Source organism: Melanotaenia boesemani, chromosome 23 (assembly GCF_017639745.1).
Source record: "Melanotaenia boesemani isolate fMelBoe1 chromosome 23, fMelBoe1.pri, whole genome shotgun sequence".
Taxonomy (NCBI): Eukaryota; Metazoa; Chordata; class Actinopteri; order Atheriniformes; family Melanotaeniidae; genus Melanotaenia; species Melanotaenia boesemani.
The window spans coordinates 22653592-22774857 of NC_055704.1; the positions used below are offsets into that span (position 1 = coordinate 22653592).

Below are 121266 nucleotides of genomic sequence, written 5' to 3' on the forward strand. Positions count from 1 at the left end.
TGGAAGTATCTAGTTGACGAGAAGTTGTCCTGTGACACTAATGTCCTTAACTTGAAACTTTATAAAAGACTGGCTCTGTGGTCGCTATGCACTCCATGGATTACACAAAAGGTCACACATCCAGATTTCTATAACCAATTATCAAAAATGAGAAATCAGGCCAAAGGAAATAGTCTTTCAGCTGTGTTGATCACATTCCTGTGATTATGTGGGCGAGGGAACTTTCCCATACATTTCATAAAGGAGTAAGAAGGAAAAACAGTGGCAGCAGCAATGGAGTGATTCCTTTACAAAAACGTGATTCATGGATTTCTGATAGATCTAAAAACTCCTTCATTAGATTTATGAGTAATTTTCACTTCAGGATGTTGATTCAGCTGTTCTCCTAATCATCAGTAGCAGCTTACTTTGACCTCTATTGGTGAAACGAGGTGATATCAAGAGTCAAAGATGAGACCAAAATTACATTTCCAGAGGTAGAAAGTGGCAGAATTACTGAAAGAGACAGGGAAATCATTTTGTTGGGATAAGGGAGAATAAAAGGAAAGAAATGATGACCAAAAAAAAGAAAAGAAATGGGGGAAACCGATGCGGAACAGTTAACACTATAAATCCAAACCATTCACAATACTTCCTATCCACTTCACTGGCTTTATCACTGCTCTCAAGTCATACTCCCCCACTCTCCAGCACTCCCTCACTCCCTCTCTCTCTCTCAGCTGCTCTCCCTCCCCTCCCTTCCTGTGGATGGTGTAGCTCTCTCGCAGTCTGGTGGAGCTGCACATAAGGATTAGTGTTGCTGTGAGTGTCTGCTCAAAGGGAAGAAGCCAGAGGACAGAAAGAGATAAAAAAATTTATCTAAGAAAAGGATAGCCTTGCTGTAGTGGGTAAGTGCTCTGATTCACCTTTACACAGCCTCTACATCTCATCACAGTCGCACCAAGCTTAGGCACTGCTGAGCCTTCACCTGGGGGAGGACAGATAAGGGACTATATAGCCTGGACCTCCACACGGGGAGCCATGTGAGCGACACCTTTCCACCGACTTCACACTACAGAACTCCCCCAGCTGTCTGCAGTCTGTTCTGGGGAGCACAACCAGGATTTCCCTTCTTCTCTCTGGAACGTCTACATTCAGGGTTTGTGTGGAGGGACTCTCCAGGCTCGGTGTACCTCAGCTGAGGACACTCATCTCAGGTTCGGGCTGTGAGTGCCCCCTGGTCTGGAGACCAGTCAGCAGCACTCCAGCACCATGGATTACCTGCTTGGGATTGTAGTGCTGCTGTGCGGGGCGGTGCAGCCGGGAAGAGGAGTTGAGCCCAAGCACAACGTCCCCAGACTAAGGCTGTCATACAAGGGTAAGTCCATTCTCTGTCTCCCTGACTCCAGGTTATATAGAGTTACTCTGGTAGCCGGTGCTTTTAAACCAGTCTAGTTTATTTTTCTTGCCCATGGGTGCTTTTCTATGCTTTTCTTTTTATCCATTCTTTGTCGTATTGAGAATCCTTTCTTCCTCCTTTATCTCACTGAGTCTATTTCTGCCTCTGTGTTTCTTCCACTCTTCTCTGTTGGTCAGCATCTAACTCTACTCTTTTCTTAACATCCTCTCCCCATTAACTAGCTCCTTCCCTCACACTGCCTGTCTCTTAGAATTCACTATTCTCTACACAAATAGACTAATTGTTTCCATATGTTGTGAAAGGGCTCCTGACTGAAGTTAAATGAATATTATTGGCCCTTGTATCAATTTTCCCCCTGTTCTGTCCCCCTTTGCTAGTACTGTACAGCCCTGTTAAGTGCTCTAAACAGGCAGCAAAGCCTCTGTTTTAATGGCTTCTGTCCCAAAACCTCCAAAAAAAAGAGGGGGTCTGCTTCTGTAATGACACAGAGCCCTTCTTCATTTATTCTCTGGTCTGTGCAGGTTTCTTGATTTCTTATCTTAAATGGATCTAACAGCTGGAGAGTCTAAAATGCATATTTTCTGGTAATGCTGGAGAGTGTGCAGAAGTTTCCTTTTTTTCCCTTTTAATTGTGCACGTGTAAGTTTTTGACGTATTTAGCAAACATGTTATTCTCTCTCCTTCTGTGTTATTTTGAGGGGAGACTGCGGAGCGCCGGTTCTTCCTCTCCTCCTCCCTCTTTCTCTTTCTCCGTCTCGTCTCCTCTCTCACACCCTACACTAAATCAGGCTCTTTGTAATAGCAGACTTTTCATCTTGGCCAGAAATAACTGGCAACATTTTTGCCATATTTTGGGATTTTTTTTTTTTAACTGAAAGTATATAGCTCAGAGTGTGGTCTCTCAATTCTTTATTTTCGTCCCGTTCACCAAATCACGCCCTCTTGAAAATTTATGAACAGGCTGATTTGCGGTCGAAAGTCTACTTGTGCTTGTTTGATTGTGACCCAAAGCTTTGGTTCCTTAGACCATTTTAATTCATATTGAAAGAGAATCAAATGATTGTCTTAAACAAGGAGTGTATATGATTGTCACCAATTCATTCTCTATCTTTAGACAAGACATTTAGCATAACTTATAGTTAGAGGCCTGCTATATTCTTTAGCTGGAGGGAAAGTTGTAATTTTGAGGGTAGTATATTTTCCTTTATTACCCTCTCAGCTTCCAAATAAGTAGGACTGTATTTTCTCAACGTAAAACAAAAATGTGACTGACCCTGACAAAATGTGACAGTGTGATAGGCATGGTGTGATAGAAAGTGTAATGACTTTTATTCACCATGTGAAGAAAATAAAGCAGGAAACAATCATAGTTGAACTTACCTGCTGCAAGTCATGTATCCCATGGGCTCCATCATGTCAGCTCACACGGAACAAAGCTTTTAGGCACGATGGGAAAATGTCATCCCCTCTTCACGCAGCCATCTGTTTAAAGAATGTGAATATAGTTCCCTCCTGCCCCCTTTTGTGATCCTCTCCGCCGTTCAGTCTGACAAGTGAACACGGTGCTGACAACAGTGCCAGACAACAGATATGTCATCTAGCATCAAAGTGTGTATTGACTGACTGTACGAGTGATGGATGTGCATCGTTAAACGGAGAGAGCAGGTCTGCTTGCAAATAGCATCCTGCCTCAATAGATGTACTTTACTGATCTTTTTTTTTTTCTATTTTTGCAAAAAGTACATGTTGTTTGTGTTTCTGTGTGTGTTTTTGTGCGTGTCTGTGCAAATGTTCTTGCTACGTCTCAGTGTGAGGACTCAACACCCTCTCTTGTGATTTCATCCCCCTAGACTGTAAGTGGTGTCTTGGCATGTGTGTGTATGTGTGTGTTTTAGCGCAGGAAAAATGTGTCAGGCCTTGCGTGTCCTCATATAATTAGACACCTGGTTTTGTGCACGTGCTCGTGTGTGAGCTCACAAATCGAAATCTTTTAGTGTGCTGGTTATTGTCTTGTGCTTTTATTTGTATGAACATGAACGTTGGGCGTAAAAAGGCCTGAGAAGGGATCATATGTCACTTTCTTTGTGTCCCGATGCTGGCTGGTGTCTCTTGTATTGGACCCACAGGTGTTTGAAGGCTGTCTGGATGTCTGTCAGGAGACAATGCTCAGTTAACGCCCACATTGTGGAGGATGGTGGCAGTGATGACGAAAGGGACGAGATTTGCTTTAATGAAGGATAAGCTGGCACATATACAGTAGATGACGCAAAAGGAAGGGAGGATGGTTGTTAAGTGAAGTGTCACTCATCCCCTCTCCCTGTGCGTAGACAGCATAGTAATTAAGTCAAATAAACAACAGGGAGGAATCCTCCTGGGAAGGACAGTCAAACAAGCAAATCTCCAGAGTGGGGTCCTGAAGTGGGGCCATCACAATCTGACTCCCAGGACGCTCTCAACAGCTAGCAGGGCCTGTGATTTTGGGTCAGTCAGATAAACACAGAGCATGCAGGCAGAGTCCCATGAAATCATTCTCAAATGAGAGCCGATGACAAGCCCACAAGGGACCGATATTCAGAAAGAAGTGAGCGATTTTTCTGGAGAGGACAGCCAAATGACTGCAGAGTGAGCAGTTTGCTACAGAGAATGACTTAGAAATGGAGACAGGTAGATAAAATGACCTCTCATGGGACAGCTGGCAGAGCAAGTGGAGAGTAAATGATTTCCCAGTTGGGTCAGTTAGACATTCAGCTAAAAGGTTGCGGCTTCAAGCGGGACAGAGACATGATCACAAGGGTTAATGATTTTCTCTTCTCCTTGAGACTGAAATGGTGCTTAGTTATCTCACCTTGACTAATATACATGAAGGTATAATGAAAGTTTAGTGAAAAACTGGTGGAAATTTCTGTGTAATGAGACTTTAAAAACTCAGAGGGGACTGACTTCCTACTAAAAGTGAGTTACCATCCTAAAGAATTGATCCCATCACATTGAAACGGTCACCACTACACTGGAACAATGCAGCACAACAGTATTACTCATATGAATTACATGGTTGATGATATACTCTCATGGATCAATGCATACCTGCACACAATCACATTCTTGAGCACAAATCAATGAACGACACTCTCACATGTGGCGTAAGTAGCCATCAGGAGTAACACTGACCCCTAAAGGTCAATACATGCACATACATCTCATAGCCATGCAAAAAGTAAAGGGGAACATGTGGGAAATTACTAAACTTGACCCTGTTTGTGTATGCAAACATAGACTGAGAAAGAAACAAGGAATCTGGAACTAGCCTTCAAAATAGATACTTGGTGTTGAACCACATTCAGAGCAGTCTGGACTGAGCCCCATAATAAGACTGTGTGTATACATGTGTGTGTGGGTGGGTGTGCCTGCTTGCGTATGAAAATATGTGGAATTTGTATGCTTATGGGTGTTTACATGTGTGTTGTCTAATCTGTGTGTATGTGTGGTGTTTTTTTTCTTTCTATTCATTCTTTGATATGTGAATTAGCATCCGAGTATGGTGCCTGCAGTTCCTCTCTGCCCTGTGTGTCCGTTCTGCGGGCTGCGGCTGACAGAGCGGATGTAGATAATTACAAGGTGTTCTCCCAGCGTGCCAACTTTGGAGATATCTGCCTCCATCTTTCTCATAGTTCTTTTCTTCCTCTCCCTCTCCTGCAGCTCGATCGCTTCTCAAGGAACCACAACACCGCAAACCCTAAGTGCAATCTTCAAGCAGACTGTGTACGTGTGTGTCTTCTTTTCCCGTCCCTTTGATTGCAGCTCACTTGATACATATCTTTTTTTTTTTTTTTGTCTATCCTCCTTTTCAACTCTATTTACCCATACACAAACCAAACCACCCTCATCTTTGCTCCCACGCAGAAACATTTCTATACATGTAGTAAAAACCGATGTTTTGCCGTTGCCTCCCTTTCAAATGTGCCCCCATGTTGAACTTGAATGTAATCCATTTCCTTGCCCAGGCTCACAAACTTAACCACAGAGTTTGTTAAGCTCCCACCACCCGAGTCCGCAAGTTGAAAGATGGTGGAATGAATTTGTGCAAGTGTGTATTTGTGCTAACGCTCATTGCCCCACAGATAATTGTGCAATGACACAGCTCTGCTTGCAAAACCTAAAGCTATTCATCAAAGGCGTTGAAAATCTGTCTCTTGTTTTCATTGCAAACTGCAACTAAAAGTGTATTATCGTTCCTCCTCATGGAACTTGTGAGTTGTATGACCTTTGCTTTGCGTGTCTGTGGTTTCCTCTTCGAGATGTATTTTGGAATGCAACATATTTCCCTCCGCCTGCTTCCAAAATGTTCAAATTAAACGCCATGATTTGCTTTGGGAAAATTTTTGTTTTAAACAAAAATGATCAGAGTCGAAATGCCACAGTAGGAAGCAGTGTCAGCGCAGTTCGTGTTTGTTCAGCGATAACTGTGTGCGCATTGCAACTGTATATGTTCAAACTACATTTTTCTATGTGTGTACTTAGTCGTTTGTATGGGCATGCTCACTGGGCATGCTATCCAGTGTCTTTGCATCTGTGTTTGGGACTTGAGGCTTGAGTTACAGCCTGGTGCAGATTGCAAGTACCACGGTATGAATGGGTCTCACCACCTGCTAAGTCTTGTCAGTCAGATGGAGAAAGGGTGCACCGTTCAATCTGAGCCGAGTCGTGTTACAAATCATGGAGACATCTCTGCAGAAAGACAGACAGAAGGACTGACAGACAACAGAAAATGACCAAAAGTAGCACGCCATTTTCTTGTTTTGTTTAAAAAGGATTTTCTGTAATTTAGTGTAATTACAGACAATCCCAGTGGTTTTAATCCAACTCTTCCATAATGTTAGTGTTGTAAATGTCACAATCAGCCAACTTCAAATATCATTGCCTTAAAATCTGAGTAATTTATGGCTCAATTTGTTGTGAAATGTTTGGTCTTTCCCTCAGCAATTTTTATTTTCTGTCAACAAAACAAAAGAGAAAAAAACAACAAGTGTATAGTGTGATATAGCACAGAGAAATTATGGTTACTTGCAAATGAATTTAATAAAAAGCACATTGTATTCATACAATCTACAAGCAACCTTAAAATAAGATCTTGGAATGTGCGTTTTGGTCGGTGGATTTGTCTTCAAGTGGCTCTTTCGCTTCAGTGTGTTTGCTGTCACACTTTGCCTGGGTTACATTCAGATCTCTAGGCTCGCCTCATTAATTTGTAATAAAATGGCAGAGCTGACATTCAGCTACACCGTACAGCTGACAGGCTGCACTAACAGGCACTGGCTCCAGACATGACCACGACAACCACAGCCTGGTTCCTCTCAAACTCCATCCATCAAAACTGCCTAGTGATACTGCTATCTTCCTCTCTCTGCAGGAGTGATACTGTGATTTGTTAGTGTGTGTGTGTACCTGGACGCACACATCCCATTTTGCCTGTTTATTCAAACTGAACGAGTTCACATCGGTCATTTTATTTGCATGCAAAAGGGAATTTGTATGTGTGTTTTTTCTTAGAGGCAACTAAAGCCAGAGAAACAGAGCAGCCTGGTTGTACCACGAGCATTTAGTGGTGTGTGAGTGGGCTATCTGCGGCAGGCACAGCCAGGCCTCGAGCCGTCTGTGGTCGCTCTGCTGGTCTGTGGTCCCGGCGTCCAATGACAGGGGGAGACACACACTAATGAAATGGTTCCATATTTGACCGCTTTTGTATTGTGAGAGCATTTTTCATGTGTGCTCATGTTACCGCTTGTAGTGTGCTGTCATTATCCATGATTTTAAGTTTTTTTTTTTTTTGCCTTTATCTTTTAGTTTGTTACTCTTTCTGTTCTTCACATCCTGTCAAATAGTCCAGAAAAGTGTGCTCTTGGCACTGTATCCCTCCTTACTCATCGGGGAAACAGGAATGCCGTGAGAGCACAACAAAATCAAGCATTTTGAGTTGGATCAGTAAGATTCGGGGTGTTGTCATGTTTTCCCTGTTAGCCCCAATGATACATGGACTCGCACTGAGTCATAGTTACAACACAGAATATGTTATTAATGGCTATGATTCACTCTAGAATAAAGCTTTAGTTGCAGCTTTAGTTGAGAGACTTTTTCATCACACACTTGTTATTTTAGATTAAAACACTCAGGAGATCCTTTCAGTCGTAGAGTTCATGGCAACACATGCTGCTACGTTGGAGCGTTTCCTGTCAGAGCTGTCGCTCATCCGCACCTGAATGAGAACTCCAATGGCCCAGGTTGTGTTGTACAAATGGTCACCATGGAAACCAACCCACACCTGCTTCTGTGCTTAGAGAGAAACAGAGAGAGGAGGTGAACTTTTGAGGCATGTGTGGGTATCCTTGAGCTTAAGATAATATTTGAACACTTTGTTAAGGAAAGCTCTCAGCAGATTTCCATAGGCCGGCCGTCTGGTCTTTTTTACCTCACACCTGCGTTTTGTGGCCGTGGCCGTCATGGGAGCAGCGAAATGCACACTGTGCCACACACAGAGAAAAAAAAGAAAGCATTAGAGGGAGAAACTAAACCACTGGGCATGTCACCACAGTTGTGTTTGCTTTCGGAAACGAGCCTTAGACTTTGAGAGCTGTGCAGTTGGCTGCTCAAGTTTACTTATTTATTTTTATTTTTATTTTTTTTGTGCTTCTATTTTCCACAATTTTTCTTCCCCCTCGCATTAGTAAATTATAAGTTGAGCAAAACACAACCTCTATGCTCCAACAAACCACAGGATCCAAAAACTGTCGTAGAACAGAAAAACAAGCAAGTAAAACGTGTCATTCAGATGCCTTCTTAGCACACTGAGAACTCCTCTGCTTGTTGAGTGTTCGCTGTATATATAAGCAAGAGAAACACTCAAAGAGAGCTGCAATAATTTAATGGAATATTTTCTATCTGTTGAATCTCAGTCAAGTGTTTTCCGCTGTGAGGCTTTTATGTCTCACGTCACTCAAAGGCACACTTGCACAGCTGCACATACGCACGTTCAGATAAACATAATTTAATGCCCTGTCGCCTTTCTTTCACGCAATTTCATTATTCTGCTATTGCGTGGCATGTAGGCGTCTAAAATGCCTGCCTGTTAGGAGAATGGGGGAGTGAAGGGTACTTCATAGACAACTGCACTTGAATTTTGAATGTAGTTTTTTTTTTTCCTCCTCAAAGCTTTGTGAGACAAGAGCGGCTTATTTTCCATAATGGAGTGTGACAGAGGGACTAATGGTAATTTATGTGAATGAATTTCTTGTATTTGCTGGTTTCAAGCTGTATGCTTGCAAATATTATGTGTGCATGAGGAGAGCTTGAAAACAATAGCAGCCATGGCTAAAATCTTAGTCAGTAGATAACCTAAAGGTATTAAGATATTACACTCCTTTCAATATTTTACTTAAGATTACTGTGTTGCTTTTAATATAAGAGTGTAAAGGAAGCTTAAGCTCCTGGATGACTTTGACTAAGCTTTTTGACTCCTTTACAGTCATTATTTAAAAAGGCCAGGTGAAGCAAATTTCAAAGCTTTATAAATACCCTGACTCCATGAACTTTGTCCCCACGGTAACCAGTCCCGGACTGCACGAAGCAGCTGCCTATCACAAACAGGAGACTGTCTTCTTTAGGAGAAGATAGGAAAGCATTTAGATTTTGTTTGCAGAAGACTTTGAATGTATAGGTGGTGTAGTTTTTTTTTACCAGGTACCCACACCTGTGCAAATATGACAGTCATGGATGAATCATCACACGCAAACATTTCCTGAATCCTCACCACAACCAGAATGTTACATTTATTAATGAATATCTCAACAAGCCCAGTCTCTTTATTTATTTATTTATTTATTTTTTATGAAGTGTTGTGGTTTGATGACTATCAAATCCAATGTTTTGGCTCCAGTGAGTAAAGTTATGTTGGGGGAAAATAAAGCAGTGTAAAATTTCATGAAAGAACACCACTGCAGCTGTTAAGTATGGGTCTATCACAGTTTGGATCTATCACGTGTGATGCAGCCAGCAACAGAGGAAACAATGATAAAAAAAAAAATAGGATTTATCTCAGAAAACATCAAACCAACGTTACCATAGCAGAAGATGAGAAGGAGATGGCTTTTAGATCAGGACAATGGTCCAAAATAAACTTCAAAGTTTAGTGGACAAACTCAAAAGGCGGAAGTTGAAGGCTTTGTTACTTCCCACATGTGTCTACTACAGTAACCTAAATAGATGACAATTATAATACATATTTCTCCTCAGCGGTTGCTTTATAACATTGAAGAATTGTTCTTATTATAACTTAAAATTTCACCAGCATGACCATACTTTTGCATAACCACTTTGTAGCATGTCACCTTTAATCTCGGTGAACAAACTGAACCAAACTACTGTGCTCACAGAATCTTGTATGCATAAAGGTGTGAATACATTTTTCGCATCTTCACATGCATGCCTTTGTACATCTGACAGTGTGTGAATAAGAGAAAGCAGACAGAGGATGTGTGTAATGACAGAAAGATGGAAGTCGAGACTGAAGAGAACTAAGTGCATGTGTGTGAATCTGTTTGAAGTGAGCGAAATACATATATGTGTTTAAATACATCTGTGTCTGGTGTAAGCAGACTGTGTGTGGTTAAAGGGGCACGTGGCTTGTGTATGGACACATATTCATAAGAGGGGTTGTGTGTCTATCCATGTGTGTGTTGGAGGGTCCAGGGGCCAGGGACTGTGTTCGGGGTGAAAGCTGCTGAGTGTGCTCACTGTTCTACTAGTTCATGCTGCATAAGCAAAAACTTTTATTGGATTACAAGACATGTGTTTGTGTGTGTGTTCAGTTAGAACAAGTGCAGTGTGCACATTGGACTCAATATTAATATATGTATGGAGGTCTTAAGGTGTGGTGTTTGCATTTCAAAAAAGCCTTGATTCATGTTGAACTTACTTTTTCTGTATATACATACATATATATAATTAAAATTTAAAATTTTTTATTGATATTAATTACAGCTTACAAAGTAATTAATCATGGTTAATTACTATTACTGTATTGTATCAACAGTAAGAGTAAGCAAATGCTCATTTGGGGTTTTCTTTGGTGTTTTTACATTACATGATCACTTTAGTTGTAACAATAAGTTAAATATTACATAAAATTAAGACCTTAAAAAGCATAGATCATTTGTGCCCCCCTTTTCCTGGTCAGTGCCCCTGCATGGCCCGCCATCAAAACTTTTCTAGACCCGCCCCTGCATGAAGTATAAATGCTTTCTGCCACCTGTCAGCTACTTTGTTAGTGAAGGGTCCTGCTGTGATTTGTTCATAATTTCTCTCACCACAATCATGGTCCATAAATGATCAAACTTTTGCCTCCAACATCTGTACAGCAACAAGGATTTAGAGAAGACACCCCTTCCTTGTTTTTGGCTGTTTTACTCTCACTAGATATCTGAACCTGATCAGTCTTCACAGATGTGTGCATGGCTGTCTGATGACTAGTAGATTTTACAGCTGTTTCACTAGCAAACCTCATTAAAACTGAAAAGTAATATGAAATAATGGGAAACTGTATCTAATTGAAATATGTTGCCGAACTGACATGAAAGCATGTTTACGTCTTCTCAATGAGCAGCGCTTCCGCAGGCCCCTCCCCCATCCAAAAGCACTTCCAGCTGCAGTCAGAACAGGAGACGTTCACCTCTGCTCCAGGACCAGACTGAAAATAACACGCAAAGCTGATGCTGGCGAATCCCGGCCTGGCTTACCATCAGATAATAATGCCTATCAATGAAGAGCACTGTAACATGTAGACTCTTCATCAGAGAACAGCTGGAGATGTCAGTTAAATAACTTAAAAAGACACTTCAACTTTAGGTCTGTTAATTTTAGGCCAGAGATATTTTCTATTTCTTTATCTACTGTTTGGAACTGAAATGAAATTCAATGCTTTTTTCCAGACATTACTAGAGCCTTAGTTAACAATATTAATTCTATGTCCTTTATTTGATTCAGTTGTCCACTAAAATCCATTTAAATAAAAAAAGATGCTTTTTGAGGCATATATATATAAATATATATATATATATATATATATATATATATATATATATATATATATGTATATATATATATATATATATGTGTGTGTGTGTGTGTGTGTATGTGTGTGTGTATGTGTGTGTGTGTCATTTGTCTTCACTGAATGTATATCTGCATGTCCTTTGCTGCCTAGTTACTATATTTTGTATATTTTCTATGAGCTGTGTGCTGTCCTGTGCTCCCATTTCCAAACAAGCGTGTCTGTGTTTAGGTTGGAGGTCCTGAGGTGCTCATGCCCCAGTTCCTCCTATTTTCCAAACCACAGCAGATTCCAGCCCAGATAAAGCCTCTTTATGTTTTCATGTGCACAAGCCGCCTTGTCTTTGTCAAAGATCACCACATGTTAAAAGATGCATGTCTGTTATTTTTTTTCTCTCTTTTTATTTTATTTTTTAACTTTGGCCCATTTAGAGGAAACATCTCATGACAGAAAGATTTTGAAACCATCTGCTAGACTCATCTTGCATTTAAATCATAAGGGTAATCACATGTAAATCTAAAAAGGCAGGGAATACAATTTAAGAAAGAGAAAACTTCTTTTTGCCTTGTGTTTTTTTTTTCATTTCTCATTGACCATTTGTCTTTATGTCTCAGTGTCTTTTTTTATTTTTGCTATCATTTACATATCCCCAAATTGTTTACTTTTAATTTTGCTCCCATCTTTATGCCCAGATTGGCTTTCTGCCATGTCCATTCCACTTTTTCATTACAGAAACACAAGTAGACCTCCTGGCATTCTGTCAACTGGAAATCACATTTCCTTACTTGCTTCTTGAACTAATTTCCTGATCCTGCTGCGACACATCTTATTGGGAAACTAAGAGCAGACATCTATCTGTTAGCTGCCATGAGGTTACAAAGCACCTCTGAAGACACCTCTTAAAGTGCAACTTGCAGGTTAGCGATCACAAAGCCACCTCCACAGCTACATGGCATGAGGGAGGTAGAGCAGAAAGGTTTGAAAGAGAAAGAGAAAAATAGGGACCAGCACAGGATGTTGCAAGCCACGTATATAGAAAATTTTAACATTCTTACACAAGAAACAGCAAAGCCTTATGACTTTGGACCCCATGGGCATTAATGAAATAATGAAAATTTTAATTTATGGCTTGATGGAAACCAAAAAGAACTGCTGCTTAGCTAGTGACATCATCTAATTATTGTTAATGTCCAGATTGCCATCACATATCAAAGGATAATAAAAAATAGAGGTGGTTGTTATTGGAGTGCTAAAAAGGGAGCAGAGAACAGAGGTGTGCAAGCATGAGCTGGAGTTATTAACCATATTACACAATGCATAAAACAACAAAACCAAATTTTATGAGAAAATTGAGAGAATCTAGTAGAATTAAATAAATAAGACTTACAGTGCTGGTCCCCATTTCTATTGGAAACTGTCACTGTACTTCTCCATTTCTTACAATGGTGTCCTAGCAGCCAAATTCAGATGGAGACATACAGTAGAAACAGCTGCATCATGGATCTACTGTTAGTCTCATCAGGTTCTGCCAGCTTCTACATCCCATCTGGAAGTACATAAAATTTCTAGATAAATAATCCGGCTTTCTAAAGTGAACACAACACACAGTTTCATTTGTTGTTACAGAAGCGTCAAGTCTTGCTCTTCGCCTGTCCATCAAGTTGAGAAATCCAGCATTGTTAGCTAGCTTTCATTTTGTTCAACCAGAGAAAAAATATTTTTTTGGAGCACTGCTCTTTTAACACTTTTTTTCCCCTAAATTTCACCTTTTATGTTTCTTGAAATACATTAAAATCAGCAACATTTACATTTGCACAAACTGTTGTTTACATACTTTACTAATATATGCTGCACTGTGACATTAAATTCATTGTCACTGTAATCTGAGCATTGTGAAGTAGCATTCCAGTTGTAGCAGTTATGGAGTGACTGTCGATGTGAAAAGCAGGATGTCAGTGTAGAAGAAATGGTCAGTGAAGAAAAGATACCTACACACACACTGAATCCCACACACATACGCTCAACCCATCTGTGGTACATTACAAATTCTCACACAAACTCTCGACCACAGACCTCCATTCATGCCCACATCCACCCACTCCATTTCCTTAGCCTTAAAGCAAAATCCAACTGATGTAGATGAGCTGCAACCATCTTTATTAGGTGACGACCACTCCTTCTCACAGCCCTCATCCACCCCACTGGTACTCGTACACAGAAATGGTTGACACCCCACTTCCTCAGGGTTCCCTTCAATCATTTCCTTCTTTTATGTGGACACAGATGTCCAAGATCTTACACACTGTGAGTGGGCGCAGATGGCTCCTATAGCAGCCCGTCAATCAGAGCTTTGTAGGGAGAGCAGGGAGATCACAATCCCCTGGACGGCCCACTTGCATGTGTGTGCGTTGTGCATATATATATGTATATATATATATATATATATATATATATATATATATATATACACACACACACATATTTTCTGTGTGCTTGCTTGTGAAAATTTCTTTATCTTGTGCCTGTGTGAATATATGACTCTGATGATGACTGATGATGATGTCTGAACTGAGGCTGATGCATCAGTGTACTTTACTTGTGTTGCACATTGAAAGCACATGTTTTCCCCCAACCTTTTTCAAACTTAAAATAGGAGATGGAACAAGTCTAAAAGTTACTGTAAGGAATTTGACAACAAAATCCAATTTTCAGTCAATAATAATGTGATTTTATCAACTCAGTAATTGTGTTAAATGTCATGAGTGCGGTCAAGATCGTTGTCAACCGCGGTATTTTACAACACCCACTGGGCAGGCATTATGCAAATGTTTTTCGTGGTTGTGGTGTAAAAAATGTTTTGTGGCAGACCAGTTTTTTATTTATATATGTGTCATATTCTGTGGTGGGATGGAGGGTCACTCAGTCCCCACAGAGTCCTCTCTGTATCTGGTTTGACATTGTTGAGTCTTGGAAAAAAAGCCTGGACTACAGTTGAGGCATTTCAGCAGCCATTTCCTTTGAGGGAGAGAATTACTCTTTTGGTGTGGATTTTGAGCTTTGTAACTTTTTTTTTTCCATGAAGAAAAGCTATTTAATAAACCTAAAAAAAGAGGGAAACACAATAATCCTAATGTGGATGCTTTGGAAGTTAAGTAAGTCCCTGTTTGGACATAAACACCTATTCAAATCCAACTTTCACTGATACATGAGCAAATGGATCCAAAGTTCATGGTCTAAAAAGCTGTTCATATATATATTAATATAATGTATTTTCCTGTGTCAACTGAAGTGAAGTCCCTTGTTTGTCTATTACTGTTGCTCATGTCATTGCCAAAACTCATCTTTAATAATTAAAATCTAATGGCTGTTGGAGATCTGGCTTGACTTTACCGCATATGTAAAGCATTGTGTTGGTTTGCTCTTATCCTTGTCACATATTGTTAGACGTTTTACACCCTGAATCAAACACTCTGCACAAGTACATGTGCAGTCACAGACTCATTATTGTTAATTTACATAAAAACCTATTTGCAGAAAGGTGCATACACCCACACATACTTCCTTACACAAAATGTCTCCGGTACTCCTGAATCCATATGAATTATTCAGCAAATCACACGGCTGAGCAGTCTGCACTGAGTCCCTGATTGTGACATGCTGTGTTCATTTAAAATGCCTCACGGTATATGTGACTGACATGTGCCGGTATGCAAGTGTGTGCAAATATTTGTGTGGGGATGTTGAGGAAATATAAAATTTCCTTAATTGCAATTTCTTACAACAGGTCATCATAACTGGTTATGATAATTTAGAGCTAAAAGAAAACAACACGTGTGATTCATGTATTCACTGGTACCAATTTGAAATATGCAAGTATTTTGCCTACAAAAATGATCAAATCTGTTCACCTTTTCCTTCTTCTTCTCTTCTTCCAGAGATGTTAGAGTCCAGTAACCTCATCACCTTCAATGGCTTGGCCAATAGTTCTAGCTATGACACTTTTCTATTGGATGAAGAGCGAGGGAGGCTGCTGGTCGGAGCAGAGGACCACATCTTCTCCTTTGACCTTGTCAATATCAACAGAGACAACAAACAGGTGAAGCTCAGATGTCACTTCCTCTGATAAAATTTTGGCTCTGTGTGTGAGAGCTGAATACATTGTCTTCTGCCTGCTGCTTCTGGAGTCCATTACTCCATACTTCTCTCCTACCTTTATCCCTTCCACTGTCTGGCTTGGGCTAGACACGGCTGTCCGTAATTGTATTACTCCACCTGGACTAGGTTAACAGTCTTTTTTATCTGATTTGGCCTGCTATCATAGACACACAAGACTGACACGCACTTGCCTGCAGGCTGCAGAGAGCTGCACAGGGGAATGAAAGTGCTGAAAAATGCATAGTCATTGCAAAGAGGGTGCTTGTCCCTAAATTCCTTTGCCCTAGGCTCGGAAGTGTGCTTTTTTTCTCTCTCTCCTGTCGGTCTTTTGTTGTAATCTGTGCATCATTAGAAGATAAAGGCCAAAAAGCTGTGATTCAGCAAACCTAATCTAATTACCATAAAATGAGAAATGCATATTCCTACGAGAGCAAAACTCAGCTGATCTGGAGAGGAGATAAAGTAAAGGAATAGAATGGGGACTTGTGTATTATATGGACATTATAATGCATAGACATGCATGTGCATACATTTCCAATGTGTATCGACATCTGTGTGGCCAGCAGCAAAGAAAAAAAAACTGTACTGTGTTATAGCCCAGTTTTCATATAATGACTCCCTTATTTATGACAGCTCGCACATGCACACTCATATTCTGCATGTGTGCTAATAATTCATGTGACACCAGGGGCCTCAGATGGATGACAGTGAGACTGGTCTCCGCAACAACGATTTAAAATGCTGCTTTCTTTTTATATTTGAAGGGAAAAGTGCAGCCTTATGTGGACTGTTAGATGGGAGTTGTTTTTTTTTTTTTTGCTTTCTTTAAAGCTTAAATTTAAACATGAGCTCTGTGGGGTTTTTTTTTTTCTTTTAAAAAGTGCAACATATTCAACATGTTTTAAATTTCACATTAATAAATTCTAAACAATTCTTCTGCATTTATAATGGAATTAATCTGTATGTCTTTCTAAAAGGCCATCCCTCATTAATCACATCTAGACATAAGATTGGTTTGGTGGTATTACCAAGAATTGGAAATACGACTTTAAAGTGATTAAAAGTGCTAAGATGACAAATCCAAATTTAGTCTTTCTTTCCACTGATTCACTCTGATTCACTCTGACTCACTACCTCCTGGCAACTGTGGCATTTGTCTCATAAAGCAACATGTTAGTCTTCCTTTTCACCTCCACCACCTGTAATGTGAATTTCTCTTCCTCTCTTTTGCACAGATTGCCTGGCCCGCCACTCCTTCCAAGAGGGATGAATGCAAGTGGGCAGGAAAAGACCTCGGTGTAAGTCCTCATTCACGATGGCATCATGGTTTAAACTCTTGCAGGCAGTGTTTGCCTCTTTGTAACCTAAAGAAAAGCAATATAGGTTCTCTTTCCTTTGATATGTCAGGAATTTTCAGAGAAATGTCTTAATTACACTATAGAGTAGACATACGGTAACTGTCTTTGTTCAGCAGCTCAGAAACAAAGAGGTGGGAAATGAACTCTGATAAAAGCAGTGCTCCATTGTCAGTGTTACAAGAACAATGACACAGAGGTTATTTGCTCCTCTAATATACAGTTTAATTTTGGGAGCATGTTTATGTATCTGCCTCAGAGCATGCGCTTGTGTGCATTTTAAGTGGGAGTGTATTGTTTGAATTCTTGTTATCTGGCAGTGTGTTAGCTCACATGCCCTGTTCTGCTTGAACACATATTGTATGCTACTGGCTTTGTTTGTGTGCACAATTCTGTTAGTGTATCTCATCTTTGTGTTGCTGTTTGGAAATGCCCTCTGCATGTTGTATCTGATCTCAATTTCATGGCTGGGTGAGTCTGGAGTGCAGGGCTGCAGGGTTTTAGGATTATCCAGAATTACATACATCATTTTAAATCACAGAAATGCCACTGGGGTCCATTTCAATGTCGGCTTTTGGGTTTTTGGTCAAAGTCATGACTACACATGGAGCGCTACACCTTTACTCCTCCACATGGATGAAAGAGTAGAATTACAGAAAATACGGTGATGAGGTCTTTGTGCTGCGTGCTGTGAAAATGTTTACCCTTGAAAATGAGGCGGTGAGAGCAGAGACAGAGTACTGCATCCACAGGCCTTGATTAGGACATTACTAAAGCATTCAGAGCTCTCAAAGTGATGCATTTCTCCAAACCACAATTTACAGCCATGAAGCAAATGTAACAGCTGCCCCCCGTCCCTCCCTCCAAATGCCTGAGAGCTTTATCACTCCTACTAGCAGAGTGACTGTAACATGGTCTTGGTTGTTGCATTTTGATCCACTGAACCAATAGTTCAGATTCTCAACTCTAGCTTTATGTTGAACTGTCTGATGTCATTTCTGATCGGCTGCCCAGCTATTACGAACAAAACATAATAATCCAATAATTATCCTACATTTCAAGTCCATATTCTGGAGTCAAACAGCAAACCCAAATTTTATTCCAAATTCACTCAACTTACTCAGATATGTACAAATCTGTCCACCCATTTCTCTGATGGAGAGACAACATTAATGCCCATTCCAAAGAGTGATTAATTTGATCCAATAATGATTCATTTATCCTCGCTGGGTATTTTGGTTTTCATTTAATGTCATGGTTTGTGATCGAGGAGATCATTTTTCACTTGAGAGCAGCACACAGCTGCACTTGAGTGACCATAACTAACGCCTGTCAGTGTTTAGGTGCACCCTACCTACCACATAGCTGATGAGTAACAAAGACAACCATTTAAGATGCTTAGCAGAGCTGACCACGGAGGGTTTATAGGGATTGATGAAAGGTGTATAAGAAGGGCGTGAGAATGATGTGGAAAGGGAAATGTGCTCTCACAGTTCAACAGTAGGAAACAGAGGGTAAAGTCATTAAAGCTGAATAGTCGCGCCGATGCACAAGCAGTGTTGAAGTCAGCTGCAAGGCATCATGCAAGTTTTGTCATTCTCTTAGAAGTCAGCAGTCGTCCTGTGGCTGACATGTGTAGACGTTGTATGGATTGTGGGTTAATGTTAACATGAATGGTGAAAGGTGTTGAACAGTGGAGGGAAAACAGGCAGTTAGCGTTCTACAGCAAAATGTTAGTCACACTTTACAGATAATATTCTAAAATAGAGTATAGACTTGTAGTTCAACATTTTAGGAAGCTTTAAACCATTTGCTTATGAGAGCTGGACTATAAAATCAACACTATGTTCATGTGAGACATACAAAATTATCACCAGTACTCACATAACTTAGCATCATTTGCTAGCCTGATGCTAAAGTATTTGCCTTTTGACAACAATGTCTCCTGAGTAATGTGTTGGACTCATTTTCTTCTACATTTAATATAATCTATCATTTGCACAATAATGCAGGTGTTTCTTATATTTGCTTTTTGGTTATGTTTAAGCAAAATATATACACTATGTCCTCAGGTATTTTAGGACAAAAGATCCCATCACTGCTTAGGGTAGAGGTATGAAGTTATGCTAACTTTAGCTAACTTAAAATATTTCTTCCAAACTAAATGTTCCATCCTCTAACCTCCCAAAAAACTGTAAGTGATCATTTTTACATATAGTTTTTGTGTAGGTTAAGCCGTACAATTAGTTAAACCAAACAGTGAAACCATAAACACATTTTGCAACCTTTAGAAGGTCCCTGACAAGCTAACCAAGAAGTTAAGCTAGCCAGCTTTTCTTCTCTTGCTGAACGGAGCGATTGCTCTGATTTTTACATCCAATTCCTTGCAAGAAACCAAATAAGAATGTCAAACTTTCCCCTTAAGCAGATTACTAAGGAGGAGAAACAGTCAATGCTGAAAGTTTATGACCTTTTGAATAATAACAGACAAGTCTGTGTTTTGGAAAAGGTTTGCAGTTTGCAATCCCAGAGTTAATTTAAGCTGTGCTGGAAAATGTCATCACACCAACCTGATGCCCTGCATCCATTTACGTCTCATAGGAAGGACATCATCACATCATCAAAGCTTTAGCACAGATACATGTGTTGAGGCGAGAAAGAAAAAAAGGGGGTAATTTAGCTGTCATGTAATGTGATGTGATGTGTGTTGCATTTCCAAATCTCCTTGCAAATGTGTACCTATTTGTTTTCAGCATGTATTCATAATTAGGCAAACCCAAGTTTAATCTTTTAAACACATGTGCCCAAATTACCTCCTCGAGACTGCTAATAACCCTCCTACATTAACCAATCCTCTTGATTAGCGTTCTAATAAACAGTCTCACACCACTGGGACTATCAACATGTAGAGGAAAGCCAACCCAAATACCCTCACTAAATTCAAACATATGGGTCTTTAAAAAGATCTGCAGCAGATTTGCATGATTTCACTTACAGGTGGGATTTCCTTGAAGCAGACTCTGTTTCACAAGTCTTTTCCAAACCAACTGGAAAGTCCCTGCTAAAAATGGAATTTCAACAACGCTTCTCTCTAAGCCTGGTGATGCTCTGCATTATATTAGTTTAGATCTTCAGCTGAATTTCCCCATTTTTTTTCTTCATGTGAAAACATGAGCTCCACTTTTGAAAAAGAAAATAGAGAATTGCCAAAATGAGATGTCAACTAACATGTGCAAGCTCATGTCATTTGTTTTGCAAGTCTCAAAATGGTTAGATTACAACCTAAACTGAGACAGTTATCACATTAAAAAAATATCTGTTTTGTTGTATGAAGTTTTAGACTAATTGTTTGTTGTTTGTTATTTAGAAAGAGTGCTCCAACTTCATTCGGGTTCTTCAATCATACAACCAGACCCATCTGTACATCTGTGGCACAGGAGCCTTCCACCCCATCTGCGCTTATCTGGAAATGGGCAAGCGGGCAGAGGTAATAATACATTCGTCACCTAAATGTATTTAAATATAGTGTTTTTTAAAATAAGTTATATATATGCAAAAGGTAATTTAGCTCTCAATTGAACTGCCAGTAAATGTGACACCAGTGCTATTGTACCCTAATGAATGAACGGAAACGTGGAAGAAAAGTCAAGCGCAGCAGTGTTCATCGATTATCTTCCCACTGATGTTTTCTTTCGTGTAAAGAAGTAGGGGAAAATAAAGGGTCACCACAAGGTTCAATTACAGCTGTCGGATATTAAACAACCTCCCTCTTACATAGAAGTTTAATCAGTCATCTTGATACAGGTCTACAGGTTAATCAATGTAGCAGCATGGGTTCTGCAGACAGACAAAGGGGAGGAGAGTGAGTGTTTGCACGTATAGCCGACCCTGTGTGTGTTCACTCGAGCTGAAAGTAGTTGATGGAAAGCTGGATCTCCCTTTTGTTACTTTCTTTTTTCTTTTTTTAGATGCAGGAGGTATTATCTACTTTTATACTACTTTACTCATTAACTATAGATATTTCTTTTTAACTCCAGGAACTAAGAAGTGTTAAAATAAATAAAAAATCACTCATTGCTATTGTCAGGCTGAATTTGTTCAGCATCCCAGCCCAAAATAGCATGCAATAATGAGAATATATTGCAACTTGAAACACAGGCTATAAATGTACCTTTAACCAGGCTTAATGTGACTTTCACTGACCTCATGTTGAACTTTGACCTTTCTACCGTAGGACAACATCTTTCGACTGGCTCCACAATTTGAGAACGGCCGTGGGAAAAGCCCCTATGATCCCAAAATGCTCTCAGCCTCACTTCTGATTGGTGAGTTTGATCACTGCTTTTATTAGTTTCAGGAAGCACCTCTCGCTTTGGAGCTGATCATTTGTGTCTGACTATAACTTCTCTCTGGCAGATGGAGAGCTGTACTCTGGCACATCTGCTGATTTCATGGGAAGGGACTTTGCTATTTTTCGTACACTGGGGGATCACCATCCAATCAGAACGGAGCAACATGATTCAAGATGGCTGAATGGTAAAATATAGTATTTCCTCTTGAAAATAAAGCGGCTGTTTTTCTAGATACCACATGGCTTAATTTGGGATCACTAGAATAAATGGCATCTTTTCAAGGTTTTTAAAAAAGCCAAAAAGATTCATTAAGTTGGCCTTTATTTTAAACAAACTTAAATAACGCAGACGTTTTAGTAAATGCAAAAACAAAACTAGAAGCACAACTAAATTTTAGAAACAGCATAAAAGACCAAAATAAAATTTTTAGAACAAATTTTACAAAACACAAAAACAAAAAAACAGACATCAACATAAACAATAACACATCACAATATCAGAAAAGAGAGAAATAAAACAATACCACAAAAATATTTTATTAAATTCAACAGAAAAAACTAAATATTTTAGAAAATTCTGTTATTTAAAGGATTTGACAACAAAAGAGAAAAGTTTTACTTTTTTCCTTCACTGTTAGTTTTTGTATATTTTCTGAAATAAATCTAATTGATTAGATTTAATTATTTATTTAAATGGACAGTGCATATTAACTTACATACGAAGATTGATGTAAATATTCCAGATGTAGCAAAAATACTTTTTTCTATCCGCAGTCCCATGGATTTTCTTTATCTCTTTGATTTGTTTTTTGGTTAAAAACATAAATATATAAATGAAATAAATAAAAAGTAAAGAAAAAATTGTTTTTTTGAGTAAAATTTTAGTTATTTCTCAGTAGAATTTGGAGGTAAACCTCTATCACAGGCTATTATTTGAAGAAACGAGTGCTGAGCTTTTCACCAGACATTGAAGCATCAAATTCTCTCCTAAGTCTCCAATCATTCCCATTCATGTGCAGACATCAGATATCAGAGTCCATTCAAAAAGTCACTGGATTTGCCTGTGCTTGTAAGATTAGAGCTGAAGTGAGGGTTATTGACTGTTCAGTCTGTCTGGATATCTTTCGGCACCGCAGAGGACTTAGGAAGCCACAAAAGGTCAGTCTGAACCTTTCCCTCAAGCTGTGCCATCCCTTTTCCCCCTCTTTCCCACAGAACTAATCCGCTCTCAGCTGTTTTCCTGTAGCAGGGTCAAATTCCTCCCAACTCTTCTGCCTCCCCCCCAGCACCGTCAAAAATCACAAACACTGGTCTCTGCATTGCTGATTACTATGATATATCAATAACGGCCATTTAAAAGGGGGAAGCCTTTGTTAATAACGTTAATCCCCATCGATCTTTCACCTTGTTCAAAAAATACACTGGGGATTGTCGTCATTCGGCTCGGCGAAATCCAGCGCCTTTTTCACAAAGAGAGGCTTGTAATTGCATGGATTAGCAGGGTGGGGATATTCTATTGAGCCTTTATCAACAAGGTTACATGGTGCTCAAATGTAGCTATAGAGAAACTTGGGAATGAATCTGTAATAGCAGATTATTCTAAAAGGATTTAGGGTTAAATAGTAGTTTTGACACTGGTTGCTTTATATTCATGGATTTTATTTACATTTCCTCACCTGTTAATGCCTCCTTCACTCGCATGGATGTTGGATTATACCTCCTCTGAATAAAGTGCGTCTTTTGTTGGGAATTTAACGTGATGAATTTAACAACCTCAGCATTTGACAACACTACCAGCGGCCTATTTTTCTGTGTGATCGCATGCATAGATGATTTTATGAACTTGCAGATTTAACGGCACATATTCAGCATATACAACCTGTGTGGGGTACACATGATTCATACCAGAGGTCTCGCACCCGCACAGCACTTATAAATCTGCTTCCCACTTTGGCCACACTCTCCTTTTTCACAGCTACTCTATATCCTGAGCGGCCATGGAGGTGTAACATGGCACTGCTTGTTTCTCCCTAGCTAACTCCCAAGATTTTAGACGCAGGCTCGTTTTACGCTCAACGACGCCTCAATGACTGCAGCCACGTTTTCCCGCTCCTTATGCCTCTTTTACATCCAGAGGTATCTCTGCCCTACTCCTCCTCGGCTTAGCTTTGGTTTCCTCTCGCGTTTACAGTCACAATGAATTTATTCTGGACAATTAAAGCCATGTGTATTTTGCGATGGATGTAATAAAAAAAAACAGGGGTTATGTAGGATTTGGATGTGGAGCTTTCACTCGAGGTAAAGTCAGAAACTGTATAGCATGGTGTAAAGGACTGGGGTTGTTATTGCTGAGCTGTGATCAGAAAATATGCTGAGTGGTTGGTGTCAGGGGTGTAAAACTGGATGGAAACATTGTCATTTGGGGTTGTGGGTGGTTTTGAGACTAATGTACAAAAAGATTTGCTATTTTAATAATTTTCATGTTTTCTCTCTAGACCCCAGGTTCATCAGTGTACACTTGATCCCCGAGAGTGACAACCCTGAGGACGACAAGATTTTCCTGTTTTTTAAAGAGAACGCTATGGATGGAGAGCACACCGGGAAGGCTACTATTGCCAGGATAGGACAACTGTGTAAGGTAACAACACACAACTAAACACAATCAGCCTTTTAAACAACAAGAAGGCTGATTTTTAGATATATGTTGTGTTGATCTGATTCTCTTCCTTGTATATGTGCAAGTAAATTTCATGGAAATGTGCTGATGCTGTTGCAGAATGACATGGGAGGTCACAGGAGCCTCGTAAACAAGTGGACCACCTTCCTCAAGGCGCGTCTCATGTGTTCAGTACCTGGGGTCAATGGCATTGACACACACTTTGATGAACTACGTAAGCATTTAATCTTTTTTCCCCTTGATTCCATATGGATAAAACAATCTCACATTTCTCTTTAAGAAGCCACTAAAAAACCTTCACTCATAATTGTGTTTGATTTTTAGAGGATGTGTTTCTCATGAGCTCCAAGGATCCAAAGAATCCAGTTATTTATGCTGTATTCACCACATCCAGGTATGGTCCTGCACAGGCTTTTTTTTTATCCTGACCTCCAGTGTGTGAATGCAAGGGCTTAAATCCTCAAATAGCGTGACAGACGCTGGTTGTATCATATTTGTTTTGTTGATTTGTTGCTAGGCGATCAGAAGGAGTTGATATATAGTATTTTTATTGGGTATGTCTCCTGGGCAAGGTATTTCTTTTATAACTGAAAAACACCTGCTCCGTATCTGTTTTCAAGATCTCATTCTTTCACATTTTGTTCCATCTTTTGTAATATAATTTCTAAAGCTTTTTTTTTTTTAATGACACAGCTATCTGAGTGACCAAGCTGGCCTCTGTCAATACAGAGCTCCTTTAATCCACTTACTGGTGTCCTATGGTTGCTTTACCTTCCGATGGAAACCCACGTCTCTGCATGGGGATTGCTTTTATCTGAATCCTCCATTCCTCACTACCTGTCCCCTATTTCAATGAAACCTTGGCAGGCTTGTAGGGAAATCAGATTAGGGAGCAGGAGGGAGCGAGAGCAACATGATATTCACTTAGCAGGAATGCAGGTTCCTTCTCTGGCCACCGCCCCAGCCATGAATGGGGTTTTCAGAGGCCGGGCGTGGCTCCTATTGAAGCATGTGGAGAGGTGAAGGCATGGGGAAGGGCAGATAAGTGAGCTGAAATGGCACAGATGGTGGCACTTATCATGATGGTGATGAATTTGCATTTTAGGAAGAAGGAGGAGGAGGGGGAATATTTTGTGTCCAATGCTGTGTGCAAAGGGATTTGAAAGGAGGACAAACACTTCACCATCAATCACAGCTAATGATAAGGCGTGCTGAATAAAGCAGAGGTGATGCGGACAGGCGCCTGGCATCACTAGACCCATATGGCTTTTCTCAGCTCTCTGGATTGTATTCAGATCAGGAGGTTGGTGCGCGTTGGCGGGCATTCACCTATGTATAAGCACGTCTGTTGCACAGACACACACATGCATGCACTTTAAAATTCAATTATGGTGCATTGGGGAATTAGAGTGGTTTAATTGGTTTTCTAAGTGGCCGGTTTTCAGAGATGAATGGATCAGAGATACAGAAGAACCGGCTTTTAATATCACTGCTTAATGAGGCACAGAGAAGCTGCCACTGACAGATCAATGTTTGATTGTGCCCCTGTGTGTGTGTGTGTGTGTGTGTGCACAAACACATAGTGAACCTTCCTCCTAAGCACAGATATTGGAGTGTCTTTTCTTGCTCCTGGAGTTAATTGAATTTCTCTGTAATTAACATTTTCAAATGCTAATCCATTCATCTTCCATGCTTTAGTGAATATCGTCGGCTGTGTGTATGCCAGCCACATCCCTAATTAGTCTGATACAACTTCCCATTGCAGTCAGCAATACAAAGGACATCTTGAATCTTATTGAATCATTTGAATTGTTCAATAGCAGAAGATTTGCTGCCCAAATGAAAATGTGCCATCTGTTAAAAGGTGACACTTGGGAAGTTAATGAACAAGCTTGAGGTCAGGTTTCTGAGCATCTTATCAAGCAAAGCAAGTAATTACCCATTTTTAAAGCTGTGAAACAGATCCCTGTATGCATGTTCAGAGGTTAATGGGCTTGATGGTGTGCACAGATTGCAAAAAAGCAGCTTACTTTGTCAAAATCTCCATAACGCATGTGGAATCTTTGAATAGTAGTGTGGCTTTTTCAATTCCTCCACTTATATGACTCACGGGTCATCATGTAGCCAATCCTTTCACCCTGATAGAGCATAAATTGGAAAAAAAATCAACATAGTTTCCCATTTTTTTTGTTTTTTTTTCAACTCGCCTGTTTGAATCTTGAAGCCTGCTCAAGCAAAGGCTTGCCAAAAATACTGGACAGGATTTCAAATGCGCTCTAAACCAGGTCTCCTGTGTGGTTGGTGGAGTGCCCAAATTCCTGTCTGTTCTCAAGAGGCTGGAAGCAATCAGAGAAGTTCCAATCTGTCATTCCTGTACTTAGGTAATGACAGCCTTGCTCCCCTCTCTCTTTGTGCAGTGAAGGGTTATTTTGCTGTCTTTCTCAGTATTTCACAAGCTCTTAATCCTGTGTCTGGTGACCAATAATTTAAGAATCCCCCTTGTTTGTCATCTGTCTTTATTCCACTCCCTTCTTCTCCTAATCTTTACATTTTTTTCCCTTCATCCTCTCACCCTTTCTGCATTTCTTTCTCCTTCCACAGTAACATATTCAAAGGCTCAGCAGTGTGTATGTATAACATGGCAGACATAAGGAGGGTTTTCCTGGGTCCCTACGCCCACAGAGATGGACCCAACTACCAGTGGGTGCCTTTCCAAGGGCGGGTACCCTACCCTCGCCCTGGCACTGTGAGTTTTTATAAATGCTGCACACGTTTTAGCAGCGAAGTTTCATTTTTAATGTCTACTTACATGTGTACTTTATTTACTTTCAATCTTAGTGCCCCAGCAAGACATTTGGTGGTTTTGACTCCACCAAGGACCTTCCTGATGATGTCATCACCTTTGCTCGAGGTCACCCTGCCATGTACAACCCAGTGCACCCAATAGGTGGACGGCCGATCATGGTACGGACCGATGTGGACTACCAGTTTTCCCAACTGGTGGTGGATAGAGTGGAAGCAGAGGACGGGCAGTATGATGTCATGTTCATTGGCACAGGTACAGTAGGCCCGTTTTTCCTGTCAGGTTAGTCCATTTGTGTTAAAGTTTTTAACACATTGTCAAAATCAATCACTAATCACTCATTTCTTATCACAACATAATAAAAACATGTAAAATAGAAGTTAGATAAAATCTTTATAAACACAAGGAAGGTTTAAAAAAAAAATCACAACAGTATTATTCATCTGAAATCTGCACTTTTATGCCTTCCCGCACAGATATTCTGGGATATTTCTGTTTTTTTTTTTTTTTTTTGGTGCCTTAAGGCAAAACCGCTGTAAAGAAATCACACTGTTACAGTACATCTCTGCGCTTTTTTTCTCATGACTCTTGCCCTACCTCCTCATTTTTTCTCAAGCTTGCTCAACCACAGCAGTTCCATGTGGTCTCTATGTCCTCCCCCCTTCCCACAAGCCGATTGAACGGGGCATGAACAACAAAATTCAAATGTTTCCTTTACAAACAGCTAGAACAATTTTAAAGTAAACATATTTTATGAGCTGTGGTGGAGAAGGCCTATGATGTGACTTGGACAGATAGGTTGAAATAAAGCTGCTTGGAGTTCCCAAACCTATCAGGAATGTCCAGAGCTGCAAGTTAAAGAGCTAAAAAGTTTATATTTGATCAGTATAAATGTTCACTTATTCTGTGCTTCAGATGTGGGAACAGTGCTGAAGGTGGTGACAATCCCCAGAGAGAGCTGGCATGACCTAGAGGAGGTTGTGCTGGAAGAAATGACTGTCTTTAGGGTATGTCATCGAAAACTTAGTGGTAACACATTACAGAAATACAGATTTTTTTAATGATGTGCTGTTCAATGGCCTCTATTTTTTTTGTACAGGAGCCTACTCCCATAACTGCCATGGAGCTGTCCACCAAGCAGGTAAAAGCTCATTTTTGCACATCGTAACTAATCCAAAAGGTCCAAGAGAAACCAATAAGCAAGTGGTTGTGGCTTTTTGACCTAACATTGATATCCAAAAACAAATGTGTCTACTGAGACCTAAACCCACAACCACCATCTCACTGCAAGAACGTTTCCAGCTAAACCCTCACAGGAACCTTTCATTTTACATCCTTGCTTTTTCTCTTACTCCCACAGCAACAGCTGTACCTTGGCTCAGCCCTGGGTGTATCACAGATGTCTCTACACCGTTGCGAGGTGTATGGAAAAGCTTGTGCCGAGTGCTGCCTGGCCAGAGACCCTTATTGTGCCTGGGACGGTGCTGAGTGTTCCAGATACTTTCCTACTGCTAAGAGGTAAGAATCTGGACACATTTAACACTCCTCTTAAAGCTTTATTTATCCTCAGAGGGTTTGCTTAGCCTGCACGGCTCCTTTCAGTAACATCCTGCCTTTGTGATAATGTTGTTATACGTAGTCACACCTGGGAGTTATCAGCACACCTGCAAGCTGCTGTAGTTGGCTTTACAAAATGTCCACTTGTCCTGATTTGAAATCAAATTTCTCTTGATACAGACCTCCACAGACCTATTGGCAAATGCAGAAAATTCAAATTAAAAAATAAAAAAAAGGAACAAATAGACTCAGATACACAGTGCATGCCAAAACACCCAAACATGGATGTAATCAGAATATCACATAGGCACAAAATGAAGCCATTAAATACACATATGTTCAAGAAATACAATCCAGCAATATAGGTTAGTGCCCCTGCCAGGAGCAGTTCTGGATCGTCAATCCATCATCTTACAGTCAGGATGCACACACACAGTCACATGAATATACATACACCAACTCACATGCACTAAATTATAGTCAACAGGAGCTGTCTGACCGCTTCACCCTGCAGCCACGAGGTATGAACATACACACCCTCAAATTACCCTCTGCTGTTTCCAGCAGGCTTAAGCTGACCACTTCAGCCCTCACACACACACACACACACACACACAAAGCACTACACCCCTGCATCTCATTCATCCAGAACTTCTCACACCAGGAGAAGTAGGCCAGTGAGTATACTCTTGCTTGGCAAGGTTATAGAGGAGGTGGCACACCCCATGGTTAAAGGCCGGGTCCAGCTCCTCTTAGCTCTACTTTACATTAAAAATATTTTCCCTCACAGAACGAGAACCAGACACCGAGCTCCGCACGTGCTCAGACGGTCAAAAAAACACTGGAATGTTAGCTTAGGAAATGTGCAAATGACAGACAAGAAAAGAGGGAAATGTTGAGCATATATTGACAAAGATGTCAGGAAAGAAAGATTTAAATTGCAGCATTACACACATGCTCAGTGTTGCTTTTCTGTTTCACTCTACCTGCTCTGATCATTTCTGTCTGGCTCTCAAGTACAGCTCTTTAAGTTTCTTTTTTTTTTTTTAACTATTACATCTCTTGTCAGCCTGTCAACAGTTTTAAACCATGACAGCTCAGAGCAGAGGAGACATTTGCAGCTAGTCAGTAAAGCCAGACTATGAAAATGCCTCAGCATCATAGTAAAAAACCAAATGACACAGTGGAATTTTATACAGAGAGGACAAAGTGCTGCACTGCTTTTACAAGGTTTTCCAAGGACAAAACAGTTTTTGTGTGTTTAATAATAATGGCTCATTGGATGCCAATGAAGCACAACTTTTTACTGTTCAGCAAGTTTATTTCCTACATTTTTGCAGATTTTTTTTTTATTATTTTTTTGGCTTGTTTGTTTTTTTTCCATCCATGTGATTAAGCAGTGAGGTAAAGGTTGAATAAATGCCCATTTTCTCTAACACTGGGTAACATTGCCCCCTAGTGGCTGAAATGAAACAGTTCACTTTGTTTCATCTACAGGAGAACTAGGCGACAAGACATCAGAAACGGGGATCCTCTTTCCCAGTGCTCAGACCTTCAGCATCACGGTACTCAAAAGGCCACAGGCAAACATACACACATGATGTTTCATGCCACACATGTCTCATCCTTCTGCATGTGTGTGTTTTGGTTTGGTCAGACGACATTGACGGCTTAGGAGGCAGCGTGGAGGACAGGAGTGTGTTTGGGGTGGAGAACAGCAGTATGTTTCTGGAGTGCAGCCCCAAATCTCAGAGAGCGCTCATCTACTGGCAGCTGCAGAAGCCCAGCGATGATCGCAAGCAAGAGGTCTGTTTGTGTGTTTTAGAGAGTATGTGTTCAAAGCATGCACACATAGTGCTTTCACTTTAAATTTGAACAAATGAAAACAAAATGTTAAATATCTGTTTCACATTGATTAGATTTCTGTAGACAAAACATCTATCTGCCCCGTCTTCAGCATTTCCTACCCCACCATCTGATGACCTATGAATATTTTTTTTATCTTTACTACATGGAGGGGTGAAAATATCTGGGTGTGAATGTTTAGATTCACTTTTGACCCAAGATTGTAATCGATAATTTTTGCAGGAATTTGCATCATGGCGGTTTTCCAGCTGTTCAATGAGAACATGTTTCAGGTTTCAGCATGAAGGAGTAATACGACACAGGAAGTCGAGTTAGGTTATATATCAGCAAGTCTAAGGTCTTATCAGATTTAAAACACAGCAGTTTCATATGTTTAGGATATTAATGCTGGATTAGGAATGCAGTTTCTAGCTTCACATCCACGTATCTGCTCGACAACATGGACTCTGAAGAAGGTTTTAATGCTACGTTAGCTGCAACTGAATCTCTAGATTTGTTGACTTTGCTTACATCCAGATTATCTCTTTGACTTGAAAAATACTCCCCCCTCCCTCCCTTAAACACTTGCAGAGGTAGTTTCTTTTTCTTTTCTTTGTTAAAGGGGCAATAAGCTAAATTGCGCTGCCTGTAGACCAAAACAAAGTGTGTAATAAGCCACACCTCCCTCTACCTCTTCCCCCCACTCGAAAGTGCAAACACACTGAGCAAAACAGTATCATCATTTTATAAAACATGTCGAAGTAACGTAATACATTTATGTTGTTGCTTACTGTCCAGGAGAAGAGCTAGCTTTGAGTTCATTTGTAGCTTGTTTAGATCTTGCAGTGCTTTCCTCTTTGGAAATACAAGGCCAACGTTAATCCGGGTTGTCTCCCTTTCTCTATCTGACAAACGACGTTTTTTTTCAAGGTAATGTCGGTTCCTGGTCGTCTTGTGGTCAATGTTTTCGTTCTGCTCTCTGCCATTTTGCTTTAAAAATATGCGCCTCCGCTAGCTGAAGACTTTTATAGCGAGGGAGGGCTGAGGGCTCCGATACATACATGAATGTACAGCCGGACCGGCTGGTAAACATGGAGAGATTGGCACAGAGAGACGGTGTGTGATGTCAAGCTATGCTCCAGATGACATTACGCCTCTAGTTCTTCACATAACCATTTTTTTAATTCCTCCAGTCTAGAAATTAGGAATTTCCGCTTATTGCCCCTTTAATAGCAAAGCCAGATTTCATGAATTTTGGTTAAAAGTTGAAGAAAAAGTGGGTACCCAAAATGATAATGATAATCAGTCATTGGGGCCACAAAATACATTCTTTTTTAAAAAAATCCTTTATTTTACAAGGAAAGCTATACTGCGACACAAAAGCTCCTCTACCAGAGGGTCGTGGGGCCTGTACTATGAAGGCTTAGTGAGGAGGTAACTCCAGGCTCAACTCGAGGATTTCAGAGTTATAGAGCTGGTTTCTTCTGCTTTATTGTTGTTTGTTCTTTATTTGGTGCATCTGACAGAATGAGACTGAAATTTTCTCACAAGGCTGAATAACACACCTGCAGCTTATTCATTTAACAAAAATCATAAATCATCAGTTCTGCTAATGCTTTAATGATTTATTTTTCTGTCAAGCTCTCCTTCTTGCTATTCCTGTAGCAGCTGGGTTGCTCTCAGCCACTATTAGCCAGTGAATATTTTAAATCTTATTTTTGTTTAGGTTTGTTCTTTGTGTTAGATTATGCAGCTCCACGCTCATGATTTGAGGATTTGAATAGCAATCTTTTAAATGGTTTTATATGAATACATGTGTTACTAATTGAGCAAATGTGTATTATAATATTAATTTGATTTAATTGGGTTATAGTTAGATTACAGTAAATTGGATTATACTGGATTATACTGGATTAAATTGTTAGTGTTGGAGCGCTTCATGGATTCACCAGTTCTTGTCTGAGGTGCTCTTTGGATAGGGTGGAGAATACTAGATATCACAAAGATTCCAAGGCACAATTCCTTTATAAGTAACTAAGATAACTTTATCTCTATCATATACTGATAGGGACCTGGTCATAGGTCCCCAGGACTATGGACTATGAAGTCTTTTGTCATATCTGAATAAGATTATATTTGGATTTGATTGGACTGTGTCTTGAGGTGACTGTCGTAAATTTGCTCTCTACAGATAAAGCTGAATTAAAATGCATTAATGGGTCAAGTTATGCCAAATCCATACATTCACATGATTGTGCACATGACTAGAGTCAGGTACCCTGAGCTGATTTACAGAGTGGACAAACAGTGTCTTCATACACTTAGGCTTAGATTAGCCAAATAACTAGAGAGATTAGATTAAAAACAGCAACAATTTTTAAAAACTTTTAGTATTAAAGTGTAAAATTGGCTCCCTACAACTACTCGTGGTCACAACTCAACAGAGTATTTGATAAGATATATTTTGGAAAAGTTAAAAACTGTGTTTTAGACTCATAGACTCGTTCTTCCCTGTCATGTCAACTCAATTTAATTGTTTTATTTATTTATTTTTTTGTCTGTCTGTTTGTTTCAGATCAAGATGGACGACAGGGTGCTCCGTACAGACCAGGGTCTGCTGATCCGCAGCCTGACTCAGTCTGACTCAGGCATCTACCATTGTCAGGCCGTCGAACATGGCTTCATTCAGCCCCTGCTGCGCCTTAGCCTTCAGGTCATTCCCACCCAGAAACTGGGTGAAATTCTACCAGGACTTCCTGCTGCAGGAGGTGGCTTAGGTCACTCAGCCAAACACAGGGTGTGGTACAGAGATTTCCTGTCTCTTTTAGACCACCCAGAGCTGAACAGCGTAGAGGAATTTTGCGACAAAGTTTGGAAGAAAGAACGAAAACAGAAGAAGATGAAGACTCCAAGCGGTCAGAGCAAATCGGACAGCACCAGTGGCTCCAACTCTGCATTGCGGCCTAAAGCTTTGGCCCCCACTGCTCAGAAGCAGCAGGCTAGTCCACCCCAAAGCAGGCCGTGGCTTCAGAGTGGCGCTCCAACAGTCGAAGGGTCAACACGGAACCAGAATTCCCAAAGAGGTCAACCAAATCTGGGTATGCTGAGTGGCCAAGCCCCTAAGATCAATCAGAAGGCACAAAATGGCCAGAAGTCGCAGGGCGGGCTGGCCGCTCCTCAGGTTGCAGGGGGATCTCGAGCAAACAGCCAGCATACAGCCAAGTGGAGACGGCTGCAGGAAAATAAGAAGGGACGCAACAGGAGGACCCACGAGCTCCAAAGACCCCCACGAAGCGTTTGAGAAACGGCACAGAGATGCACACATTCAGTCCTATCTAAACACACATAAGCACAAAGCCATGCATTCACATAAACACATTCTGTAAGTTGTGAATCCAGTGACCTCTTCATAGCAGCAGCCAGAACAAAAACCATCCAGCACAGTTTTTAGATGGACTACACACATGTAACTTAATAAAACTCATTAAGAGACACGAGCATAAATGCACATAACCTGTGAAAAAGACAAGGATGATCAGAGGACTGGAAAACTGGAATGCAAACTGTAAATGTGAGAGGATGTGACTGGTTGCCTTGGACACTGCCTGGCAGATACTTAAACCTCCTCCTGTACATAAGCTACTAAAATGAGACTGGGACGGTAACGGTTAGTGAAGCATTTGTCTGCAAAGCAAAAGCAAATGGACTAATGTGCTAAGAGGACGGTCTTGGGGACATTAATCTATTCCCAGACATTTACAGAAGCATAATAAATGCATTCACTGCATCCTGCTGCCCTCTTTGACCTGAGCATGTGAACTAGCCTAAATGGAAATGGATAAAAAGCTCACAGCTTTTTGAAGAACTTTTAGAGGACAAAAGGTCATCTCATCTTTTAAGACGAACAACAACAAACGGCGCCCTTAAAGGGGGAGAGAGAAGGGTTGCAATTCACCTCGACGTGTGCACGGCTTGCATCAGTTGCTGTCATGTTGTTTTGAAACAAACAGGAGCACTTTTACATGGAAAAAAAGAAAGAAAAAAAAAACCTGAAAAGTTGTGCCACTGTGCAGACTGAGTGCTCCAATCGTAACCTTCTCCACTGAGGCTGGGAAAGCATAGTGCATGTTGTTGTCAATAAATGTTTTAATAAGCTAATTATTTTATGGAAAACTCCAGGCCTTTGTTTTTCATTTCTTTCTTTTTTTCTTTAATATTTGCTTTCCTTTCCAACCCTGTGCTATAATTTTTTACAGCTGTAGGCAGCATAGAAGCCTTCATTGTGCATAATTCCCCTCTGCTCCAAAGGTTTCTGTGTAAATTATGTTTATGCTTTCTACTGGGATTTATGGAATTTGGACTCAAATCCCAGTTTAAAGCTACGCTAAAAACAACAACAAAATAATCCCAGCCTAAAACTTTTTTTTTTTGTGTACATATATACAACAATTTTAACTCTCTGTGTATATACAGTACATATACAGTACAAGAGCACCACTTTATTATTTATTGCTCATTGTTTTGTGAAAGGGTTGCATTTATTTTTGATATTTTTGGCTCATCAGTATCTTGGCGAAACCATGGCAACAGCAACAAAAAATGCTTTGATGGACCAACTGGTGAAAAATGTGTCAAAGAATCCCCTCTTTGGGGGATGTAAGAGTTGATTAGTGGGGTTTGTGCGTTTATTAACCATGTTTTTTGACAACGATAAGCACAATTTCATCTCTTTTGCCTTTCATATTAACTCATTTCATCATGTCCTCCTTTTCCCTACACATCCATCTGACGTGTCTTCTTTTCATCCAGTAGCTATTATATGTAAGATAATTCCCCAAGCTGAAAAAAATACATTAGCTGTGAATCTCTGTAAGAAATAGTGGAGAAAAATGTTAAATCTAGTCTGAGGAGAAGACACATTATACTGCATGTGAATGCTACCTACAGTAAGTGCATCTTTTCTATTGTCTTTTTACGTGTTTTGTGTGAGAGGTAAAATTCCCTTAATTAAAGCAAGGTGTGAGTTACTTTTTGTCCTTTTTGCCAAAACGGTGATATTAACAACTTCTGATACTCTGGCCAAAGCTCTTTTAAGATCCAGGCTCTTTTATCTTTAATTCAACAGTGGCACCTCCTGTCTCCTCCAGGCTCCTCAATACTTGACGAGAATAAATGTGTCAATGCAATAAATTAGAGCAGAAAGTGTTCCAGCACTCAGAAGTTTGTCTCTCCCTCCCTGTTAGAAATACAAGAGAGAGCTGGGAGTTACAGCTGCTGTAGCACAGCTCTTTCTGGCATGCATTGAGTTGTCTAAATAAACATCTGTTAAAAAAATAAGAGTCTCCTCAATCATTTTTTCCCTGTTTTTCTTAAGGTAAAATTTGATGTTTGTTAGTGGGATCTGTGATTCTTAGACCTTTGAAAACACACATTTAAAGCAAATCTTTTGCCTGTTTCAAACCTGTAGCCTGAGATTTAATCATTGAAGCTCCATAGATTTAATTGGCCTCACCTGGTAAGTTATTGGTTGCCAGAAGCTACAAGAGCACAAAAGAGGACTGAAGCACTCTTTTGCTTGTACGTGATATCTGGACCAAGCAAATGCACAAGTCAAGAGTTTAATAGAAAGCAGTCAGCTGGATGGATCAAATCTAATGAAAGCACATTTTTAATCCCTCATCATGTCATGACAGAGATAATAACCACACACAGTTTGAGATACAGTATAATATACTTTATTACCCAAGTACGGATTGTGCTTGTTGATTTGACCTAATACAACAATGTGGTATCACACAGTTAACATAGTGACAAGAAGTAATTCTTCTTGAAGTGAAAAGTGTTTAATCTTACACACATTTTCCTTGTTTGTTTAGTGGATGATTTCTCCCCTTTAATAATACCACTTGGTGTTGTGTTACACATAGTTGGAAAGAAAAAAGGTAATGTTTAAATCAAAACCATCATTCCCTCAATTTTAACCATGTAGTTTTGATTCCTGTCAAACCAGGAAGTTAATATAACTTGAAAGTGAAACACCACCTGTCATATGTTGGTCTTAAGCTTTATGGTTTTGTGATTTTGTGCCCTTTTTAAATAAAGTTCTTGTGAAGAATGTCTACTCTGACGTGGAAGCATTTATCGATCAGATTTCCTTTCTGCCACCTTTAGGAAGGATTACATGTGGGGCATATTCAAGATGAAACAGTTTCTACATCAAGGAATAGCAGCTAAAACAGCAAACCCAGCCTTTAGCATTTCATGACTTTCTCAGCTTTTTCCCATTTTGCTGGGCATGTTTTTGCCACCATCTAACTGACCTCTACAAATTTGCTTTAAAGCCTTTCAGCTCAGAACTGTAATCCCCTGAGCCGTCTCAGAAATACACAAATCTGTTGATGTTGATAAAAATGGGGCAAGCATATAGGCATCTTGAGCACATGCACAACATTTTATTCAAAAGACATTTGCGAGACAGCTGTAATTTATAACTGAACCATCAAATCTGAACTGTATTACATTGAACCTAAACTGTGTAATGTGAAACCCAGTCAGAAATGTTTTGGAGCCAACTATCAATTCATTGTTTTTTTCCAGCCATTTGATGCAAAATCATGAAAAAATTAAGGCCAAGTACATTAAATGTATCCTCCTGGACCCCTGGTGGTCAAATGAAAGTAATTTAATAGGAATGTGTGTCAATATTTCATCAAACATGTGACACACATGTTGTGGGTGATGAAATCCCTAAGCCATTTAGGACTGTATCCAGGTTGATGCAGCAGGTGGTCCATTGTCCATCTCCACCTGCAGCCTCCGCCATCCACCTTGAAGCCACCCTCCATGGTAACCTGCAGCATCCTTAACAGTGGAGAACAGTGGGTCATTTTGCAGACAGGTGGTAGTGTATGAAGGTGGAGAAGGAGCTTTTTTTTTCTCTCTATTCCTATTTACACACCCCATTTTTATTGGTTCTGACAAATATTTGTTATAAATCATACCTAAGTACCCAAGTGTAAGTGAAAACAGCATCTAATGCTGCATTGCTAACTGGCTACATGGGTGATAAGAGGATGTAAAAGTCATAAAATCACCAGATGTGATTACTGTGTAAATGAAACTGACCAAAAACGATGAAAAAACACTGATAAAAGACTGATTTGGCTCAAAACTATAAGCTCAAAGTATAAATCTGTGCAACAGTGATAAAAAACAGACTGGTGACGTTTCGGTAAATTTACACAACTGAGCATCATTCTTTTATCTGCACTAGTTGATACGTGAATATACTGTATGTTCTGTTCTTATATGTAATTGTCTTTGCTGAGAGTCCAAAACAAAACAGACTTGTAGCCCTCACAGCAGAACAAAAGTTCCCAACAGGAGAGATCCACTGCATTTTACACAAGTCACTGCAGTGGTTCAGTCATTAAACCTGACACATTAACAAGCTAGAGCTGATTTAGACTAGTTTTTTTTATACCACTCGTTGCTGCTACGCCTATACAAAACATCTGGAACACAGCAGCTGTTCTCGGGATGAGTCCAGTTCCATCAGAGCTGTGGGACTTCTTAATTTTCAGCTAAGTCATTAAAACCACCTGTTTAAGTTGTGCAGGACGTTTTAAGGCTCAAAAGGTTATGACTCGTCAGGGCAGAGACAGGATTTCTGGGGTGATCTGGTTTCTTGCAACGCTGCAGATTATCCATGAATTATGAAGCAGGGTCTGTGGATCGACTTGTCAAATGTGCATTTGTATGCAACCACTTGCACAACCCAACCACTCACCAGCAGTGTAAACGTGGTAAACTCACTTTTGCCTTTGATTATGTGGTGTCTCATTGTTTGAAATGTTAAAAGGTTTCAGAGGACTGAATGTGGGTCTTCTTTGATTTGTAGCTGTTCTACCACTGAGTGCAGTAACACTGTGTTAAAGTCCAGAAATACCAGTGTGACACATGGTTTGGACTTCTCATAATGGATACAAATGATGAACATCTGAGTCTGTAAAGCATATTCTGCCACTTCATTACATATTAAACTGCTCCATGGAAATGTTGACATACACAAACCACAACTAAAACTTCCTCCTTTAACCCGGATTTCAACTCAACATGCTGAATTTTTTTATCTGGACTATTCTTCTTCTTTTTTTTTTTTTTTAGCAATTTGTCACAGTAAACTCTAGACTGCTACACTTTCCTACAGCTTTTACAAAAAAAGCAAAAAAAGAAAATAAATAAAATAAAATAAAATAAAATAAAAACAGGACTGACTGTGATCAAGAGTTCCTAAATAATAACCAAATCATGAAACATCATAAATGTATCACAACTACAACCGACGTACCTGATACTCACTCATTAAAACAAAAACAAACAAAAAAAAAAGTACAGTTTCTCTTAGTGTGTGAACTCACTGGACAACTCAGTGACTGTGTCAGCATGCAGAGGATGATGAATGAGGACTGATAAGTGATGAAGAGTGGTGAGTGAGATTGTTTAATGCGACCACGCCTCTACAGAGGCAAGAGGCAGACTAGGGCAGCCCAGAGACCCGGGCCATCAGCACAAATCCCGGAGAATGAACCCAAGCCACCCCATCATGAAGACTATCCCGGACCCACTCAAAGGGTGTCAGAGAAAGGCCCCAGCCAGAGCAGAGACAACAGCCAACCCCGCCAGGCACCGGCCATCCAGAGCAGCCAGAGCGAAGGGCCCAGGGCCCAAAGAACCCAGAAGCAACCCCCTCCCTCCCCAAAGAGGGCCCACACCATGCCCAGGAGGACCAGGCCCCCCAAGACAACCACCTGTCGTTGGCCAGCATCCACCTCAATGTTCCAGCTGCACACGGTGGCGGCATGGCTCAGTGGGAAAAGTGGTCATCCTGCAAGGGTTGCCAGGTTCGATCCCGGCCCGGAGAGCTCTTGTCGAGGTGTCCCTGAGAAAGACACCGAACCCCTAATTGTTCCTGATGGGTCATGGTTGAGCGCCTTGCATGGTAGCTTCTGCCATCAGTGTGTGAATGTGTGTGTGAATGGGCGAATGTGACGTACATGTAAAGCGCTTTGGATAAAAGCGCTATATCAGTACAGACCATTTACACCCCAGGGCACCATCAACCCCTCCACCCCCACCCCCAACTCCACCTCTTACCCCTCTATAAACTCCATATAACCCCTAACTCACAGCCTCCCTCACTTCATACCCACACTGCCTTTCACACTGGTTATGGGATATTGTATGATGTACTCTATTTACTTCTATTTCAGACCTACATGAGCAATCTCATGAAAGACCACCAGAGGTCGCTGTTGTCTAATAGGCTTTGCTCGTCCAAGGCCCTGTTCTATATTGAGGCCCGAGTGTAAACCTGACATTTTGTAATATTTTCCTTTCAAATTGATAAAAATACCAAAAGTAAGAAAGCCATAATCAGAAACTACCCTGTATGTGTGTGTTTGGATGTGTCGGCTGTAGTCATTAGAATAATTAGAGCAATCATATTCCCTACCCTCAGGTTTCAGGCACATTATGAATTTGATGGCTCCTGTTCCCATGATGACTGGCCTTGAATGTCCTGCACATCTGTCTGAGTCTTTAAAAGGCTAAGTTTGAGCTGCAGAGTGGGGATTTCTTGGCTGTTATCTGAGTTTTATTGCAACATCCTTTAACATCTCTGCTGTATGAAGTGCTTTCTTTTCATATCTGCTCCTTACAGCTACACAACCCTAAGTGAATTCTAGCAGCCTGTCGTTGACTTAATTCAGTTTTTCCATTACATTCGACAGTATGTATTTACATTTATTCATTGACACTTTATTAGGTACACCTGTTGTAGGCAACTTTTAGATCAATTGTACAATGCCACATTTAATCTCACTTATCCCCTTTCCTCACCATTTTAATGTTCAGTTTGAACTTCTCCTGATCATGTATACATGCCATTCATTTAAGTTTCAAAATGATGCAGTATGATGCTGTAAACAACAGCATTGTTTGTCTTTTGCTGTGAGCGACCCAAAGATGGGCTTTTTGTGTTTGTTAAAAGAACTCTCCTTCCCTATATGAGATGTTTCTGATTGACTCAGCTGCATAAAGTAGTAGCAGAATGTTTTTGGCACTCTGCTCTGCCATGCACTAATATATATGTGTGTGCACATGACTTGCGAAGTTGCAGTGCATGCCCGAAAATAAGGCTCCCTGGAAAGCCCCTGTGTAATTAGTCCGGAGCACAAACAACATGAAAGCATTGATCCGTCTGTCATAGTTTATAGGTTTTGGTTAAGTTCTTGTCGGGTTCAAAAAGATGGTTCTGACGGCTAGTAATGTAATAGTGTGGAGGATACTTTCTTAGCACACTTTGGATCCCTTAGTACAAGCGTGGCATGATTCAACCACCACAGCCTACCTGAGTATTGTTGCTGGCCATGTCCATCCCTTCATGACCGCATCTCCTGATGGCTACTTCCAGCAGGACAATGCACCATGTCACAAAGCTCAGATCATCTCCACCTGCTTTCTTGAACATACCAATGAGTTCACTGGACTCCAACGGCCTCCACAGTCACCAGATGTCCTTGAATGCAGCCGAAAAATCTGCAGCAACTGTGTGATGCTGTCACATCAATATGGAGCAAAACCTCTGAGGAATGTTTCCAACACCTTGTTGAATCAATGGCACCAATAATTAAGGCAATTCTGAAGGTAAAAAGTGGTCTAACCCGATACTAGTGAGGGGGTCCTAATAAAGTGGCAAGCAGTTCGAATTTTACTTCGTCAACGGCAGAATTTTCTAAACACATATTCATTAACCAATAGGCAGCATAAAAAACTAATCAGTTTAACTTTTCTTATAACCCCCTAAAATGGAGACACAGGTCACCGTTTCTAATAATACAGACTGCTGATGTGAACTCATCATGCAGGGCGATGAGTTCACATCAGCAGTGATGCCTTGTTTTTCTGCTAAAATATCTTTTGTGCATGAGCAGTATATGTTTATGCACATCCAAAGCTCCTCAGCTCTGCTGAAAGTGGGCTCTGCTCAGAAGCTCTGACTCATTCCTTCTTGCCCATGGGTTGGTCTGAGGGATTGTGGGAAACCAAGGCCGTGGGCAAGTAGAAAAGAGATTTAGGTCAGTGACAAGAAGAAAGAAGCAAGCCGCCGCCTTCACTTTATCATAAAGGAAAACATAAAATCTAATGTGCTTTTTCTGATTTGCTCTTCATGTCATGTCTCCCACCAGCTGATGTTAAAACATCGGTCAAGTCATGTCATCCATATTCACCTGCTAACTCAATGTCTAAACTCCTGTGAAAACCTGGGACACACACATTGCAGTTCCCTGCAGTGAAGTGCAATATGACAATATCTTCAAGGGTTCCCCTAATTAGCAACCCTGCAGAGTGGCAGCTGTAACAAAAACCACTGCAACTGGGGGAAGATGTGATGCAGTGACGCTCTCCATGATGCCACATGACATTTTCCATTCAGACTAAACCCTGCTGCAGTCTTCAAGTACATCTTTGTTTTCTTCCCTTCAAATTCATTGCATATACTGGACATAGTTTATTAAGGTGAGTAACGTCAGCATATGTTGCAGTTATTTGAATCTGGATCTGAAGACTTTTCTCTTTGTCCTGTCTGATGAGCTCTTCTGTGGCTACGTAATGACAATGCTCTCATCCAGAAGAAAAGAGGGATGGATTCATTTCAATTAATTTGATGAAAATAAAAAGATTTTTAGCAGCAGAATTTCTGGGAACCCTTAAATAGACTTATAAATGTGATGAGATTAATTGAGCTGACGTATGATCAACAAACTCCTTTGAATTGTGAAATACGTTCTTTTTTGTCTGTTTTTTGTTTTATTTTTTCTATTCAGACTCAACAAAATCAAATAATTTGTAGAAGAACTGATATAATTTTATTTGTGAAACAATAAATGAGAGGAAGTGAGTATGCTCACTTAGTACCAGCTCTTTTATTAAGGAGTGCATGATGTTCATTCACAGGTTCAGAATTTCATTCTGAGAAAGTGTTCTGTTTTGGCCTCAGGCTGCCTGAAAAAGTGTGTGAGGCTCTTCCCTAACTGGTGCATGAGCTGGAAAGAAGTGATGACAACCAGCGAGGATGGGTTTTCCCTCTTAAATGAAGGCAAACATATTTGCAAGTGGGAGGAGGCGTCACCTTCAAACAGTCACAGAGAAGAAAAAAAAGGTAATCATTTGCTGGTTAATATACATCCTGGAATGAAAATGATTGAACTATATTATGACTGTATTAATCAAATATATTATTATATTACCACCAAGTTTGGCATCCTGTCCTCCTTGTTGTCACCGGCGTGTAAATAGTAGACTTGTGCTCTGAGGCCTGATTTACCAGCCACTTGCCAACTTGCAAAAATGTTAAATGATGCTGCCCTTTCAGGGACAATGTTTACTGTACTTCACTTTTTTCGTATAAAGGGTTGACTTTAATAATGTTTATATGTACTAGCAGTTATTTATCACTGAATTTAATAGAATCAGCCCCTGAGGAAACACATGATCTCTTTAAAAAATGTTTTCAGTCGAAGGAAGTTGATCTATCTGGCCTGCCTCCTAACAGAAATGATTATTTGTTTAGTGTGGGACAAGTTAAACTAATCAGATCAGGTTGGTACCTGAATATAAAACAAATTTACCCTAAAATTAGGTTAAAAACCTTGAGTCTGTGCTTTTTGTATTTGGTCTGAGATCAGTGTTATTAAGTCATGTTTCCTTTTCATTTTTAAATACTTTGTCTTATTACTGTCGGGGTTTTAGAATATATATGATTCCTCCTGAGACGGAAAGCTGTGATTTTATCTGCCTCTTCAGCTCTGAGCTACAAGCATCATAAAGCAGAAGCGATTCACACAGCTGTACAGAGAGCCAGATGTGTTGACACTCACGCACCAGCCTAACCACTCACACCCACACACTTCCCTCACTGATTGCTCAGGATTGATGGGGCGATCAATGACCTAATCCTGCTTGTCTCTCTCTCGAGAGAGAATACAGATTCTCACTGAGCTGCAGGGTTACAACCAAGGACTTGGTAAATCATCAAGGACTGCCAAAGTTCCCTGCTCCAAACGTCATTTTAGATTTGATTACAGCTGTGTCAGGTTTGGACAGCTTGCTCCAAGGCCCACAGAGCTGGTCTGCTGTGGAGTATTTTACATAACCCTCTTTTTAGCTCTATATTATGATGCATTTTTTGCACATACATATTTGAATTTGATGTCACAGGGACTCAGCTGTGTTTGGTCTAGCTGAACACAAGGGAAGGTGATGATGCCACAGTCTGTGACGCACTAACTTAGCCGGTGTGTGTTAAAGATTTATGAGCAATGGTGAATTAACCATCATTCAAAGCCACATTACTGTTACGTCGTCTCTCACAGTATTTCTTAAATAAAAACTTTCTCTACAGAAGTCCTCTTCCACTCTGGCTGAATCATCCCATCAGACCCTTTGATAAATGAAGATCAATATCTCCTTTCTGATTGGCTGATTGTCTAGATCAGGGGTGGCCAACGTCGGTCCTCAAGAGCCACAATCCTGCAGGTTTTCCATGCATCCCTGCACCGACACACCTGACTTAAACTAATGAGTCATTGTGCAGATCCTTATAGGCCGTTGGATCCATTTAATTTGAGTTAGGTGTGTTGGTGCAGGGATGCATGGAAAACCTGCAGGATTGTGGCTCTTGAGGACCGACGTTAGCCACCCCTGGTCTAGATGGTGAAACAACTCCAATTCTTAAGGATGCTGCAGGTTTAAAACAATTAAACTTGTGACCATTGGACATTTAAACACTTTATTGCTAATAAACAATATAAATAAAATGTATAAACTAACTAACTTGCAACCTAACATGACCAGTGTAATTTATCCTAGAGCTGCTGAACAGTGTGAAGGTACAGAGTGTAAGTGATCAGAAACATGTCAACGATTAACAAGCTTGAAATACAACCACCAGTGATTTAGATTCACAAGATGAAGCTTCAGTTTGTGAGCCAAGAAGCTAATGGACAAAAAGTCAGGCTCCAGCAAAGTGAACAAGGGGTGGCATGATATCATTCAGCATGAGGTAGTTTGAGACTTTTTTTCTGGTGGAAAAGGGGTTTGAGATGAGCTTAAACCTTTTACCAATTTATGGAAGTCTCCATGGTAGGATAGATAGATGACCCACTTATAAATGTTTGTAAAGCTTTATTAAAGAATATAAAGTCTGGCTTCTAAACACTGATCCCATCGCTCTCTATGAGCACAAATTCTCAGTTTAATATTGGAATGATGGGTTTAAATTGGGTTCAGGTGGATATTGTGGTGGATGAGGAGCTAAAACAGACAGGCATTGTAGTGTTGAGGGTCAGCAGCAGCTGCAGTGGCAAGAATGAGATGGGGATTTAGTAGCCTAAATCAGTGATTCCCAACCCTGGTCCTCAAGGCACACTATCCTGCAGGGCTTAGATGTCTCCCTGCTGCAACACACCTGATTCACATTAAATGGATCTCTGACAAGTTCTGTATAAGTCTGCCAATGAGCCATGGATTTGAATCAGGTGTGTCATAGCAGGGAGACGTCTAAGACCTGCAGGATAGTGTGCCACAGATATTAAAAAAACAAAACAAAACAAAATAGAAAAAATATCTTTGTCTGTTTATGGGCCTAATGAGGAGATGCATTTGTTGATATGTATGTATACACGTATGTTTCTCACATTTTGTTTAATTTTTATTTGTCATTGGCAGGTCATGCGCACCATGTGACTGCCTACCTGCCCACACAGAGCAGGTGTCTTTGATTGCCTACTTAAACGCGAACTGCGCTTACTGACAAACATTTTGCCATTTGCCCTGATGAAGGCCTTTTAGGCTGAAATGCGTCGGCATGGACATAATTTTTTTTTAGATTAGCCATCATATAATTAAGGCTTTTTTTATCATCTCCCAGAGTGCCTCAGCTATCTTCTTATGCGCTAAACCACAGATCTATTATAACATAGTTCACAATGCCCACAGACTATTGGATTTGGAGTAATATCTAAATGCAGAAGGACAGATGAGAACCTAACTACACAGGGAAGTCTTCTGCTGTAGGTAATAGTGAAAAAATACTAAGGAGTAAGATGAGTGAGCACCTTTCCGAAAAAGTTTGTGTGGTTGCAACCCAAACAGCTGTTTCCTCAGAATGACTAATAATGAGCTTACTGGTGCATCAGGGGAAAACCAAGAACAGGAAAAAGAAAACAAGTATGTAGACAAAATTTTTAAGTTGTTCCCATATTTTGCCTCTGACCTGCTGTGGCAGAGGAATGCAATAACAAGTGCATGTGTGCATGTGCGGCGCCACCATCACATATGTAGAAGGCAGAGTGTGTGATGCTTTGTCATATGTACATTTAACTCCTAAACATGACAGGTAATAGGGAAGAGGCGAACTAAGTAATCAAGAAAGTGGAGAACTAAAAAGACTGGAAAAGATTGCTTAGGTCAGGATTTAAAACAAATATGTCATGTTCAAGAACACCACTCAAAAACACCTCACGTAGCATTTTTGAGCTGCACAAAAGCAGCAACTGTTGACATCATAACATTGTGAGAGTATTTAATTGTTATAAAACAATATAGATTCTCTCAGGAATCTTCACAAAAATACATTTGAGTGAGTTTATCCAAACCACGTAGGGTAAAGCTATGTGTTCACACGGAGAGTTTCTGGTATCGAAACCCAAATACAAAGCAGTTTTTCATTATCTATTATTTTTTTTGCTTCTCCCAAGAAAAGTCTGTTTTCATTTTTGCCTGCAGCATGCATACCCTGCAATAAACCTTTTTAATTAGCCCAAGCATCTGCCTCACAGGAATTCAGAATCCTAAGAAAAAAGGCATCAGAGTGCTGTCACACTGAGTGATCACTGGGAAGAGCAGACAGAACGAGAGCTCTCTGTACCACCAACTAAGCACAAAGTGTAAATTGTAGTTATTTATTGTGGCTCCACACTCCCACCTCACTGTTACCTCTTCAAATGTATTCAGTTAGAAGGCTGTGCTGGTGTTACATCAATCAGTTACTGGACTTGTGGCTTTGGAGATTGGCCTCGAGACAACAACCAGTAAATCCTATTAAGAGTCTTGTTACACCCTAATGTCTCCTTCTTGTGTCCTTCATTCGAGCACTATGACATCATCCTTGAAATAAACCCTAAATACATAATTTAGGTCTATGGTATGCTGCAAAAGTCTGAATCTTGGCTGCAGGGAAAATGCAAAGTGAGCACCGAGACTCCATGCAACTTTTAAATCATGATGCAGATGAAAATGCAATGTGCAACAGAGAGGCCGCTAAGCCTCAGGACAGCTGAAGTGCAGCTTTATTTTTCAGTACTTGAGATTTAACACCACAGAGATTTCTGTGGTGATATTTACACCATAGAAATCTCAGGCAGACATCAAGTTGAGCTTTTTGCCAGCTCGATGCACATATTTTTCTGGATTGCACTACTGTGAGTTTGTCTGAAACAAAGGGGCTTACATAACTTTGACACCATTTCGAGAGTCTGATTTAGACAACTCTCTGTGTCTTCAGGGAGCAGATTCAAACAGAATTAAGCTAGGAAGAAACTGCCTCCACATGCTCAGCAACAGAAGTTTCACTTATTTTTTTTATTTATTTTATCCCTGTTTGTGTGCAATGGGATCAACGGATGATGTTGCCATGGCTTCTTAATGTGACTTTATAAGCATTTGTGGTGAAAATAAAAGCAGAATGTGTGAAATTAAATTAGCCATATATATATATATATGTATGTATATATGTATGTATATATATAGCATATAGCATATATATATGTATATATGCTGGAGTCTTTTTTTTTCTTCTTTTTGCCGTTTGCTTTCTTTTTCTTTACATGATTGACAGTTTGACCCTCAACTATGACAGCAAGGTAACGCAGTGTGGTGCACACATGCACCCTATGTACAAGAAAACAGCTTACAGCCCAGAGCAAAGTGTGATTGGCCTATCCTTCAGGGGAAAAGAGGATTAGAAGACTGCTTATGTCTGCGCATGAGTGTGCCTTTGTCTGTCTGAGTGAGTGTCTATGTGCTAGCAGCAGGTGCACCCGGGCACGCTTGCTGCGTGCATGTGGATAGTAAGGTAGAGTAAGGAAAGCAAGGGAGCCTCTGTGACTTTAACAATATTTTTAGTCCCTTGCGTCTCGCTGGCCAGAAGAAATTTGCACTCAGGGTGCCAGGATGCTAATAGGGATAACTGAGGCTCAGCCCTAATATATCAGAAATTAAACGTCACTCACAAGTACAGCGTCACCTGGGAGCTGCTCCTCCTTATCATCACACACTCTCTTTGAGGATAGAAGCAGCTGCCCACTCCTGCATAATAACACAGGTATGTAATGCTTCTTTGGTCTTTGCACTTCTTTCTGGAAAAAGGAGAGGATTATGGAGTTAATGCTCTCTAGGGAAGGTTCTAGTAGCTTGTTTAGACAACGATACCACAAAGGGAATATGATGCTTGGGGTACACATGTACTCTCAAAGGTATCCATCTGCAGGGTCTGTTGTGTCTTTGGTGTGTTTTTGAAGCTGATGTTTAGTAATATAAACTTGAGTTCTGAAGTGTTTCCCTGTCTGCAGGGAGAAAATGCCTTTGTTAGTTTCTCTGCCTCATATCCCAGATGAGTATTCAAATTTAATGACCACAGTGCAGAGTGTGTTATCTGGTTACCAGACTCAGGTTACATTATTGAGGTTGCACAGTACAAACACACATTCTCTCACACACTGCGAGTGTCCAGGAGAGGAGATGATAATGATATTAAATTAAGTGGTAGAATATAGTCTCCTTTAGGTCTAGTTTTTGGGTACTTGCTCCCACTTTAAATTAATCCATACTTCCAATAAAAAGTCCTCCAGAAGGACAGGCTGCACATTTTAGTCTAAGTCACAGCTTCAGTCACAGCTTAAACTCTATAACGGCTTCACTGCTGAGGCCAAACTGAACAACCTTGATCTATTTGGTTAAAAGACACCTCAAGAAAATACTGAAACACAATAATTCTGCTCATCTGTATCACCTGGCTAAGATTTGAAAAACTCTTAAATAAAACTAATAAAAAAAAAAAACAATAAAACTGATAACTAAGAAAACTGCAGGTGTGTGTGTATAACTTGTTGTTTGTGTGTGCCTCTGACTGTGTTTGTTCTCAGGGTGTGTTTGATGATCTGTCTTTACACCTGCCTGCATTTGTGTTACCGCCTGTCTGTCTGTCTGTCTGTCTGGGTGAATGTGCACTTTGAATGACTGTAAACCTTTGTGTTTACATGTATGTGTGGGTGACATACACAAACACACACACACACACACACACACACACACACACATACATATGCATACACGAATTTGCTGCTTCCACCTCACAGCATAGAGATAATAACATCATGCTTTAGCGGCTTGTAAGAAGAAGAGGAGGAACAGAACAATCGCTACAATACCATCATTTTTCACAGGAGACAGACACCAAAATTCACCTCTGCCTACACACACACACTCTCACACACACAAGTCAGTAGGAGGAAGAGAAGAGGTAGGAGGGCGAAAGCTATTTAGAAAAATGTAAATGCATATTCACTGCATAGTAAGGTCAATGATTATGAGGTTATGATGAAGAGAAAGGGATAATAAATGTGCAGAAAATAAAAAGTAAAAAAGACATCAGGCTGAAAAAAAAACAAAGGATAAAAAAACAGTGATGGTGACCACACGGTGTCATGGCAACGCACCAGTCACAGCATTAAATAAGTTTATACTTGCTGATAAATGCAAGTCACCTTCTTTTAGTAGCACCAAGTGAAGGTTTCACAGTGATCATTTCAGCTGAATGACTTTTCCATGTTTTCACTATGCTTTGTTTTGTCATCACCGTGGCAACAGAGAAAATCAATGTCATCCTTTATTACATAGATTTGGGGCCAAAACCTAAACAAACAGTCAATAACATCATAATTTAAGAGTAAATATAAAGTAAAACAAAGAAAAAAGACAAAAGAAGGAAAAAAAGACTAAAGAAAAATCACATCTTAAAGTCTTTTCATTCAAAAAATTCCATTTGATGTGCTTCTTCGTATCAGCTTGAGTTCTCGTTTTGTCTCACAACTGTTTGCTTCCTACGGAAGCGTGGAGCTGTCACCCAAATAAAAAAAAATCAGACCTTATCACGTTATAACGTGATAAGTTTATTGTAATAACGTGAAACCTATCACGTTATAACGTGATAAGTTTATTGTAATAACGTGAAACCTATCACGTTATAATGTGATACTTTATTGTAATAACGTGAAACTTATCATGTTATAACGTGATAAGTTTATTATAAGAACATAGCCTGTACTGTATGCAGATGTTGTTACGACCTATATTGGAGCAAAATACATTTTATGGAAAATATACTCATCAAGCAGAAACATTTCAGTTCTTTTTGACAATGATTAATTGTTCTACTCTGATTTAATGTTGTACAGAAATGTGGGACAGTTATGAGAAACACGTAGGTCACCTGCCTGCACGCAGTGAGACGGTGCGTGTGTGTGTGTCTGAATTGCCACAGAGCAGGCATCCCCAACTTGGGACCTCTTGAGCCAGTGTCCTGCAGGTTTTCAGTATGTCCATACTGCAGCACACCTGACTCAAATAATGGTTCGTTAAGAGGCTGGTGCAGACTTGGTTTAATATTGTACACAAGGCCGTTATAAACAACACGGTGCGTCACCTACCTGCACGCAGTGAGACGGTGCGTGCATGTGTCTGAGTGGCAATAGAGTGTGTGCGCTGCTTTCAGTTAATAATATGTTGTCTCCTGACAATAAAAATGAAAATTATAAAGGCTTTATGCACCGCTGGGACTGGGAGAAATAAGTTGCCGACACAAAGACGTGGTCCTGTCTACTTAAAGGGTGCAACGTCAACAAGTGTCCTCCAAGCTTCATCAAATCTCTCCAATGAAGTAAAACTTAATCCCATGTAGTAAATTAGGAATTTCTCTGGAAATAATAAACCATACTGAAAACCTGCAGGACACTGGCTCAAGAGGTCCCAAGTTGGGATGTCTGCTCTGTGGCAATTCAGACACACAGGCACGCACCGTCTCACTGTGCGCAGGCAGGTGACCTACGTGTTTCTCATAACTGTCCCACATTTCTGTACAACAATAAACCAGAGTAGAACAATTAATCATTGTCAAAAAGAACTTAAAGTTTCTGCTTGATGAGTATATTTTCCATAAAATGTATTTTGCTCCAATATAGGTCGTAACAACATCTGCACACCGTACAGGCTGTGTTCTTATAATAAACTTATCACGTTATAACGTGATAGGTTTCATGTTTTTACAATAAAGTATCACGTTATAACGTGATAAGGTCCGATTTTTTTTTTATTTGGGTGACAGCTCCACGCTTCCGTAGTAGTCACTAGCAATGATAATGTAAGTATTTGTTATTTTATGTTTGAAGTTGATGCATATTAAACAGAAGCTTTTTGAAACCATCCATCAATTGTATTGCACTTTAAGGCCAATCTTCTTCATGTTTCGAAGTTGGTGGCTGTATCAGTCTTTTATTTAAAATTTCCCAATCAAATAATCAATTTAGCAGTTTAAGGAATTTGTTTTCTTCCTGAGACTTACTGTAAATGAGAAGACTGGTCACTCTCAAGCCTATGTTAAATATGAAGCTACAGTCAGAAGATGATGAAAGGATGTTTAGATGTTTCCCTGCTGCCACACACTTGACTCAAACTAATGGGTCATTCAGTGGCTTGTAAAAAACTTGACAACAACTGTTGGAGGACTATTTCATTTGAATTTGGTGTGTTGCAACAGGGAATCATCTAAAACCTGCAGTTCACTGGCCCACAATGTCTGGAGTTGGTTATCCCTGCTCTAGAGCTTCTCATGGCAAACGTATGAAGTACTTGACACAACAAATTAAAATAGTCAGCTCATCAACTGTGTAATTACATTATACTTTCTGGTTACTCAATGAGAAGTGGTACCATTTCTGAGTTTTCAGAAGCTGTTTCCCACTACTTTTGACAATTCAGCTAACTTTCCATCCCTCATCTGGTAGCATGACGCTGGCCAATCACACTCAGTCTCATGCATGACAAAGTGCAACCAGGCACAGGACTGGAGTTCAAACATCTAAAAAATGTACAAACCATACCACTTTATTTAAGCTTTACTAATCAAATAACTGTTTACTTTGATAGAGAAACATGAAGAAACAAAAAGCAAACGACTGTCTTTGCAGGGTTTGAAGCTGATAACAACTATAAACAAACATGTGTAGAGAATATGAAGATATCTAACACCCCTCTTACAGCAGCTGTCATCACATCTAAAATTTGGTTAAAATGATAATCTGTAGTGTCACATGCTTAGATTTGGAATTTTCCTATCCAGGTTCTTAGGGCTCTGAATTTGGTCCATTAAGGACACATCTGCCCTAGAGCTCCACAGACAACACAGCAAATGAGCATTTGTTGTCATATCACAACACATCATCTTGATGTAGAGCAGAACTGATGTGTTTTAATATCCTCCTTGCTGGATCTGGTGGCTGGTTGTGCATAACAGTGGAGCTGCACATACTCAATACTTGATATGCAGTTTGTGGTTTATGTAATGCAAGGTTCCCATTGGTGTGTATGTTGTGTTATGTTGCGGATGCAGCCTCTGTGCTGTCCTTTCATTACACTCCCTTTATATTACAGTCATTCAATCACTTGCTGAATTCTTTATGATAACACAAGCTATCTAATCTTCACAAGAGGAGATTAGATAAAGAATTCATTGGGACATATCTGGCTTTACCCAGTAAAAAATGATTTCCCAACACGCTTCAGCCAATATTCAGCTGCACATTACCATATCTGAGAATGTAACTGGTTGAAATATAAAACAAGGCATCCTACATCACAGCTTATAATATAATGAGTATTACTCATGGTATGAGTCATCTGTAGACATTTGCAGTGCAGATAGCACAAATGTTTGGCCTAAATATGGCCCACATCTGCAGTTTTGTTTGGCCCATATTTGACTTTGACTTACACCTTTGACTCCATGTGAGTGTGGCTGCCAAAACTCAGACACGTGACCATGTGACATGAACAACTGACATCGCATGTGACCCACAAGACGCCCATGTCAAGTCCATCATCTGACATCTGGACCACATCTGACCTAGACAACACATGCTAGCGTCATAATTGAGCCGTAAGTGCCAAAAATTGACTAGATTAGGCCCAAACATGTTTGCTATCAGGGAGATTTGTTATTTATAACCCTAATTCCAAAAAAAAAAAAAAAAATACATGCAGTGAAAATGTAAATTAAAGCATGTGGTTATTTGCAAATCTCAGAAATCAAAATTTTATCCCCAATAGAACAGAAACATCATACTGTGTCAGATGTTGAAATATTAGTTAATTTTTAATCTGATGGCAGCAACACATCTCTAAAAAGCTGGAACAGGGGCAACAAGAGGCTGAAAATGTAATTGGTATAAAACAAAAACAACTGGAGGAGCATTTAACAACTAATTAAGTTGATTGGCAACAGGTCAGTAACATGACTGGGTACAAAAAAAGCCTTTCAGAGAAGTGGTCTCTCAGATGTAAATTTGTGGAAAGGTTCACCAGTCTGCAACAAACTGTGTCTAAAAAGTGTGTAACAAATTCAGAAAAATGTTTCTCAATGTAAAATTGTGAATATTTTGAAAATATCGTGCAAAAATTAATTAATTAAAATTAAATAAAAATAACAGAAGGAATCTCTGTGTGCAGGGGAAAAGGCTGGATGCTGTTCATCTTGGAGCCCTCAGGCAGCACTGCATTAAAAACAAACATGATTCTCTACTAGAAATAACTGCATGGGCTCAGAAACACTTCCAGAAAATCACAGGCTGTGAACACAGTTCATTGTGAAATCCACAAATGCAGGTCAAAGCTCTGTTATCCAAAGAACAACCCATGTATGAACACATTTCAGAAACACTGCCATCTTTTCTGGACCAAATCTCATTTAAAATGATCTTAGAAAAACTGGAAAAATGCTCTGTGAATCCAAATTTTAAGTTTTTGGAGAACATGGACGCTGTTTTCTGAAGACTAAAGAAGATGGGAAGCATCCAGCTTGTTATCAGATAAAAAGCTTGCATCGTTGATGGTATGAGGTTACATTAATGGCTATGGCATGGGCAGCGCTTCCACATCTGTGAAGTTCTATCAATGCTAAAAAGTACATGGCGGTTTTATTCAAGTCAAGTCAACTTAATTTATAAAGCACATCTAAAAACCAGAGTTTTGTCAGAGTCCTTTACAACATAAAACATACATCAAAACTTAAAAACAGCAGAGCTGAACATATAAAATTTAATTAAAACACAAAGGATACACACAGGGTCATAATAATACCAGAATAAAAACTGGAGGTACTCCAACAAAGAGAAAAATCTAAGTCTAATCTTGAAATGCCAGTGAAAAGCCCTGACATGAGGTGAGGGAGGCTGTTCCTTAGTTTAGGTGCTAGGAAACCAAAGGAACACCAATAATGTTTAGCCCAAATCCTGGTACCACCAAAAGTCCCTGGTCAGAACACCTTGGTGATCACTGTGGCACATAAAGACTAGTCAAATATTAAAGGGCCAAACCGTGTAGTGATTTAAAAACTAATAATAAAATCTTTAAATCAATCCTCAACCTGTCAGGGAGGCAAGGAGGTGAGAACTGGAGTAATGTGGTCAAATTGGCGTCATCCTCAAGCCCTCCACTGAATCCTTTGAAGCATTGTTTACAGCTTTCTTACAGCTTTCTCCAAAAAACCACAAACTGAAAAGACTCTTAATAAAGCATCACCTCACCTTCCCGCCAAATGCCTCTCCTTCTGGACTCCCCCGCTCATCAAACCAGACACATTAAGCTGTCTCTGTCGCCTTTAAATACATTTTTTCCTTCGCTGATGTCTTCGGATCACCTGTCAGAGGCGGAACATGCGCGGTGAGCAGGAGGCTGCTGGTGAACCCGCGTCAAGAAAACCAGAATGATGTGGAAAAAAGCGGAAGTCATCTTTTTCTCTTCAATGTAAAAAGGCTGAAAGTGGGTTACTGGTGTTATTGTGGGATATCCTTAATGGGATATATCATTGATACATTTGAGATTTCAAAAGTTTGTAAGCTTTCTATAACTCGGACGGGTTTGAGTTATATTAAGACTGGATAGAAATAACAATTTGCCAAGCTAAAATAAACAACTCGCGTTTACTTTGTAGAAATTTAACGGAAATCATCTTCAGTGGCCGGTAGTGTACTAAAAGCAGAGACCCCTCTCACGGAAAACTGTGGTAACTGTGGTGTACAAGCTGCGGAGATGCGAGGCTCAGAAAAACAGCGAGAAACGAGAGAAAATAAGAAGCTTGTCAGGGCAGGGAAGTAACCATAAAAAGTCAACCGTTTGAGATGCTTCGAGCCACGGAAAAACACCGTTTTTGGAGATAAAAACCAGTGAAGACAGCTCGGATCGCGCATTGATCCGAATACTGGGGGACGGGAGGGGTCGATCATGGGGAACGAAGCGAGCCTGGAAGGAGGCGAAGGGCCGCCGTCTGGGCTACCGGAGGGGCTGGCACCTGACGGGAAGGGCGGCTTCGTCCGGGTCTCCGATGGGACTCCGGTCAATCTGAATGAACTCAGCGAGGAGCAGAGGAGGCAGCTCGCCGCGGCGATGTCAAGGGCGCAAGGCAGGCAGCCTGGAGGCGCAGCGGCTGCACGAAGGCAGGGAATTTAATACAACATGTTTTAACGCTCTGGAAGAAAATAATATATATTTTTACATAGCCTACACGCTTCTATGTGTGAGAGGAGCGAGTGGATGTTGTTGATCTGTGCGGCATAGGCTCATTTAGAAAGATGCAGTAACGGAGGCGAAGAGCCTGTTCACGCCCATTTTCAATCCTACAAATCGCACCAAGAAGCGATTGATGAAAAATCACCAACATCTGATGATCGAGAACAGGTCCTTCTCACCGAATACGCACAGTAGTTCTGGTATTATCAGATTCCAGTTGTATCTATAAATGTTGTCCATCTGCTATTCCTACTATACTTGGATACATATAGGTCACCGAACGATGATCATATATTTTAAATGTAGAGAAAAATAGTCTAATGTGATCAGATGTTTTGTGTACGACATCATAAAGACGCCTTGGCAAAGAGACACACCTCCGGCAGTTTATTTGTAAGAAATTGTCGAAATGCCTGCTGGGTAAGAAAATCTGTCGTGCTCAGTGTTTCTTCTTCTTCTTTTTTTCTTATTTCGTTTGAACGACACCTAAAAACTCAGCAAATACTACCACTAAACAAATATTCTCGCTTTATTAGCTCTACACCCGCACTCTAATATCACCAATTAAATTGCGCACTTTTAAATTTCGCTAAAATTGCAATTTAATCGGTTGCGTGCTGTGTTGTGAAAGGAAATGTAAGATGCTGCCATTAAGCATTCAGAAAAAAGAAATGGTCTCTCCATAGGCATCAGATAAGCTAATGCGCGTTACCGCTAATTGGCTCCAACTGGGGAAGAATTGTTATTTATATCTGAGCATGAGATGGGGGAGGGGTGCTTCAGTATTAATATTACTATAAATAGAACAGAGGCGTTAATGTCATCTCTCATAGTCCTCCCTCCTGCTGTATTCCGAGCGTTTTCATTAAAAAGTCCAGCTCCGTCTTCTGCTGTTGAGGCATCTGTCTTGCAATGAGCCTTGTCGCTGTCCGTGGTGCTGAAACACACCGGTGCTGTCCGTGGTGCTGAAATACTCGCCGCAGTGTAGCTGGCTTCTAGCAGGCATAACAACACCACCACTCAGTGTTTACTAGGCATCCATCACTCATGCTCACTATAAAAATAATCAGATGTTTTATTCATTATGGCAAATAAACTTTATTGCCTGAGAATGTAATTTGATAAAGCCAGACGCATCAGCGACTTGAAAACAGACGCTGCTGTGTTTCATACGTGCATCATCATGCAATCATAAAGAAACATCCAGCCAGTCCATTACATTATGCATTTCTACAACCATCTAGTTGGCTTGTTCTTTACACTTTGTGCTGCTTTTTGCACTGACCTAACAGTAGCTGTGTGTTTCTCACACCATCTCACCCATCTACACTTCATGTCATTCATTTGTATTCATGTTTCTGTCAGCTTTACCCCCAGGCTGCTTTAGCTATACACATTCTGTATTCACTGATGTGTTGAGAAGGCCTAAGATGTGGTGTTATCAGCACAATAGTTTAGGCAGTAGTAAATATTCTAAGCAAAAAAGCAGGTGACTTAATCAAATAAAAAAGGGAGATGCATTTAGTTGGAAGTATCCCCTGTAGTTTAACACATACAAGGTTCAGATGCTTGTTCATATTTCTTATGCTGTTAATGTTGCTGTGAATTGGAAGGATTTCTGAGACAGTGATAAAAAAACAAAACAAAAAAAAAAAAAACTTTATTTCTCTTTAGAAACACTATCATTTGAACAGAATTTGTAAATGTGCCAGTGTTGATCAAAGGCTAAAAGGATCCCTTTCAGCTATTACCAGATGTGAAGTGTTTCATTGGAGTTGCAAGAATAAGAATATATGTGGCTCCAAAGTAGATTCCAGTATTGTTCAGATAACAGAGCTGGAGTTGTTATTATTTTAGTATGGCTTAGAGGTGGTGTTGGTTTGGTAAACCAAAAATAAAAAACATCATTTTTGTTTCTCCATTTTCCATTTTAGGCCTTCAGAATCTGATGCCCAGCAGGTAGGGGCCTCCAGGGGCCCAGCAGGTCTAAGTAAAAGTCGAACTGTTGACGCCTTCAATCAAGGTCCACCCGGCAAGCCCACACCAGGCCGCAGTCCTTCATCGCTGAGCCTCTTTGAATCCAGATTCCGGCAGGAGCCAAAAGCCTCAGAGACCAAATCATCCGGGATGTTTGGCTCCAGCTTCCTCAGTGGGGCCAATCCCCTCAACGCCGTATCATCTATGACCTCCTCCGTCTCGTCCTCCATAACCTCCATGGGTGACGCAGTCAACATCCCCAAGTTTGGACTATTTGGGGATGAGGAGGAGGAAGATGCATCGACAGCACCACAGTCCAAGCAGGGAGGGAAGCCACCAGGGAAGGGCCCTCAGCAAGGGCCAGGTCCAAAAGGGCCACAGCAAGGAGGACCCCAGAAACAGGGAGGGGGTCCTCCTGGACAGGGACCAAAGCCAGGGCAAGGACCCCCTGGTCAGGGACCGAGACAAGGTCAGGGGCCACCAGGTCAGGGGCCCAAATCAGGTCAAGGTCCTCCTGGACAAGTACCACCAGGTCAAGGACCCAGGCAAGGTCAAGGGCCAGCAGGCCAAGGGCCCAAACCTGGTCAAGGTCCTCCTGGACAAGGACCAGCAGGTCAAGAACCCAGGCAAGGTCAGGGGCCAGCAGACCAAGGGCCAAAATCAGGTCAAGGACCACCAGGGCAGGCACCCAGGCAAGGTCAGGTACCAGCAGGCCAAGGTCCTCCAGGGCAACAGGCACCCAGACCAATCCAGGGTGGACCTCCTCAGCAAAAAAGTGGCCCACCACAGCAAGGACCTGGAAAACCTAGTCCCAAACAGCAAGGGCCACCAGGTCCTGGGGCATCAGCAAAAAGTGCAGGGCCTCCTGGTCAGCAGGGTGCTGAAAAACCTGCAGGTGGACTCTGTCCATTGTGTAAGACCACCCAACTGAACACTGGATCTAAGGACCCACCCAACTATAGTAACTGTACAGAGTGTAAGAACCAAGTCTGCAGCCTCTGTGGTTTCAGCCCACCAGACTCAGCGGTAAGACAGTTTGTTTGTTTGTTTGGTTTTTGTTCTTATATTTAAAACAATTAATTGTGACTTATCTAAGATCCCATAATTTGCTCCTTTTCCAAAAGTAGCTGTTTTCTTTCCAGATATCTAGTAGTTAACGAAAATGCCAGTCTACTGCCAGTGCGCTGGCATTTAGTTGATAAAAGTGACAGTTCACATTATTGATTACAGGCAGCAAGAAAGGTCACATATTCTTATATTTTCTGAATATGAAATCATAAACTTATTGTCCAGGACATTGTACCCCACATTACACTGCAAAAAAGTAGATCCTTAAAATGTATCCTGCTGACTCAAGACTTCTCTTGTTCACTTTAGCAATATCAAAAGACTTAAAATTGTTTTTAGAAGAAATATTAGACAAAACAATGTGATTGAAGGATTTCAAATTTTACAATAGATGCTCTTTTTAAAGTATAACTCAATCCAACACAAGTCTGAATTACAGCATATTGCTGTTTTCTGAGCTGAGAAAGAGTGAGTGTATCTCCCAAGAGTGGCAAACACAGTTTGAAGAACAGAGGGACCATATGGACCCAGGGAATGTTGATCAAGGTGACTCATATCATGGCCACAGGAAGATGCTGTGCCAGCCAGTGAGCACACTCAGTCACACATGAGCTATAAACGCTGGTGGGCCATGAATATAACTCTGCAGAATGACTGATTCCATCTGCTTCAACTTTTTCTTTAGATGTGCTGCTCTGCAGATTAAGCCTGGAGACAGTTAGTTTATAGCAATCTAGAAATTTAGACATTAATTGGCTCCAAAAAGGTCCCGTTTGTATGCTTAAATACACGTAAGTAGCATTACTCACCACAATCATGAGCTGCTCTGCTCTAGATACCGATCAAACTGTCAACAGTAGCCTTGAATACAGTGGAAACCAAGGAGATAGCCAAACACTGAACAAAGAGCTCTGTAGTGCAGCCTTTTGGTAACAGATGTGGTGTGGTTAAACAAACACAATGAAAAGCAACTATGATCCTGCACATATGAAGCACCTATATTGTAATTAATAGAAAATAAACTGGCATTGGTCTAGTATTATTCTATGCTTTTCTGAGCTGTTGTCAAATTTTAATTCTCTCATTTTTTCCAAAATTAATTAATGGAAGTCTTTGAGTTTGTTTTTATATGAACACACACACACACACAAAAATGTTTTTTATGGGTTTGATATGCTTATTTATAAATGGTAATTACACACACAGATGCTACTTATCCTCGCAACACTCTGGAAATATGTCTATATCCACTTTAACCTATATTTTGTTTCATGCACAGGGTAAGGAGTGGTTATGTCTGAACTGTCAGATGCAGCGAGCGATGGGAGGAATGGATCCCCCAGGCATGACAAAACCCAAGCAAGGCTCAGCCCCACCCTCACCCCAGAGACAGGCACCCGGCAAGCCTGGCAAGCTGCTCATAAAGCAGCAGAGCACCACTGACCAAGGATTAACACCACCAACCACTCCAAGGCAGAAGTCCCCTGGTCTTTCCTCTCCAGGACCCCTTTCCCCCGGCTCATCACTGGGAGGTTCCCCCAAAATTGACCCCAAGACAGGTCGCCCCATTCAGCAGAAGTCCAGTCCCCAGCAGTCTCCAGCCAAAGCCAAACAGGAGTCTAGCTTCTTTGGGGGGTTAGGAGGAATCAGTTTAGGAGGCCTCACAGATGCAGCAAAGCCTCCTGCAGCTGCTTCACAAGCTGCTGAGTCTGTAACAGGCAAACTGTTCGGGGGGTTTGGTGGGCTGATGGCTGAGTCATCGAAGCCTCAAGCACAAGCTGCACCAAAACAGGAGGAATCAGTGGCAGGGAAGTTGTTTGGAGGTTTCGGAGGTTTGACAGACTCTGCTAAGCCTCCTGCTGCATCTCAGATGTTCAGCTTCGGATCATCCCTCTTGAGCTCAGCCACCAATCTCGTCTCTGGAGAAGATGAAAAAGAGCCAGAGTCTCCACCTGGGTCACCACCAGACTCTGGACCAGGTTCACCACCTGAGTCACCTTTCTCTGCCCCTGGATCTCCCCCAGATTCAGACTCTGCTCCTGACACTCCACCTGCTACGTCCAAGAAACCACTAAGGACCATTTCTGTGGAGCATGAAGCGAAGGCTCCATCAGGTGAATCAGCTCCAGCTCCAGCAGCCAAGAGAAACTGCCCTCTTTGTAATGTTGAGCTCAGCATTGGATCAGCAGACACACCCAACTACAGCCTGTGCACCGAGTGTAAGAAAGAAGTGTGCAATCTTTGTGGATTCAACCCTACTCCTCACTTAGGAGAGGTAAGAAATGTTATTACTGCAGTATTTAAAAACATCTCCATGGCTCCCTACACTTTCTACCAGTAATTTATGCATTCAGCTGTATATAAATAGAGCATCCTCTCGACGTTTAAAATAGGTCACTGTAGAGATGCAATCAAGTTTTCGGCTTCTTTAAAAGCACTCTAGTTTCAACTAAATAAATACTGTAATGAAATCTTCACATTTGACCACTGGCTTAATGGATGTGGTCAGTTATGCTGCACAGTAAATCTGTTTGTGTTATGATCAAACTTTCTGTTGAAGAAAAGACAAATTAGACAAATTAGATTTTAGAAGTGGAGGTCACATGATCAAAGAATATTACAAACCATTGACACTTGACTCTGAAATTGAATATGTGTGCAGAAAATCTGCAAGAGCAACCAATTATGTGTTTGCCTATACTATCTAATATATCTATATAAATATGTGTGTCTGTGGAACACATCATTTTCTTCCTAATGCTAGCATTTATTTATTTTTTTAGCTTTTTTGTGACATATAAGAAAATGTAAATACCTTGGTGTTTATTGGTGTTTACAAGAGTGTGTCCCTATATTATGGATACCAAACACTTCTGGCCTGCTTATGCCCTGTGGTGTAGGGACTAGTTTGCTGGTATTTCCACAGTGTGTTGTCTCATGTGGAAGCACCGACACAAGGCTGCGTGTTGAGTACAACACAGCAGATGGTGTGAGATCAGTATATTGTGGGAATAGAGTCCAAAAAGTGCTTCTGGTTGAGCGGATTCTCAGCATGCAGGCAAAACATATTCTCAGATGCTACACCCTTTTACTATTCCATGCAAAGCATAGTCATTGCTTAGACACTGTATGGCTCATTGAAAATTATAAGCCTATTATTGTAAACCAACTTAAGTCATTGGTCATAGGGGATGTTTGGTGTATCCTCTTGACATGATCAAGAGGACTCAAGGCCCAATCACATGTTTGGCAACCAGCTTCACGTTGTTAACTCTTGGTTTATTTTTGTCTTTGCTAATCTACTGAGTATTTATGGCTCTCTGAGGAGCCTTCTGTAACAGTGAGTGGGGTTAAGCTGGTGAAGAAACGCTGAACTCCACCATCCATCTGTAAAGGAAGTGCAAAGTTTTCCTGGGAAAAAAAAGTACATCCTAGAAAAGATGTGCTTTGTTTTCATTTAAGGTGTGAAAATAAAATAAAATCTCTGCAAATCGCCGGCATTCCAGAGTGCTATGACTTATTGTCAACAATTTCTCATGTAACTCTGTGGGGTAAATAGTTTTATCTTTAGGTTATCTAAAGAAATTTTTAGGTATTTACAGTATATTATCACTCCTATGTTGCTAAAAGAGCATTAGTTGGATCTGAAAATTATGATGAAGCTACTTTCTGTCAAACTTTCACTCAATTTGATGGTTTAAACTGAGGTTAATGTCCAATCAGGAGCAGTCAAAGATCAACAAGTTACATAAAATATGTCTGTCAGAAAAGAACAAAGATGATAGTCCTCTATGGCGTGAAAAAGAGGGATTTGATGTACGCTGGCAAAAAAAAAAAAGAGTTTTTGTGACACCTAGAGGAAGAAGGGTAAATATGTAAATAGTTTTTGTTTTTTGTTTCTATGCCAATATTTTTTCTCCTGAAAGTCAATACTTGGGAGAATAATAATACCTTTAACCAGAGTAAAGGCTAAGTCACTGTTAATCTGTTTGTTATTTCTACAAGTTCTGTTAGTAATAAATTCCATTTGCTGTTTTGTTTGGCCTATATCTATTGATACATTCATTTTACATCATTTTCAAATCAAAAACTGACAGATGAGGCTAAGGAGGCTATTTTCCTCCAGAAATTCCTGCTTTGTTGTGATTGGTCAGCTCTAGTGGCCTGAGCAGGCACCGCCCACCATTTCTTATCAGCTCTGCTGTAATTCTGATGGTTACAAAGTTAGAAAAGTGCAGAATAAACCCTGTGTGGGCACATGCATATATAAGCAGCTCACACTGAAAGAATAATTGGCAAAACTTTATTGAGCCTCCTTTCCAGAACAATAAGTTACACTTTTACTTTCAGAAAAAAACATAGCAGACATCTTGAGTTTGCAGGGATGAGAAATCAGGTGTGACTTTTGTAATTTTTATTGTGCTGAAGGCTGTCTCAGCCAGTCCAGCTGGTAAGTGGTGCTGAATGGGACCTACTGGTTTTTGCCTGTCTGAGTGCAACAGCATGTCATTTTAAAATCCAAAACCTTTTGTTTGTGTTCCTCTGGAAATATTTTTTTGATAATGAACTATAAGGCGAATCAGCACATCTCCACAGGTCAGGCTGGAAATATAGAGATCCAGCAGTCATGGTTTCTTTGATGAATATGCTGCCACATCAGTAAAGAAAAAAGATTGAATTTCCTCCTTCAGCAAGTTCATGCACATAGAAAATCTGTTGACATGGTTGTGGCTGCCTGCTGTTTCAGTTCAGGACTCTGCCTCCATTTGTTGTTCTCACTGTAAAGTAAGTGTCCAAGTCATGCCGTTTTTATCAAAAGCATCTCAATCGGCTATTTGTGCAGAGCTCATTTAAGCATTAATTCTTCATTCTTCATAACTGCGTTATGAGTAGAAGTTTTATATTTCTATTTCTGACTGCATGCTATCTGCCAATGCTTGCTATGATGCTGCAAAGCTGAACCATTTAAATAAGGGTGAGCATGAAGAAAAATGTAATTATGGAGGAGAGATGGGCACCCAAGCCACCGAAGCTCTAATTGGACACAGATTAGGTCTTTTATCAACACCCTCTTGTTTTGTCGGCTCAGTTTTTTTTTTCTTCCTTCGAGAAAGATGCAGCTAGAAATTGGCACAACAATGACTGATTTTTTTTTCTCCCTTCACAGAACTGAATAAATTAAATATTTCAATAATATGAATAAGATTCAGGCAAGCTAAATCTTAAAGGTGGAATATTCTCTACATGGCACACACATCTCACAACTCCTCGTTGAGTCATCTACCCCCTACGGAGTGTGCCTCACTTCTGTGTCACTCGCTGTCATCATGTCGGCTGTCAGCAAGGGTTCGTTTGCTGACGCACGTACGTGTGTGAGTGTGCGTGTGTGTGTGTCTTTGCAGCAGCGAGGGGGTGGTGGTTCTTAACATTATGTTATCATTTGCTGTGCTGTAGACTCATTGAGTTTGAGATGACTGGACAGGCTGGCCTGAGCTGCTAAAATGTAATTATGCTGCTTGTTTGAGTGACTTTTTGCCATCACAGTATGAAAGAATGCTCTTTACGGTCTTTTTATCATTAAATCTTATAGGTCGAGTGTGCATGTATACTGCAATGAGTCAACACGTGTTTGTGTGTGTGCAAAATCTCTCTTTCCTTAAAAGGATTTAAAGGGCAACAGGAAGCTTGTCGTCTCTGTTGAGGCTTGATCCTACACTCAGGTGTTTCTGCTTTATCTCCATCAAAATGAGTTGTGAAAATAGGCACCCCAGTAGGAAAAGCTCTCCTCTTAAAGTGTTTTCTTATTTATTTCTGCTTTCTTTCTGACAAGGCTGTCTTTGTTTGTTATCTATAGCGTTTTTCCTTAGTCAAGATCAGCTATTATCTGTCTTTTCCTGTCAGTATTATATCTGTGATTTTATTTGTTTTTGAATGCCTGCCTTCCTTATAAAGAAAGTGTTTTCTGTGGAAAAGTCCCAGTTCGCAGTGCTATCCCTGCTGTCGCTTCCTTTTTTCTTTAGAGGAAGTCTGTAAATGTGTGTAAGAGATGTTACTGTATCTCAGGCTCCATGTCATGTTGACCTTATCAGTAATGAGTGTGCTCACTGGAGAAGTCTTACATAAGATGGGAGAGGCACTCCTTTGCTAACAAGAACAAATCAAAGAATTGAAGCCTAGAGAGAAGCTGTGTGTTATCTCCTGCATCTGAAAATTATAACTAGATTCCAGCTTTTTTACAGATTTTTCACAGCCTTTCAATTTTAATATGTATGTGTATGTTAAAATGAAATTGCACAGTAGAAGTTTTTAGTATATAAATAATAAATATGTCTATTTTTCTAACTGATCGGACTTATCTGAATCCCTTTTGTCTCTGCATAATTAGTCACTTTTAACAGCAGAGCTCCACACATTGGTAACAGAGAGGGCCATTTCCAATTCAGCATTTATTTACAGTACATTACTTCCCATTTTAAAAGCAGCCTTTGCCACAGAATCATTATCATACTCTGGTAAATCACTTGTAAATAACAGGGTCTCAAGCTGTCGGCTAGCTGCAATACAGCCTAGATGCAACAGTTTGCAAGACAACTGACTGCAGCAGCATTGTGTTCATCTACTTTTGAGGTGCAGTCAATCGTTGACTGATACAGTGTTGTTTTTGGCAGGCATCTCAGTTTTAGTCTTAGATTTAGTCGTCAAGGCGAAAATGCTTATCACTTTTAGTCATGTTTTAGTCATGTCTAAGTTTGATAGTTTTAGTCTCATTTTAGTCAACAAAAACTCATAAATTTTTAGTCTAGTTTTAGTCAAATAAAATAAGTATTAGTTTTTAACTAATTAATTTAGGACAATAATACGTATTAAAAAGTGGAATCAAGGTTGACAGGTTGTAACAAGTATTGCAAGTCATAAAAAAGTTAACCTTAATGCTTTTGCATAATAACCAGATCCTTTACCTGATTGATAGCTTTAGCTGAGACTTTCCCATCAACAGGGATGCAAAGCTGCCGTGCTATACTTAACTGCTGTTGGGCAGAAACATTTTATTTCTATGTTTCACCTTTTTTCATGAATTGATGCCCTAATTCATCATACAAACATGTCACATAAGAAAATAGCAGATCTGTAAGTTCAACACATTGTGAGCTTGTTGTTTGGTTATTTTCATCAATAATTACAAAATTAAAAGGAATGGTTTTAGACTTAAAAGGTTTCCCAACCAACAGCAAATACTGTAATCATTACTCCTAAAAAGCAAAGAGCAACAACATCTTTGCTTTGGTAACTGTGGCTTTATTTCTGAGAATTTTCTGAAGTGTAATACTCCACCCTGAACATACACACGCCCAAAATATGAGCAGTGGATGAGGAACACATGCTCAACTTGACCTGGTCTGCCAGTAAATTATGATGGATTATAGTTAAAATACGTCCATATATATATCCTTTCGTCGCTTCCACCAAACCCATGAAACCATCATGATTCATCTGTGTGTTATGGGATGTGTCTAACAGCTGTGTGTGTGGTTCACCACGCGTGTGAGCGTGAGTGAACGTGCACGCGGAGGGAAACGCGCATCGGGAGTGAAGAGAGCGGAGAAGTGGTGTAAAAACTTTTTACCTCGTTCATACTTTTTACTAAAAAGTATGAACGAGGTCTTGTAATGAAGCCGCTTCTCAGCGCAACTGTTGCCTTCCTTTCTTTGTGTTTCACCCCGTTAACAAGTGTAGAGAGGAGCGTAGGGAGTTCACCCCGAAGAGAAAGCTACTTCGGCCCTGGAGAAGACAGATCTCTTCTGTGCAGCAGCATTGCTGATTGACACATCGCGCTCACACTAGACAAAAATGTCGTGCATTTTTAATGTTGGACAATCACCCCTTGAACGTTTTCGTCTCGTTTCATCAACGAAATTTCACAAACGTCTCGTCATGTTCTCGTCATCAAAGAGCCATTTTTAGCTCGTCACCGTCTCGTTATTGTCATGAAAAAAAGGTTCGGCAATGAAATAAATTCGTCATTGTTCACGAAAACAACACTGATTGATATGACTGTTACAAATCTTTGAAGTGACCAAGGTGATGGATTTGAATCAAAGTGATCCAGGTGACATGGTTTAACAGGCAGAAGGTAATGGCATTCTGTAGTATGCTTTTATCTGGAAAAACTGGGTTTTCTGTTGCATTTTTTCCTTATTTTGGCCATTTGTTAAAACATGTTGCAAGTTACATTTATATAATGACTCATTTATGATCTGAGGGTATCAGAGTTTTTAAAGAACCTGATTTCCTGTAAAAACTCAGCCATTAGAGAGGATTCCACTCTCTTCTCTTGAATAACTCATCACTAGTCTGGCAATGTTTTGGTTACTGTCCATCTAAACTGTTGTGCTGTTTAATCAGCTTCATCCTAGCAGACAGTACTGTCTTCTCATAAATATGCTTCATTAAAAATTAGTGATACACTGGAAGCCATATATCTCCATGCCATCACTCTGCCTACATGTGCATTTCAGGTCATGTGTACCAGGGATGTCCAGTTCTGGGGCCTCATTTATCAAACTGTGCATAGCAAAGCAAACTACAGGTGGCGTAAAAAGCAAATGCTGCACACTTCAACTTTCAGATTAATCAAAGCGTGCGCACACACATCCTACACCTGTTTCCATTTATAAATTAGAATCAACTCTAAAGCAGGCGCAGGTGAGGGAACGCCTTCCCATGCCCACATGGTGGCTATAAATAGTCAGGTGGACACCTATAATACATATTCAGCACATCATTTGCATGATGGGTCGGGAGGGAAAACGAGGAAAGAAGTGGAATTTTTCGGGGTGTGAGAATGAGATCCTGATGGACCATGTTGACAAACGTAAAAATGTTTAATTGGTGGGCACGGCGTGGGCATTACTTGTGTCAAAAAGGCAGAATAGTTGCAGCAGGTGGCTGATCCTGTCAACGCATTATCAGAAGACAAGACATGCCAGAGGCATTTCAACATGCAGCTGGATATCTCAGTTGGTAGAGCATCCGTCTCCCGTGCGGGAGGCCGAAGTCCAATTCCCAGAGTGGTTAATCGCTTTGGAGGAAGCGTCTGTTAAATGACAGCAGTGATGCTGGTAATTTAGTCATATGTTTTAATTTATTACATTAATATATATAGATACATCTGAGGTTGGTAGCATTTTATTTAGTGTTAAATAATATTTCTTTCTAGTTGCTTGGTGCTCCAGCTGGGTGGGTGGGGCTGCAGCTGGGTGGGCGGCTCAGAGGGACACAATCATCGCTATTAACCAGGTGGACAAGGAGTTACGGGAAATAAAGACCGTCTTGACAGAAATTGGGACAACAGTTTAAAAAGCATTGTGTAAGAATAAATAAATAAAAGGAAATCCACCTCATGTGTTAGCGTTGCATAACTTCTCTATGCTCCAGCTTCCAGTCTGCGTCCCGTTCTGCTGAACTGCTTTCTGAAATGCTGGCAGCAGACTGTCACCTTATTTAGCTGGATGTATTTTATGACATGTAAGTTTTGTTTTACATTGACAGAACATATTTTAGTGGTTGAGGTTCTTATTAATAACATCTCCGTTTTTCTTGAAAATCCAGTTTGTTTGTTTTTTTTGTTTTGTTTTGTTCTTTTTTAGCGTGCGCTCTTAGGAGAATTAATATCAAATGTGCGTCTTTGTTCATTTCTGCAAACAACTTTAATATTTAACATGTGGTGTGAAAGGTAATAGTGGATTGTGCACAAATGTCTCACATTTCACATCATTTCATTGATTTTATTCTGTACCATTGGTGTCACCGTTTCCCGTTTCTTTAGATTATGTGCGTACACCAGGGTCAGAGTTGCTGTGGAGGTAGGAACATTTTCCAGCCAAGTTTGGTTTTGATAAATCGTAAAAGTTGACTATATTTGGCGTATGCCAGTTTTTGTTCCTATGCAAGCTTGATAAATGAGGCCCCTGGTCCTTGCAGGTTTTCGATGTTTCCTGCTTCAACACACCTGATTCAGATTGATGGATTATTAACAGACTAAAGGCAGAACTTGACAGCAAGTTGTTGAACTATGCAAACAATTATCTATACAAGACTAAAAAATGTGTGTTGAAGTTTGCTTTTCCCCAAATTGCATGTTGTAAATGTATTTTTCTTTACCATATAAAGTTATTGTGAAATCAATTCCCACTTGTGCCTTCTATGAACATCCAGCCTCATAATGTTGCCCACCACTGCTTTCTTCTCGCTTCATAATAATTTGGTTAATATCCCTGCTTTATCTCTGATAGATTTTGGTTTTTGTTTATTTGCTTTTACAGCCTTTTAGTCTCGAGATGGACTTTTTTTTTTTTCTTTTGCTCTGAGTGCTCCTTTGATGACATTTTATGGGTTCTCAGCACCAGCGTCATAATTGAAATGCCACATTTGGAATTCACTGCAGACATTTAACCTGCTTAAATGATGATTAAATGAAAAAAGAACAATAAACGCATGTTTAAGACAGCTTTTGAGCCATGTCCAATAACAGTTGACCTCCGAGAAAGAGGGTTATGCATATTAAAGAGCTGTAATTCTTAAACCATTTCTTTAATTAGCATGCACACACACACACACACACACACACACACACATATATATATATATATATATATATATAACTTGACTTGCTAAGGTTTCCCTGGTTTTAATTTATAAACTCGTAATGATATGATGAGAAGTTAAAGAGGATGTGGCTGCATAATTGCTATTGTTTTTCAGATGATGGAGCTTGGCTAGCAGTTTATCATGCTAGCACTTCCTTGACCTTCTAAATGTGAATGTGCAAAGAGGTAATCCATCATATGCGGAGGCTTGCCAGTCTTTTAAAAGGTTACCGTATATTTCATAACTTTGGGATCACTGGAAACATTAGGTTAAGGCATGGAATTTTCTTAGCGATTCAGTGTCACAAGTAAAAGTTGTTGCATATGCATGCATCCTTTTTTTCTCCTTCCTGTTTTTCATGTCTCATAGGGCTGATACATTAACACCCACTTGCATGGTGATTCCTGTATCCTCCTTTCTCGTTGGTATTCTGTATTCGTGTCCACACTTCCTCCCGGCCTGAACCCTCTGAGTCTGCGCTGGCAGATAAAGGCTTGTCATACATACACTTCTGGGCCTGCAGAGAGCGGAGTCCAGTGTGTCTGTGCTGTCATATACTAATGGCCAACTCTGCACCACAGCATGGTAGAACTGATCTTTTCTACATCCCTTCTCGCAGTGACAACTTAGCAGTTAGATGTGTTGGTGACCTGCATGTATTTAACTATATCTGCTCCAGGGAGTCAGTTTGCCTCTCAGCTCTCATATCTCTTGGGCAGGATCCTAAAGTGGTCAAAAATAGTCACAGCCACAAAAGAGAGCCACAAAGGGAAGAGAGGGGAGAACGTAGGACACTGCAGGGCAGTCCCTCTTCCTCCTTCCTCTCAGCAGCCTCTTTAGTGGCTCTTTTGTGTTTCCTCTGTCATATTTCCTCCTTTAACAGGGTCTTTCTGCAGCACCAGACAGCCCACAGAATCCACCACATTAGAAGGCTTGAAATGTGTGATTTTTTTTTTGTTTTTATGAGTTGAAGAAGTATTTTGGTACTGTAAGTCTGCACGGTGAATATGGCTGATAGTATAGTTATTCTTTGCCTTTGCAATACATTTCCCAGTTTAATGTCTTGTTTGTAAAATTTACTAGAACATTTTACTCAGCCCTTCACCACATCAGATTACTATGACTGGAGTGAACTACAGCTCCCCTTCCGGCTTTACCCTAAAATGATTTCCAACAATCTCTTTGCTAATTTACTAATTTCTGCATGCTTAGCCAGAGTCACATTTTAGCTACTGAGATTTTAGTGCCAAGAATGTGAAAAAAAAGTCAAAGCATCTAGCATGCCAATACTGAGTCCTTGTCAGACAGAGAGTGGAGGACAGGCAGGCAGAGACACACAAACATTTAGACACACACAAACACACTTTCTGGCACCGGCCTCATCTTGTTAGCACAGGCTGTTACAGTTACATCCTGACTGTTGCTGCTCTCTCTTTCTCTCTTCAACACATGGGCTGTTTTTAATGCACCCAAACGATATTCAGTAGGTGGGCCCAGAAGCAAAGCCAGGATAAGGAAATGGCTTCACTTCTCAAAGTCATTTTTGTACATTAAAAATATCCCATGTTTTGTTTTGTTTTTTTTTATATTTTATTTGATGCCTTTCATCTTTAAATGAGTATATTGAATAAAGGCAAAATGAAGCCAGCTGGAAGGCACCTGTTTGATTGACAGATTGAATTAATTGATGGTTAAATCTTGACACGTGAAATTGTGGAAGATCCAAGCCAAAATCCAAAGATCTTATTGTCATGTATGACACAAAAAGCCATGAAATGATAAACAAACCTGCAGAAAGGTAACATTTCATTGAGGCGTGGGGGACAACAGGCTCCCGAAACGTAAGAGAATGGAGACAAGAAACCACTGTGACAGAGAACAGAGTCCAATAGGAGATGGATGCGGAGGAGAAGGGTGGTGTTACAAAAGATATGTGTTACTCTGTGCAGCAGTACAGAATTATATCTTAGTCATCAGTTGTGACCTTTGGAGAGGAAAAGTTGCATTTAATCATTAATTTGATTACTCTTTGGATTGAGTTGACTGCTTTTAGCTTTCATCAGTGTTAGTTAGCTAATCTGTAACCTTCAGTAAAATATTATATTTTGTCCCTTATCCACCAGAAAACAACAAGTTTTAGATGTGTTCTACTTTTAAAGGCATTCTCCCTAGATAAAGAGGCTTTGTCTCTTTCTAAGTGTTTATTTAATAGGGACAGTGCACATTAATGAACATGTTTTCAGTCAGTGACAGATGTAAACACGCTGGATTATAGCAACAATGCTAATTTGCATCCATAGTCCCTAGGCAGGTAACACAAAAACATGACAAGACAATGGACAGGACAATAGATCACAATAAGAGCACATCACAAGACAGGACATTATTAAGAAGTTAAAAGTCAGTGGTTACAGGACTGGTCTGCTTTAAACCACTGCCTGAGCTGAGTTTTGAAGGTAGATAATGTTGGACACTCCCTTATGGAGAGTGGAAGACTGTTCCAGCTTTTGCTAGCCTTTACAGAAAGAGCATTTTGTCCAAAGGCTGTTTTTCTGTGTGGGACCTCACAGTCCCCTCTAGAGCAGGCCCTGGTCCTAAGACCACTGTGACCCCTTTTTTTTTTAAGAAAGTCAGACATGGGAGGTGGGGCAATGGGAGCTCTTGCTATTTATGTTGTTGCATTTAAACTAGCCCATCATGCAATTTGATGCATGTCACTCCCAGTGCCTCTTACCTGTTAAATGCTGGAATAGGCTTCAGCCTACCCGCAACCCGTAATGAACTAAGCGGTACAGAGAATGAATGAATGAATGAATGAATGAATGAATGAATGGATGGATGAATGAATGAATGAATGAATGAATGAATGAATGAATGAATGAATGAATGAATGGATGAATGAATGAATGAATGGATGAATGAATGAATGAATGAATGAATGAATGAATGAAAGGAATAAACCACCTTCTTTGGCTACAGAAGCCCTTTAATATCACACTTTGTCAGAGATAAAGAGATCTAATAACTGATTCCAGAAAGAGGGCTCAAAATTAGGTTTGGGTTTCAGTTTTTGGCTCTGTGAGATCCTACTGCTCTCCTGTGACTCCTGGTGGTTTAAGGCAAAGTTTAAAAGCAGCTAATGTGAAGAAATCTAACACAATCTAATGTGAAGCGATGCAGTTTCTGTTTTAACTCGGTGATGGACTGGTGACCTGCAGAAAGGTGTTCTCATGCCTCTCACCTGATGATGGAAGGGATAAGGTCTAAGGCCCTCACAACTTTAACTAGACAGAAGCCATTTTGGAAAAATAATTAACATAAGTGTCAAATAAAGAGCATGAAATACTAAAGCTACAAAAAAAAAAAACCATGCTGTATACTGGTCCCATGTGCACATGCAATGTTAAACTTTTAAGCCTTTCCTTAGCCATTCACAAGGCCATTTTTACAATACCTGTATATTGCTTAGCTTAAAAAAACAAACAAAAAAACAAACAAACAAAAAAAAAACAACAAATAAAACAGGGGTCTTATTTCTGACTGCATCTTTCCACCCTCTTACACCCTTTTTTAAACAACATCTATTGTCTTAATGTGCTTGTATACCAAAGAACGCTGCTCATTTCAACATAAACTTTATAATAAATGTCAGATTTTGTGGTTTTAATTTTCTTCTCCTCTGGTTAAAAAAAAAAATCTCAGTCTATCTGATAGTTTCTCATAAAAGGAACATTTACTGACATTTTTGTCCATTCTCAGCCATGTTAACACTTTCTATCTCAGGCAATTTCTTACATAAACTAACCAACAACTTCGTGTTTTCTTCATTATACATTACGTGTATGATCAGAAGCCCATTTAGGTCTTCCATTTTTTCTCAACTAAATTAAGCAGCACAGTAGCTGCTAAATATAAGGCTGCATCTATGGGCAAGTTGTACCTTCATCTGTTCGCTGTTTGGTGCCAGGAAAATCACAAACACATGGTCCATTTCAGCTTTTTGTGCTGAATGGATTATGGTTGTTTTTGACTCAGGCAATAGAGACCTTATGTTTTTGTTTATTTCTTTATTTCTTAATGATGGTGCTAATAATACATACTTTACCCATCCTAATTGGGATATTAAACTATGCATTTTACTTATCTCTAGTAGATTTACTAGAGAGCAGTGGACTGCCATATTTCATCACTTTTCCCTGGCACAATCTTGTCAATGTGTAAGGCTGCAGTCAGGAACAAGGTGTGTCTTTTGTAATGAGATAATTAACTTAATATTTCCTGGGACTAGTTTGTGGGGGGTTTTTTTCATTAAATTTTGATTGCAATAAAAGCTAAAAATAGGTTTTCTTCTTAGTGTTGTTTAGTTCCATATATCCATTGAGAACTACATCAACACACTACATGGAAAAATCTGGATGAACACCGCATATTGAATCTGACTGGGTAAAATCTTTAAGACTCTGGCATTTATTAAGAAAGATCTTTTTTGGCCTGCAAAAGAGCTGATGCTGTGATGTCCAGCTTCCAGTGAAGTGCATTATAATTAAGCTGGCTGCTCATCGATGAAAAGAAGGAACGCAACTTAGTGCTTTCATTTTACCAAAGCTGTTGGACTGAAAAGTGAGTTGAACCATGCAAGAACTGAATTTCTGAAGCTTTATGCACTATTATGTTGTGTTGTATTAAACATTTAAGTCATGATACCATCTAATATTAGATAAAGTGAAAGTGTTACAATTGTTACTGATAGATTGTGATTTTAAAGAATACCCTTCAGATTTAGCATGCTAAGAAGTTAGCATTCATGGATGACTTATGCCTGTGCCATGTACATTGACATGGACGGAGTTATGCTCACCATAAAATATTTTTCAGACCAGCAGAATTCAGTTTAAAATTATTCTTTATAAACCCTAAGTCGGGCTATTAGCTAAATTAGCATGAATACTTGTAACAGGGGAAACCCAGGCATGATATACTCCTTTGTTTTCAGTGCAAAACTATGAGAGTTATATAAAACTTCTTATCCATCTCCCAGACAGAAGTGAAATAAACACTAATATTGAACTATTTCTCAAAGGTTTTTACACACATTAATGAGGGAAAGATGCAATGTGTAAAAGCACTAAAAATCAAAGCTCGGAGGAAAGAAGTTAATCTGTAATGAGGCAGGACATTGCACTGCTGTTAGTAAAAATGACGTCAACTACATTTTCAATAAGCGCTGTAGCCTTTTAAGGTCATTCTTTGAAGTCACTGTGTGCTGCAGGTTGTCCTGACTGGGATTGATTTGCAGATGGACAGGGTGATAATGTTAAGCTTGTTGGCAGTATCAGCCGTTATTACCATTAAGCTCCTTCAGTGCTTCATGCTTTCACAGCCTTTTGCTTCTTTTTCTCCTCCTGCCTTTGATTTTGTGTGCTTGTTTATTCCCACTACCCTCATAATCATTTTTTTTCTCTTACTAGACGTCATTATCACCCGTTCTTGCCTGGCATTACGTTTCATCTACCTCAACCTTTTCTCCATCTTTTGAATCCATCTGCCCATCCTCCATTAGATCCTCTAAGGTAGCCCCTTATTTCTATACAGGAAATAATCTTTAATGTACATTAAAAGTGTATGAATTTGTGTAAGAATATGTGAAGTGTGGAGTGTTTTCACTCATTCACTGTGCCAGACTTTGTCTAAATTTAGATGTATAAATCCCTCACAGGATCCCTTGTCTTAATCAAAGAACTGCACTGACCTTCACAACTCCCCAACTCAGCTAGAAACATTAAGTTAGCATTAGTGAGGCCTGTCTCATGCCAGTATCTGGTTGCTGTCTGCGGTTTTCAGATTGTTTTCTGTGACCTTGGAAGGAGCTCTAACTAGATAGAGAGGTTTTTGAATCTGTCCTTAACTTTTTTTTTATGACCAAGCATTTTTTTTCTTAAAGAGTGTCAAGTAGGGGGAACAAGTTGCTGTTTCCTTAAAGGTCTTTCATGCCTTTTGGATGACTTCGTGCTTGTCATCCACCCAGACACAAACTCATCTCTGTAGGTGTAGGTTTGTGTCAGCTCTTTAGTGTTAGTGCCCATGAGATACTAGAGACTCCTGCTCTTGAAGCATGAATCATCCATTCAGCGGTTTACACAAGCTTTTAAGTAAGCATGTGTAAAAAACACCAAAAATTTAGCTTTGTTTTATGAAGAATGCAGCAATCATGCTTATTGAGATTTTTCTGTACCACCAGATACAAATAATTTTTATGGGTGTGGTATTCATGAATCTTCAGCGATAATAATTCTGATGAAGTTGATGGTTTGTCAGAAAAAATATACCAAAGAGATCTTATCACCATTTTTGTGCATGTAAAAATGGCTACGCTAAAGAGTTATGTTTGTTGTCAGGGTTTTTCGTTTTGTACTTTATGACATGATCATGAAGCATTTACATAAAAGCTGCCTAGTTACTAGTTAAACACACCTAAACCAATAAACTGTGTACATTAAACTACCGGGGCAGCAGTGGCTAAGTTGTTTCAGTGGTCATCCACTTGATTACTTTCCTTCGATGTATTAAATGGCCTGTGGTGAAAACACTCTTAGAGATCATCTTCCAGTCAGAAAGATGGTGGTTCCATCCCAATCCCAGAGTAGACTGGAGTTGTTGAAGGAGGCCTTAAAGAGACAGGAGCTAAATCAGAGCATTTCCACCAGAAAGAGGCAGGGGAGTTTTGCAGAAATACACAATATAATTAAAATGCTGATTTTTATCATACATTGAAGCATATAAACCTGTTCTAGTAGATCCTTCAATAAAATTGTGAGCTTGTAAATAGACACCTTAAAATCTCTTTGAAGATAAATATTTAATATATTGGTTTTATAACAGTATTCACAGAAAAACAAGCAAATCATCACATCTTAAAATATGTTTTAACCTAATAAATGGCCTGAACTGATTAGATTAGACAATGCAAAATCAAGTAATGGGTTAATATCAGCATTATTTGAAAAAGCTGTGAAACATAAAGCTGTCTCTTTTAACTTACATAATATGGTTTCTCTCCAGATTCTTTATATTTATCGGTATGAAGTCATCCAGACTGACTGGTCAGGAAAATGTAGGACGTAGCTGTGCTGCGTAGTTAAGTTCCGTTTGTTTTGGTGCAGACGTCACTGTTGGTTCAGATCCCTTCAGTAGCAGCATGAAGATGCAAGCACATCGATTCAGTGCATTAAAAGGGGCAATGAAAGCTTTAAGCGTGCCTGGAGTGATTCCTTGATAACGTCAGTGATAACAGGCTCTGAAATGGCTGAGAATAACCAACCGTCTGAGTGGTTTTTCAGCATTTCCTATCAGCAGCCATCTCTCCAGCTTTCAGTGCCTGCTTTTTCTGGTTTTACTGATGTAGTCGTCAAGCTGGAGAAACTCCCATGTCAGGCCCTGAAAACAGAGAGTAATAGAAGGTGTTAAATGTGCATGTATGGACACAAACAAATACAACTGTGTTTCATATATCATCAGATTAAATTGTTTTTGCTCATTTTCATGGCTTAATGTGGATTCAATTTGGTCATTTCCTCTATGAGATTTCTACTGTTAAGGCATGGACTGAAACATGGTGGTTCATGCCTTATTTAATCTGACTGTGTTGCTGTAACAACCCCCCACCCCCACCTCCCATCTCTTCTTCATGTCTCGCTGTTTCTTCCTCTTACTCGGTGCATAAAGAGAAGCTGCATGACTTAGCATAGAGACTCTCAAAGGCTGGGATTTTATTAGAAACCCTGCTGTTAATCCAGCAGATATAAGATGTTTTTTACTGAAGAATGTTAGCACACTTATAGAAATGTGATCTAAAGTGTTTGTATACTTTGGAGTGAATTTAAAATTCTGGTTCAGTGTCTTCATGTGACTAGGCTGAGGGAGTTTTAACTATTTATTTGCCTGCAAATCTCAACATATTGATTGTTTATCATGTTTCTGCTTGAAGCAAAGTAGTATGTGATATTAAACTCCAATAATAGCTAGGTCTTGAATTATAGCACCCGGCAGGGCTTTTTAGTTTACAGAAGATATCCCCCTCTAGAGTACTGTTTTCAAGCAAGTACTTGGTAATAATATGATAGCTGTGACAGGAACTGTTTAGTCCATCTCTGAAATAACAGAGCTTGTGCACTCCTTGCTCAAATCTACATCTCAGGTTATTTATTTAGTAGGTTATTTATTTAATTATTGTAATTAAAGGATCAAATGGTACTGAACACATTATTTTAATTGGCCTTGCTGGGCTTTATTAGAACAGAGATGCAACTTGAACCGAAGATCAGAGGGTCATGAGAAAAGCAGTTAAGGTTCATAGACTTGTGCAGCACTCACTTTTTTTCAGAGGTTAATCTTTAAAGTGGCTTAATTTATATTGTAGGTTGACCATAGTTTAATTTGTGCACTTTTACTTTGTACAGCATATCTGTATGTACATGGTGTGTATATGCATATAAACACAACTGTGCAGCCTGTTTCTTATGTTAACCACATGAAATGTCTGCACAAGCCATCCAGCCCCCTCTGACATGCATCAGTAAACATCTGTCCTATTACCATGCATTATGCATAAGCTTGTCTTTAAGTTCAACAAAATGTAAAAGCTTCCCATGAACTATCAGAAGCTAACCTGTCACAGTGTAAGTTGTCACAGTCTTATCTCAGATATTGTTAGAATTACTGTAATAAATACATTTTCAATTAGGGGTTTGTTACTGACATTAATAATTATCATGATATTAAAGGAATTAAAAGTGTTGTGTGTTATGTTGATAATACATCCAATATATGAGCTGAAAGACTCAGAATGTGATTGCATGCAGATTGGTATATGAACACTTTTAGCACAGTGCCTAATTTTCAGGTCATTACAAGAATTCAATGAGTATTTCTTTGCAACTACAAGGTCTGTTTGATTTTTTTAAGTGATCGTAATAGGAGCACATGCAAGATTTGATAACAGAGTAGATATCAATATGTGTTAGTAACGAAGAATAAATGAAGATGGCACACAGCACAAATGATAAAGTTTTCAAGCTTGCCTAAAAAAATTCTTTCAGGATGGAGATAAATATCTTTTCAAAATGATGCAGCTGTAGCTCTAAACTTCCATCAAATCAAAGTACAATATGTGAATGTTATCTCTGATGCAAAGGCCAACTCTGATGAAGTGAAGCAGAACTAAATTAAAGAGGTTTTAGTCCAGACAGAAAGGCAAGGGCTCAAAAACTGCCTTTTTGGCACAGTCTGGCCACCCATTGTCAGCGGGGCTCTACAGTTTTATAAGGTTATATAAAAATAAATAAATTCCAAGATGAACTAGTCTGATAGCAATATGTCATGATAATAATATTGTCATGGGGGATACTTTTTTCACATTTAGCCATGGGGATCTTTTAGCAGTATTTTCAACATGCAATCAAACAAGGCTCTTCACACATATTCGATTTCTATAAAACACATTACCATTGTGTTTGTTACCCCATACTAATTTCTAAACATTTTTTTTTCATGTCTGTTTTACAGAAAGAATGGCTTTGCCTGAACTGTCAGACCCAAAGAGCCATGTCAGGCCAGCTGGGAGACATGCCACCACCACCGATGGCTTCCCCACAGAAGCAACCTTCTCCTGCTCCAGCTCCTGTTCCCTCTTCCACCCCTCCACCTGCTGCTGTAGATAGCAAACCTGTAGTAGAAGCAACAGACCCAACCCCACCACCTCCTGAGACCAAGGTAGAGCCTGAAACCATACCTGATTGTGCATCAATTTTACCTAAACATAGTCCCCCTCCTGAGAACAGCCCTCAGGAGACACCACAGTCAGAAGAACAAAAACAGTCATTAATAGATGAGTCAGTGTCGGAGGATGTTGCTCATCCTGAACAAAAAAATCCAAATTCAGAAAATCTAGCTGAGAGTACTCCAGAAATCCAAGCAATGGAAGAACAGAACCGCTCTGAGGAAGTAGCAAAGGACCATTCTCATCCTGAGACAAAACTATCTGATTCTGATCAACAAACACAGAATACAGGTATTAGTGAAATCCCTGCAGTTGAGCAGCAGCAGAGTAGCTGTGAGCAAGCAGCAGAGGCTCATCCTCAACCTCACACAGTGATATTTAATTCTGTGCAACAAGCACAGAGCGAAATTGTCAAAGAAATCCCAGAGGTTCAGCAACAGCAGAATTCCTCTGAGAATATGACACAAGACCTTTCTCTCCCAGTGGAAGGTGAGACACAAAATCCTTTAACTGATGCAGTTTTAGAAAAGACACCACCCTCTGTTGACGTGGAAATAAAAAATCCAGAGATTACTCAGAGTGAGGTTGCACCTCCCCTGGCCGATTATGAAAAAGTAGAGCCGACTCCAGAAAAGCTTCCAGAAATGGCAACAAACTCAACTGAACCAACATCTGCCTCAATCCCTGAAGCACTCACACAGGAAACTCCTGTTAATGAAGCTCCTGTTCAGCCAGATTCTACTTTTGATGATGTGAAAGAGAATAAAATAACAGAGGTTTCACCTCAGAGAACACCATCAGGTGAACCCCTAGTTGTTGCAGCTGATCAAACTCCATCAGCTCCAGCAGACACTCCATTAAAGGCTGAAACAGATATCACTGCAAAACATGGGGCAAACAGTATAACAGCTATTGTCACAAATAATGTTTTTGCAGAAATATCACCAGCAGTAGAACCAGTAACTCCAGTAGCCCCTGTTGAAAAAGTTGACACTCCTAAGTCTGATAAGGCAGAGCAAGAATTAAAACCAGAGTCAGAAAAGTGTTTGGAATCTAAACAACTTCCCATTTTGGCTTCAGAACAGGACAGCAAGGCCAATAAAGAAGAAAACAAACCCATAGAAAAAGAGGAGCCTACTCCATGTAATACAGAACAAACCCATCCTCCTGTTGCTCCACCTAAAGGAGAAACTAAAGATCTTGAGAAAGCACAGGAAGAGACTACTAAAGAATCTGAGAAAGTTATTGATAAAGGCAAAATAGAAAAGGAAAAAATACCTGGGAACGCTAACGAGAAAACATCAGCTGAGATGAAAATGAATGCAGAAGCCTCCAAAGAGGTCAAAGCTGATGAACCAAAAGCTTTAGAAAAGAATGTAACTGACCAGAAAACAGTTAAAAAGGAGGATGGCCAAAAACCTGTGGAGGAGGAGGTTAATAAAGCAGTCTCAAGTCCAGCAGTCATTAGTACTAAAACAGAAAAAAGTTGTTTTGTAATGGAGACAAATGAATCAGAAAAGGCTGGGGAGCCAACTCTGACTCTCCCTGGAGCAATGCCAAAAGAAGAGCAGATAAATAAAGAGGGAGATCCAGGGACAAAGTCTGAGCCTAGTGAAAAAAGTCTTCTTGAGACCGTGCTGTTGTCAGAGAAGTCAGAGGAGAAAGAAAAGCCTGCACCCATAGCAGATAAGACATCACAAAAAGAGGAGAAGCAAACACTTGAGAATACTGTGTTGAAGGCAGATGAAAAATCAGACAAAGCAGAAGTTATCTCGAATCCCCCACCTCCCGAATCTGAAGAGAAAGACAAGGTCAGTGTCGAGACACCAGTGCATAGTGTAGAATTGGTGTCACTCCCTGCTGTTATTGGTGCGACACCAGCCAGAGACAAAGAGAACCCAGAGAAACACTCTCAGGAAGAGGCAGAGGCTGGTTCACAAAAGACAAGTGGTGCTGCTGAAAATAAAAATGAGCCTGAGACAGTTGTTGAGCCATCAATCAAAGAGAAGGAAGCAGAACATGTCAAGAAGGAGGATGAGTCACAACCTGTTGTTGGCGACAGTCGGGAAACTGTTTCAGAATCTCAGGCAAGCACAGAGTGTGACAAAGATGGCACTACAGCATCTGATGTGGGAGTGAGCTCTGCATCAAATAAGGATGAGGTATCAGAGAGTGTGTCTGTATCAGCAGCTTCGCTCCCTGCCGCAGAACCTGAAATCCAGTCTGTAGTTAGTAAGCAGGATGAAGGCCCTAAGGAAGAAAACATGGAGGAGAAAATGGAGGCTAAAGCTCCGCCTCTGGAAAAGCAGAGTGATGAAGATGCAGTTTCTGAGGTGACCATAGTGTTTAGCAGATGTAGCAGTAGTTACTTTATTTGCTTTATTCCTGCAACATTTAACTGACTCATTTAAGTTTACATGGAAGCAAGCCATCTTGATTCCTGAAGAATGGACTTAATGCAGAAGCTTGTGAATATTTATAAAGAAAAACTCTAATACATATTCAGGGTAGCTATTGAATTTCCATAAGTATATTTACTTATCAATTTGTTATTGCTAACACTACTACATTTACGCCCAGCTACACATGATCCATGTTAGAGGTGTAAATCACAGATTTGATCATATTATGATGTATTAGTTGAATGAATAGCAATCTGATGTTTGCAGATATCACAAATTCTTCTACAATAGCACACTTTCAATTTTATTTGATCTAGCAAACAATATGAGATCCCATCAAAAAATAAGAAATTAAGGTATTAGATAAAGTTAATGTTTCCAATTTGAATCACTGCTATTGGTTTGTTGATCACTGAATTGATGTAGCAATGTAGCTCTATGTAATTAGTAGTAGTAGTCATTTTTATTGTAATGGTTAACAAAAATGTCTTTCTTACTCCATCAGGTGAAGATAGTGGAGACTTTGAAAGAGCCGGGAGTGAACGAATTGGTGACCAAGGAAGGCAGTCCCACCAGCCCCTCAGACCTAGCAAAGCTGGAAAACACTGTGCTTCCAATTCTTGAGGCTCAACCAAGCACAAAAGAGGATGAGAAACAAAATGACACTCTAAAGACCAGACGCAAACTGGAGGTGCTCCCTCTTTCACCTGACTCACCTAGTTCAGAAGAAGACAAAGAACTTTCAGAAAAATATACCCAAGGAACTACAAAGAAAAAGCTCCTTGTGCCAATGGATGTCAGAGCAGATTCCTTGGATGATAGCAGTGAAAGCTTTGGAAAAGAAAGTCCAATGTCAGGAGATGAGGAGGAGTTTATCAGAAAACAGATCATTGAAATGAGTGAGAATGAGGACGCCTCCCCATCTGATGAGGAAAACCTCATGAGGCGAAAGATCAAAGAGGAGGAGAAGAAACATATGGGACAGAAAAAGACAGACACTGTAGAGAAGAGCGCATCAGGAAAAACCAGGCGACTCACCAAGAAAACCACTATAAGTCCAGATGAAGATGATAAGGAGCTCACCACCTTATTGGATAAAGCACATAAAGACAAAGAGAGGGAGGAAGAACCAAAAGAAGAGGAGGATCAGAGTGGTACTGCAATTCGCAAATTCCAATCTATGGAGCTGAATACAACCAGCAGCCCAATGCAGATACCTAATGCCGATGGAGAGCCTGAAATAGAATGTCTAACAGACTCTCCAGATGATCGGTCCAAAGGTGAAGGATCATCCAGTCTACATGCATCCAGCTTCACTCCTGGAACATCCCCAACATCTCTATCATCAATGGATGAAGACAGTGACAGCAGTAGTCCAGGCCATGTCCGTACTGGTGAGGGTAAACAGCACAGGAAAGCTAAACACAGACAGACTGGCCAAATGCTGCCAACTATTGAAGACTCTTCTGAAGAAGAAGAGTTACGGGAGGAGGAAGAACTGCTCAAGGAGCAAGAAAAACAGAAAGGCTCAGGGAAAAAATCCAAGAAAGACAAAGAGGAAATTCGAGCCCAGAGAAGGCGAGAGCATCCAAAGACACCACCGAGTAACCTTTCTCCTATTGAAGATGCCTCACCAACTGAAGAACAGAGGCAAGAGGCTGAAATGGAGGAGATCAGACGGTCATCCTGCTCTGATTTTTCACCAAGTATTGAATCAGATCCTGAAGGCTTTGAAGTCCATGCTACAAAGATCGCAGCAGTTCAAAAAACATATCAGCTGCCTACATCAGTATCACTTTACTCACCAACAGATGATCAAAACACTGATAAACCTCAGATAAAACCACTCAAATCTGCTGATGAAGCCTATGAAGAAATAATGCTGAGAGCAAAGTCTCCAACAACTGACAAAGGTGAAATTCAACTGGGAAAAGAGTCTGTATATGGAGACATACTCATTGAAGACTATGCTTATTCATCTCTTATTGACAATTCAACTGCTGATCTGGAGGAGCCAGAGAGAATAACTGTTCCTGCTGAACCCAAAAAGCTGCGGTCACCTGATGAAGTTTATGAAGACATGATAAAAAAAAGAAAGGAATTCATGCAGTTGGAGCAGGAATACCAAAACATGCAGCCAAAAAAGGAAAGTACTAACCCAGAAATTGTGCTCCAACCTGCTGAGAGTACATTCTCCAAAAGCTGTATAGTAACATTAGGCAAAGATGGGAAGCCATTGTTAGATGCGGAAACTGCCTATGAGGAGCTAATGAAAAGAGCCCTGACTCCAGGAACAAGTCCAACTCAACTTGAGCCAGAAGTAGAAGCAACTGCATCAAGAAAGGCCTTACACCCCATTCCTGATTTAAAAGTGACACAGTGTTCTTCAGGAGAGTTATCTTCTGATGATGAGAGTGTCATCAAAAAGGAAGAGGAGAAAAATGAAGCATCAGATAAGACAACAATAGAAACCAAGCCTGTAAAAGAGGTTTTTGAGTCTTCTCTATCATCCACATCAGATCATCAACCTCAAACCACTATCACAGCATCCCAGGCTGATGTTGTGGACTTATCAAATGCATTACCAAAAACATCAGCACCTGTGATTGCCAGTGTATCACCTTTACCCACAGTACCCCAGTACACACCAAGTATATCCAGTGTAGTGTCAACTGCCCCACCTGTTCCCCCAAAGCCAAATGTCCTCCGTAGGACTAGTTCTCAGGAAAAAGCAGAAGAACCTGTTGTACCATCACAGCCTCCTCCCACCCCACCAAAACCTACCGTGTTTCCCAGGAAAGCTCCAGTTCCACTTCCACCTCAGGCTTCAGCAACTCCAACAAGACCAGAGCCAGTGATTATGTCTACACCTCAAGGATCACCTATAAGACAAGCAGTTACTCCAACATACAAACCTCATGTGCCCCCTCCTGTTCCTCCAAAGCCAGTCATTCCTTCTGGTATAGGAGATGTTCACAGACCAGGGCATGGTGTCAAACCACCAATTGCACCAAAGCCTGGCTCACAGCCACCTTCACCTGCCCATGCCCCACATCCACCAAGGCCTACTGTACTTCCCACCAGTCCCAATGACACAGTCCTCAATTTGAGCCCCTCTATTGAGTGCAAGCCATTTCAACACTCACCAAAGTCACCTTCTTCTCCAAGATATGCCAGCAATCTTCGTGACACATATGTTGTCATCACACTGCCATCCCAGCCTAGCTCACCAGTTGACAATATAACAACTCAAGCTCCCTCCAGCCCTGGGCCAGCATCTCCTTCACGGCAAGCTCAGCCTGAAAGTTATCACCAACCACAATCTCAGCATCCGTCATATCCACAGGATCATCAACAACCAGCTCCTCCTCAAACAACTCGGGTGCCTCTGGCATATACACGTGTCACAGAGTCAATTGAAAGTCAAGAGATCTGTGGTCCAGATAAACACGTATCTAGTTCCTGTCATATAATTGAGGCTATATCGGCCTCAGCACGACCACCAGTTGTTATGCCTAACCTTATCTCTCAAGTGGTCACTACAGAAGTTCAGAGAACCACTGTCTCTGTTGTTCATGAAAGGACACCACCACCAGTGCAAGCTCCAAGGGCAAATGGTGTCCCCATTTCGATGGAGAAACCAAAGCCTCAGATGCCAGCACAGAATGGACAGCCCATTCAACCTTCTGAAGTGGTGGATCTTCGGACAGTGAAGGTGGATCCAGGGTCAAATATGAATGGTGTTGATTTATCTTCTGGCCCAGACTCAAGACGTCAGTCCTTTGCAGGTGAAATCAGTCGTCACAACAGTGCCGTGCAGTCACCTGTGGTCAACCTTAGTGCTGAATCATCCACTGTTTCTGTAGTGACTGATAGCATCACCATAGTGACCTGTGCTGCCACAATCCAGCGAAGCGACAGTGTAGACATCTCCCAAGTATCTTCAGTGCCCCTTCAGCTAACTAAAAACAAGGCATTTGAACCTGTATCCCAAATCATATATCGACCAGTTGAAAGTTCGCAGCCTTCAACTTTTACTACTACAGAAATTCCAATTAACCTCTCAGTTGGATCAAGCACAGGTGGAGGAAGTTTCCAGGCTACCCCTGTCACTATTGCACCCACTTCTGTTGCACAATGTGTTGCCAATGGATTGACAACAGGTACAGCCACAGTGGCAGGAGCTGTTGATCTCAGTACAACAAAGCCTTTCAATACTGTGGTATCAGTGGATGCTCCATCTACAGAGGTGGTTACAGCTGTAATAACAGATGATGGCAAACCAGTGGATCTGACAGCAGGTAAAAGAGCTGTATGTTGTGATGTCGTGTACAAGCTCCCATTTGCAGGTAGTTGCACCACTCAGCAACCAACCACGCCCCTGCCAGAGGATCGTTTCGGATATCGTGATGACCATTATCAGTATGACCGATCACCTTATGGCATGAGAGGTTTTGGTGGGATTAAACCCTCTATGTCGGACACCAACCTAGCAGAAGCTGGTCTTTTTATATACAAGAGTAAAAACAGCTATAATTTCAGTGGCACGACAGAGGGTGCAGTAGATCTTACCTCAGCAAAGATTTCTGATGCAGGTCAGTGGAGTGACATTGCAGACCTGTCTCTTAAATGTCACTTTGAACTGCCTCCACTCATTCATGGTTAATGTGGCTTTTGTTTTCACTTTTAATTTTATTTGCATGGACTTTTTTTCTCTCATCCAAAAGATTTTTGCATGTGCCTGCATGCTGTTTTGTTAGATGCACCTCGGTTTTTGGATTTATTTTTCTTTGTTCCATCTTTTTTCATAAATTGCATAAGGCATGGCTTGCTTCACAGTTAAATTGGTCTGCAATATTGGGACTGACAATATTTTTGACTTTTGGCAGGTCAAGCTGTTGACTACTCCAAGAAGGGGAATTATGCAGGAATGACAATTCCACCCTTTTCCCAAGCCAGAGCCACAAGCGCTGTCAGCACACTCTTTGGTACAAGCAGTGTTTTAAGGTCATCAAATGGAGTGGTTTATTCATCTGTTGCAGCACCGATCCCATCTACATATGCCATTACTACCCAACCTGGCTCCATATTTACAACCTACAACACCCTGTCAGGTATGCACACGAGTGACACTATGCCTTCACTGTCCAACCTCCAGAACCTGCCACTTACACGATCCCAAAGTTTTCTGTCCACAATTTCAACAACAGAAGAACAAGGAGATGCTCCACTCAATCTGGAAATCTCTAGAGGAGGGATCACAGCTGTTGATGCTACCACTACAGCAACAACATCTTTATCCCTTGACACCTACACTGATGCATCCCTAGAGGCTATAGCTGCTTCACTGGAGGCTCTGTCTTCTCCCATGGTTCCTGGGGATGGTCAGTATCAAGCAGAGCGGGAGAGGCTAGAAATGGAGAAATTCAAACAGCAACGCCTGGCTGAAGAATTAGAATGGGAGCGACAGGAGATCCAGCGGTTCCGTGAACAAGAGCAGCTCTTGGTACAGAAGGAATTGGAGGAGTTGCAAGTCATGAAGCAGCATATATTGACGCAACAAGAAGAGGAAAGACAGGCTCACCTCATGATGCAAAAAGAAACCTATGCCCAGCAGCAGCAGCAGCTTGAGCAGATTCAGAAACTCCAAGAACAGTTGCGCATACAACTGGAGGAGCAAAAGTTTCGCCAGATGTACCCAGGAGGGGACATACTAGGGCATGGCGTGCAAGAGGCTGTTGTATTAGGGCCTGATGGTACTGTACTTTCACGTAAGATCACTGATAGTGGGTGCCAGACAGATGAGGAGGATGAAACTGTCAGCAAAGCTTACACAGCTGGGAGAAAGAAGAGGTGTGCTAAAAAGAGTGTTGATAGTTGTGTGCAGACTGACGATGAGGATCAAGAAGAATGGGAAGCTCAGAGTAGAAACCGACAAAGCCGGCCACGCACTGCCAGAGGTGATAGAAGTGGACAGTTAGAGATGTCTCTTCAAGCTCACACTGAAATTTCCATCCAAACTGACACAGATGGAAATATTCGAATGGACACCAGGATGGAATTGTCTGATTCAGAGAGAACATCACCAAAGAAACGACCTACTCCCTTAGAAATAGCCCAGTCTCCTAACCTTAAACCAGATTCTTCCACCCTCCAAGCCCCACCTAAATCCCCTAAAGTGTTGTATTCCCCTATATCCCCTTGCATATCTCCAAGCAAATCCCTTGAGTTTGTTTCCTATGACAAGTCACTAGGTGATACAAGCCCACAGAAGCTAAGAGGAGGTACAGATCCATCAAAAACCTCTCCAGCAAGTCCCAGAGGACCGAAAACCATGCAGCGATCAATGTCTGACCCTAAGCCCATGAGTCCAACTGGAGAAGAAAGAACATCTGGTACCCAGTACAGTGATGGCCATACAGTGAGTAATATCACTACATCTACCACTGTCAGTTACATAAATGTCAGAAAAGTACACTAACACAAAGTTAAGTTAACTTTTATTTTCAGAAGATGAGCAAATAATTAATTTAAAGGATTTCTAGAGAAGTGTTTAGAGCTTCAGCCCAATATCTTGATTAAATACTTGAAAATTAGTTTTCTGCCTGCACAAATCACCACTAAGAACCTCATGCATACATAAATAGATGATAAAGTAAGTTGAGCTTGCATGAAAGTCATGAGCTCTCAGAGATCCATTCACATTCTGAATGTGAAAACTTTTATTTTTAATTTTTTTTTTCTTTTTACCATGAAGTGAAAGTTAGTCATCTGTGACATTAATGGGTGGTAACAGACATTGAACACAAACCTAGAGGATGTAAATGACACTTTTTTTTCTAGTAACCTTTCATGTAACACATTTTGACATAACTGAGTTATAACTCAATTGCTTGAATTCTTACCGTCTTAAACTTTTTTTGTCCTATAGGGAAAGGGCTCAGATGGCACACCAACTGGCACTCAAAAGAAGGTGAAGAGGACTCTGCCCAATCCACCATCAGAGGAAGAGTCAACAACAACTGGCCAGACAGCATATAGCACTGGCTCTGCCCGCCGGAGAATGTGCCGCAATTCAAACATGGCACGTGCCAAGATCCTTCAAGACATTGATCGTGAGCTAGATCTGGTGGAGCGGGAGTCTTCCAAGCTCCGCAAAAGACAAGCAGAATTAGATGAAGAAGAGAAAGAGATTGATGCTAAGCTCAGGTATTTGGAAATGGGAATTAATCGTAGAAAAGATGCATTACTAAAGGAGAGAGAGAAGAGGGAAAGGGCTTACCTACAGAGTGTTGCAGAGGACAGAGACTACATGTCAGACAGTGAAGTTAGTAATATTCGAGAAACTAGAGGTGGGCACAGTGGTGGTGAAGATGAGGAAATTGAGGGTCATGGTCTTGAACGTCCCAGGACAGCACCTCAGTCAGAACTGGATGACTTTGTGCCACCTCAAACAAAGCATGAATATGGAAAATACACTCAGTACCAATACCCTCAAACCCAATACCAGCAATCTATCTATCAGCCTCCACAGTCTTACCAATCCCATTCTATTTACTCCTCTGTTCCATCACTCACTAGCTCCCAACAACAGAGTTACCACCAAATGCTTTTGTTGCAACAGAAAGCCGCCAGACAAGCAGCACTCCTCTCAGAGCTTGACGCAACAAAATATGATGTGATTAGCCGTCAGCCTGATCCTACATCATCAGCTTACCTTGGTGTAAAGTATGACAAATATGGCAACCACCTTGATCTCAGAGCCTTGGAGGTGGGAAGCATAGCAGGTAGCCCAATGTCAACTGTCTCTGATTCTTACTACACAGATGTAGACCACCATACACCTCGAAGCTACATGCTGCTAGAAGATGCTGCAGAGCTAGCTAAGACCTCCACAGGTCTTTCTTCATCTTATAGTCTGGCTGAAAGGGAGCTGGCTAAGGCAGAGAAGCTGTTGCGTAGAAGTGCCGCAGATCTGGGGTCTACTGACTATCTGGAATCCACTTCCAGGCTACATACTTTTGGAAAGACCCCTGATGAAGAGGATACTATGGAAGAACCCTATGAACTGAAACTTCTAAAGCAGCAGCTCAAGCAAGAGTTTAGGAGGAGTACAGGCGGAACAGAAAACCTAGAACAATTGACAGGTCTCTCCCAGCACTACTATACTCCAAGCTCTGGCATCTCTAGCTACTCCCAAAGACATTATCCCAAGTCAGACAAGTACAGCATTAGTCGGCTTACCCTTGAAAAGCAGGCAGCTAAACAACTACCCGCATCTATGTTGTATCAAAAACACAAGCCTTCACTAGTAGATCCCAAAATTTCTTCCAAGTATTCCTCTATTTCAGACAACAGGGGTTTGGAGACAGACTATACCAGCTATCTTGGCTCTACCAGTGCATCCCCAAGATCCAGTCGGCTCATGCAGGATGAGATAACCTTTGGCCTTCGTAAGAATATTGCAGAGCAACAAAAGTACCTTGGCTCCACATTGGGGGCTAACTTAGCTGGGTCACTAAACTTGGGCCAGAGCTTGGGTTTGGACTCTGCTTATCCTAGTGGTAGCCGGTCAAGACCTTCATCCAGGCCTTCATCTTGTTATGGCCTGGACTTGTCGATTAAAAGAGACCCTTCCAGCTCTTCTTTGAGACCTAAAGGAGATGGTGAAACATCTGGAGATGGTCCGAGTTACCAAACCCCCTCTGGTCGCACCAAACCCACAAGCCTTCCAATTGTGCAAAGTGGTCGTGGGCGAATACCTATCGTAGCCCAGAATTCAGAAGAAGAGAGCCCATTGAGCCCTGTTGGGCAGCCTATGGGTATGGCCCGTGCATCAGCAGGACCTCTGCCCCCCATCTCAGCTGATTCAAGGGACCAGTTTGGTTCCTGCTTGTCCTTGCAGGACTCCCAGCAACAGCAACATATCAGGGAAGAGCCAACGAGGGGTAGGGGTTATGCACTACTGGATGATCTTCAGGGCACAATGTCAGATAGTGAAGGTAAAAAACAAAGTTGTCACACTATCACTCTTTTCTTTTTCAGTATTTTATCATTAAGAGTTTGTTGTAATGGTTTGCCTTGCATGAATTCAGTACTTATCTGTATGATATGTAGTTTGTGTTTATTTATTCAAAGTCTGCATGTGTCTTTTGGGATTTTGTGTTGTCATGCTCTACCTTACTTTGGTAAATCTGTCTTCTTTCACTTTCATGGTGTCAGTAAATTTAGTCAATCTGTTGATCTCGTATGCATGCATACTTTGTATGTTTTTTCTTTATGTCTCATAGACTTGAATGTATCTTCCATTATGTTACTATCTGTTTTGCAGATAGTGTGTAACATTGTATCATGTTGCATGACATCGCACAGTTTAACTTTTGTTCAAGTTATGGGAGGCTCCTCCCTACAAATAGTATCTGCTCATCTGTAGCAGTTTGCATTTCATTTCAAGCATATTGTCATTTATAGTTGTCTTGAAGTAGATTTCCCTCGTCTCTCAAATCCTGCTTTTTAAGCAAACAAGGTCTCGGCCTCAGTAGCAGAATTGTCCTTTAATTCTGTGTGATACACTGAAAAGTGCCTCTGCCACTTGCAGAATTTACATAATTGGCACAGAAAGATCTTTGTTCTAAATTTTTCTTCAGAATGAGACTGTACTAACTGTAATAACACTACAAACACTACATTAACTATATTTTGGTTAGCTGATCAGTAATGTTGATATTTATTATTGTAAAAATGCCATTAATACATTTAAGTTGTATTTATTATGTGAGTTACTTGCAGGATCAAAGTAATACCTCATTATAATGCAAGATGCCATTGTCATAGCCAAGGGATCTTAAATTTTAAGTTTGAACTGCATGCATGAACTGATAGCAAAACGACTTTTTGTGTGTAATAAATATTATCTTGCATGTCTTGTCTTGTATATTATTTGTGTTTTTAGTTTGATGATGTGTTGCTTGAAGTTAGTGTATGCCGTCTGTCTTTGCTTGTTATTCAAACTGCATTTAGGAGTGCTTTAATTTGACTTGACTGAAAATGAACAAATAATATAGGCCTTTTTTATTATTACTGTTGTATAGGATTTTTTTTTATCAAACGAGAAAAAAACATTCCTGTAAGAACTGAAAGTGATTTTTTAAAATAAACATTTTGTTAAATAGTAATTTTTCCTTTTAGCTTATATTACTGAATGGTTGTGTACTTCTATCAGATTTTTATAAAAAAAAAAAAATACTAACTATCTAGTGAGAGGACCAGATTATTACCCAAGGCAGCTATGCCTTATCTGGCACTTGAAAAAAAGTGATGAAGATTTGCACCACATTTTAAAAGGTGCTCCCTCTAGCCATGCTCATTCTTACACCAAGCTTTATGGAAAACACCTCATAATTCTGTTGATTAAAGGATCCCTGGAGAGGGATCAAGGGCACTGGGTTTGCACCTCCCTAATGACCAACACCCTATTTCTCAATTACAACCAATTTAAAATAAATAAATAAAAGCTCGGACACTGTACGCTGAGTTTAAATAAAAACTGAATGTTTATTAAATTTTTAAATCTAATAATAAACCAAACTTTCTTTCATATCAGAAAATAGAAAACACAAGAATTAAATAAATGTTATTAAAATTTTGATTCTTTCAATCTAATCTTGAATTTAATAGCAGCAAAGTGTCTCAAAAAAGTTGAAACAAGGCCATGCTTACCATTATGTCACTGTACATGTTTTCTTCTTTTAACAACAACCACCTCTTTTTGATAAGATTTTCTTGATGGCAGCCCGTAAAACAATGACAACTGACGGGTCCGCTTGTGGGACTTTTTGGAGGAGACTGCTGTTCCATTTTTATCTGTTGTAGGTTGTAGTTGCTAAACCATTTTTAGTTTTTTTTTTTTTTTTTTTTTTGTCATATTTTGCATTTCATGATGCGCCAAATGTTTTAAACAGAAGAAGAGTTTAGACTGCAGGCAGGCCAGTCCAGCACCTGGACTCTAAAACTATGAAGTTGTGTTGTTGACTCATGACCCTTTCCCTTCTTTATATGTAAGAGACTCTGCCTCTCCAGGGTGCTCCTTTTTTATATCTTATCATGTTACTGACCTGTTGACAAATGATCCTCCAACTATTTTAAAGCCATTTACCTCTTAGCAAGATGTTGCTTTTGTCATTACTTTTTGAGACATGTCGCTGTCAATAAATTCAAGATACATTCATATTTTTCATGAAATAGGAAAACTCTTTTAACAGTTGATATGTTTTAAATATATTTGAATAAAATACAGATTAATGAGGTTTGATTAAAATTATATGTTTTTATTTACATTTTACACAAATCTCAACTTTTTAAAATTGAGATTGAAAAAGAAATTATCTGGAAATTTATAAAACTACCTTTAGTTTTATTATAATTATTTTTATATTGATTTTTTTTTTACCTTAATAGGATTGCAGAATTAAAAACGTCTAAAGTCCAGCCCTAAAGGGAGATATTCACTAATACAGGAGTTTCATGAAAGGGGATGTGGAGGGGGAAAGAAAAGAAAGATCCATTGTTGTTTTATTTATGGTTTAAATATTTAAAGATGCAAATTCCCATTATTTTGCTATGTAAACCCATTTGCCTTGATTCCAGCCCTAAGTGAGTCCCTGATGGCTTTGAACAGAGACGATGCAACCAATGGTAGAGTATTAGTTTAGTTCTCTAGTTGTCCATAAGCTAACATGTTAACTTGCACCACAAATTAAATTCACATAACCATGAAATTATGCCTAAATGTTGGGGAAGTTAAAGATGTTGTTAATTGGCAAAACTAAACAAATATAGATAATTTAACACAAATTTTGACGAATGTTGTATGTTTTGAAAGAAATGTTTGCTTCCAAATGACTGGAACGTACTGATAATATACCCAACATTTACATTCATATAGGATTTTTACACCATGGATTTATATTATACAAACACACTTTATTAACCCTAAAACTGCATTACCTTTCTGCTTATTTTATAATCAAAATTTTGTTTGGCAATTGTGCCATACCCATGTTTTTATTCCAGTCACAAATCAATTTTTATTTTTAACAAATATAATTGTTCTCAATGGCATGTATTCGTTTTTAAATAAGCAGGATTCAAATGTTCACATTCTCAGGTTGGTTTTGAAATAGTGCTTGTTTTTATCCCGGAAGCTTACCACCTCAGACGAGAGGAGACAGACTGGTTTGACAAACCAAGAGATGGACGTCTAGAGAATGGACAAGAGAACAGACAGGTGAAAGATGAAAAATTGCACCCAGACGCAAACAGTAACTAGATGCATTCACCCTCAGTCAATCAAGTAAATATTTTAAATCGTATGTAAGTGTATAATGACACAAGATGGTTAATATTTCTTTGTTGTGTATGGGCCACAGGGAAAAGGTCCATCTTACCCATTCCCTCACCTCAGGGTCAAACTGCGGAGGGATCCCAAAGACCGCAGTGTCTCAGGTAAAGTGCCAGTCAAATTCAGTAGCATGCTAAGTGCAGGGATAAGTGCACTGATGACTTACAGACTGCATCAAGTTTGTACTGTTTACATCTTATAAATTATATTTCTTCCTTAATACTGTGAAAAGATGTTATTATAAAGGTTAAAAAGACTATAATTTTCAAAAAATAAAAGCATTAAAAGGTACATATTAATACAAAGAAAAGAACTAGTAGTAATGTTGCGTACATTTTATTTATATGATACTAATATAAAATCTTAGAGGTAAATCAAATCTTCTGCCATCACTTTTCATTACATCAGTCTTGCAGACTCAAAACATGCAGACATTTCCTGGCTTCCCTTTTTTGATTTGGCCTGTCTTCAGACTCATAACTGATTCCCACGCTAAGAAATGGCATATCCCTCCCATTTAGGATTGTCAATGCACTGCATACATGCTCGTAAAGCCATATTTATCTATGACAGCAAACTAGCTGCTATTAAATCAATTACTTGGTTTAAATTTTTTATGCTAACTAGCAATCGGATTAAAATAAAACCTCTGTGAAGCCTTGTAAGCTACAGAAACTGCCTTTGGATGGATAACTGGGATAAGTGCAGGGTACTTTAACCCTTTCCTGCAAACATTTTTATACTGCAAATTCTGATTCAAGTTAACCAACACATTGCTGAATGTGTTTCTGATGGGAATTAAAAATAGTTAATTTTCATTTTAATTCAAAAGCATATAAATGTAATGTTTGCTCTCATTGTAATTATATTCAGAACTTAGCTCGCTTAGCAGCTAGTTTCCTTATAAATGTGAACGCAAGACAGGACACAACAGCAAATGGTTGATGTAATACATCATTACAGTCTCTGTTAATGCTAAACATGATGTTTTCCTTTATTATGTTTTAACCACTTAGTTTTTAGTACCTCATCCTCACCATGTAATTTTTAATATCTAACTATAAACATGTTGTTTTTTATATCTGACCTTCACCAAATGTGTGAAACCGTATACCAAACACACAAATACAGTGACTGAAAGCTAAAATTGCAAGCTACTTCATAAACTAGGCAGTTGCCTATATGCCTACCCTTAACTTGAAATAGTTAGCTTTATTGACTATGGTGAAACAGTCTGTGAATATTTCACTAAAATGTCTTCTTAATGCTATTTCAAACATAGGGGGAACAGAGTTTGTGTCATGTATTCGCAAGAATACACAACACAAATTTGGATCTGAACATGAATCAAAAAATTAAGTTTTGGTCTTTTTTGTTGTTAGTGGGTTTATTTTAGTTATGGGGAATAATTACTAAGATATTAGTTTTAAGCATTGTGAGTATTTTTTAAGTTACATCTAAAGAAAAATCATTACATTTAGTGTTAGCTTTAGCTAATGCTAGCTGTGGCTACCACAGCTTTTTAATGAAATAGCTTAGCTTTGAGTGAGTTTGATGCCAAAATGTTACTAACTTAATGCAAGTTTTCATAGTTTGCACATTTTAGCTTCATAGGGTGGCATATGTGTCTGCACTCTCTCTTTCTCTCTTTCAATACTTAAGTTAAAAGTTTTGTTTGTGTGCTTATGCAAAGACAGCACAAATTCAGCTCTAATGTTAGTGAATTTAAGGGTGTTACAAATTAATTTAAAATGGCAACTCATCTGTCTTTGTTTTGGGGTGGAACAGGAAATGGACTGGGTATCCGTGTGGTTGGAGGAAAAGAGGTCCCTGGTAGTAATGGAGATATTGGAGCTTATGTTGCGAAAGTGCTACCTGGTGGAGCTGCAGAACAAACAGGGAAGATTCTTGAAGGTAAGATATTCAACCAAATTTAACCCACACATAATACAATCTAATAAATAAATGAGTAAATAACAGTTTAAAATGATGGATTTAAGCTGCAAATGTTAGCCAGCAAGTAGGGATGGCAGGTTGTCTTAAGCATTTACAGTAAATATGCCCTTTACGTTTTATTATGTCATATTTTGACCTACAGTAAGATAAGATTTTGCAATATTACTGCAGCAAATTAGGCTACACAATTATGTTTGGCTTTATGCCAAATCCCAGTTCCTCCCATTCCAGTATGACTTGGCCCTCCCTCTGTTTTGCAAAGTTAAGGTGTCTCTTTTATTTAATATATAAAGCATTAGGTTTTATCCAGCTCTCTGTTCCACCAGAGTTTGTGAGCCATTTAAAGAACTATTTGACCTTGACACTTTGATCCCCAAAAGAAAATAGACCAAGGGTAAGAAATAGGATTGAGCCTTGTTGTTTACAACAGTTAAGAAAACTATTTTTAAAATAGAGAAAGTCAGATAAGATTAAATGAACCAAACAATACCAGTGAACTTACCTCATCAAAACAAAAGACATATTTTTGAAATAATGAGATTTTAAGTTAAACCCTTATCACAGAAAAACAACCTTGATAATTAAGAGATAAAATACACAAATTATAATCTCACAATTGTGATACTAAAATAAATATGTGGGGGCACATATATCACAGTTAGTCAATGCATTTTAATTGGTAAACTTTGCATTAGGTCACAAATTACTTGCTTGCTCAGAATAACTAATCTAATGGATGAATAAACTGAATTGAATAAATTTTTGACATGATAAATTCTTTTTTTTTTATTCAGTTGAGCTCTCATTCAGTTGCAAGTCAACATGTATGGATATCCTCCCTCAGGGGGTCATTCTTGTAATCGAGTCTTTCTCAGTCATTAGTGTGCATTGGATTAGTGTTCACTAAGATGTATATATTGATATTTAATTGATCCTTTGAGATAAGTTGTAATTTCACACCCTGGTAACATTAACATGCCAGTATTGAGGTTTGCAAAAGTAGTAATAATTTGCACAATATAAATAAATATAAAAGATTTAATAAGAGTAAACAATAAAGAATAGCAGATAAAAAATGTACTGTACTTACAGGTGGTCTAAAATGTTTTGTAGATATGGCTGGAAAAAGCAATTATTGCACCAACAGTAGTGAAGAAAATAAAAAGGTGTGATGTTTATTGGGGAGATGCACTGTCTCACTAAGCATACTATTACAAGTACATAGCACAAGATCAATTTTCTAACTACAAAGAAATGTGATTAGTCTGCTTTGTTGATTTTAGGAATTATGCTGATTTTTTAGGGGCCACATCGGGATACAAACTGTAATCATAGAACAGATGTCGGTTCAGAAGGGTTTTATTAGTGGTCTGCAGCGAGTAAACAAAATAAAGGAAGCACTAAATCTACTCAAATTAAGTTAAGAATTGGGATTATTTGACTAGTTTCTCATCATTTTGTTTGTTTTGTTTGTGTTAATGTGATCACAGTTGTCCCAGGAGTATATGTGAATGTATTTGTAGAGAAAAGAACACAATTATTTATTTTTTTTAGTATATGACCCCCCTAAGTCTTGACCACTCTCTGGCCACTCTATGTATAAAAGTCTAGCTCTGCCAATGTGCATATATAATGTAAATAAAAATGTAAACTAACTACAACAGAATATGCACAGCTAACAATTCAAAACAAAACAACTTTTTTGAACTTCTTTGTTTTTAAATAACAGGCTAGAGAACCTGACCTAACCCGAAATGCAGGTCATATTTTGGCTGATAAAGGACAGAAGCCTTTCACAGCTAATTATGTGACACATGGTGACACTCCTTCACGCTTTTCTCACTCATTAATTTTTCTGCCTGCGCAGCACGTGTGAAAAGCTTTAGAGGAGCAATCATCTGAGAGCTAATGTCAGCTTCAGGAACCGTTTATCACTCAGCATCTAACATAAAAGAAATATGATTACACCGTTTTCATTTAGGGTCTCTTGGTTAATGAAGAACATGCTAAATGTGCTGCTGATGTTACTATAACACAGAGTAGTTACTGTACATTTAAACATGAGCTGTTCAGTAAGTGAACAGCACTCATGCTGCATGTAGGTCGAGTGTCAGATGCATGGCACTCCTGGAAGTAAATAAGGTGATGTGTAGAAAGGAATTAGAGCTTGCACTGTTATAACATTTCTTCATAAAGCACCTGCACCTGCCAGTGTTGATAAAGGAATTATCATTTTTAGATTCTGATGCCTTGTAAAATTTCAAACAAAGCCGTTGCCAGTGCATGCGATGCTCAAAACTGAGGCTGTTCAACAAAATCTGAGGGGTGTAACTTTTTATTTTATTTATCTATTTATTTTTTTCCCCATAGTTTATTAATACAGTGTGTTAATGATGAAATGAAGAGGAAATACCTTAAAGTCACCACAGTCATTACTGCTAGCTAGCTAGTGGTATACTGTATGTACTATGTGATGACACCATTTTTTCTCAAGATTTGTTATAACTAGTCGGTTGGAAGCAGGGAAACAGACAAACTATTCCTGGAAATGTTTTTCAGGTGCAAATAGATGACAGACTGACAGAATGAACTGTAGCAAGATGGATGACAAAAATAGGCTCTCATTTGCATTTTGTTTTATCACCTCCCAACAGTGAGACATGGCTTTTATTTGGTTATGTGAAACCAAAAAAAGTGTTAGTAATTTATTTTCTTTTCATAGCAAATATATCTACAATTGTGCAAAAACAAAAGATGCATTATTAGAAATAAGGAAATATATTCAGAGATATATTAACAGAAAAAATAAATAATATTATTGCATTTATTTGGTATGCATACAGTTATCCATTTCTATATTTATTCACGAGGTCAATGATTATTTATTCATTTCAAATTCATTTATGCATTTCTACAATTATTTATTTATTAATTTATTTATTTATTTACACACTTTTTTTTAAACTTTTATCTAACCTAATCCATTTCTACATCAAGATTAGTCACTTCAAAAAAGAAAGAAAGAAAGAAAGAAAGAAAGAAAGAAAGAAAGAAAGAAAGAAAGAAAGAAAGAAAGGAAGAAAGTATGACCAAAAAGATAATAGAAAATAAATAATTTTTTAAAATAAAAATAGGAATGCACAAATAAAAGAAAAAAATAAATAATTAAATATCTCCATGAATTAATGGAAACAGATTAAAATGTTTATCAAACTTTATTTGGGATTTGTGGGATTTTTAGTCTCTTTATGATACTTGATGTCTCATTGGATAGCTGGTTAAACTCTGGCTTGACAACACAGGTGTTCTCCATCTGCAGGTGACCTGTGAATGTCTGTTTGGGGATTTTAGTTTTGGTTTTTTATTGGTGTCTGTACCATTTTTCTTCCTATTTTTCTCGCCAGTTCTTTAGAAAAAATACTCCAAAATGGCTCCAGTGAGATCTCATTTAAAAAAAAGACTGATAATGAAACTAAAAGATAGAACATTTCTTCAAGATCTCAGATTCTCAGGTTCAGTAATATATCATGTTTATACATTTTTGTTTTTGTTTTTTGTTTTTTTTGGAGCAACCTAAAACTACTGAAAGCTGTATCTCTTTCCTATTTTTGTGCATTACAGAAACAATTGATGTCTAGTCATAATTCAAAGAGAAAATAGCAATGGCATAACTGTTTTTATTGGTCTGGCACATGGCGACAGTACCTGAAATCCCAGAGTATAGCGCTATAAAAAAATGTCTGTGTAAACAACTCTTAACATTGGTCTTAGGACTAACATAAAGTGTAGAAACTGACTGATGGTTTACTATGAAGTGTGCAACAAATGAAATATAACATGATTCTAACTTAGCTGCCAAGTGCAGACCCATTCGTATTGTACATCGCTTCAGTGTTCCTTAGTGTAAATGCATATAGAAAAAGGTTCTAAAAGAAAAGTAATTGTCAGGGGAAGCCCTCCAGTTCTAAGTTATCCTCTGTTATGCCACAGAGTCACCCAGGACATGATGCCTATAGGTAAATTCTCTTAGAATCATGCAGAAATATTCATATGTGCCCTTTCTACCAAAGTGACGTGTTCCTTAATCGCTTTTGTTCTGTGGAAACATTGGAGCTAACCAGGGAAAAAAACCCACATTTCCAGTTTTTTACTGGAACAGTTTGATCAGATAATAATAATATCTTTTTTAAATGAAGATTAAGGTACAGTACATAGTCATGGTGTGTGTGACTGTCTTATTCCAGGAGTCAGAATGCATCAGTCTTGTTGTTTGCTGCAAAGACAGCTCAGCCATAATGACACTCACATCCCTGTCATCAACACTGAGCAGAATGGCTGCAGTGTTGGTTCTGCCAGTGGGAACATGGCGGCTCTCTGCATGCTTGTTGTGAATGTGGAGAGATGTTGTTGGCATATGGGCTTAGTGTCACAGAGGGACAGTGTGTGTGTGTGTGTGTGTGTGTGTGAATCAATCCTTTGCTCAAATACTTTATAAAGCTGCACAGTTTGACGTGTGAAACCAGTTTGAAACTACAATGCAGCTTCCTCTGTCATTCGCACACATGCAGCTCGAGACTATCGTCGCAAACAGAAGACCCTCTTGATGGGTTGCTTCAAGCTGTGTAAGTCCTGCCAGTGCCAGGGTGTGTTTTTTATTACATGCAGTGGGTTTGTTGTGCTCATGTTGCCATAAGAAATTAGACGTTTGTCATCAGAAATGTTGAAGAAAACTGAATCTGATGGATTTTGCAAACTTTCCAGACCTTGATTCAGCATATTGTAAATGAAATGCTTTAACGGGGTATATATTTTTAAATCCTAAATTTTCACTCGTTTAGGCCTGCACATACTGACTGATCCCTTAAGAGCCTTTCATTTCTTCTTTTTTTTTTGTTTGTTTTATTTTGGCTTGAAGTGACATGTTTGTGCTTTTCAGCATGTTTCTGGTTATTCTCCTGATGTGAATGTGTGCAAATCATTTATAGGAATGCAAGTCTTGGAGTGGAATGGGGTTCTTCTGACGGGGAAAACCTACGAGGAGGTCCAAGGGCTTGTCGGACAGCTGTGTAATGAGGCAGAAGTTTGTCTCAGACTGTGAGTTTGATCTTTTTCTATGATCTTTCTATTCTGCTCACTTTAGTAATTTGATTTGCTGAGTGTCATTCTGTTGTTATAATTTCTTCTTCATCTTCTTTTAGACCTCTTAGTCAGATCGTTATTCCTCCCTCTTCATCTCATCCATCATTATCTTTTAAATTTAATAACTCTTTTCCCAGTTCAGACATTTGATGGTTAATCAGTTAGCTTAGCTTGTACCTCATTTAAACAATCATTATGAGTCTTATTTCATTTATGTTCATTATGTTTATTTTGACTTTTTAAATGTTTTCATCCTTTACTGTTACTAATTGTATCTTTCAGAATTAAATAAAATATTTATTTTCAATCTCTCAGTGATCTTAACATGCTGGCTGAGTCTGAGGGTTCTCAGCACCTGGATTTCCAGGAGCACAGCAAAGGTAAGTTTTCCTTCATCATATTTTAAAATCCTCCATTTATTTATTCTTTTATTTCAGTTTATATTTGCACATTGTATTATTTCCACTTTTACTTTACATTAATTTCTATTTCTTTTATCTATTTATTTATTTTTATCCTTTGTTGGATTCAGTTCTTAAAGATTTGGAAGTGATCATACCTACTTGCTTAATAAAGCTTCATTTGATGAGCAAAAGAAAAAAAAAAACATCTTTAGTTGCAATCATCTGCCTACATGGGTTTGCATATAGCAGACTATATGTGTGAACTTTTTAGGGGACAGACCTCCCAGGTCTCCAGGTGTTGATCCCAAACAGCTGGCAGCTGAACTGCAGAAAGTGTCCCAGCAGCAGGCTCCCACGTCCACCTCCAGTCTGCCCGCCCCAGCCTCAGCAACCTCCAGCCCAGGTCAGCCAGGATCCCCCTCCATCAGTAAGAAACGCCACAGCAGCAAGGTGAGTCCATTTAAGAGGTTTGTAGAACTTCTTTATGAGGATTTCACAAAGCCAGTTTCTATTTTAGTCACAGATAACTTTTAAAGTACAAGTACCATAAGATAATAATATTTATGTGATAAACAAGTAGTTTTGAAGGTTATGTTTGGATCAGAGTTAAACTCAATGTTTTGCCTTAAGCGATGCATTAAATGCAGCAAAGAACAGTGAGTTGTGTTCAGTAAGTACACCCACCAGTAAACAACCACCTACAGATTTTTATGCAGTCAAACATGTTGCTTCCATCTCTTTTAGACTTCAGAGGGAACGAAGATCCAGTCTCACCCCATCTCTGGAGAGATACAGGTCTGTGAAAGGAAATACTGAAAACTGCAGACTGTTTTTTATTTTAGCATTTCAGAGACACTAAATGAAATACTTTGAACTCTCTTATGTTGCATCCTTCCTCTGATAGATATGAAGCTTTGTAATACAACTTTGTTTCATTTTACAGCTTCAAATCCACTATGACAAGCAGCTCGGGAACTTGATCGTTCACGTCCTGCAGGCCAGAAACCTTGCCCCACGGGACAACAACGGCTACTCTGATCCATTTGTAAAAGTGTATCTCCTACCAGGGAGAGGGTGAGTTAAACGACTGGAAACTGTGAGCACACCTCATGGGGGTTCAGAGCAGGAGCAGAGTTAGTGAAGGCTGTGGGTTACAAGATGAGGGAAAAATTGATGCACAGATTTTGATGATGAAATGTGTAAGAGGTGTGTTAGATCCAGGTTCAGAGCAGGAGAAGGACTAACAGTATATGTTGGCTAAGATTTTTCCATCTAGGCTGCACAGACAGCCACTTTGTTAAGCCGAAACTTAATTTCCATTCATTTTTAAATCGATTTAATATTGATTTTGGCTTTCCATAACATCTTTCAATGTACAGCACATGCCCTTTCAACTCCATATCACTGCGACACGTAAAGCCCACTGAATGTTCTGCTATATAATGGGTCACTTAAACTTCCTGTTACAGGACTCATCAGCCCCTTATCACCGCTTAGTGACAGACATTATGTAAATAATGTAAGGTTAATAGCGTACTTGTGCTGCCTCTGTCAGTGGGTGTTGTACTGTAGGTGTGAGTGCAGTCAAAATCAATAGCTCTTATATTTACTTGAAATGCGATCTACACTCCCTCACAAGTCCAGGGTTCCCTTCTCACTCTGATTGCACTGTAATGCAATTGACTCTCCCACCTTCTCATCTGTATGAGATGGAGCCCCTTGAGAAAGATCCTTGTTTTGTTTTGTTTTTTTTTCCATCAATAATTCTAGATAAAAATAATAAATGGTTGAGAGTGGTTATGCAGATGTGCACACACTGACTGCAGGCACAAACCTTTCAGTTGCATCACAAATCTCCTGGCAACCACATGAACGTCCTGCTGTTGTTTGTAAAAAATGACTATTGAAACACAGTGAAAGTACAAAGCCTGTACAAAGGTTCACAACGTTTTTAAGTGCATTGCTGGTATTAATCTGATGTCACATCTAACTGGTAATTTGTGTTTAGTAGATAGGTGGTCAACCTAGCTCATTGTAGACCAGAGTGTGTGGTGAATGTGTTTGACAAATATTTTACTTATATCAAGGTTACTTCTGGGCTTTTAAAACCCATAAAAAAGAAGAGCAAACCAAGGATTTTAGGGAACAACGTTGAGAAAAGTAGCTTGCAAACCTCTTGCTGGGATTAAAAGGAGCTGAGTCAAAACATGCCAGGTTTGCAAATCACTTTACTACGACTTCAAATTAAGTACTTTGGTTAGGATCCTTCTGTTTAAGCTAATGTTATTTTGTTGGTAAATTTAAGCTAATAGGGCGATAAAGTCAGATACTTTCTTGTTTTCTTTGTCAAAGGTTTGAAATGTCGTGGAGCTGAAGTGATAAGTATCCGATTAAATAAGTGTCCGATTAAAAAATCTTCATTAAATAATGTAAAAGGATCTATGTCATCACATCACTTTTCTAAAGGTATCTTATGTGCAAACTCGCATCTAAACTGAAAACAGTCCAGTAGTCCAAACTAGTACCAGCAATATCATTATCATTTCACATTTATGTCCTTATTTTGACGGGGTTTTGCAGAAATCTGTCATTTTTGCTAGACAAAGAACATTAAATGATAGTGTGATGTAATTTTGTCACTAAGTAGCTATGTACCAATACATTTAGCTAGATTTTCACCCAAACCTATTTCCCCGTTTGGCTCTAGCCCTTCATTTTGCATTAGAGGCTCATTTTTGGAGGGGGTGGATCCTGCAAAACAGAAGAAAGGAGGACATCGAGGGAACAAAAGGGGGAACCAGGATTGTGGCTTTGTTTTGTAGGCTTATGCTTTTTTAAGTGAGGTCCCACATCAAGTTCACTCTAGCCAGAGTTTGGCAGTTCTCTATTATTGTTGCCAGATGCTTCACATGACCAAAGTATCTTTTCTTTACAGCTACATGCACTCAATGACACAAAACAGCAAAGTTTTGATCACAAAGTGCTGCACACCACAGTTCCCTGCGCTGGCACTTTTTAAATCACAGAGTAAACCAAAATCTACATTTAAACTCCCTTTCCTACAAGCACTCACAATCCACACACGCTCTCTGACCCCCCCCCCTCCACCCTCCCTCTGACTATTTTTTCTGTATGTTGTTCTCTATATTTAATGCATGCTGGACCCCTCAGTCAGGTCATGGTTGTCCAGAACGCCAGGTATGTGACTTGCCCACTTTGGTTCTGTTTTGGTTGAAAATAGGTTGACAGTTTGGTCTCAAGACGGCCATGTTGTTTTTTTAACTGACTGGAAGTTTACTGGTCATCGTCAGTTAGTTCAGCCCCACTAACTTGCTTAACCCTTTAACAGCTCAACATTTTTTCCCTTTGTTCATGATTTTCCCTTCAAGTTGAGGAGTGTCTCACATTTTGGAGGAGAAAATTCCTTTTAAACCTAACACGTGTAAACAAATAGTCCTTTGTGACGTTGTCTCTTGGTGGATGGTCTGCTTTTGTTCTTAACCATTGTAATATTAAACCCTAACATTATACCCAACACTTTGGTTTGTCCCTGTTTTGTGGTAAAGTTCCTCAGTATTGTCGTACGTTGTCCCTTCCCCTCCCCCACCCCCCATGCTGCACCCTTGATGCTCTTCCACATTCAATATGCACTCCTCCTAAATCTCTTTGCAGTCTTGTACTCTTGTTTTCCAAATAGACACTTTCTGTCCTTTCCAAACTAACTCTGCAGACTTACCCTCAATCTGAAATCAAACCCCTGCACCCTGCAAAAAACATCCATCACATTAAATCATTTCTGTTCTGGTTAAATGGTTTCTCAGAATAAATTGAGTTGATTACTGACTCACGTAGGATTTTTTAAATTAGCAGTTTTGTTTATTATAGTTATACACCCTGGCATGCCTTTGTTCCACTGGCATACTTTCATTCTGTTAGCAAATCTACATTTGATGAGACTAAATGATTTGATGGACAATGAAATGGACTTTTTTGCAGCACATCTTTTCATCATACCCTGTTGTCCATGCACGTAGGTCCGTACATTCTCACCATCCAAACAGTGTGCGTCACTTTCATCCTCTTCCCTCTATACTGTCACATTGTGCCCTACTCTAATAGCTTGTGCTCATTACGGTGTGGTGGTCCACTAACCTGCATGTTAGCATGCACGTTGATCAAGTGTACATTTTTGTGATGTGTTTTCCCACAGTGCTGAAAACAAGAGAAAAACCAAACATGCTGGCAAGAGCCTCAACCCTGAGTGGAACCAGACAGTCATCTATAAGAACATCCACTTGGAGCAGGTACTGTGTTTGTTGGTGCAGTGTTTTGGAATACTTGCAGCATGTTCACTGCTAGCCATGCTAACCATGGGTATGGTCAAAGCAGTCTGTCCTTCTTTTTTCTACTATATGAATAATTTTCAATGGACTGGGACAGTATGATGTTTTGTACATTCATTGGTATTGCAGGACAACAAAATACATTTATGGCAGCAAATCAATCATAAAATGTAATTGCACTCAATTGAACAGCTTGGTGCAGTGTGAACGATGGATTCAGAACACACAGCTAATGATACTTGCAGCAGATACATCTCTGTATTTTTTGCCTAATTAAAAGTACCTCTAATCTCAATAGTAGGTTAAAGTTTACGTTTTGTGCAAGGTTACATTAACAGCATGAAGTTAATATTAGTTGTTCTTAGCAGATGCTAATGTCAACATTTCATTCTGTTTAGTTGACACAGACTAATTATCAATATACACACTAAATACCTTTCTTAAAAAAAACCTGAAACACAGAAATAATTTATTTCCCAGAAATGTTTGGTTTGGTTTATTTTTGTAGGTAGTTTATTTCATATCAGATGTAAACAGATTAAGTTTCTTAATGTTGGAACAGGAGTGCATTTTTCATTTTCCTTTTCAGTTTAATTCTTCTATTACTCCAGCTAAAATTGGTGATTTTAATAATAATAATTCGATTTTTAAACCGTGTGTCTTTCAGCTGAGGAAGAAGACTCTGGAGGTGAGCGTGTGGGACTATGACAAGTGCTCCTCCAATGATTTCTTAGGAGAGGTAAACCCCTGTAATCTGTGAGTTTTCATTTAAATATGAATTAGTCACATCTTTAGCCTTGTTTGCTAATCGGTTTCGTTTGTTCCCAGGTTCTTATTGACCTGTCCAACACCGCCCAGTTGGACAACATCCCACGATGGCTTCCCCTTAAGGAGCAGAGTGAAGGGGACCACCACAGACGCTCGCACTCAGGCCAGGGCCGACATGGTTCCTCTAAACCTTCCTCACAGCACTCATCACCTAAAACTACTGCTGCCTCACATGATAATCAGGATTCCCCTAAATCATCTGTCATCAAGAGCCGAAGCCATGGGATCTTTCCAGATCCAGCCAAGGGTAGGACACAATGAATTCCCCTCACCTGCCTGACTCAATCCCTGTCATTCCCAAACAACCCTCTGTACTCTGCTCCTTTTCTACTATTTCTACCCCTTCTTCCCAACCTCTGTTTTCTTTACTCTTGCCACTTCTTTCTTTTCTGTTTTTGCTCTTCTTTCCTACATCTGTGTCTAACTCTGTCTGCCGGTTCTTCTCTTTGTAATCCAATCACTAGTATTCCCAGCTCCTTTCTCTGCCCACTTTTTCACCCATTGTAGTCTCTGCTTCATGCTTTTTGCTTTCTCGTGGTCTGTTTTCTTGGTTGCCATAATGTCATCCAGCTCAGAGGCCTAGCCTTAGCTTCCCTCTATCTTTCTGCTAACACAGAGGGCAACAAGGCCGTGGAAGGCTTTGATTGCTTCATTTAATTTATAAAAGTTGCATCAAAGTAACATCAAATTTAATGAGAATGATAGAACATTAATGACTTAATAAGGCAGTTACCAAGCTGGCTAAATTCAGTAACTTACTAGCCAGTGAATCCTTTATCACAGGTGGTGCACAGGTAACAGCCTCTAAGTTCACTACAAAAGATAGCTTTTTTGGTAATTTGGTGAATCTGGTTGTTTTAGACACGCAGGCGCCCACTATCGAGAAATCTCACAGTAGTCCTGGCACATCGAAGCCTTCCCCGTCCGAGGGCCAGAGCCAAAGCCACAGCCACGGACACAGCCAACACTCTCGCTCACATGGCGCTTCACGCTCTGGCAAAAGCGCTGCACGGCAACACCATCAGGACAGCAGCAATGGAAGCAGCGGAGGCGCTGCCATAGCAACGGGCGAAGCCCAACAGCAGTCACAGCAGCAGCCACCACAACGCCTCCAACCAAGTAAACCAAGACGCAAATAAAGCCCACGCAGCATGGCCTCCTCGCACTCATCTCTACCTTCTGTTGATTTTTTTTTTTTTTTTTTTTACTTTTCTTTTTTTATCTTTAGTTTTCTTCACCCTTTACACTCTCTGGTCCCCCTCCCCACGTTTATCTAGTGCGTCAGCTTCTCATCACTTCTCTTCTGTATGTCTTCACAAGCATTTGGATCCAGCATCTCACCTGTAGAGAAGCACACTGTCCTTCTAAGTTTAACTTCTTTTTAAAGAGTCCAACGGGGCAACAGGTTGCACATCACAAGGCTGTTCTAAACTACCTGAACTCTTAATCATTGAAAATATAAAAGAGGCTATTAATGATATTTTCTAAACCAAGACTATTATTTCTTAACTTCAGTTAAATTTTTGATGATTTGAACTGTAGTTTAAATACACTAACAATACTCTGAATGAGTAGAGGTGCAACTGTATTAAAGATGAAAAAGGAAAAACATGCTTTTTGATAGTCTTTCAAAACATTAAACTAGCTGATTCTGGGTTTTTTTTTTTACTATAAAAAGCAAGTTAATGGAGCAAAGACAAAAAATGAAAAATATTTTAAAACAGAAGAAAGTTGCCGTCCCATTCCCCTCTTCTCATTGACCTCTTTTGACTTTTTTTTTAAATCTTTTTATTGTCATGATTTATTATTTATTTTTACAAAAACAACAGCCAGCTTTTCTGAAGCTCCTCCACTAAGATGGCTGTGCATGCAGTCTGCCACACCCCCTTTTATTTTTTTGTTTAAACAACTACCGGACCCACAATGCACCTCAGTAGATGCTGCACACCCCATCCGTTACTGATATGCGGGAGGGCCGAATGTGCACTGCACACTGTGGCTGCATGTGACTGACAGTCAAGCTGGTTACCATGGTGAAGATAAACCACTCTCTGAATCTCCATCTCGCCCCTCCCTGCTTCCATCTCGAACTGCGATCCCATGACCTTTGTTTCCTGGCGTTGACTCCTCGCCCCCCCACCCCTCCCCTAACGTCTGACCTGTCCCTGTGAAAAAAAAAACGCATCCAGGCCAAAGTGGCCGCCTCCCGCTGAGGCACCAGAGACACAGCGTAGTGGGCGTGCTCACCATTCAGAGAGCCCAGTCTGACTGGCTGCCTGCCCTGCCATCGATTGTGTCGGCCAAAGGGAGCAGAGCAGACGGCAGACACCTGACCCTCAGGAAAGCTGTGTCAGAGGAGAGGCCGCAGAGCACCGGAGGTGAGAGTTTGCCCAAGAGTCTCCCCCTCTGTCGTGTGACTGAAGCACAGATGGAGCAAGGAGAGAAAGAGAGAGTGAAAGAAAGAGAGGATGCGATACTACTAACGCACACCTGCAGAAAGGAAGTGGGGAGTCTTACAAGCTCATAAAAGAGACAGAAAGGCAGAGAGAAAGTTGCACTCACGCACAACAACAGATTCATGCAGTGAGGCACACTTTCTTCACATCCACCGACACAGTTCACTAATACCAGGAAATCAATGCCTCAAACTGTGCCATGATTCCACGGCAGTTAGCTCTGCTGTATGACTCCCCACAGTGTCATTGAACTGTTATTAGTGAACTTTCAGTCATTCAGTGATGATGTGTCGAGTGACTTGAAAGAGATGTGCCGGCATGGATCCTGTTCTGCACCACATCCATGCATTTTACATCATTCATACTCTATCGCACTTCCTGATCAGCTGTTTGAGAACCTAATCTTAAAATCTAAAACATTTAATTAAAATATTTTTAAGTAAATAGTTTTCTTTTTTAACCATTTATGAAAAGAACACTACATAAACATTTTCTAAACTACTCCAGATATATAACATATTACTATAATTTTACTTTTTAAACCAAGCTAAGCTTCTAGAAATGTTCAAACACATAATTTAGATGACTAACAATATGAATAACAGCTTTGTACGTCTCATGTAGTCTTCATCAACAAATAAATGTGATAATTTTATATTAAAACGTATAATTGTTTTGTCTTTGTTTAGAGATACTCAAAGTACTGTTTGTCCATATGCCTCCTCAGTGTTTGTGTGCTATTCATTACAAGTCCAGTCTTGTGTTCATTAAATAAGCTTCCTTTCTGACTATGACATAAATTAAAGTCTTGATGTTTATTATGATGGAAATCTGCAGAAATCATTAACTAATGCTTCTTGGCCCTAGTTTTTATGTTGAACCCAGAGGTGCGGTTTTCCATCTTCTCTTTTTGTGGTGATGGCTGTGGTCGTATCTCTGCACAGCACGGGCGAGTTTCAGATCCGATGAAGCCCCGGTAACCGCAGCCTCATTGGACAGTGGTCTGAGTGGCAGTGCCTACAGCCTGTTGGATGAAGAAGGAGAGACAAACGAGGTGGACAGTGCCATCTTCCAGGTGCCCCGATTGTGAGTAGTTTTACACTTTGAATATCTATATGTGATGGATAACTATTGCTCTTGCAGCTTTAAGCTCTACAGACTGTACAATGTTTCTTGGGTTTGTGAAACCTCAGGAATTTCTATATTTATGCATGAATATGACCAATGTTAATAACTGATTTTCACACAAAACCTACAAAAAGCAAAAGTGGAGATGATTAAGATACAAACGCAAAAATATTATACTCATCTGCTCGTATAAGTGAGTGAAAATGGTACTGAAACTTCTGGTGTTTTTTAGTTTGTGGATTGACCGTAAGGTGAGAGCAGCTTCTACGGGCAGCAGTGGGTAGAGTGGTCATCCTGTAGCCCAGGGGTTGCCAGTTTGATCCCGGCCTGGAGAGCTCATGTCGAGGTGTCCCTGAGCAAGACACCGAACCCCTAATTGCTCCTGATGGGTCGTGGTTGAGCATCTTGCTTAGCAGCTTCCGCCATCAGTGTGTGAATGTGTATGTGAATGTGACGTATATGTAAAGTGCTTTGGGTAAAAGCGCTATAGAAGTACAGACCATTTACCATTTACCTGGCATACAAGGAGCAATTGAAGCCTAATTTTCACAACACATTAAGTGTTTCACGGCTCAAACAACAATTTTAAGAACCTCAGAGAAAGAAAGGGGTTACAAAATCATACTTAATCCACAACACAAATGGATATACAAAATCACTGCTACCTTCCACAAAAGATCATTCCAGAAGCAAGATGTTTAGTAGTCCATCATGTCACAGGGTCACAGGAACCTACAGATGTGGACAAAATTGTTGGTACCCTTTGGTTAATGAAAGAAAAACTCACAATATTCACAGAAATGATTTGAATCTGACAAAAGTAAGAATAAATAAAAATTCTATGAAAATTAACCAATGAAAGTCAGACATTGCTTTTCAACCATGCTTCAACAGAATTATTTTAAAAAATAAACTTATGAAACAGGCCTGTCAGTGGGCCTATATAAAGGGCTACAGGTAGTCACTGTGCTGTTTGGTGACATGGTGTGTACCACACTCAACATGGACCAGAGGAGGCAAAGGAAAGAGTTTTCTCAGGAGATTAGAAAGAAAATTATAGACAAGCATTTTAAAGGTAAAGGCTATAAGACCATCTCCAAGCAGCTGGATGTTCCTGTGACTACAGTTACACATATTATTCAGAAATTTAAGATCCATGGGACTGTAGTCAATCTCCCTGGACGTGGCCGCAAATCAAAGAGACGGATAATACGAATATTAACAAAAAAGCCCAGAAAAACTTCTAAAGAGATTAAAGGTGAACTTCAAGCTCAAGGAACATCAGTGTCAGATCGAACCATCCGTCATTGTTTGAGCCAAAGTGGACTTAATGGGAGACGACCAAGGAGGAACCATTGTTGAAAACAAATCATAAAAAAGCCAAACTACATGTTGACAAGCCACAAAGCTTCTGGGAGAATGTCCTATGGACAGATGAGACATAAATGGAACTTTTTACCAAGACACATCAGCTCTATGTTTACAGACGGAAAAATGAAGCATATGAAGAAAAGAACACCGTCCCTACTGTGGAACATGGAGGAGACTCTGTTATGTTCTGGGGCTGCTTTGCTGCATCTGGTACAGGGTGTCTTGAATCTGTGCAGGTACAATGAAATCTCAAGACTATCAAGGGATTCTAGAGAGAAATGTGCTGGCCAGTGTCAGAAAGCTTGGTCTCAGTCGCAGGTCATGGGTCTTGCAACACGACAATGACCCACAACACACAGCTAAAAACACCCAAGAATGGCTAAGAGGAAAACACTGGACTATTCTAAAGTGGCTTCTATGAGCCCTGACCTAAATCCTATTTAGCATCTTTGGAAGGAGCTGAAACATGCCGTCTGGAAAAGGCTCCCTTCAAACCTGAGACAACTGGAGCAGTTTGCTTATGAGGAGTGGACCAAAATACCTGCTGAGAGCTACAGAAGTCTCACTGACAGTTACAGGAATCGTTTGATTGCAGTGATTGCCTCAAAAGGTTGTGCAACAAAATATTAAGTTAAGGGTCATCATTTTTGTCCAGGCCTGTTTCATGAGTTTATTTTTTTTTAAATAATTCTCTTGAAGCATGGTTAAAAAGCAATGTCTGACTTTCATTGGTTAAATTTCATAGAATTTTTATTCATTATTACTTTTTTCTCTCATTAACTGAATGGTACCAACAATTTTGTCCACGTGTGTGTAGCTTAACTGCTATTACACACTGCTTTTCCAGCTTTAAAACACAGTGGTGGTAGTATTATGATTTGGGCTTGTTTGACTTCATCTGTATGCGGGGAGTTTACCTGCTGTTACTGATCCATTACTTTCCTATAAGACAGGAGCCATTGCAGAAACCTCTATATGAGGAAAGACTTGTGTTTTAGGAAGTGATTTTGTCTTCCTTTTCATGTTTTTTTTTTAGCCAGAGCATTCAGTAAATGTAGCTTCAAGCCAACAGAAACTGTCACAGACAGATGTCAACCTTCGTGAGCCAAGGTTTTATGATTTTCTTTCTGAACAGCTATATGTTACATTCAGTGCCTCTGGGGACAATATGTTGCACCATTTTAAAGGCTCTCTCTCTCTCTCTCTCTTTCCATCTATCTAACTATCTCGCTATCTGTCTCTCTGCATTCCACCATGCTGTGTTTATCAGCTACGAGCCAAGTTAGAGTTAAACAAGTTCAAATCCTGATACTAATCCAGCCAAAAGACCTGAACCGATCATTTTTCTATAACATTTTTAACCTGATGATGTTTTGTCTCCCTTTCTTATAGTGGAAAGATCCCAAATGGCACAGATGTGAAATCATCAATGGGCCACAGTGACACTGAAGGTTGGACAACATCTATTGGATTGTTCTTGTGTGTTTTTTCTATAGCCATAATATGTTTATATGTGTTTTATACAAAAGGATGTTACTCTTCAGTTTTTCCTTTTAGAAAGTTACTTCTCATTCCTCCATCTGCTCTGTGACGTTATAAGTCATGTAGTCATTCTTAACACAAAAGGTATAAAAAATACTCTGAAAAGGTTATGGTACAGATTTACAACAATGTGGGGCCCTGGAGCTTAATTCACACATGTATTAACACTTATTCACACCTTTTTTTTCATCATTTATTATCTGCTCTCTGTATTTTTATATAAGTGCATTTCTGTACTCGAACACCCATATGCAATCATGCCAACGTCACCTTACGGGTAATTATATTGGCTTCAATGAATCTTTGGGTAGCTTATCTTGAGAAAAGCTCAAACAAGTCATCTAAGTAAAATCGGACAAACATAAGAAACTGTTTTCATCCACAGAGTAGTGAAGATATGTTCCATGCAATTCTATGAAGTAATGTCCCCACAAACTGAGTAATACAAGCAAACATGCACCTACAGTGTCATTCCCCAGGGTCTTGTTGACCCAGCTTTCACAACTGTCATTTTCACTGTGTTGCTAAGGCAACTAGAGGCCTTGCATGGCTCATCATAACTTTTTTTCATCCATGTTAAACAAATAAAAGTGCCTGCTCGCATTCACTGCTGCTTGATATGACTCATCATGTCAGTACTCTTAGAGTCCACTAGAGGGCAGCAACTCCTACAAAACACTTTAGGCCTGATAGAAACATTATCATGGTTGGACTGGGGACATTTTTTCACTACAAACTTGCAAAATTTGACTTCATCTTTATGTACAATTAGGTAAGACTCAGGTAATGGGGGAGATCAAGATTGCTCTGAAGAAGGAGATAAAGACGGAGGGCGAGCACCTGGTCCTTGAAATTCTACAGTGCCGCAACATCACCTACAAGTTCAAGACTCCAGACCACCTGCCTGGTAATAAAAACTACTAATAAACATGACTGAATATATTCACAGTGGGATGCATGATTGTATGCACACAAAAACTCACACACTTACCTTTAAACCTATTAATTATTACTCCCTGATCTTGAAGCCCTGTCATACAGAAATTAAAGAGAATTTTTACATAGATTTTTTTTTTCATTATTTTTCATTTTCTTTACATCCTACAGTTGGGAAGTCCACATTAACAGTTATTCTGTTTTCTGACATACCACAGTGTTTTCCTGTTTTACACAACAACGGGTGCTTAATGTTTCCCAGCCCACATTCTTATCTAGAGCATTTATCTCTCCATTAGTATCCTGTATATTATAGATGTGCATGGCTAAAACCATGATTAAGACAGGAATAGCTCACTCGTCAACACAAAAGGAAAATAGTGCCTAAAGTATGTGATGCCTCACTGTATTTTGTGTCAGGCTCTGCAGCTTATGATCGCCCATGAAAATGTTTAAAGCAAATTAAAGTAAAGTTGACACAAACTTGAAATTATAAACTCTAAAACCACTATGATACTGCAATGTGTCATTTTTTTTTACAGTTAAAGATAACTGCATGCATCAAAATTGAGAAGTGAGCTCATGTTACATTATGAACACATGACATGACATGTCCCTGGTGTGCACTGCAAATTAGACCTCCTGCTCCCATGGTGGTGCACAGATTGCCGCCTACAGCTCCTTCTCTTGTAATATTTACTGTACATCCTGATACCCAAGCTGCCTGGCATGTTATTTGATTTGCATCGCTTCCAGATGGAACGTGCAGACAGATCTCCTTTCCTTTGCCGTTATCAAGTTGCTGTGCAGCACAGGATTTGCCTCAGTGACTCATCACACTGTCAGGTTTTTGTTATGGTGGCTATTTCTGCAGGTATCACTGTCTTTTTATGGAGTTTCAGAGGTTCTTTGTTGTTTCTTTTCTGCATCTTACCCATTATTTACAATGCAGTTTGTGTTTAGAGATGCAATTGCTAAGTAGATCAGGCTATTACACAATCTTTGGGGCATTCATGCTGTTTTACAGGCATATAAAGACTTTATGATGAGGCTTTAGTTGGGGTTTGACTTCAGAATTTACTTTATCTGCATCATATAAGCAAAAATGTTGTAATTACAAATAATACAGATGCATCCAGAGGGCAAATTCATTGTAGCCGAATGCGTCTAATATTAACATCATAACATTTGTATTATTTATAAATTCTTATAGATGCTGTAATGACATAAATCAATTATAAAATGTTATTTCGTTATTCAAATTATTCAAAAAAACTTATGGAAAAAGTAAACTGATAATATTTTCAAATCTTTCCAGGTTTAGGATCTTGGTTTTATATTTGTTTGCTGCACTTACTATTTTAGATCAGTTATTAGTCTAGTCCATGTTGGATATGTGTTTGTAGTGTCATTTCCTCAGGTTGATCCGGATTTTTAAGTTCAGGTCCAATTTTATGTTGGGTTTTCTTCCTCTTTCCATTTTGCTATTGGTCCTTCATTGCTGGTTGACACACCTGCTCATGGTTAAGTGATTACTCCTACTGCGTCTCCTTGCCAGATCCTTGTTGCCATTCCTCGTCGTCTCTGTCCTGGTTTTGGTTTGTTCTTTTAAATAAAACCATGATTTCCTGCGTCTGCCTCATCCTGCATTTGAGCTCTTCTTCCTCACCACACTGTGAGATTATTTGACACTATGAAAAAGTTTTATTTCACAACCTGCCACATTTACCTGCAGATAAAATTTGTCAGAAGTATTTTATTTGTTAATGGTTTAAACAGAAGTCCTGTAATTAAGTTAATCAACTGTTATAAAACTGAAGGCAGAGTTTTCCTAACCATCATACAATATAAATAGCATAAAAGCAGAAATAGCCTAGAACTTAACATTTTGCGCAACAGAAAGATTCATTTCGAGACTAATGGCTATACTATGAAAGATTTTCTGGCAGACTTTCCCTACACAAAGTGCCAAAATAACACTCAGCAATAAAACACTCACCGTCGCAGCTCTAAGTGGATGTGTGTTTGTATCCACAGATCTGTATGTGAAGCTCTATGTGGTGAATGTCGCCACCCAGAAAAGGATCATCAAGAAGAAGACCCGAGTGTGTCGTCATGACCGTGAGCCATCCTTTAATGAAACTTTCCGCTTCTGTATGAACCCGACTGGACATTCGCTACAGGTAAAACCACTCCATTTGCTTAAACAAAGACAAAAAAAAAAAAAAGATGGAAGGTCAAACTAATTCAATTTAGTGGGTTCTTTCTCATTTGTATGACTTACTGTGGTTTGTTCTCCCCATGGCAGCTGTTCCTCGTGTCCAATGGTGGCAAGTTCATGAAGAAGACTCTTATCGGGGAGGCCTACGTGTGGCTTGACAAAATCGACCTACGCAAGCGAGTGGTCAGCTGGCACAAGCTGCTCGCCAGCACTGCCCAGATCCACTCATAGGAGGTCTAAGAAATCAGATTTTAAATTCTCATCATCTGTAACACTGATCCAGTTACGTGGCTGTTTGGGTAAAGGGTGATTTGGGTGCAGAACCTTTGTTTTAAACCTTGTTTCAGGGCTGGAATAGTTTGAGTATGATCAGCTGGAGGAGACGTGTTTACAGAAAATGAACACATGTTTACAGGACATGCAGTGAACAATAGGGCTGAGGAGCGTTCAGAGGTCAAGCTCAGAATCAACCAGGTATTCCACACTTTAATTCACAAACACATGTTACTTTGCACACAGTCACTCACACAGAGGAGAAACTTTAACTCTAACAGATACAGGGAACGGACACACGTGTAGAATAGGATTTATTTATTCCGATGTTTTATCCAGTAAAGATTCTTAAAATGGGCACTCATCATTTCTTTATTATAATCTGCAGATTTTATTAATTTACATTTTTGGGAGAATGAAATATTACAGACTCTTTTTATTTTTGTATTATAATATTAATGTAGAGTTCTATAATTTATCTTCTCAGCTACTTAATTTAAAAATCTATCCTTGGAGGGAAGCAGATTTTCTAAGACACCTACTTAGTATTCCAGTTCCAGAGGAAAAAGAAGTATCAGCCAGAATATTTTTGATTTTATTGACAAAAATGAATGCTCCTCTGTACCGTTTCACATGAATTATATTGTGACTATTGTTTGATAGAGGATCAATGTTGATATATACAGTATCAGACTGGATACTTTACAGTATATTGTGCGCATGAGTCTATCTGGCATGCAGTGCCACATATTCTGCACAAAAACACACCTCTGAGGTTCACTTTGTATATAGTGAAGTGTCATAGCTGGACATGGGTATGATATATAGATATCTTAATATCACAGACAATCGAGTTGATGATTGTGAGATAGATGTTTTATTTCTCTATTTCTCCATCCCCCGTAGAATGTGAGATATCGACCGTGTCAGATTTTTTGTCTCTTTTTTTTTCAGACATCCAGACACATCATGAGTCTTACATCAGTCTCGCTTTGGTTTGTCAGGACAGTTGAACTCAAGAACGCACGCTTTTGTGGTATTTTGCACTTTTTCTGCTTAGAATGTAAAACTGACACCTGTTTTTTTCAGTTTGAGGAAGGAGAGAGGAAAAAAATGAAGCGTCACTAGATGCTGCTGCGAACAAGACAAACGTGCCAGGAACTAATAATGATAAAAAGCACTATTGCCATCCTAAGATACATCACTCCTGTTACAGCAACGTGTTGATGTTCAGTCCCATTTCTTTTTCTTTTTTTTTTAAATCATGTGTAAATTGTCTTACTCTTTAATTTGTCAATGTTTTGTCTTTGAACTTTTGTATGCCCGTTGAGTAAAGTAGTGTGCTTCGTGGGAGTCAAGACAGAGAACTGCTGGTTCATTTTCATGCTCAGTCAAACTTAGCAGTAAAACTATACTTAACATTTGAGTGACTTCTATGCAACATCCACTGTAAAGAGGTAGGAGCTGCATCTTGACTTGCCACAAAGGAAACATTAAGATTGATGTTTGTTTTTGCACTTCTGTGTTTTTCATGTCCTCCACAAAAGGGTTACTGCTTTAATATGATTTATTATTATTATGATTTTAACTTGTGATATTTGTATTGCTGTACAAATCTTTTATTTCTTTTTTTTTTTTGCCTGTGAGACTACTTCATGTGATGTATTATATTTGTTTACAGTACATATCAGGTGTACAGAAAAAAAATGTGGCGAAATTTTGTTTTTATACACAATGTAGTGTTTGTTTACAATGTTTAGAGGGCCTAAAACTCAGAGATCTAACTTTTTTGCCCTTGTGCACGAACACACACATGAAAAATTCCATACAGCTATAAGACAAGGTAAGGAAAAATAACATTCCTTTTTTGTGCACTCCCCCTATTCAGTAGTTTTATTTCCAGTCTGCATAAGAGAAATAAAAAAACAAAGTAATGTAATTAATAGAGATTCTAATGGAAACAACAGTAGTTTTAAGGTCTGTGTGTGAGTGTTTGTTTTATTTTGTTTTTAAACTCGTGCTTGTGCGTGAAGCATCTTCATACAGTAAGTCCGTGCATGTCATTTGCGCTAATGCATATCTCTACTTTCAGCAATGTCTAAAAATACCATAACACACTATGAATTTTACATAATCACACACACAGACGCCACCTTTCTGTTTCCAAATTTGTAAATACATAGTTTTTTATACTGAGGTTGGGGAGCAATAGGTCTTTGAGCAGACAAATAAAGTTGTGTAGATCACAGGAGCAACTCTGTGCAGTGGTTTGACTGAAAAAAAGGAGTTTTTGTCTGCCTGAAGGGACCCAAATTTGCCCAACCTTCTATACCAAAACACAAAAGGTTTACCAGAATCTAACACAGAGGTCTTATCTTAACAACTCAAGTAGTTGCAGGAGAGTTTAAATGTGCTCACACTGGATGTTGCATGTTTTGTTGGTGGTTCATACTATTTTTGTGTCCAGATATTACTACAGAAAAAATTAATAAATAAATAAAGGAAAGATGTAGAGAAAGATTTAGAGCAAATATGTCATAGAGGGAGAAATTATGAAGAAAACCTATAACTATTGATGATGTATGCTGACTGTACAAAGATTATGCTTGTAAAACCCGTCTGGTTTTCACTTGTAAGTAAACAGAAAAAAAATCTACTGTCATGGTTTTGTGATTGTATACAGGAGGTATTGATAAATTATGCAAAATGTGCTGTAAAAATGGCTGTTGCCCCATGTCTAAATATTAAATATCAGTACAAATTAAGCTTTTCTTTTTCTTCATTGTGCATTTTGCACTATTGGGGGTTTTCCTTTGGTGTGTAAAACTGGCTTGCAAAAGGGTGAAATAACGTGATGCAGCCAGAAGGTGGTGCCATGCCGTCTTCACTTACAGGAAATAAGTCTGGCAACGTCTCACAACGCAGGTGTTTTCACTCATTTTGGCTGATTAGTGCTTTTCTTAAGAGTGTGTGGGAGCGTGCAGATGGAGTTTGTTGACAGCTTCGTCTGTTGTCTCACGCAGTTCGGCTTCAGATTTCAATCAGCACCAGGTGTGTGAGTGTTTAGATCTTTTATGCTCTGTTGGTCCATGATGCATGAAGAGAACTGATTAAGTTGATAGAAACAGTTAAAATTCAAACTGTCAGACTAAGTTGGTGAAAGGAAATATTACAAATGCTGTCAAAACTCAAACATTAGTCCAATTTTACTGCTCGTTTCCAAAAGGATGAAACCTCTCTGGTTCATTATAGGCTCCGTCTATAGATGTGTGACTCCATAAGAAGTCAAATTTATCCCATTTGGTGTTCAAAGGTTGCTAGATGACTGTTAATGTGCTCTCATCAGTGTAAGAACATGTTTGAGCTGAAGCTGTTGGATGAGTTGTTCCTTTCTGGTTTACATCATCTTACACTATGAAGAATGTGTAAGTTGGTTGTTCACATTATGCACAAGTCTTTAATTTGTCACTTTTATTTAATTTTTATTCTGTGCACTGCTGATAGTTACATTAATCCATTTAATCTCCAATGGTTTTGCCCAGCAGTGATTGAGACATTCATAAAAATAAAATATCTTGAGGTCCGTTTTTATTTTTAAAACACAATCTATTTCCGACTGAAGTCACATTTCTTTTCCTACAAATCATTTAAAATTCTGCTTATAAAAAATGTGCCGCCCCTTATGAGAGACTTGTAGCATTTTGATGTCATAACTAAAATAAGCAAGTTTTGTGCATTTTAATAGAGAACATGAGCATTTTAAAAATATATACATTTCTATTTAATTTCAAATCTGTCATTTATAGATTATTTTAAAAATGTTCTGTTTGTGCTCTTGTTTTTTTTTTTTTTTTTTTAAAGAAGACTAATCTCTAATTATTCTGGATGCATCCATTTTATTAGAAGTCTATTAGTTTTTTTTTTATACCTTCAGTGGTGCCAGTGATGAGGTTTGCCTCCTTATGAACTTGACCAGCACTGGGATATTCCTCTCACACTAAAAGCTAACCTGAAAGACAGAATGCATGGTATTACATATCGGCTCTGAATTTGTTTTCAGAGAATCCACATCCGTCTTTAGCATCTCCCACTTGTGATTGGGTGGACCAGGAAACGTGTTGATACCAGGGCTGAACATGCGTGTAGAACTAATGATAAAGAACATTTCTACGTTTTATTTTTCTTTAGGTAGTCCTTTAAATCAGTGTTAACTTATCAATTTAGTCCCAACATACCACTACAGGCATATGATTAGATAGAAGACAGCATGTGAAATCCAGTTAAACCCAGTCATTCGCAAAATCCTAAAATCTTTTTCTACTTTCTTGATTCTGAGTTGTTTTAAAGTTAAATTTAACAATCTGATGCTTTCTACCAATGTCTTAATATTTTTCACCCTTCATCAAACGTAACAGTGGTTTATTTAATAAGTCAGTGATCATTTATTTTAATGTATTTTATCAAAAACATATTTTACACCTCTCATGTGTGAACTTCAGCTGCAAATTTAAAGTATAACAATAATATTTTAATATAAATAAAAGCAGAGTTTGTGGATTTGAAAGTGTAATTTCTACCAGAAGTGTTGCACTGAATCAGACTTCAGACATGATGGCTAAATAAACTAAATGTAAATGCCTTCAATAACTTCTATATGAACAATATCAACACAGCATACAAGCAAAATGTAATCTTGAGTCAAACTATTAAGATACTGTTAGCAGAAAAACATGATGTTTTTTTTACCGTTCAACCATAGCATGTATGACAAACTATCCTTTCAGCGTCTAAGTTTCAAAACAATTTAGTCACCTCAACAATGGCAAGAACTATATGGTGATGATGCAAGGTGACTGTTATAGAGCTAGAGAGGATGATGGTTTTAATAGACTAAATAAGAAGCTAGCTGTCTTGGTCTGCTGTGCACTTCCTGGATTCTTAAATGTTTTGGTAACCCTTTTAAATCTCTGAAATTCCAAGAACTAGAAGAATGTGGCTTAAATTAGCTGATTAGCTGTTGAAATTCAATAATAGACATAACAAGGACTCTCCTGTCAAATTGCTATTGGTAGACATGTTTCATGTTTAAATTGACAAGTTTTTCATGTACTTGAACACTGTAGGTTCAGTAGTGCTCTGTTTCTGGTTCTATTTGATTTATTCAACAAAATCTCTGGATTTGAACACTGGAAGGAAGGT

The 121266-nt window shown here is 39.5% G+C and overlaps 2 protein-coding genes across 2 annotated transcripts; both read left to right on the forward strand.

Moving 5' to 3' along the window:
- The first annotated feature begins 782 nt into the window (after positions 1-782).
- Positions 783-34349, forward strand: sema3aa (sema domain, immunoglobulin domain (Ig), short basic domain, secreted, (semaphorin) 3Aa). Its single transcript, XM_041977453.1, has 17 exons — positions 783-1357; positions 15434-15594; positions 16889-16951; positions 20376-20495; positions 21243-21333; positions 21425-21544; positions 23855-23997; positions 24136-24250; positions 24361-24430; positions 26638-26782; positions 26875-27094; positions 27755-27846; positions 27939-27980; positions 28200-28357; positions 29894-29961; positions 30054-30202; positions 32817-34349. The coding sequence occupies exons 1-17, from the start codon at positions 1252-1254 to the stop codon at positions 33540-33542; spliced, it is 2589 nt and encodes an 862-aa protein (XP_041833387.1). The 5' UTR covers positions 783-1251; the 3' UTR covers positions 33543-34349.
- Positions 34350-54838: 20489 nt separating this feature from the next.
- On the forward strand, positions 54839-118832 carry pcloa (piccolo presynaptic cytomatrix protein a). Its single transcript, XM_041977778.1, has 27 exons — positions 54839-55128; positions 57136-57809; positions 57891-58204; positions 59526-60521; positions 78455-78661; positions 81576-85665; positions 85960-87491; positions 88002-90072; positions 92717-92764; positions 93274-93356; positions 93499-93574; positions 95259-95384; positions 100412-100520; positions 100881-100945; positions 101241-101419; positions 101714-101764; positions 101913-102043; positions 104141-104167; positions 105180-105273; positions 105980-106051; positions 106141-106387; positions 107002-107259; positions 109541-109682; positions 112488-112546; positions 113410-113544; positions 115611-115756; positions 115882-118832. Exons 1-27 carry the CDS (start codon positions 54917-54919, stop codon positions 116023-116025), a joined length of 12288 nt encoding a protein of 4095 aa, XP_041833712.1. The 5' UTR covers positions 54839-54916; the 3' UTR covers positions 116026-118832.
- Positions 118833-121266: the final 2434 nt, after the last annotated feature.

Excerpts from the sequence above, each read along its gene's own strand:
- pcloa (XM_041977778.1), top strand. The coding sequence starts at position 54,917 with ATGGGGAACGAAGCGAGCCTGGAAGGAGGCGAAGGGCCGCCGTCTGGG. Across the intron at positions 78,662-81,575 it reads CACCACCTCCTGAGACCAAG|GTGAAGATAGTGGAGACTTT; the intron begins GTAGAGCCTGAA and ends TTACTCCATCAG. Across the intron at positions 107,260-109,540 it reads ACCACAACGCCTCCAACCAA|CACGGGCGAGTTTCAGATCC; the intron begins GTAAACCAAGAC and ends ATCTCTGCACAG.
- sema3aa (XM_041977453.1), top strand. The coding sequence starts at position 1,252 with ATGGATTACCTGCTTGGGATTGTAGTGCTGCTGTGCGGGGCGGTGCAG. Across the intron at positions 15,595-16,888 it reads TCAACAGAGACAACAAACAG|ATTGCCTGGCCCGCCACTCC; the intron begins GTGAAGCTCAGA and ends TCTTTTGCACAG. Across the intron at positions 20,496-21,242 it reads AAATGGGCAAGCGGGCAGAG|GACAACATCTTTCGACTGGC; the intron begins GTAATAATACAT and ends TTTCTACCGTAG.